General features: G+C 28.3%; 2 protein-coding genes across 2 annotated transcripts; both read right to left on the reverse strand.

Moving 5' to 3' along the window:
* Positions 1-1,678: 1,678 nt before the first annotated feature.
* LOC107451392 (uncharacterized) lies at positions 1,679-26,517 on the reverse strand. The gene is made up of 8 exons (XM_016067460.4): positions 26,292-26,517; positions 21,760-21,907; positions 19,321-19,433; positions 10,988-11,206; positions 8,673-8,781; positions 6,276-6,394; positions 2,697-2,879; positions 1,679-1,856 (listed from the first exon to the last, which is right to left on the reverse strand). The coding sequence occupies exons 1-7, from the start codon at positions 26,305-26,307 to the stop codon at positions 2,701-2,703; spliced, it is 903 nt and encodes a 300-aa protein (XP_015922946.1). The 5' UTR covers positions 26,308-26,517; the 3' UTR covers positions 1,679-1,856; positions 2,697-2,700.
* A 4,420-nt stretch (positions 26,518-30,937) lies between these two features.
* Positions 30,938-115,325, reverse strand: LOC107451400 (uncharacterized). Its single transcript, XM_016067475.4, has 21 exons — positions 115,179-115,325; positions 68,381-68,435; positions 65,260-65,552; positions 59,715-60,059; positions 58,615-58,714; positions 56,122-56,273; positions 53,153-53,338; positions 51,872-52,102; positions 50,914-51,123; positions 49,148-49,396; positions 48,239-48,442; positions 45,776-46,018; positions 45,241-45,450; positions 44,733-44,996; positions 42,600-42,806; positions 41,227-41,535; positions 39,304-39,522; positions 37,043-37,260; positions 33,937-34,168; positions 31,557-31,706; positions 30,938-30,982 (listed from the first exon to the last, which is right to left on the reverse strand). Exons 1-21 carry the CDS (start codon positions 115,222-115,224, stop codon positions 30,975-30,977), a joined length of 4,131 nt encoding a protein of 1,376 aa, XP_015922961.1. The 5' UTR covers positions 115,225-115,325; the 3' UTR covers positions 30,938-30,974.
* Between the last annotated feature and the right edge of the window lie 11,408 nt (positions 115,326-126,733).

Below are 126,733 nucleotides of genomic sequence, written 5' to 3' on the forward strand. Positions count from 1 at the left end.
TTTATAATTTTATGAACTAGAACTTCATGTAAACGCTATAGTATATTTTTCGTCTTTCGATATCATAAATTTCTGTTTTATTTACCAGAAAAATTGTTTTTTTTTCACCAGAAATGCCATCACCGTACAATACAATATGGTAATTTTACCAGAATTTTGCTCTCCGTGTTAATATGCCACTTTTTCAAATTATAGGGAAGGTTTTTGGTGAAGACCACCTTAAGTCTTACCTATAAAAAATACTAAAAAACAATTTTATGTAAAAGTATCACCTATGATAAAGTGTGGCTTATAACTGTAACTAATAACTTATATTAACTGAAAACCTTATTTTATTAAATTTTCCGTTATTTTGAAAGCATTCATCGGGATTAAGAGCAAATAAATATCCAAAGTGCTAATCTGTCTATATAAAATCTATTATCTATCTCTACATTAAATATATATTTATCTAACTGTACATTAAACCTATATTATTCTATTTAGTATCTAAAATTTGTAATATCTAATTTATCACCTAAAAATCTATGTCAAAAAGGGGGATTCGTGAACTTATGTTTCCCAAACTTTTTTGCCGTGTTAATGAGGCATATTTTCAAATTACACAGGAGAGCGTTTTTGGTAAAAAAAAATTAAAAAACGCCTTAAGACTTATCTAGAAAAAGTTCTAAAGAACAATTTTATGAAGAAAAAATCACTTTTGAAAAAGTATAGTTAATAACTATTACTAATAACTAATATTGATCCAAAACCCTAAATTATTGAATTCTGTATTAATTTGAAAGTATGCATCTGCATTAAGAGCAAACAAAATTGAAAAATGTTAATCAATCTGTCTATATAAATCTATATTAATCGATCTATACATTAAATCTATATCATCACTCTATTTATAATCTATAATCTGTATTATCTAATCTGTTACCTAAAAATCTATATCAAAAAGGCAGATTCGTGAACGTTTTGTTTACAAAATAGACATCTTTCATTTCAAATCTTATAAAATGTTTTTTTAGAAACTCAGGTTTCCTTAACGTTATCAAAATTGTGAAAAAGAGCTGCATAAAGTAAACAGCTTTCTATAGATTACAACTATTTATAAACTTTGGAAAATTATACATAATTTATGGAGGTTGAAAACGCTGTCATTTTTGTCACTACTTTGAAGAAGCTCTCTGAAAGAAACTCAATACGCAAATATCGATCAAAATATCAATTTATAGACTTGCAGTAAATAGTGTTTATTTAATTATATTTAATGCATAAGACTGTGTATATCCTATCAAAGTTAAAGCAATGAAAAGAGTTAGATAACGTAAAAACTAACAATAAAAATAAAGTATTACACTAATTCTATAATTTACTAGTTACAAAAAGAATAAATAAAATTGTGTGCTGATTTCTTTTAATTTATTACAGATAGCGGAAGCCAAACAAACTGTATTGAAATCATACTGTATCGAAATTGTATTTTTGATTTATTTTGCTTTCTTAACTTTCCCGTGTGGATAATTTTAAAAATACGATTTTGATTTTTTATTTCAAAATTCGAATTACATTAAATGCACTTATATGCGAGACAAAATTGTATCTTATGTGTCGTATTTTATGTGTCAATAATTCAGGTTTGTGTAAATGATAATTCTTGATTATTAAAAAAAAGAAAGATCATGATTTTAAAAACTATCTTTATTAAAAAATTCTTCGTAATTTAAACAGGGATAAAATTTAACTTTATCTTTATTTGACAAAAAAATAAACTTAAATACTTAAACAAAAGCAAAAATAAGCGACCATAACTGATCGTGCATTCCTGTTGAGATAAGAGGAATTACAATGAAGTCAATCCTGACAACCTATAATAAAAAAAGATAATAAGTGTATGAAATATAATATTAATACATTTAAACAATATGCAAAATTAAATCAGGTTTTAGTGCATGTATTTTCGTAAAGAAAATACATTGGAAAATAGCAAGCCATAAAGAGTCTTTCGGAAATGTTTACTAGAAAATTGTGAGGAGTTTTCTAGTCGTTTCTTAAATTGAAAAAAATTATTGATTTTATTGATAAGATTTATTAATTTTATTAATTCGCATTTAAAATCCTAAATGACTTTTTAAAGTTGGTTTACGTTTTGTTATTATCAGCATTTTCGACGATTCAAATCAATTTTTCTAAATCTTCGTTTATCTTTACATTTGTCTGACAGATTATACAGATTTAACGAAATTTAAGTTTCATTACATAAATAGGCTTAAAGCAAGCGAATTTAATTAAAGTTAATGTTTCAAACAAAGGGATATTGTACATATGGTTTCAAATTAATAGAATCCAAGAGAAAGCGACTATTTAACATATTTGCTTACAAACATAAAATGTAGTAGACGATATTTCCTCGAACAAAGGGATTGATTTATATTCTCTCGGAGAAATAGTTTAAATAAGCACTCCTATTGGAAAATCAATCGTTGAAGTAATAAGGCTAATAAAAAATCCCACACTTTTTTAAGAATATTTAAAACTGTGTAGTACTATATTGAACGATAAATCTTGTGTTGGAAATAACTATGTCGCATTAAATACCCCCACTATAAATTCACTATCTGTCTAAGTTGACTACTGAAACAATGCATCGCAAGTTGTCAACTTACTCGGGTTTCACTGTATGTACAATTTAAAAAAAAGAAACTTACTTTTTTACTCATTCACATATGCACAATTAGGTAAATTGTTTCTCAGATCCTTTGTACACTTATAGGATTTCGGTTTTCTCTTTCCACTGCACTTAATAGAGCAAATGGATGGTTGTTTCCAACTTGACTGAGTACAATGAAGCTTTCCTGGACCTTTTAATTTCACGTCACAGCTGAACAAAGCTGTAAAATTTTCCTTTTTTATAGATTCTCTCAATTTGCTAAGTATGAGCATGAATAGGCTATTGATAACAATCGAACAAGATTTGAAAAAATTAAAAAAAAAAAAGAATATATTAAAACGGATTAAATATTATGCTTGTCAATTGTATAGATATATTTTTCCTCATTCCTGAATTTTGAATCTTTTTCATCATGATTTACATTCAACAACTATAAGAAAAAAAAGTTAAGCGATTCTATTTTACATTGAAATGTTCACAATCGATAAAAAAAAAGGAAAACTTCCTTTGTTGTTTACAGGGTGTTCCATAATGACCGCCCTTAATATAATTATTTCTATTAGCCTTGTTGAAAAAATTATGCACGTTTTGGGTCTGAATTCGACATTTAAAAGGAGAAAATATAAAAGTTCTTTTAAAACCAAGAAATTGCGGAATTTTAGTTTAGAAAAATTGCCCAAAAATTTGTCGAAATGGCTTCGAAACAAGTAATGGTCGAATTAGAAAATCCGTGCTTTTAAAATTAAAACAATATATACTCATTTCTGAGCAAACTGCATAGCATCAAAAGTGATTAGAAAGAAGAAATATAAGAAAAAGATATTAATTAGCTGCCTGGTTGTTGTTGTTGTTGTTGTTAATTTACGTCGCACTAGAGCTTCACAATGGGCTATTGGCGACGGTCTGGGAAACATCCCGGAGGATGATCCGAAGACATGCCATCACAATTTTGATCCTCTGCGGAGGGGATGGCACCCCCGATTCGGTAGCCCGACGACCTGCGCGCGAAGTCGAGCACTTTACAGTTTAACGAGGACCAATACCGCACACCCTCGATCCCTACGCAGACTGATCCAAGTGGTCACCCACCCGCACACTGACCGTAGCCAGTGATGCTTGACTTCGGTGATCTACTGGGAACCGTGTCTTTACGATCAGTCCACTGCGGGACATTAGCTGCCTGGAAACAAGGGCTTTCGAGTTTGTAGTAGGATGCTCTAATCACCATTGTTATACGTTTAAGTCCAGAGTGAACAATTTCATATAGTGGCCACCACAATGAAACACCGTGACATACTAATTTCTAATTTCAATAGTGCAAAGGATATATAATAATTTTATAATTTTACTTTTAATAACGGTTACGATGATTTTAATTTAACTTTTTGCTTGTTTAGTTATATGTCAAGAACTTTTGAATGAATGGAATTAATGGCATGGTGTGTCATGCGGCAGTCACTACACAAAGCTTTCTAAATCATCTGAACCTTGTTGCAACAGTGCTCAAAATAAACTGACAACCCTAAATAACTTTTGGTCCAATGATCGGATCTTCGCGCTCTAGGACTCAATCTTAATGGTTCGAGGAGGTGACCTCAAACATTCCAATTTATTAATGCCGGCGATATTTCCAGTTACGAAATCAGACACAAAAACGCACTTTCTCTGAATAAATATGTCTTTTTCTCGATGGTTTCAGATTTCTGACCCTAAAAATATAGGGGTACTCGCGAGATGGGAAATATGGTCTCAATAGTTCGGTCATGAAAGCTGTCAAAAATTTGGACACCTTAATGTTAATTTCACTTTTTGCGTATTTCACCATATCTAGAGAAATTTTTAAGTGAATTGAAAATTTTCGCATACAATTATAAAATTTGTTCATCCGAAGATAATTCCACGCAGAATTTAACATTTAGTAATTATTTATTATTTTTATTATTTTATTTCATGATAATCGAAAAAAATTTTGAATTGTATGGCATATAATTTGTACATTATTTCAAATAATTCAATTTTAAATTCCAAAATACAAAGTTTGAGCAAAATCGGTTGAATAATTCCTGAGAAATTGGAATTCTGAAAAAGTCTTATTTTTAAAATTCGATTTCTAAGGAACTATTCAACCGATTTCGCTCAAATTTTGTGTATTGGAATTTAAAATTACGTTCTTTAAAATGATGAAAAATTGTACACCTCTCAATTAAAATTTTCTTCGGCTGTTGTTAAATAAAATAATGGAAAATAAAATTTAAAAAAATATTTACTATAAACTAATTTTTTAATTGAATTATCCTTAGATAAACGAATTTTATAATTGCGTGCAAAACTTTTTCAATTACATTTAAAAGTTCTCGAAAGATGGCGAAATACACAAAAAGCAAAATTATCATTCAGGAGTCCAAATTTTGAACCGATCTCTTGACCAAACTATTGGGACCATATCATCTAGATTGCGACTGCTCTCTATATTTCGGGAATCAGAAATCTGTATCCGTCGAAAAAATTATATGTTTATTCAGAGAAATTACGTTTTTCTGTCTAATAACATAACTTAATATATCGTCTGCACTCATTAATTAGCATATTTGAGGTAACCATTAATATTGAGTTCTACAACGTGATGATCCTATCATTAGATCAAAAGTTATATAGGTAGATCTATTTATTATTTTACGCACTGCACAACTATGGTACTAAGAGCATCTAAATACGTACCCGGATGACGTAGGTTTGAATTCCGCTGACAGCCTACGAACTTTTACTCATTTCTCCTAATTTTGAGACTATACGATTTGCTCACAAATTAACGTATGCTGTTTCAATTTTGAATACATGCGTTTTCAAGTTTTTACAATGAAGTTCACAAAGTATTTTTTTTCATTCCGAAGAAAAGAGCAAGGGATTGTAAACTTATTATTAGAAATACTTTCCAGGTAGTCGAAACTAAAAATGCAGTGTAGCTTTTAAATTTTTAGATTCCTTTGCTTATTTCTTGCTTTTACATTAATTTGCAATCCCTTACGTTTATACTTTTTGACACTACTTCTGACAAAGACTCTCAACAGATTCTTACTTGTATAAATAACGGTGAAATGCTGAATTCTGGAGAATACCAACTTTCACTTATTCGATTGGTGTATGTCCGAAATATGTGCTAAATATCCTTATTTACTTACACAGGCGAATGTCAACATTCACCGTTGAAATTCGAATTTCCAATTTCGGCCATCCATACTAATACATAATTCTTTTTTTTTTCTTTAAAACTGCTCAATATATGTTTCTTGGTCACATAATTGATTAAAAAATTTCAATATTATTTTTGTTATTTTCATAGGTTTAGTTCTAGGATTAAAATTGTTTGTGGAATACCTTTTTAGAAATTAAACAACAATAAATACTTATTGAGATCAAAAGTCACCTCATTGAAAACAAGATATTTGTTAAGAACTACCTCGATAACCGTAAATCTTAATTTAGTATTGATTTATTTTAAAAAAATTAGGGAAATTAATTATTACACTTAATTTTATATTTACTTTTTATGATGATATGAGCGTCAAAATAGGAAAGTATTGAAATTTCCAATTCACTTAAAAACAAATATACTTACGTTTACAATCAATTAAAGGCTCAGGTTTCCATTTATTTTTCTTGCATCTATAATTCCTTTTTCGTTTAGTTTTATCGTGTGCCACTGCATGTCCGTAACCACACTTCTGTTTACATTTACTGTAAATAAAGTAGAAAAAATTAAAGCCCTACATTCACTTTAAATTTAATGCCTCCAATAGAGCTAAAATGTAATTAAATTCCAATTTAAAAACAGGATAGATTTCTTGAATACTTGTAAGGCAATTACTTCTTGAAAGAGTCTTGCAATAGGCCGTGCATGGGAACGTTATTTTTTAAAAGTAACGAGTACAATTACTTTAAGTAAAAGTAACAAGTAAATTGGTAAAAAAGGTTGATTTTAAAAAGTAACGAATAAAAAGTACAAGTAAATGTGCAAGTACAAAACCAAAAATATTAATGATTTTAATGTACATTTTAAGAAAATCGAAACTTCAAAATTACTTTGCATTTCAATAAAGAAGTCCAAAATTTGGAGCTCTCTCCTGACCGAACAATTGAGACCATATTCCCCAGATGGCGGCTACTCCCTATATTTTGGGGGTCAGAAATCCGTATCCGTCCTAAAAAGGGTATGTTTTTCTCAGGGAAAGTACGTTTTTGTGTCTGATTTAGTAACTTAAAATATCGTCAGCGCTAATAAATTAGAATATTTGAGGTCACCTCCACGAGCCATTATGATTGAGTCATAGGTCGTGAAGATCTGATCATTAGTTTCAGGCTGGTTTCAGCTGGCTATTCAGGCTGGTCCATTTTTCTTTTCTTTTATTCATTTTTCTTTCTTTAACGCATTGTGCATCAATTATATTCCCGTGAATAAAAAGTTTTTTGAAGCAACTATTCCCATTCTTGCATTAATTCTTTAAATGTGACAGTGGAAAACAATCTTTTAACTTCTCACTGCTTGTGTTCCGATCATACATTCTAAGACGAATATTGCTAATGTAGATGCGTTCTATCACCCACAAAATTTCGTCGTCGTGTTAAGATTCCCCCTATAGTGACCAATGATTGTAACGAACATAAAACTATACCCAAGTAGGGGCTTTCCGAAAGTGACGGACGATTCATGAAAAATGATGTCAAGAAAAATGGAAGGAAACTGAAATGTCCAGAAGGAGCGCCCAGTAAAGGATCCTATGTGATTTATTCTTCCCAAGTTTTAAAATTGATACCAAAGTTCGTTTACTGGATAAACTGTTAAAGGTTTACTGATGTATGGCACACCATTAAAATTAAAATATTTCTCTTGTCTCGTCTCTTCACTGGTTGCCATTAGTGCTTATTTAAAAAAATATGTTTGATAGTTTTCTTAGTTAACAGCGTTATCTCTCTTTAATTAATATAGAAACTAGGTGTGAATAAATCACTAGTTTTCTAAACAGAAATCATGAAATAATAAATTTTTATTTTTTCTATTTTTCTTAAATTCATTTTTTTTTTTCAATTATTGATCTATTTTAAGGCACCTGGAGACCAAATAACAGCTTTAATAGATAAATCCAATATTTCAGAACAAAAATAAAAATAATTATTGACAAAATATGCACATATTGACAAAATATACACAAAATATAATGACAAAACGAGTAAATATTGACAAAAATATTGGCCTGAAAAATATAAAATATTTAAAATATTGACAAAACGCACACATCTTTAATTTCTATTCCCTTCGTATTCATAATTTCCCATCAACTATGCAGTTCAGTGTAATATTCACTGAAAAGCTGCTACCATTCATTGTTGTTAAGGTCACTTGCCAATACCAGCAAGCCTGCTTGGTGAAACCAAGCGAATTTAAGGCAAAGGATGTATTTCTTGTTTTTTCAGTGGCGCCATCTGTGGCCAAGAATGTAACTTCAGTCACACACACGGCACAGCAAGTTTTAAAAGGTGGACCCATTCATACATCCATGGATCGTAATTTTGACCAGAACCTGCGAACGATCAATCTCCCCATTGGTATTGATTTGTTATGGGAACTTGAAGGACTTTGTGACCTTACAAATTTAACGTGAGCCAATAACCATTTACTAAACGGTGAGTCTTCGGTCTGCGAGGACCCAACTCATAATTTCTTGGAATGGGACCAAATGCCCTAACAAGCAGGCTATCCCTACCTTTTATTTTTGAATCCTATTTAGTTATAAAATACATTTTTTTAGCCTTTTAAAGTTTATCACTTGTCGTATTTCTTGAATATTTTAAAGAAAAATGGTGTATATTGAATTCAATGAGCTGTTGGTAAATCTTATAATGTTTTATGAATAAACACTCAAAATGTACTTGATTCTTTCCACTCGCTCAACATTTTATAGCAATTATTCGTGTTAACATAGTTTAGGTGCTTATTTTTTTTAAAAGATATACTTACTATAATCCTGAAGAATACTTGGTACAAGATATAAACGAGTTTGCCATGCCTTTTATTGTACAATCCGCTGCTCTCCGCTTCGATCTTGTACCATTTTTTGTTTCTTCACCTAAAAGTTTTAATCATTAAAAATATGAGGATTAAAATTCATTATAAAAAAAAAATTTCACCGATAGATTACTTTTAGTAACCGACAAAAAGTGTTCTAGTCACTGAACGTAAAAATAAATGTTTGCCTGTAAAACTATCATGACATTAAAATGCTGTAAATTCTTTTTCATTAAATTCATGGTCCCTTACAGTAACCGACAAAAAGTGCTTTAGTCACTGAACGTAGAAATAAATTTTTGCCTGTAAAACTATCATGACATTAAAATACTGCAAATTCTTTTTCATAAACTTCATGGTCCTTCACCGTAACCGACAAAAAGTGTTCTAGTCACTGAATGTAAAAATAAATTTTTGCCTGTAAAACTATCATGACATTAAAACATTAAAATACTGTAAATTCTTTTTCTTAAACTTTATGGTCCCTTACCGTAACCGAAAAAATGTGCTCTAGTCAATGAACGTAAAAATAAATTTTTGCCTGTAAAACTATCATGGCGTTAAAATACTGTAAATTCTTTTTCGTAAAATTTACTGTCCCTTACCGTAACCGACAAAAAGTGCTTTAGTCTCGGAACGTAAAAATAAATTTTTGCCTGTAAAACTATCATGACATTCAAATACTGTAAATTATTTTTTCTTGAAATTTACTGTCCCTTACCGTAACCGACAAAAAGTGCTTTAGTCACTGAACGTAAAAATAAATTTTTGCCTGTAAAACTATCATGACATTAAAATACTGTAAATCCTTTTTCTTAAACTTTATGGTCCCTTACCATAACCGACAAAAAGTGTTCTAGTCACAGAACATAAAAATAAATTTTTGCCTGTAAAACTATCATGACATTAAAATACTGTAAATTCCTTTTCGTAAAATTTACTGTCCCTTACCGTAACCGGCAAAAAGTGCTTTAGTCACTGAACGTAAAAATAAATTTTTGCCCGTAAAACTATCATGACATTAAAACGCTGTAAATTCTTTTTCATGAAATTTACTGTCCCTTTACCGTGAACGCGATGCGAATCATGGAGCAAAGCAAAACAGTGTAGTTCCGTCATCTGTCGAGGATTAAGAGCGGTGCCTGACTGTTTTCTTTTTCAAATTATTTTAGAGAAAGATGTTCTTTGGCACCGGCTGGGATCGATCCCGAAAAGGATGCACACTTCGAATTGAATTAAGAAAGTTTGTATAATAACCATATAAATTAATGGCCAACTTAACTAATTTTGTTGAACTTCGTAACAATTATGGGCACTGGGCGTACCTTAAAAAATAGAGTTGGACGTATAAATTAAAAACCAACTTTCCTAACTTCTCTTAGAGTGTAATCAGTTTTTTACATAAACTGCAACATCTATTACTGTGAATATATTCAAACAAAAACGTGGACAATTTCTGAAATGCTTTTGCGGCAAAAAAATTTTTATTTACGTAACTAAGAGTAATTTTAAAAAAAATATGTATAGTTAAAATTTTTGCAGCTTACAAAAATGGGAACATCAAACATTGATTTTCCGTACAATTAACACACGAATGTCTAATGGATTGCTCTAAATCTGTATCATAAGGTAACAGAATATTTTCACCAAGTAACAATTACTAACGTAGTTCTACTAACTCGACGAAAGTGAACTTTTCTTAATGCTTAATCAAGAAAACTCTTCTTCTGTGTTAGATTCGAAACGACTAGGCTACTGAGTTGAGTATTGTAAAAGCAGAAAATCGTAGAATTGAATTAAAAATGCATTTATAATGAAATCCTCTCCAAAAAATGAATAAATAAACTGACATTTCTAGGTTACTAGAAAGTGTGGTTTCTCACGAATAAAGTTTAAAACTAAGTATTAAAAAAATATTTTTAAAACATTTAAAAACTCAAGACTATTTCCGCTTGCTTGACTCGCACTAAATAATATGATTTATTACAGTTCACTCAGTGATGTATTAAAAGCAAGTCTTAATTTCGTAATCCTTTAGTTGATTTTGCAAAGTTTAATATTAAGACTTAGTTTAATGGTTTAAGTATAAAATTTTGAAAACTATTAAAAAGGAAAGAATCAAATATATATTTTAAAAATAGATTTTTTAAAATATTTTTTTTTTAAAAAACAAGGAATACATGCTAGTTTCATTACATACAACATATGAAATAAATATTGCAAGTACTTAGCAATAATGCTAATAATCATAAATACTAAAACATTACCGTTGACAATTTCTTCATCTTTGTTTATCTTCACATTATATTTGTCAGATGCATTGCCTTTATTTTTATGGGCAACTAATTTACCTTCTGGAATTCCTACCCCAAAAAGCTTATATTTATTTGAATCTTTCATCTTTTTCCGAATAAAAATCTTTCCAGTTTTCGTCTTTTTATTGATCGCTGTATCATTCTTTCTTTGCATATCAGATGGAAATATACCTGATTAAAAGATTAAATTACAGCTTGAGCACATTCAATATTCAATATAAGAAAACACATACGTATAAAACTTATGAAACATATTTTTAGCGCTGTTATCAAAACCAATGTCAAACAGGTTTATTCATTAGTGATAAACCTGTTTGAATGAAAATAGTGATAAACCTGTTTGAGAGATAAATAAACCATTAGTGATAAACCTGTTTGAGAGAGAAAAAAATCATAAAAATCACCATTTAATAACCTGTAACTCAACCTCTTGATTGTATAACCGCCTTGGATTCGTTTGGGAGTCGTCAGGCTTTTGGATTTACGATGCGCAAAAAAACAATAATAGCTAAATAAATGAAAATAAATACGGAACACACAGAATAAAATTCAATCTCAATGGTTTAAAGGACGTCAAACATACTAGTTAATTAGTGCAGACCACCAAGTTCCTATAACAAATCAATACCTTTAGGAGTACTGGATAAGTGATGGATCGCGTTCTGGTTCAGGTTAAAATAACTATCCGCAAATAGATGGATGGTGTGAGAATGTGTCCTAACTGATAAACGGGTTGTAACGTATTGTTTTGATAGACGTCAAATTATTGGTAATAGATGGCGCCACTAGAAAACAACAAGAAGAGCACCCAGTGGCCCCCATCCCCCCAAGCTCTTGGGCGCATTCTTGGGCAAATTCTAAATCCCCCCCCCCCCCCAAAAAAACTATTCGTTTTATTTAGTGTAAAAATTCCCCCCCAAGGTTTAAGTGGGCGCATCGTGCGCCCATCTCCCCCCCCCCCTGTTGGGGGCCCCTGAGAGCACCCCTCTGCCCTAAAATAGGCTTGTCAGTATTGACAAATTTTCTCCTTCACCCAAACAAATTTTTGGTGTTATGAACCCGACTTCCTTGTCATTAATTATTCCTGTTTCTATTATGTTTTTGTTTATCAATCGCGTAAATATTAAGTTTAAACCCTTATTGCCCATATTTTAAGACTTCGTTTTTAAGAAATATTGAAAAAGAAATTATATTGAAGAAAGCAAAAATCAAAATCTATCACCCTTGGAAGAAAAAACCAAACCAGCGAGTCCAAAAGAAGATGAGATTAATAATATCAAAACTGGTTTGGTTACCTGGAAAATGCTTCCAAGAATTCCAATCAATCTCCTCTTAGTTTCCAGTGTCAATCAAAAAAGTTTTGATGTTTTCAATTCCAATATCCTTGTCAATGATTATTCCAGTTTTGATTACGTTTTTGTTTTTTCTACGCTTAAATATGAGATGAAACCCTTATTATGCATATTTTTAGACTTCATTTTTGATAAGAATAATAATATATTATATTTTGAGTTGATAATACATAAGAATGCTTATAATGTATTATGGCGCAGCCTTATAAATTAAATTAAAACATTTACATTTGCATAGAGTAACATTACTTACTTTAAACATTATTTTTAACCTAACATTTATAACATTTTATACCTAAGAAAAAGCTTATCATTGTATTAAAACTTGAAAAACCATGTTTGATAATTTAGAAGTTCTTTTAGAAAAATATATTTAAGGATTCACATGATGCTGATGGACCTGTATAATGCGGGCTCGATTGATTCCCAAAAGCATAATGTATGGGATTTTCACATTTGAAGTTTGAGAACGTATCTTTCTTCATCTTCAAATTAGACAGAAAAAATCGACTTTCTGAAACATGGAAAAGAAGAATAAAAAAAATGACATAAAAGAAATATCACTGCGATTTTCTCATAAATGATCAGTTTTACCAATTTTATGTGATACTAAGTAAGCTTATGTATCGCATATGAGAATATTTTGCGCCAAATGGCAATAATGCTAATGATTGAGCTAAAAGATAGACAAAACTTTGCCAAACAAACTCACAAAAGTTATAAAAATAACATATTTTTCTCTAAAAAGTGTTTGATTGCAGAATTTTCGAAGAAAAGCCTTAAACAAATCATAAGAAATTGTATTGATTTTCTAATAAAATCAATAAAATGCACGATAAACAATGCTTCGGAATTCAAAATTTGAAAATTCATAATTTCAGTCACAAAGGTTTGAAACTGTTATTATAAACTTTCTTTTAGTTTCAAATCTTTTATAACCTTCAATACTTATATGCTTTGGAATTTTTCTAGTGTTTTTGACATATTATCTACATTGTATTGGTTGGAAGAAATTATAAGATATGAAACTGAAGAAAGGATTTGAATAAAGCATTTCTTTTTTAAACTATTAAGGATATATTACAGTGATATTAAAAATATAAAGGTTGCATTCGTTCATTACCTTTATGTAAATTTTGAAATAAATAAAAATTTAAAAAAATTTCATAGGATGCAAATTTGAAACAAAATAAATTTATATTAAGCTTTCAGAACATCAAATGTCAGTTGCTGTTATCATTATAGCGCTCAATTCTCGTTATGAAAGCAATTTGTCACCAGATTTGACATATTTTTTGAAGCAATTTGCGCCTAAGATCAAGTTTTGTAAATATTTCTCTCGTACTAAGCCCGTCATTATAAACTATTAAAAAAATTGCTGCGTTGCATTAAAAATCTGAATGACAAGGAAGTTAATTTTTATTGAAAATAAAAACACTTTGGCATTTAACTTTTATTGTGTAGTCATTTAAAACTTAAGTTTTCTCGACGCATTATTAGTTTCCTATAAAAAAATAAACATGCAATGTCTATCACAATTTCCCAGAGCTTGTTTTTAAAATAAATTGTGGTTTAATAATGAATAACATCAAAAATAAGGGAAAATAAATTTAAAAGAGGAGTCAATAAAACTATGATTTAACGTTTAAAAAAAATTTGATATTTAAATTTAAAAACAAAGTAATTAATCTAAACTACCTTTTTAAGATAAACAATATTCCAAGATAATTTCAATTTTTCTTTTTTTTTATATCAATAAAGGGAAACCTCATGAAAGAACATTTTTGTGCATAAATTTTTGAAGCAAATTAATGAAAAATATTTATACTTTTTATGTTTACGTTATTCCACTTGTTATTAAATAAATTTAAATATTTATAGAGCACATCCTGTAAAAATAAAAGCATGCTCATTGCGTAAAATGATTAAAAAAACACATTAATAACTCTTAATGAAGTTATTTAACTTTGACTTATTGGAAGAAATCTGAATTACTCCAAAGAGTAACCGTTTATATATACGAGAATATTTGTTCAAACCATAATTTAATTAACGAAACCACAGTCACAAAAACGTATTTGGATTGTTCCTAATAGTTAACTTAGCGGATTTCGGATTTTTATCTCCATATATACTAATATTTCGGCAATCTTGAAATTATACTCCCAATAGTAGGGGAGAGTGGGGTCAATTGTAACATGTTTTACTTAACTATTTTTAACTAACAAAAAATCCAATATATTATTAGTATTAATTGACAGACGAGTAAAGTAAACTATCCTCTACTAGAAAAAAAAATACCTTATTTTAAATATTATTATATAAGTTATTAACAAATTTTGACAGTCGTGCACTTGTTACAATTGTCCCCGCTTACGGGGTCAATTGTAACAGCTCATAAATTCAACTAAAACATAGTTAATTATACATATTATCATAGTTGTGATATATTTTTTTATTGATCAAAATAGTTGTGATATTTTAGGCGTAAAAATAATAATGAGCAGAGACCTAAAGGGTTAAACTTTCAGCTTTAAGGGGTTAAAAATTTTAATTTATACTGTGAAAGGTGACAAATAAAATAATGCACATGCAACATAATATAAATGCTATAGGAAACTATTGGTGGTTCTTAAAGAGTTAAGTAATGGTTTGTAAACATAAGATTATTTATTTTCAGCTGTTACAATCGTCCCTTTACTTATTGTTACAATCGTCCCCAAGACGCCATTTCAGCTTCATTTGTTAAAAACAATGCTAGTTAATAAGCAAAACTAATTTCTTTTTTTTTAAATGTTAATTAAGGTGTCCACTTACATATTCGGTTAATAATTTTTATTTGTTTAAACAAAATTACTTTGTTACAATATAATATTCTAATACCAAAAAAAGTACTGACGTAGTGTGAAAATATCTTTTGTGATGTAACTCTTTCAAAAATACATAAAAATGGTTGCCAGCAGGGGTGTACATGTAGATTTATTAAATACACCTTGTGCGCCACCTAGGAACCAAATCTAGAACCCGACTTTCAAATTTTTGCTTTGTTACAATCGTACCCTGTTACAATTGACGCCACTCTCCCCTATAGGCAGAACAACGAGATTTTCATTCCCTTTACTGCGCATTACGACATCTCAGAGACATCGTGTTTTTTGTATTTTTATATTTTTATTCCTCAAGGGCTACTCAACCAACGACCTTCAAATTTTAGTTTTTTGTCAATTAAAATTCAGCAGATAAAATCTTTAAAATTTGTTTACACCTTACAATTCAAAATTTTTTGACCATTAGTAAATTAAAGTATAAAAAGTAATTAATAATTATGAAAACTAACAAACAATTTATCTTTAGATAAACAAGTTTCATAATGGTGCTCAAAAACATTTTTATTCGCTTTATAAGTTTCGAAATGCACAAAAAGGAAATTGAAATTAAATGGCTTGAACTTTCGATCACTCTCCTGCCTAAACTATTGGGACCACTATTTTCAGATTACAATATTTTGAGGGCTCCAAAAATTCGAATTTGTAGAAAAACTGTATGTTTATTCAGAGAAAATACGTTTTGTGTCTGATTTTGCAACTTAGAATATGTTTTGCTTTAATTAATTTTTACATTTATGATTAGGCCCTCAAACCATTAACCTCTTCGAAACGTGCGAGTCATATATGCATTCCCAGGTTGGCGACAATCAGGGTAAAAAAGATAAAACTGTTAGCCAATCTATTTTTATAGCAGGTTATTAGTGGGTGGGGTAATAATAGTTTACTATATTTAATTCACCACTACTAAGTTCAAATTGAAAAATTATATAGTTACGCTTTTAACAGACATGGATTGGATGTGCTAGATTTAAAGTGACAGCAAAAACGAGTCTGTCAAATTAACCATTCCCCATACTTTAAGATACCGCTTTTTACTTTTTACCATCCTAATTCTTTGTTCGTACGAATACATTTGTGACTCGCCCATCACGAAAAGGTTACGATTGAGTTTTAGAACATAAAAACCAGATCATATTAGTTTAAAAGTTATTAAAATGTTAGCTTTCCTTCACAGTGTACAGTATCGAAATATTAATTAAATCAAGAAAAATGTTTGAATTCCCTAACTTTTAAAAAAGATGTTTTGGGATACGTTGGATGGACACACGTTCCTATTAAAGAAATGATGAACAGCGACCAGTAGGAGTAAAAAATGGACAGAAAAAATGAGACTTGAGTTAAACATGAGTTTTCCATTTACAAAAAGAGAATTTTTCTTCAAGATTTGGCTACTTTCTATTATCCAAAGAAAATAGAGGAATTCTTTGCCAAGAATAAAGTGACTCTTTTAAATTGGCAGAGAAATTCTCTAAGTCGGAATACCATAGAGAATTTATGGGCTATCAGCTGGCCAAGATTCTCAAAAATGTATTTCAGAATGGAAAATTCAGCGAATCATTTTGTTCATTATTTTAAATAAGGTATAGGATTGAAGAAATTGTTGAAAACTGTATAAGGAAGTGTAGTAACTGCGGTTTAGATTGACATGGACTTATTGAAAAAACTCCAAAGCAAAACTTAATAAGTTTTATTACGAAATAGGAAAACACAATATAAACTAACGATCTTAGACCGGACAATTTTGATGGCAGCGCCATCTTATAACTGACACAAATAGTAGACAAAATTATAAATTCTGGTAGACTTTTTGCCAAGAAGAGATAAACTGGTTCTAAAACTTTGAGGGGAAGACGTATTAATTACTATTTAAAAACTATATGCATTCATATTTTCAATAAGCTATGATTTTTCAAGTTATACTTTTGATTCAATTACTGAATTCGTTACTGCACTTAAAATCTTTAGGGCCGGTAAAAAATTTTGAGAAAATTGGAAGAAAAAAAAACTTTAAGTCTTTTTTTACCAAATGCTGAACTTTCGGCAGGGGAGAATTAGAAATATTATCAAGGCAATGCCTCTATCCATGCGAGTAAGCCAAGCACATACTGAAGAAGCGAGTGGTAATTAAGAGACAGATTCCCTTACTTTTGCATTAATGCGCACATCACCTCTGCGCATCCTAATGCAAGACTATAGGAATTTGACACCTGAATGAGCACCTGTATTCTTTCATACTGCTTCCTGAGTGTGTCACTTCAGTTCAAAAAATTGATTCGAGTCAACAATGTTTAAACTTTGAAATGACCAGTTAAATTTCCAGATCTTAACCCAATAAAGAAATTGCGCACTGTAAAAAAATTTAAAATAAAATTTCGGTAAAAAGCACTGGCACTCAGGATAAGGGTGCTTTTTTACCCTAAAATCCATTTTTAGCGGAATATGTTACGGAGCAAAAAAAAATCTGATATACCGTAATCTTTAAGGTAATATAACTAACATAAAATCACTGAATAACTCTAATTAAATAAATATTAATGTAAAAATTACGGTATAGTCGTATTGTACGGTAAAAATAGATTTTGCGGCAAAATTGATTTTAAGGAGAAATGGATTTTACGGTAAAATTTGCTTTACGGTAAAATGTATTTTACGGTTAAAAAAATTTGCGTTACAATGGATTTTATCGTAAAATAATTTTTACGATAAAATGGATTTCATGGTACAATGGATTTTATGGATGATGCAAGAAAATGCCTGTATCTTACACCGCAATTTTATCCGGAATTTTTACGGTGTATAGTACTTTTGAAAGACAAGTTAATGCAAAAAGCTGAAATTCATCGTTAAAAATGAATGATATAAAAGATACTCCATTCGTCAAAAGATACAAGTTTGTCAAAAACTAGTTCTATCAATAAACCAAGATTATTTGATGAAACTTGAGAAGTTGTCTCCAATACTAGCTACTAAATATTTATATATATATATATTTTTTCCTTTTTCCATGTTGACCTCAAAGTGTGTACTCTGGTTAAAATACTGACTTTTTATTTTTCTAGTAATTATATGTTTGTAAATCAGGATTGCTTTGTTTTTTTATCCTTAATAATGTTCCTTAATAACTAATAATAGAATAAAATTTAACTCTCGACTCTTTAATTTTCACAATATTTTTCACTAGTCTTAAATTCTATCCTCGTAGTCGATAGTATAGGACTTTTATGAAGAAACTGCAATATTTCTTAAAAACGGTATGCTCTACTTTTCACATTTATGTATAAATTTTAAGTTATAATCTTAGGAGGAATGTTTTCGATTAAGCATATTGACAAATTGTGCGCAAATAATTAAAATAAATTATTTTTTCTTAAAAACAATTAAATTTTGGTGTTTCCCCTCAATAGATTGTCGGAGAGATTTTTACGAAAACACCTCGAAAGAAAATGAAAGAACAAGAATGTTTAAGAAAATGAACACAACTTGAAACGCGTTTTTAAGAAAATGAACGCAGCTCAAAGTGCGTGTTTATGGAAATAGACGCCAGCTCGAAAATTGTGATTAAGAAATTGGGCACAGTTTCTGTAAAATTCGGGTTTAAGAAAATGGTCACAAATCGAAATGCGTGTTTAAGAAAATTGACATTCCGTTTTTCTAACTTCTCTTATGAAAATTGTTCTTTTCTTTGATCCAAATAAATTCGTTTTGCGATGTCGTTCATCTGCCTATAGTATAGTTACTTCCATTATAGTTACGTCTATTTGCCTATACAATGGTAAAGAAATCCCTCATTTAATTGCTAAATTTGGGTAGAACATTAAAAAAGTGGTATTTTTGCTGTGTCCAATTTCTAGAATACGTATTTTGAGCTGGGATCATTGTCTTAAACACGCATTTGGAACTGTGCCCATTTTCTTAAACACGCATTTCCAGGTGTGTCAATTGTTTTTAAAACACGCGGAATTTTTATTTGTATCCAGACAAAAAAAAGCTCACCGGTGAGATAGTTTTTTGCTTTCATGCTAAAACAAAAATTAAAAGTACGTACCTTCGAATGATTTCTTCTCGTAGCAGTTTTCAATATCGCACTTTAAATCTGGAAATTTGTTCATCTTATTTTTTAATATTGATAAAGTAGTGATTATTTCATTTTCATTATTGCTGTAAATAGAAAAAACAATGAGTTATAATTCGATGTTCATTTTGTAAGTAAAGATTGATCACAAATTCACTCGAGACTTAAATATTATGTTATTTTATAAACGGCGTTAAACAGCTGACCCTATTCTGAGTCTACTATTTTGGATGTTTAACTTCTTAGCCTTGCAGTTTTGAACCCAAAGCGGAAGACAAGGGAACTCTTGGGTTAAGGTATGGCATTGGGACGACTTAGCACACGTGAAGGATTTTTTTGATGAAACTAATACACATTTACGTTAAATGGAGAAGAAAACCACGAAATCTCTCATGGTCAGCCAACGGCCAGATGATTCTAACTCATGTACCGTCTACCACTGTAAATACTTTCTGCTAGCACTGTGGCCGGTGTAAGCCGGAAGCAGAATCCGTATCCACCAGCCACCACTGGGATTCGAACCTGGGCTCACCTCATTGGGAGAAGAACGCTCTATCCCATAACCCACAACGACTCCGAGATTTGAACTTCACACAATTTTTACAATAAAATGTTGGAATAGAAAAATAAAGGCATCGGGATTGTTCCCAGTTCAGGGTTATTAAAAATGAAATTTTTTGCAAAGAAATAACCCGTTTTATTGATAGTGAATACTTTGAGCTATGTTCTAATTGAAAAATATGGTCATATTGTGATTTAAAATACATTGACGCAAGTCAAGTGTATAGTTTTTTTTTATATTGTCTGTTTTGTTTACTCTCCCCACTGTTTACCACAAAACTAGAACAACTTCAAATATAAGCTAGAGTTTAATTTAGTTTTGTTTTAATATAAGATAAAATTACTTCGATGAACATGAAAGTGGAAACAAAACACAAAAACATGTTTCATATTTCATCGAGTTAGCATTCCTGTGATGGTGTTCATAGTATGGTCAGAAGAGCGATAGAAAGTCTAACCTGCCATATTTTAATCAAATATAATTGGATTTTTACTTTCAGCTGGTTTAACTATTAAGTATGGCTGATAAGGTAACAGCTCCTTTATGAAGTATTTGGTATAATGCTCCATCCTCATATTTTAAAAATCTCGTTTCAAATGTTTTAATAACTCTCATTTCACGTATTCAAAATTTTTTTAAAAAGAAGCTGTATTTAACTACAGTAAGGCTAGATTTTTCAAACAGACCAAGAAGATAAACTGACAAATCATCTGATAAAGAAAAAAAAAATAGTCAGTTTTATCAAAGAGAGAAGACTACGATGAAATACTCTCAAAAATCTAAAATCACTGTTGCCATGCCCTAAAGAAAGTAACTCAGCCACTGCTGATATTTTCAGCAAATAAGCCTCCAGCTATTTATGGATCGTGAAACTTTAGTACATTTTCTTTTAAACCGAATGTTACTTTTTATGAAAACTACATTTTATATATTTCATTTTTATTAGGCAATAACAACTTTCCAACTGAGGATAAAAACATTATGCACGGCGCCCATACGTTGCAGTGTTCAAAGTTGGGAAAAAACATTGCAGTATCGTCATGAAGAATCTTTTTACTCCACTACCCTGGTATTATCATGTAAAAATAATTCAAAGAAAAGTGATTTGTAATTTTAAGTTTTATTTAATAGTGTGCTTAGTACTCAGTATCACAGCATTATTATTTCTGAACAATTAAAGGAGGAAGCATCTAAATTAAAACTTAAAGGTGCAACATAAGTCCCACGGCAGTATTTGAAAATTAAAAAAAAAAAACTCCCGAATTTGAGACTAAAATTCGTAAAACAGGCTTGAACGTGAAAAATGCAGGTCATCATGGATCCTCATTTTCCCAAGACAAAATTTTTGATGATTTTTCTATGATGAGTCAACATGAGAAAGATGCTTACAGTCATGAGCATCCATCCAAAACCATCTTACTTCTTGATGATACTATCAAGACTGACCATCACCGTCATGTTATATTACGTTGCTTTGAGTGACATCGTTTGCCGAGAAATCAAAACGCAAACAAATAAATTCTTTATATTATTACATATTTCGATAGTGCATCAAAGTTCGAAAAAGATCCGATAGTTAGTACAAATAATTCTATATTCAACTAAATAATGATTCTATTCTATCTTTTGGATTTAAATGAAATATAAACGTAATTGGGGGGGGGGGATGATATGGAAATGAATTTACAAAAAAATAAACAAACCAGGAATAAATGAAAAAAAGTGACTAAAAGAAAAGAATTGAATAATTGTTAAACTAATAACCTTTTAATCAAATGATTAATGGAACAAATGTATTGTTAAACAAATAATAAATCATAAAAAAAATTATATTAAAACTTTTTTCTTACTTTTCAATTGAAAAATACCATTTTTGAATAGGGTATGTGTCTTCTTTTGCACAGTTGATGAAGGTTAAAAGACAATCTTTAGCATTAAATGTGTTTAATGCTGCTCCATCCGTTAACACACAAAATGAGATCAGTAGGACCACAAAACCTATTGAGACGCCAACAAAATTTAAAATAAAATTAGCGTTAAATAATATTAAAATACATAAAAAGCCCGTCATAACGGCAATTCACAATGGCAAATGGAATGGTCGTTATAAGTAAACACATATTTAATGCTAAAATAGCAATAACTGGAGTTAAATTGGCTGACGAAAGAAAACCCATTTGAGGTGGGCAGCAGGATTCTTCAAAATACCAATTTTTTTTTTTTATTGTAAAAAGAAAGATAAATTAGTCTATGGTTGCTCACAGATGTTTGTTTTATTAACATATTGGATTAAAATTGGAAGAAGATAGTAAGGTGGTAAGGTTTTTCGTGTTATTTTACTCATTTAAACAGCAGAAACACGTCTTTTCTTCAAAACATTTTTGTCGCAATTGCAGAAGAATAGTAATTTATTAATCGATCGATAAACAAACAATTTTTTTACCTTTAATATAAGCATTTTGATGTTGGCTTGGAAACTTATCGTAATTGTGAACTTCTCGTAGTAAGCCGCACTCGTTATATCGAGTTTTTACTGTGTGTGGTGGGGTATTTTTTTGTCGGATAACCCATCACTTACCGCAATGTAAAATCATAACCAGGGTCTTGCTTGATACAGGATTAAAGTGGTGTGAATAAAGCTCAATTAAAAAATAATAATAAACAGAGAAATCATTGAAATGGAAATAAAATATCTATAATATCTGAGATTAGCCAAATACATATAAAGAATTAATACATTCGAGATGTAACATAATCAATTAATATATTGTACCGAACACTTAAAGGAAAAACTTATGAGATTAAATCTTTTAAAAAATGATTAAGAGGAAGAGAGCAAGTCAAAAGTCAAGCAAACGGGAAAACAATAAAAGAATAAAAATTATCTCAATAATGACCCTAATAGAAGATAATGGAGTCTCTTCTGTAAATTTTAAAAAAGAAAGTGTTCTTTCAACACATTAGACGTTTATAGTCTTTCATTAAATTCCATATACTTTTCATTAACCAGATAGTAACTTTAAATAATTGCAGATCAGCATCTTTTAATTTTTCGAAGCTTTCTCTCTCCAGAATGTCTTCATCTGTATTAAAACCATCTTTTCACTCAATAACATTTTTCGTGATGTATCTCATTGAGAAAAAAAAAATCGACAAACTCTTCTATTTTCCGTGTTCTTTCTTCCCATTTGTTGACCCACCAGCTAACCATTTTAAAACACTACTCCCTAAATTGAAATCATTTTATTTTTATTTTATAACCGTCGCAATTTTGAGTTTACGACTACTTGTATCGCACTTTAAATCCGGAAATTTGCTCTTTTTTTTAAAAAATATTGATAAAGTAGTGTTTATATCATTTTCATTATTGCTGTAAATAGAAAACGATAAGTTACAATTCGACGTTCATTTTGTAAGTAATGATTTATCACAAATTTACGCGACACTTAAATATATTATATTATTTTGTAACCGGCATTAAACAGCTGACCATGTTCTGAGTCTACCATTATCGGTGTTTAACTCTGTAGCTTCGTAATTTTGAACCCAATCCAGAGGACAGGGGAACTCCTGGATCAGGTATTGGGAGAAGTTTTCTTTCGTGAAGGACTTTTCGATTAAACTAACCCGCATTTGCATTATATGGAGAGGGATAGTGCGAAAACCTCCCCACTGTTAGCCTGATGGCAAGGGGACTCTAACCCATGATCCGTCCACCACTGAGGATATTTTACGTCAGCACTGAGATCGGTGCGAGCCGTTTGTGGAATTCAAGTCAGCCAGCCGTCGTTGGGATTCGAACCCAATTTACCTAATTTGGTGGCAAGCGCTCTATCCCTTGAGCAACTAGGGCCAAAAATTGAAGTCATTGATGAGAACTTAAGGACCCCACACAAAATCAACATATCCAAAGATGCGTAGTCCAAAAAAAAAATGGCGACACTCCTAATTTCAAATAGGAAATTCCTAGTCTTGCTACCCTATCTAGAATAATGACTAAGTTAAAACATTTAAATTCAACATAAATAAATATCCTATCGTTCAAATACAAATATTTTCGTAGTGACCATGTCACTACGACACGGTATATAAATTGCATTAAACGTAATGAAGTAGAACATATAGAAGAAATTTCAATTCGATAAAATAATATGTTAAAAAGAAATGGCTCATGCGAGCACTGAAATAATTGTTGATAGCTTTTCGAAGTGGTCAATTGATATTGAAAAAATGTGTTTGTTTAAGGCGTGAAACTGCTACAATATTTGCTACAATTTTTCAGAGCATTTATTAAAATTTTTTAAATGTATTGTTATTCGAAAAAACTGATTAAACTTATTCACGTATTTCTCGATTAAGGGACCTTTGTAGTCACACAAGTAGCACTTGTAAGCTCGAGCGAAAAAGTAACATAATACAAAAATAACTTTTCTAAAATCATTACCTTTATTTCATTTTAATGTCTGTTCGATACTATTAATTTAGCAAAATATTTCAGATTATTAGATTTTTAAAAAAAATTTCCTAAAAGAACATATAGATTAAAATACCGTAAAATTGGTACAAACGAATGTGGCACTTTAAGTACAATGGCATTTTTTTGTTAAAGTAACGAACAATTCTTTATTCATCAATGACATTATAAATTGCAATTATGATATTTAACATTAAAAATAGCTTTAAATTATCAATTACAAATAAATTTTCCAAATTATTTGTCTAAACTACTCTTTCCAAAAATTCAGATTTAGAAACTTATTAATTACTAACCTAAGAACGTATTTTTATCGATGAAACAAAGGTAACGGTAATTAAAATTTAATTACGTTTCTTTTATATGTTATGAGAAAATAAAAACTGCCAACTTATTTTAATTAATTTTTTTTTATATTTTTTAATCAATGCATCAGAGCCATATGGCACCGTTATAGCTAAATGCTAATATAAAATAATTAAATGCTAGCATGCAATATTTAAATACTAGTAAGCAATCGTTAAATGCGGGTACGTATTTTATAACTCACATGTGTACTCAAGCACTCGCGAGTATGAGTACACTTACATATTTTTGTTACATTTTGTAGATTGATTTTTGAAAGGTTAAAAATTTAACTACAGTCAAAAACTAAATTTTATCACAATTTATTAGTTTGTTAAGTGTTTTTTATTTTATAATCAAGATTATTAAAATTGATTTTATTGGTTTCCTTATAAAGAAACTTTCATAGAATAGCTGATGAAAAGATATTCAAGAAAAGAAATTCTATAGATTTTGCCAAAGCTCTTGAAACACATTAACCGAGAATGTCTTTGTAAAATACTCAAGATACATAGGTTTCCCATAAAAAGAATCAATGTAATTAAAAGCCCATATGAAAATAGTAATAGGAAAATTTTAGTAAATGGTGCAACAACACAATGTTTTAACATCAAAGCTAGCGTCAAACAGGGCTACGTAATGTCTGAAATGCTGTTTAATATAGTCATTGATTGGATAAGCGACCAATACTTAATTCAAAGAAAATCTAGAGAGCCTAGATTACTCTGACAATATTGTATTATTACCTGTTGTTATGCAACCGAAACGAAAAAGGTGCGAAACAGGTTGGATTATAAATTGATGTGATGAGAAAACGACCAAAATACTAAAAATTAGTAGCAGTAAAAATGATGACATATTTATTAATGGAAAAGAAATTGAAAAAAAAAACAGATTTTAACTACTTTAGAGTAAGTGTAACTACTGAGCGTAGTACAAAGGAAAACGTCAAAGTAAGAATTAAAAATGCACAATATTCTTCCAGGAAATTTCAAAGAATTTGGAAATCATCTAACTTAAATACTAAACTATACTAAACTCAAGTTACAAATTTTTTATGCAGTTAAATCTGGGCTCTCAGCGAGTCGTGGAAACTCGGAGAACAACAAGAAAACTAACTCGATACTTTTCAAACTAAACGCTACAAGTGAATTTTAAAGAAATACCAACGAAATAAAATCACAAACAAGCTCTATAATAAAGCAAAAACCAAACCCATCACAACAAACATGAAGAAAAAAAATCAAGATGGTCCTTGATAGGACACAATCTAAGAATGTCCCCAAAAGACCCAACTCGAACAGTTTTGATATGGAAGCCGGATGGAAAACGGAAAAGAGGCCGTTTGAAATTAACTTGATGACAATGATAATAAAGGAAAGAAAAATCCTGGGACGACCCAATTGGGGGAGTACAAGGACCTGGAGGAATGAAACTCCAAACTTGTGACCTCATGCGCCACCTGGCGTAACGAGATTAAAGTCAACTTTTCAACTATCACAACTTCCTTTTTTTAGAGTTTTAAGCAATATTATTAAAAAAAATAAATTTTTAATCACTTACATATTCTTTTCTTCATAGCAAACACAAATATATCTGCCTTTAAACGTATTTAAAGTCAATCAAGAATTTATAAACTATTGAAAATACAATTAAATTATAATTTAAGAAACATTAGTATAACAAGTCTTATTATTCAAAAAAAGTAATATTAATTCGCTTAAGTTAATCAGAGAAAATTAGCTTCAAGTTTACTATAGGAAATTAGGTTACCATTATTTAATGTACTAAAAGTATTATCGTAATCTTTCGTGATATACTTTATCAAAAACAAAAAAATACTAAAACTATTTACTTTCATGGAATATATATAATTCTTAAATTTTTAATGTGTTAACAATATGTGTTTCTTTGATGAACAATGGTTTGGAAATCTATTCCAAGTAACTTAACAATGACTGAAATTATATTCTGAAAAAAAAAAAACTTGCTTTCACGGAAACGTTATGATTTGTAAATAATTTTAATGCCGTTCTATATGCATTTCTTAAAACAACGCGAAAAGGATAAACGATATTAAATATTTTAAAAAATTTGAAATTTTAGAGAGAAAAAAATCTATTTTTTATTATTATTAATTTTTACTTATTTTACATAAACGTCGGTATGCATATTTGATAACATTGATCCAAAAGAATCAGTAAAAACTCATTTAAATGACAATAATTAAGCCTTTTTTTAAAATAAAAAAAATCATTTATCCGCTTGCGGTTTTATCCTTTGCAACTTCTTTCATTTCTAACCATTTTGGTTCCAAATTTATACTTACAACGGACTAGTGCAATTCCCATTACTTTGTAAGGAAATTACATGTTTTATTATTACTGAGCTTAAAGTTTGAAAATAATATTCCATTAGATGCTTTATTATTGAGCTTAAAGTTTAAAAATAATGTTCTATTACATGTTTTATTATTATTGAGCTTAAAGTTTAAAAATACATGTTTATTATTATTGAGCTTACATTTTTTCAATTACATAAATAATAAACTTAGACCTTTTTAGAAAATGCCAAGTCCAAATAATTTTTTTACTTAATCGAACACTAAATATACAAGCAAACAGAAATGGCATAAATATAACGATTGAAAGTTCATCGTGATATTATGAATCTGATTGGTATGCCAGCGTAAAAAACAATATTTTATAAAAACGCCTTTTAAAGACCATGAATTAAAACATAAGCAGATTTAATATGAATGAAGGGTCGAATTTGTGCCTTATATAGGAATGATTTTTTTTTTAAATTTCAGTGTTTATTTTAAAATGGAAAAAATATCCAAATAGAAAGCCTGAATAACTGCGTTTTTCAGAAAACGTCATTTAAAACAGGCGAAAGATTATTTTAACCATTCGCTAGTCAATGCTTAAAAAAGAAGTATCTTTCTCCTTTATGTGAATATCAACAAGAGAAATGATTTCTTATGATAATTCGGTAATTGAAAAATAAAAATTACGATTTTTTCTCTTACGTTAACGATACCTGTTAACATAGGTATTTCTACTATCAGTCAAATTACTTTTAGCCGGGATAAGCAGGCTAATAAAGAGATCAGAGGCAGATTGACTACTATGCGGAAAGTGTTATTACTCTGTAGGCCGATCGGAGATTTATGTTTTACGTATTTTTTGAATACTTTATTTCTCATTTTATGACACCCTTAGAAACGTTTGATTTTTTTCACGGGGCGTCCACAAAATGACTGATGATTTGAAAAAATAAATTTTTAAAAAATGACGAAAGACTATAGAAATGTACTATTTGATATGTTGTATTAAAAGATCCAGAGCTTTGAAAACTTTCAAAGTTAGTAGCTATTTTCGTCACTAGATAGTACTTCTAAAAGAAATCATGAAACATTTTTGATAAGAATGGAAGATTTAACTACTAAAACAGAAAGAGTAGAGTTTTTAAGATTTGAGACATTGTTTTATCAATATAACTTGAGGCATACGTTTTATTATTTTATGAAATAAACCTTAGTACTTTGCATTTAAATGTTTCTCGTTCAGTTTTAATTCAAATTATCATCTGCTAAACCAAATTAAGTTGTAGCAAGCTTCATTATCACTGACTTTTTTATCATACTTTTACTATAGGAATACATGAAATTTCAAATTAATTTTATCACCTGATGTTTATAGAGAAAAATTCAAACAATGCTTTGTTTCACCCGGATAGTGATTTCCCTTAATTCCTGCGTTTAATTATTCCATTTGTTACTCGTGTTTATAATTTTCCTCCATTTCATTTGTTTTCATTGCAAACAATAAGGCATAAACAAAAAATAATTTTTTATTCTGAATGTGTTTGTCAATATTTGTCAACCATGAATTTGCTAAAAAGTAGTGTTCCAAAACAAGGATTTTCAAATTAAGTAAGCAATCATTTAGAAGAGAATAAGGGAGCATAGTCAGCTTGTTTATTCCTTTATTTCTCATTAACAAATCCAACTGTAATACATTTACATTCCTATCTTTTTAAAATAGGCTTAATACTTTCTTGATAAATGAACAAAGTAACACTTATTTCAACATATAAAGAAGAAGTATATGCAAAATATATTATAAAGAAAAAGCCTTCCTACAACAACTTGCTGTGGGGAAGGAGTCGTAAAGGTTAGGTTTCCACGATTTCGAGACCAGCAATGTAGTCAAGATTGCACACAAGCCGCGCTAAACTGCCACTTTGGATCGAGCCCCAGTTCTACACAGAGACAACTCAGATCTTTTAACCACTAAACCAATGCAGGTCTGTTATCTTATCAAGACTTCATTTAAATTATCAACAAATTAAGCAAATAATTTATCATGAGTAAATAATAACCTTTTTTATCAGGATAATTTTTACCCATGTGAGCCTAACTAGGAAATAAAACTAAAACAAGTAGAAGTTTCAATTTTTTTTATTTAATGAAAATGAATACAAGTGAAAAAATGAAAAATAAATACAATGACACAAATACTTATTTTTAAATTGAACACATACTAATTCTTACTAAGTTAGCTTACATTTTGATATTAGGTTGTTAATTTATTAAAGTTAGTTGTATAGCTATTACTAAATATTTTATTAGTTAAAATTAATAAATTTTAATAATAATAAATTATATTATAACTACTAGTTTCAGAATTATGTTATTTTCAAAAAAACTGCTAAAAAATTTATTAATTCGATTAATAGAAATATTTTACAATGATATGAAATAATAAGCTTCTTTACAAGTTGCAGCATACAAAATTATGCCCTTTTATTATATTTGAAATCTTTAACATCAAGGTTTATGCCAAAAATTTTGCTAAATTTTCATTATATAATTAAGTTTATTTAAACTTAAAGAAAAACTAAAAGGAAGGAAAGACTTTGACATTTCAAAATGTGCAACTCCTAGTAATTAAAGAGCTTATAAATTGTATAACAAGAAGACTTATGGTAAAAATAAAATTTTCAATTTTTGTTAATATGAAGAAAAAAATATGACATAAGTATAAATTAGCTTATTTAAAACATAATAAAAATTTAAGCGAAGAAACATTTTATAAATTTTAAAATGCATAATATCTGGTAATCAAAATGCGTAATCAAAATAAGTAAAATCTACAAAGTTTATGCCAAAAAAATTATGCTCAATTAATAAAAAAAAATTTGTTTTTCAAGTGAAAATAAACTTAATTAAAATTGAATAGAATATGAAAAAGCTTGAAGCAAATACTTTTTTTTAACAATTAAACTGGCTAATTAACAACAAATTAATCTTTAAAACAACAAAAAACAAAAGAAACAGGAGAAAAGAATTTTAGTATACATTTTAGATAAATTTGCATATTTTAAAAGAAAAATGCAGCTTTAGCAAGACTTTTTTATATTCTCTATCTGCAATATATTTTTTCATAAACTTGAAAGACATTTTAGTTTAAAAAAAAGAATTAATTTTAAATTAAAGTAATTTTGTTTTATTCAAATTAAAAATGCCAGTTTTTAATAAACTGTAAGTTCCAAATTTTTACTGCATAAAATACAGTTTAAAATATTAACTGCAATATAAATTAAAACTCGTGAAATTCGTAATGCATAAAATATCAACAAAAAGAATTTTTTTATTTTAATTTTACATTTTTTTTCAATAAAATTACATGAACATATCATTTAATACAAAGATTGATATTCTTTTTAAATTTCATCACCCTCAATTATGATTCAAAGATTGTGTGGAATTGGTCTTTTAGATAAATGTTAACTTTCATTAAATGGTATTGAGATAGTAATGTATAACAACAAAAAGTAAATTAATCCTTTTATCATGTCTAAAGATTTAGTAAACAATTTTTAAAGTTTTAGCAGAAATACAGGTATATAACATTTAAATCATAAATGTGAAAAATTTCTATTATCTCCAGATAAAAAAGCACAGCTAATATTATAAAACTATATAAAAATTAATTTCAAAATAGAAATTTCATAATAATTTGTAAAATTTTCTTTTAGTAAAACAATCAAAATACAATAACGAAGTATTTTTAATTTTTCCAGAAAGAACGCAATTAAATGAACATTGTAAATCAAATTGATATTCATAAAAATGTCAGACCATAACAGAATCCTTGAACTGTGCATCTATCAAGATTTTGATGTCACATAAGAACAATAAATTTTTCTTCTTTTTTTGTACAGAAACAAAAACATATGTTAGAAGCCTAAAAGAAACAAAATGCACATCAATAAAGGTGAACAGTTAAAATGAATCAGAAAGGTAATTTATAAAATAATTCAAGATAAATCGTAAAAATGAGAATTATTAACTAAATATTGAATAATAATAGCTAAAAGGAATTTTCATATTTAATTATTTTCATTTTAAAAAATGATTAATCTGACACAATCTTTCTCCCTAATCAAAACTACAAACTGCTTTAGGAAATATTATAGTATCCCAAAAAGAATAAATCATACTTAAAACACACAATAAATCAGATTCTGATAATGAATGAAATAAATAAAAAATTGTAAACCATTATAATTAACTTCAAATAAATTCAATATCAATAGAAATAAATAGTTGATGTGAACTCATTAAGCTATAAATAAAATATTTAATTAATTGTTGATTAATTGTTGATCAATAACTAAAGCAATTTAAGTTGTTTTTATTATATTTTATTTAGTTGTTTTATTTCAGTTGTATTTATTACTTTATTTTATCATTTGCCATTTTTTTTTTAAATTTAAGAATATTCAAGTTTAATTGTTTTCACTAAAATTTATACTTACTAAGGCATGTGTTAGGCACATTTTCAGAGAAAATGGCTGTATCATTTGGACAACTAAGACAAAGAGTCTGTTGGGTCTGCAACTGATAGAAGTTTGGAGGACATTCTATGCACACATCATTTTCCTCCTTAGTACCACTAGGACAAGCAACTAAAACCAAGATATTTTAATTTAACAGGCAAAAATTAAATGAACAATGAATGTTATTTCAGCATGCAATTTTTTAAAATTAAATATGTATAAAAAAAATGGGCAGTGACAAAAAACAATTCTTTATATAACACAAGAACATAATGGTCTAAAAGAATTTCTCATTGTTGTTGATGTTTTTTCACAGGCCATAAATTACCATGATATAGTTTTTTAATTTGAAAAATATCAAAAACAATTTCATTGTCATCAGCGAAAAGTTAATAAAAGTTGTAAAGGGTTTTTTCACTAATAAAATATTTTTTTCTTCTTTAATCATTATCTGGCATTTATTTGTAATACTTATCTATCACTTTGTGGAGGATGGTTTGGTGATTTACGTGGTGAAATTTTGTTGATTTACACAAGAAGGTGATTTATAAGATGATGAATAAAGATAGTTCAGTTAACCAAATTTAACAATATTTATTGAAACAATAACAAAAAATATATATTGAAGAGATGTAGAGAATTACATCCGCAATCCTCGAGTCTGAGAGCACTCTGAATCTTAAAAACTCGCGATCTTGAAATTTTTTTAGCTCCCTTTTAACAATGAGATATTGAGAGTATAATGTATATTGAAGGGACAGAGAGAATAGCATACGCTATCCTTGTGTATGAGAGTGTGTCTAACTCTCATTGGTTTATGAAAAGGGTGGGAGGGGAAAAAGAGATACTCGATTTGCCGATTAATCCATAGATGTTTTCTAATCGAAAATATTAGAGCGGATACAATACCAACACTACAACTTTTTCTTAGCAATATTCTCAGTTATTACCTTCTTTATTTTGATTAGTCTTCCAAGTAGAAGACCTAAATCTAAAGGTAGTGATCCTTTATTATGATCTATATTATCACCTTATAAAGTAATATAATATCACTATATTACTAAAATCTAATTTGTTAATTGTTTTGCAATTATAATTATAAAACCATAATTCAACTATATTTACTCTTATAGTAAGTATCATGTAAAACTATGTCCAGTCAAAACATGCCATTAAAAAAAATGAATGCAAAATGCAACATCAGGAATAAACTTCTGATACAGTATTACCAAATTATATCTTTTGCAAAAAAATATTTAACGAGAATATTTAACCTCAAAAGACAAATTATAGGTGAAGTTGCAATGATAGCTAAGTAAAAGTATTATGTTTAAATTCCATCCTACTAGAACCAAAAACTAAATATGTGATAAAAATATTCTGTACTTTTCAATTGAATACTTTTTTTTAATTTGATACATCATGCTTATCATCAAGAAACAAAAAAATGATTGTGTAATAATCATGAGAGTTGATTAGCAAAGTGAGCAGGTAACTAAACCCTCAAATATTGTTATTTTCTGATCATTAATACTTTTATCATTCTATCAAAATATTTTTTATCAAATCATTCAAACAGAATTTATAATTAATCCTTAAAAATAACTCTCACTGAAATATAAATAAAGTCAACAAAAAAAATTTTGAACATAAACTTTATTTGCAAAATATATAAACTATTAATATAAGCTATCAGTGAGGATCAAAATTTAGTGGTAAAATTTGTGCAGAAAATATTCTTTAATTTTATTTATAATAAATACAGCACAAAAAAAACTAATCTTTTGTTTTTCTAATATATTTTACAGCAATCTGAATTTTTAATTGATTAACTACATTGAAACGAAACATATAAAAAGATAACATATAATGAAATACATACAAAACAATAAAGTTAATTAAATCAACTTTTTTATTTTTCTGAATTTGCACTTTTTAACTAGAAAAAAATACAGATTCATGCTATGAAATTTTCTTACCACAAAATAATATAAAAGAATATATATAAAATAATTTTTCAATATAACCACCATTTACAACAACAAAGTAATATAGACTAAGAACAAATTAAGAGCAGTCTAGCAAGTATTTCAGTTGGAATAGTTTAGAATGCAACAGAAAACATTGATTATAGTTTTCTCATCTCAGCGGCTCTACCTGTATAGTAACTTAATAACTAATATTGCAATTTCATCAGAATAAACTTGTTTCCTAAGTAAGATACATTAAACCTTGCCACTAGAAAAATAACAAAAGACATTAAGAAATAAATTGCCCTAGTAACTAAACAAACGTTTCAAGTTGAAAATGTAATAAAAAAGCCTAATAAAAGATTTATAATAGTAAATAAAACACTTACGACATTTGTTGTTTAAATGATCTACACCATAACCATCTTCTTCGCATGCAAGGTCAATATTATCTTTACGATATGAATTCTGATTGAGTTGGATACCATTGTCTAATAATTTTTCTTTAAACCAGTCTTCATGCTTTATAGTTTTTCGAGCAGTATCAAGAACAGTTTCAAAGTTATTCTCAAAATCAGGTACCTCAATGGAATCATCATATTTAGAAGGATCATATGCAGTCTAAAACATATAAATCAGTTTCTTAAAACTCAGCTCTCAAACTACAATCATAACTTTACTGCCATAACTACATAAACTACAATCATAACTCCCTTACAAAAGACACTTGTGAGAAATTTTTTCAGTATTTTTGTTCTATTATATCTCCATTTAAATTATAACACAGAGAGTGTAAAGAACAACTCCAATATTTTGCTAAAGTTTGACTTTATTTTTCCAAGAGATTCCACCAAAGATTTTTAAATTTTTAATTTTCCTCATTTAAGACATCTTTAATTATTCCTTAGTTACAATTGTTTGTATATTTTTATTTGTGAGATTGAAAACTGATAAATAAATTTCAAAGAAAAAGAAGAGAATTGATATTATGCAATTCTGGGCAGAAATAAAAATGCTTCATGCTGCTAAAAAATTATAATTAAAAATACTTCAAATGTCTGCATTCAAGCAATTTTATATTTTTTTCAAAATTTCAATATTTAAAATGATGTTTTGCTTACAATAAAATAAAATATGCATTTTTATTTCTTCACTAATCAAATCTTGTTTTCTTATTAGATACTGAATATCATATTACTTACACATTTTTAGAATTGAAACTCAAGGACTAGTTATAAAAATAATTTCCATGACATTTGGCTTACTACTCAGTTTGGGAATAAATAAAATTAAATGTAATATTTACAGGACTCATAGACAACTTTCTCAATTGATTTAAATCGAAACAGTATTAAAGAAAGAAAAGTTGATTTAATAAAGTAAACACACATGAATGTAGTACAGAATGTGGACAGCATTGCCAATAAAAAATAAGAAATGCTGTTAAAAGCAATTAGTCGCTGCTGAATCGCAATACAGATGTTATTCCATCAAAATGAGGAAACAAAAAGGATCAAAGCTTGATAAAATGCAGAAGCTTAGGTAACGATGTTCTGTATCAGGGTCAATGGGAAGAGTATTAAAAATTTTACACATTATTTTCAATATTTCTTTTATATTAAGAACACACATTTTTTCTATCTAGTTAACAGCAGCATGACTATGGTCCACAATTATTTAAAAACAACAAAATTCTGGTAATTTGTCATACTCCTAAAATTAGAGCTTTACTATTGTGTAATTACGTCACAATTTTGTATAATATGTCTACAAACAGTTAACTATGCAAAAAAATTAACCTAAATAATATTGAAACAAGTAATTAGTTTGTACAAATTATTAGATATACAGAGTGGACAAAATTATTTAGGAAGTAAAACATAAGACATTATCAATATTTCAGATTTGAGAATAACCTCTTGAAGATCAAAATTTTACAAAACAAGCAAGCAATTCTGAAGGAGAATCTGAGAGAATAGAATAGAACAAACTTATTTACGTGGTAAAAGATAAAGCATAATTAATAATTAGTGTTTCAGAATGACCTCCTCTACATATAAATTTTACAAACTAAGCAAGTAATTCTGAATGAGAATCAAAAAGAGTAAGGATTTTGATGGCTTGGTGTTATTCTGCTTCCTACAAAATCTATGGCATTAATTAAGTTACCTTTTAAGCCAAACATTTCACAAACTATATGTTTCTCATAATCATCTTATATAATAATACAGTGAAACCTCTCGAAAGTGACCTCTTTCCATTCCACAGTAAAATGTTCACTAATGGATGTTGATCATTCTTCGAGGTTACCTCCATTGACTTTAAAATTGTTATCGAACGTACATGATTTTTTGCAAACGATTTAAATTTTAGTCAGTGTCATTTTTTTGGTGCAGAAATGTCACTTCTGTTGGCATCATGAAAAGACGGATCGATGATTAAAATTTAGCGTTCATAAAAATGATCCCAACTGATATAATTGTGTAAAAACAAATTTACCAATTATGAATGACAAAGCTAATTTATTATAGCTATTGGATAAAGCTATTATTCGTTTGCATTTAATTCTATATCATAAAAATTGGTTGGCCTTAAAAGATGAGAAGAGGTTTGTTTGTTTGAGATGCTTGTTTTTTCTAAAATTACGTTTGTTTTCTAATTTAACTTACAACTCTAAAAGTAAATCACAGATAGCATCATCTTTAGTGCACTCTGGTTGCAACATGACGTTATATCATTAAAAACAGCTCATTAAATAAGAGTCTCAAGCAAATATTTTGAATACATTTTAATCCATACATTTTTATTTGTTCCGTTAAATTTTTTGTTTTGATATTTTTTCATCTTTGGTGCAGATGTTTGTCGGACCCAGGGAGAGATTTTAATGGTCCCTTCTAAAGGTTTTCCTCAATACAAAATCTAGGGAAAAAATTCTGTGGCTCCCGAAAGTGGTCGTAAATAGAGGTGGTTGCTCCTAGAGGTTTCACCGTATCTATTTCTATCAAAATTATGCCAAAAAAAAAAAAGAAAACTATGGAAATAATTTGAAATTTAAGTATGAAGAAGGTAGTATTAAAAAAGTAAAAGACTTGTGGAAAATAGTTTTAAGCTTTTCAGATTTATAAATCAATAAGTTGATGAAAAAAAAGAATGGTGAATAAAATGAAATAAAATAAATGAAACACTGTAAACATGAGACCTTGTAAGATTTCAGAAAAACAATCAGGCAAACTTCAGGATAATGTTATAGATATGATAAAAAATTCCTAATTTTTTTTTCGGCCAGTGTACCATCACACTACTCCTTATTATACTTATCTTGGTAATTAGAAATCAAATTGAAAATGCATTTTAAACTGAGTTTCTAAAATCGTAAAAAAAAAAATTCTTTCTTTTCATCAAGTAAGGCTAATACAGTTTACAATTGTTATACCAATAAGAAATTTTTATAGTTATTTTTCTGGAAATAGAGTATTTTAATTATGTTATAAGTACCTGAAGTGTCCAATTAACTGCAAGTATAATTTTATTCCCATCAGACTCACAGCTTATTTTGAGATTATAGCAATCAATTTCATCACAGACATCATCATTCAAAGGTAATAAGACATCTTTCATTAGTTTCAGGTAATCAGCTTCATCTGATGTGGTACAATGTTCCACAAACGCATCAAAATACAGAGATACCTTCACAGTAGTGTTAGGCAAAAGAGCTGCAAAATTACATTGAAAGTAAGAAATTTTTTTAGAATAATCTTACCATTTATTCAATTATGTAACAAAATGTAAACAAAGAAAGGAAATATTCGTTCTTTCTTTGTCCTTATCTTTAAATACATACAATAATTAAATGCTTAATTCAAATGCCAAATAGCTTATTAAGATTAATACGATTATACTACTTAAAAGTTGGTAAAAGTACTTCATTCAATTAATTATTACATTTTTAGATAATACACACAATTACTTAATCTAATTAAACTTAATTAAAGTTAATTACTTAACAATTAAGATTTTAATATGATTTTGATTAGATCTAAGAGATGCAATTTGATATTTGATCAAATCAAATAGTTTAATTTTCATATGATTGTCTGAAGAAGGTTAATCACCTTTCAAACATCTGCATAACTCCTCTCTACTTCTTACAGCAATCAAATTGTTTTGATGTTCTTAAGTCCTGTCTTCCTAACAAGTGATTTGTAAAAGTTTGATAGCAGTTTTGTCTTTCCTCCCTTAAATATTAATTTGTCACCCTTAACAGTCTACTTTTAAGAGAGTCATTTTTAAAAAATATATTAACAGTGGAACTAAAGTATACACCACTAGTTTATTAAAAAACATACATATTTTAGAAAAATACTTTATTCTAAAATTAATGATTTAAAAATATTATAAACTGTATGCATGGCCACAATTTTTGTTTAATTATTAAATATTTTGACTAAGATAAATCCAACTAGTCAAATTGGTACATCATAAAAGTTTTTTAAAAAAATTACAGAAAGAACTTATAAATCTAATACAACCCTTAGATATGTACTTTTTTGCAACTGAAATTTATATGTTTAAACTATGAAGAAATCAATCTCTCATTCAAAAAGAGAAGGAAAAAAATTTTTTTAATTATTTTGTTTCAGTTTAAACGATTTTCATCAAAAATATTCAGATTATAATGAGGTATGCCTTTAAAAAAAATTTAATATGATGCAGATCATCCAAATAATTTTTAAAATGCTAATCAAGATATTATTTCCATTTCAAACAGATAAATGTTATAAATGCTCTAGCAAGGAATATAAATGTCACGAATTGCTCTGTATATATCCTGCAATGCATAATTTTCATCAATATTATTAAAAATATTAACTGTTTTTTAAGAAAAAACAAAATATAACGAAAAAAATTAATAAGAAGAACATAAATTTAAAATCATGTTTAAGAAATTAAGAAAACAAACCTAACAAAAAATACCACAAAAATAGATGAATGATTTTGAAATAATAAGTAAAAAATTCCAACGAAAAATTATAATGACCACTGGCTTAGAAACTCAGACCCCTTCAGCAAAAGATTATGTGCTTATTTTTTCACAAGGGTAATAGGATGATTACAATACTCTTCTTTCTGTTAAGTGCAGCATAAAACATTTTTAGAAGACAAATAACTTTAACATTCAAAGGGTTTAAAATATATATTTCAAACATAATTGAAATCAGCACCAATATGCTTTCTCATTACTCTGTTAGGAAAATCAGAAGGACTGCAATCTTCTTCTTTTTGTTATGTGCAGCATAAAAAGATTTTATGTGACAAACTTAAAAATCATTCAAGTGGCTCAAAATAAATAACATATTCGAAAACAGCGCCAATACCCTTTTCCATTATTATACTAGGAAATCAAGATGATTACAATCTATTTCTTTCTGGTATATGCAGTATTAAAAAATTTATGAGACTAATAACTTAAAAATTATTCAAGTGTCTCAAAATAAATATTCGAAATAAATTTCATTACTTCATGTCATTGCTCTGCTTGGGAATCCGGATAACTACGATCTTTTCTTTTTGTTTTATGGCAGCATAAAAGTTATTTTAAAGAAGCAAAAAACTTAAAAATGATTCAAGCTCCTCAAAATTAATAAAATATTTGAAAACAGAACCTCATCAGAGAAAAAAAATATTTGTTAGTTATCAAAATTTCATGTTACACCCAATGCACTTTCCTTATTGATTTATAATGTTATTTATTTTACCTAAACAATCGGGTAGTTGACTAGTATTATATAACCGTTGGTAATTCCACAATCCATCATTTCCATCACATTCAAGTCCGTTCGTTTTGATGACATTTTTAAAACTCGACTGAAAATCATATCCATCTATGCATTTGAAAGAGCAACTACGAAGGGGAGTTTCTTCAATGCATTCAAGAATTCCATTTGATGGAGAAGAGAGAGGCCTGCACTCTATAACTAACAGATAAAACAAGAATAGTAAGTTCATCCTGTTTTAAAATAATAAAAATCAATTTTATTTTACAAAAAAAAATATTTCAATTAAAAATAAAAATATAACTAAAAGAGCTTCAAAATTATATAACAGAAAATTCAATTAAAGGCAATATTACATGCAGAATTACATGAATTACATAATTTTTTAAATTTGCTTAGTGTGAAATTAACTATTTATCATGAGCCAGTCCAAGTTCAAATAAGCTATATCAGATAATAAGCCTATCTCATTTCTAGTCTGTACCTTCTTTAGTCATTCTTGATGTTGTCATTCCTAATAAAATGTTTTGAGATCTGAAAGTTGTTCTAATTGGCACTGACTTTTTTTTTTTTTAACTGCCAAAAAAAGAGAAATTCTGAAGCAATTTAATGGAAAACTTTCGTCTGCTCTAACCACATAATTGACAAGTAAATTGATCAAAAATTAAAGTTCTGCTGTTATCGGATTCTCGGTGAGAGGTTTTAAAGTTTTTAGCTCCAAGCAACAGAAATGCATCTAAGAGTCAGTCATAAAATCTTTGATGAAGGAGAACAACCCATCACTTGGTCAACACTTGGCTCATGAGTTTCAATGCCTAATGAGCTGAAGAAAAAATTATCTGGGTAAGGGGAAAAATTTTATTGACTTAAAGTCACTAACATAAAATAAAAATGAATATAACAATAAATGAATTAAACATGTAATTTTTAAACCCAACTTTTATCTTGCAATCTGGAACAGTGTTGATGAATGTAAAAGATGGGGTTTTGTGGATATAACACTCTCATAGCACATTAAATATTTCAAAATAGTAAAAAATGAGAAACTTTAAGGTAAGCAAGATATTATGTATTTTTTGTTCTTAATAAATATTTTTAGAATCCTTGGCAAAAAAGAAGTAAAGTTGCTTGATTGGTGTTTCCAGTAAGTGTCATTTAAGTCATCTCTGTTTCCACCACAATCAAACAGAGTGCCTGACAAGTTCAAATCTCGCTCAGGGCATGGATGTTGTTGTTCTCTGTGTGAATGTGGCCCACCTTAAGAACGGTCTGTGGCAGTGCAGAGTTGGTAATGTTGCTCGCCTCCTTGATTTAGGTTCATGGGTGCCGAGTGGATAATGTTAAATGATTAACACTTCCAGGCTCTTCCCAGATGAAGAACAAAAAGTTCAGTGCCTGCTGTTAGATAAAAAAAAGCCGATAATCAAACAAACTCTGATGTTATAAGTCTCACCTTCCTTACTAGTGATTTGTTACATTTTAAAGATGTTCTTGTTTTTTCTCACTCAAACATTACTTGGACATTCCTAGTGTATGTATCTTTTCAGCTTTATTTTTGACAAGGATTCTAAAACAATGGATAAAGGGAATGGTCTTCTAATACAATTATTAAAATTATATTATTTTAAAATTACAAGCTTTAAATCTTAAAAAATATTGTTTTGGATTTTTCAACATGTTAAGTAGTAAATTATTACTAAAGTTCAAGTCAAAGTTGGTGACATATGGCTAAGAATTTTTTTTTAAATTTTATAAAATTTTTAATTATTTTTAAATTTTATAAAATATTTTAAATTAACACAGCAAGAACATGTAATGATTAGAACAAAAAAAAACTTTTTAATGAAAAATATAATTATAGAAGAAATTTAAACAAGTTGCAGCTCGAAATAAAAAAAATCTTACATTTTTCACTTTTTGATGCATTATTTGTAGTTTCTGACGAATCATTGGCATTACTCAATTGGTCAAGAATTAAAGGTTTTTCTAAAGTAATAAAAAATGCACACATAGCTGTTGTACCAAGGATGATATCTTCAGCCGAACATGTAATTTCATATTTTTTATATTCATTCAATTTTTCTGGAAAACATTCAACATTGGCAGAAATATTATTGTAGCCTTCAAATTCAGGTAGAGTTACTTTAACTAGAGGAGAGTCATCAATTTCAATTGTCTTGGAATCACAACCAGATATCAATTTCAGAGAATTACCTGCATAAAAAGAAATTATCTGTATACGAAATTTGAAAACCCCAATGTTAACAGGTATTATATTAAAAATAATTGCCTGAATTATATTAAAAATTATTTCTAATATATGGCATTTTATTATAATTAATTTAATAAGGCAATATAAAAAATAATTGCCTCCCAAAAATAAACTCAGTGCTGGTTTTATCATCTTTAGTTAAGCACTTATTTGAAACTAACTTATTAATTAAATCTAACAAATGTATTTAATTTAATTTAAAGCAAAAGTATAATTGGTCTACATATGTAGAGCTATTGTTGATGAATTAATCAAGTATGATCATAACTAAAATTAAATATGTTATTTTTATTAAGAATAAATTAAATTTATAACTGTTTTGGAAAATATAGAAATATATTTTTTTTTACAGAATACAGGCCTCCTTAGTTTTCTGCCACTAAAAACAAAACAAAAAGTTCAAAAATACACTAAACAATGAAACAAAAATGTGTTCATTTCCACAAAATTAAATTTTTTTTTTTTTTTTTTTTGTAAGATTATTTTGCTTGCCTTACTCGTCAAACCTCGTGAATGCTCCTCTTGAAATTTGATTTCAACATTGGAAATTTGAGTCTTAACAGAAATGTTTTGCACCATTTATATAAATAAAAAAGTTAAAATAAATTACACATTTTGAACAATTTACAAATTATCCCTAGTAAATATATTGCAACCCATAAAATTTTTAATACATTCAAATTCACTAAAAAAATATTTTAAAATGTAAAAAAGATCACCTTTTTGAAAACATTTCATTTTAATTTTGGAATGTTTATGCAAAAATTTAAAATTTTCATTTTCTATTTTAACTTAAAGATTAAAAGACATAAGCCTTTCTGCAATCCAAAAAGAATCAGTGTAGCAATACAAAACAGAAAGCAGAAAAGAATTGCACTCAACATTTTCACTATACCGCAAAGCACACATTTTCAAAGAATTTAGTAAAATTTCCAGATGTTAAATAATGTTTTGTGCCTGCCAAAATAATAGTCAAGTAATAGATCAAGAAAGAAATATAATTCACCTTGAACACAATCTGGAAAAAATGAAATATTCCAACTTCCTTCAGAATCACAAATTGCAAATGATGTATTTTGTTCCACTTTCGGTATTATGAAACCTTCATCACATATTACTTCACATAAAGTATCAGGAACAATAAGTTTTGAATTGGTGTTATTGCAATGTATTTTTCCATTTTGAGTAGAACTCAATGGCAAACAAGCACTTTCTAAAAGTAAAAAATCAATTTTACAATAAAGAAGGTATATAAAAATTAAATATATATTTTGAAGAACAGTGCATTATTTATTTTAGATTTTTACAAGCTAATCCAATATACCAAAAAGTCACAAGATAATAAAAGACCTCAAAAAACATTCTTACACATGAAAAAAAAAATTTTTTTTAACTTGTTAAAACATAACTAAAGTTATTTTTAAGCTATTAAGTTATCTACTATAAATGTTCTGCAATCCCTGCTTTGACATAAATTGTTAGAATCTCAATCAAAATTAAGTTAATAACACCACATTACACAGGCCTCATAATGGGATAACAAAAGAAATCAGAACAATATTTTTGAAGAAAAAAATAGAACATTTTTTAGAACAGTAAACGTAAAGCAGATTAACTTTAAAAAGGGCAAATGACAAATTTTTAAAAATATTATAATTTTCTCTACTCAGATAAAAATGAATTTTATGGCTATATAGAATAATAAAATATATTGTTTTTTAATATCAGAACTATTTTGTTCTCAAAAGAAAAATTTTATAGTTTCCAGTATAATTTTATTAAAAAAGCACTAAAGAATTCAAAATAGTTTGCGATCAATACATAAGAAAATTTTTATAGCACTTTTGCATAAAAAAAACATTATCAAATATATATATGTGGAGTTTGGAGCTGTTGCTACAGTTATAGTGTATTAGCTTTGAACATTACGTCATTCACCATCTTGTAATATTAAAAGAAGTTGCATCATCCTCTTGACATTGAGAGGCGCCATCCAGTCCCGAAGAGAAACTCCCAAATTTATAATTAACTCTTACTTTATACCATAGAACAATCTAATTCTTAGTCACATGCATTCTGGAGACCACTGCGAGAAGGCAGCTCTCACGAGTCATGTCAATAATATTAACTGCTATATCCTTCTATCCTTTTTATTTCTATTAAATTGTTATGTTGTTAAATTATCGTCGTTATTTACTCCTATGCTGCACTAACTCCCACACACACATATATATATATATATATATATATATATATATATATATATATATATATATATATATATATATATATATATATATATATATATATATATTCCAATAATTTGTAATAAATTTCAAGACTTCCTTAATCAAACAATTTTAAACCATCTGTTTCTTTTAATGACCCAATAGTCTTGAAACAACTGACAAGTATAAGAATCAAAAGTCATGAGCTACAAAATTCTACTCTAGAAAAATTTGTTACTACATGATAAATAAATGAATAACCCTTGAGTATATCACCATAAAAATTTAAGTAATATTGATAAGAAATAAGCATATGATCCCTGAATTTATTTATCACTATAAAAATTTCATAACGTAATATCATTAATTGAGTTTCTTTTTTGTAAAATAACTGAATTTTCAAAATGTTTTCTGCAGGTAAGACTTTATGCCTGAACCTTGTATATAATAAGAGGACTGTCCTTAAGTTTGATCTATCAAATTTTGTAAATTTTAACAACATTATTAAAATAAAATTGCTCTTTCTAGCTTAAATATCAAGTTGCAATTCCTTTTGGTTTTAATTTTGACATTGTTACTAAAATATCAAGGGCTGTGAACACAGAACACAAAATGTAAATGCACAATGCACAAATATGTAGAAAGCAGAACTGAAAGATATAAGATTGCTATGTACAAGATACATAAATAATTGCAATATTATATTACATTACATAGTAATAAAACTATGCAGAAATTATAAAAATTATAATATATTAGGCATTTATTGGTTTAACGTAATGCAACTTATAAGTTTTACATATTCATTACAAAATTTACAAACATTATTTTAAATTCATCAAAATATTTTAAAATCAATAAATAAAAAGTATATTGCTTCACATCAAATTACTAAAGGAATAAAACTTTACCAGCTTGCTGAAATTCGGCAACATCCACTGTTTGCCGCACATCTAATAAGTAGCTACAAATTCCTAAGGTTCTTAATTCTGGATCGAAGGCACTACAATTGACTGTGTGAGATGAATAATTCTCTATGCTTGAAGGTTCACATTTTACTTCAAGATTAGCTCCAGTAGAAGACTTGAAATCAGGAATGGGTATTGTGAAATTTATCAAGTTATCAACTGTAACAGATTTGTCAAGGCAAGACTCTGAGACTGGGACAGATTGTACTAGAAAGTTAAAAAATATTACTAGGTTAAAAAATATTACTAGGTTTAAATATTACTAGGTTTAAGTTTAATATTACTAGGTTTTAGGCTTAATGTCTAGGTTATTACAGAACAAAATAAAATAATATCCTTTATAAAGATTCAATATTTCTGAGCAAGAAAAACTTTTAAAAGTTTTAAGAATTTCAAAATTTGCTTATTCCTTAGACCAAAAAGAAAATCAACACTATGAAAAAACACTTACACACACAGGTCGGAATAACTGTACTATTCCACAAACCTCGACTTCCACAGTATTTAAAAGAATAAGGTATGGAGCTGGTAGAAATCACATAACCATCAAAACAAGTATAATAGCATATAGTACCAGGAAAATAACTACTGTCTTGATGTTTAATAAAGGTGCAATTACATTGCCCATTTGATATTTCTGGCAAAACTGGACATCTTTTTTCTGGAAAAAAAATTCTTAGTTATTGAAAAGCAGAAATCAAGAAAAAAAGGCATTATGTTGATCATAAAGCAAATAATTGCATGTCTACAAACAATTAACTATTACTAAAAAGTACATCTGTATTAATCTTAAATAAAAAAAATTTAAATTATGAGAAATAAATAAAGAAATATTCAAAGAAAAAATATGCTATTCTGATATGTTATTAATATAGTTGTTTTTTTTATTTAGGTTTTATAAAATTTTAAGTTATAAATTTCAGGAATGAAAAGAATTTGAGTGCATCAAAATCATTTGTGTACTTAAGAAACAATTTCTTTCTCACCTAAAATAGTTATATCGTAAGAACAAGTTGATGTTAATTGTAGTTGGGTATCCACAGCTTCGCACACATTTGTATAGTTACCAACAATTGAAAGTTCACTTAAACTGCATTTAACTCTCACTTTGCTTCCCTTAATTGAAGACTTGAATTTAGGACGCTTAATCCGGATAGATGATTTATTATTGTCCAAATACAAAACTTGAGAAATGCAATTGTTTTTCCTTGGCTTAGGTGGAATGGCATCTGAAATATTGTTTATTCAAGATATCAAAAATTTACTTAGAACACAAAATATTAATATTTATATAGACAGTAAAGAAAAATTATGAATTACACAATGGTTTATATAACACAAAGACACACAAACTTGAAGACACAGTACAAAAAAGTAGACTACACTATGAACAATAAATTTATATTCTGAAAAAACTTATGGCTTTATATATAAATCATGATTTAAATATAAAATATTTCAGTTATTTAGTAAGTAAATTAGATTGAAGCATTATCAATACTAATATATTAATATGTGTAAAGATTTTGTTCATTGTCAAATAAAAAGTGCTTGGAAAAAATGGAACGAAATTACATTTAAAAATATTTTTTAATTGTATCAAGCAAATGCCAGAGTTTAATTTTGTTAGAAACAAATAGATAAATAACAAAAATCTCAGAAATGAGAATTATCTAAGCTACTTTAATACAGAATAATTTCTAACAGAAAAAAATAATAATTAAGTGAGATATGTTGCTGATACATGCCACAGTAACAGAAGAATATTCATTCAACAGAAAGATAAATTGATAAACAAATATGAGAAAAGTTCATAAAAAAAATTAAAAACCCTGAAAAAACATAGGTCATGCATAAAAAATAACTATTAAAAATGTATGAAATAAAATGAATAACACAGAAAAAATGCTAATAAAACTATGTGTGTTGTTGTTATAAATCCAAGCAACATAACTTTTCTTTTATTTTGCCTATGTGTTATTCTGTTTCAAAATCTAACTGTGACAGAAAAATCCTCATAATCTGTATATAACCTAACACTACATAATAAATTATATTCAATAAATAAAAGATATGTCTTCAATATTTTTTAATACTAACATTTAAAATAATGACAGTAATAAATTTATCCAAAAATTACCTTTGTTCTGATAACTAAATATTAAAATATTACAGAAATCTAAAATTTACAAATAAATTAATATTAGAAACAGATAGTAATTTAGACATTTTCTTACAGTACAGACAACTGTCTCTCATGCTTATTTATCTGTGCTTTTTATATTATTTTTACAATATTCAAGTATTTCCATTAACTTTATTTAAAATTTATGAACATAGTTAACAAACTATATAGTGATAATAATCAATAGACTTTTAATACACAATAATAAAATGACGTGTGTCAAGGGGAGAAATGCTATTTGAAGGCTTAAAGTCAAAATAAAAAATTTTGACAGTTAAAAAAATTACTAAACTTTTTTTTGCCCATTCCTATTAGTCCATGATCAATAATAAATTATTTGATTTCAATGATTACTTAATTTGTGAACTATTTTTACCATTAGTTAAGTTACTGATTATTTAATGTGAAAACTTAAAAATGCACCATGCAAAAATAAAACTCCAATGGAACTTGAATATCAAAAACTCTTATGTAACATGAAATAGTGTTTTTTAACATATAATATGCTATATGCTATTTTTATAACTGTTATAAGTTCCTGACAGTTCATAACTTAGGTATTGTTAATTTCAAACCAAATGTTTCAAAAATTACAGTTTTGTGAAAATAAACTGTCTTTCAAAATTGAAAATCTACAACAAGTACTACACTTTCAAGCTTAAAAAAATATGCAAAAAGTAAGAATTATTCATAGATTTTAATAATTTTCATCTAGATGGTAACATCTCAACAAATTCTCAATTTTTTCGAGAAAAAAAAAGTTCTCTTCTATTTAAAATATCAAAAATATTTGATTATTTTAAAGTCTAAGCAATGTTTGAAGATAATATACAAAATTTAAAATCAAAGCTTTGTCTTGAGTTTAAAGGACTCACGTTGGAGCTTTATTTTCCTTTGAAAAGAAGTTTTGAAAAATACCCTTTAAATCAAGCTAATTGTGATTAATTGTGCAACAGGAGAATATAAAGTCAACAACTTGAACTGTTATCAGATTTAAACTTCTTTAAAATTTTGAGTGTAAAAGCTTCGCATTTTATACTTTTATCAGATGAAACTAACAATTCTTAATAAATTTTATTAATTTCATAATGGAACTTATAAATGTAACAATAATCTTCTTCAATGTGTTTTACTGTTTGCAAAACTTATATGTTCATCTGTCTACAATCACAGTCAAATAATATTAATAACGGTTACAGTTAATTATGTGACAAGAAGTAATGAAATTTAAAGAAAATGACAAAGATACCACTTTCTCACATACTTTTACACGATGGCACTGATAATGGCTTCCACTGCAATTTTGATGTGCATATTTTGGACTTGAATTTCTTTAGTCTAACAGGCATAACATAACCATCCTCACAAATATACTTGCAAACAGTTTTTTTAGGATACAGTTTACTATCCAAATTATTACATTCCACTGATGCATGTGAAATAACTGGTGGAGGAAAACAAGTATTTTCTGAAAATAAATACTAAATCTTAAAAAATTATATCTAAAAACCGATAATTTTAAATTTACAATACATGTGCAAATATAAATGGGGAAAAAATGGCAAGAATAGTAAGAAAAAGTATGATCTGTGCCCTTTAGCTAGCAAAAATATTATACAAAAATAATGTAAGATGAAATGTCTAATTTAAATTTTATAAAAAGCAAGTCAGAAATGCCTGCAGGTTTCCCACTCAATTTATTGTGTGACTCATCTGTATTTATGCAGGGGTAGAAATTAAGAAAGTTTTGTCACTGGTCCAGAGGACCAGCAACTAAAAGGTATTACAAGTTCTTTACTATTTTCATTGGTTCGTTTACATGTCTATTATGCATAATTTTTTTGATAAAATTTTTTAAAAAATTACAACATAAAGAATTTTTAATGTTCAATTACAATAAAATATGATATTTCAGATAAATATACAAAACAAAACAACATACTATCCTTCTATTTTGGTTGCTGATCAGATTTAAGTGATGCAAAAATTACAAGGAAAAAATTACTAAAAAGGTTCATATATGTTTTAATGATATATATTTTTTCACATACTAGTATATTAATAGCTCATAATTTAGATTGTTCATAAATTATGTGAAAAATCTAAATCATTAAGAAAGATATCAGTAATTATAATTAATTAGTAAATAAATTGGAGCATAAGAAAAGTTTACCTTTTACAGTGATGGAATAAGTACAATGGCCAGTAGAATTAAGCTCTTTGTCATGTGCAGTACAATGGTTAATGTAAGTACCTACTCCCACTTTTCCTTGGTATGTGCAATTGGCCGGTATTTTATGCCTAATAGTAGAATCATCGGAAGGAATAAAATTGGGAACCTTCAGCTTGATAATGCCTTTTCTGTTAGCAATCAAAATCTGGTCCTTGCAAGTGTTTTGATATGGGTAAGGAGGATCAATTCCTAAAGTAATAAGAATATCAAATTGAAAGGAAATATTAACAAATGACATTTATTATTATCCATAAGTTGATTCATAAGAAAATAATACAACTTATGATTTGTTTAACTAAATAAATAGCTTTTATTATTGCCCTACAGTGATATTTTAAGTGCTTAACATTAAAATATATATATTATTTTGATAGATCTGTAGAGAAACATTTTAATAATGGCCAGAAAAGGCATATAAATACTTAGCAATGCAAAATATTTATAGGGTACTTAGGAGTTTTTGAAAGATTCGTAATAATTTTCATTGGCTCAGGAGCAATTGGAAGCAGCAATTTACAGATTTTCTAAGCAGCTTGAAGAAATCTTATTGAGCCGCGATGGCTCAGGGGATAGAGCGTTCGCCTTCGAATGAGGCGAATGGAGTTCAAATCCCAGTCGATACGAATTTCGCATCTGGCTTGCACCGACCACAGTGCTGAGAGGAAATATTCTTAGTGGTAGATGGATCACAAGTTAGAGTCCCCTTGCTGCCAAGATAACCGTGGGAGGTTCTTGCGGTCTTCCTCTCCATCTAAGGCAAATGCGGGTTAGCTCCATCAAAAAGTCCTCCACAAAGGCAAATTTCTCCCAATACTCGATTCAGGAGTTCCCTTGTCTTTCGGATTGGGTTCAAACTTACAAGGCTATGGAGTTGAACATTAGTAGTCAAAAACCCATAAAATTGGGTCGGCTGTTCAACGACAGTTATAAAATAAAATAAAATAATTTTATATTATGAAAAAAATTTTATATATATTTTTAAATGCAACATAAAGTAATTACCACATGCATATTGCTTTTAAAGTCATATGAAAATGCACTATAAATCAAAACAACCAGGCAATTATTTAACCTCAAAATTTATCAATCTAATTCATTTTGGGCAAATTTATACTGAGCAATCACACTTAACGTTTAAAAAAAAACATTGAAAGTATTAAGTTGAAAACTTTTCCCTTTCCACTAAACCAATCATTAAATCACACACAGAAGTATAATTAAAATACCACATTTTCAGTTATTATCTCTGATGTTGGTAAGATAAAAATTCTTGAAAAACGTGTGCAGAAGCATAACAAATCATAGTCAAAAATATTTTCACTCTCAATTAATGATTTTTTTTTCTATTTGAGAAATCAAGTGATTTAAATAATGCTAACCCTGCTTAGAAGTAAATACATATTTATATCAAAATTATTCTATATGATAAAATACTTAACTATATTACATAAAATAATATTTTATTCCCGATACTACTTTTTTACATCCATAGAGAGGAAAAATAGTTTTTTAGAAAATATTAATTCATAAGCTTTAGTTTAATACTTTGAAAGACAAAGTTCAAAAGTTACATAGAAAAATAGTTTGAATATAATTATTTTCAGTAAAACTTCTTAATACTGTATTTTCTGTGTGAACAAAAATAATTACAAATAAGGAAAATTCTAAAACACATCTATAGTTAAAATACTTCACCCTAAACCTACGCTTACAGTCCGGGATGGACAAGCCTTTCCAATATGGAGCCTGGCAAACAATGTCTTGCAGATTTCGCTGAGACATAGGAATGGTATAACCTTCATCACAATGAAATGTACACTTTGTTCCATCATTATAAGATTTTAAAGCAATTTCTTTGCTTTTATCACAGTTAACTGATCCATGTTCTGGCAATTTAGGAGGAGAACAAAAGGTAGCTGCAACCAAAAAGCAATGGCATCGTTATATTTTTATTAATATTAAAGCAATATAATTAAATTAATATTAAAGCAATAATTAAATAGTATTAAAAGAAATAAAATTCACAATCTAACAAAGCATAAAATATAGTAAAAGATTACCAATGCATATAATGCTATAATTCCACTGACTATTTTTGCAATATTAATGTTTGTTAAAAACATAAACAACATTTAAGGATAAAAATCCTCAATAGAACATACCATTAAGTGTAATAAAATATATTACAAATATATGTAATGCTTCTAATGGGTGTATACAGACTATTTTTGAAGCATTAACCATTTGCTTACAGCTAGTACAACAGTGGATCAGAATAACAGGCTTAGCCATGATAAGCATCATATGAAAAAGGGTAAATATTTGTCAAAAATATAAACATTTATGGAAATAGGAAACCAAGAACATAACAAAACTTAAAGTACAATAATAAAAATAGTAAATTACTAATAATGAAGGTAATGTTTATGTTAGTTGGCAACTGATTCTCATTGATTAATTGAAAATGCATTTTAAAAATATAAACAACTTTTAAGAAATATGAAATCTGAAATATAACAGAGTATAAAATACTATAGGTTCAAAATAGTAGATTACCAGGGCATATAATGTTTTCATTGTTTACTCATTGACTATTTTTATGATATTGATATATCAAAAATACAAATAAAAATATAAAGTGCTATAATAAAAATAATGGATTACCTATGCATGTAATGTTTCTATTGGGTGTCCACTGACCATTTTTGCAAACAACTAAAATGCTACTAGAAGAGAGCTTATCAATTTTATATCCTGGATAGCAAAAATATTGACACACACTTCCATCTGGGTAGACAGCTTCATTATTAGCACTGCAAACAACTGTTCCTTTAAATGGGTTTTTAAGCTTTGTACAAGGCAGTTGAGTCTTAGAAGTAAGCTTTTGATGAGCCGCTAAAAATATAAAATAATTTTCAACCAAAACTTACAAAAAACATGAAATTTCAGAATGATGAAATGAATATCTATAAATATCTTTAAGCAAGCCTATAGTGATTTATCAAAAAACTTTTTTTTCAAAAGTTAATATTTCATTCATAGTAAAATAAATAAATAAATTAGACTTATAATCAATGCACCCTCTTAAAAAATGTAAAACAAATTTTAGACAGATAAATTTATATCCATCAAAAATTGGAAAAATCAGAATCATATACTTAAAAACATGTTGATAACACCTAGTGCAATGTTCTTATAAAAATAATTATCAAGCTAGTAATTGAAAAAAAAGCTACATTAATTATTTAATTAATATCAAATTATTTTTTATTTGCATTACAAATTTCCAATCTTTCATAACTGTTGCAATGAATTCATCACATTTAAAAAATATGGCTAATATAAATACTTCTGCACAAAGGTAGATAGGTACTTATGCTGCACTTGAACTGCACAATGGAATACTCATGTTAGTCTGAGAAACATCTCTGAGGATGATCAATCACAATTTGTGATGACCACTTCCTAATTTAGACATAAATTTAAAGGGGAAGGAAATTTTCTCCAAATCCCTGGTGGTATTGCTCAGCGACTGACCACAGCTACAAAGGGAAATTAACTTAGCAAAAGCTGTAAAATATATATTAATATTAAATTACAAAAAAAAAAATAAGAAATTTTAAATATTCCAGAAATTTAAAATAATTCTAGTATACTTGTATTTATCTAACAATAGTTAAAAGTATTCTGGATTTGAGACAAGCAACCTAAACTTATGCCTAACCTTTTGAGAAAAACACTTTGAATCACATCTGAAATATTATGCAATAACTACATATCATTTTTAAAAAAATTCTTGTGGTACATTTTATGAATGTGTAATAATATTTTTTAAATTTTTCAATCAAAAACTATAAAGTAATCAAATTTTAGCAAAAGTTTCAAAGCATCCTATATAACTCAACACTCTAAAATTTCCTAACTTTAGACTTTATCTTTTCCTACCTTTGCAGGTTGGAAAATGAGAAGACCATGAAACTTTTCCAGATATTTCTTCACAAGTAATTGAACTGGAGCCTTCCAGAATGTTATTCGGAGAGCATGAGAATGAACATACACTGCCCAAAATATTGCCATGGGAACAACTAACAGCGATGCCATTTTGAGCAGGAACCTCTTTACACCTTCCAACTAGAATAAAAAATATAGTAAAGATATATATATTTATTTTCAAGATGGCCAATAGAAAATGAGCTTAAAAAAATATACAAAAATAAACTAAATAAGTAAATAAAATAGTAAATTTGAGACAATTTTGAATGTAGATATAAGTTTAGCTGAAAGATTCAAAAAAGAAACAAGACACAGAAAAACATTTTTTGAGTTACTGCTGCTTATTTCAAAATAAAATAAAGAATAGCTATTTTCAAGAGAGTTCTAAGAAAGAACAAATTTCATAATAAAATTTGGGTTTCATTGGCAGAAAAGTTATAAATGAGCTCCTTAACAATTAGAAATCTCTAAGAGTCTACCTCATAATATTTCAGGCACAAGAAAAAAAAACAGGATAAAGCTTTTTTTGTGTATTTTTTTACTGTAAATATCTTGTCTTTATCTTAAAATAATCTATAATGTGATATAACAGTTAATTTTATTATTCATGAATCTTTTTCTTTAATTTTAATTTACGATTGAAAGACTGAAATTGATTATAATTCAGCTAATAAAAAAGCAAGTTTTGAAACAAAAACAATAACTTTCCAGAAAGACTTTATTTTCTTTACGTAAATAAAATCAAGATATAAAAAATAAATTAAAGTTCTGTAATTAATGTCTCTTAAACCATATGCACCATGAGAACGAAGCCTAAACTACTATTCTCTTCAAAGTTTATTGAAACAAGTGAATAAAGCAATTAAACATTTAAATTAATAAGAAAAATTAATAAATTTTTTAATTAGATTTTCATCAAAAATTTTCTTTTTGAGAACTCCCAGGGTATTTCAAGTCACTTTTAAATCCCTGAGATTTCTATATTTTCTATGATGGGCAATTCCATGATAACAAAACAACAACATAACAATTAATATATATACAGTAGAACTCCAATTATCCGAATCAATTGGGACCGGACCCCATTCGGATAATTGGATTTTTTTTTTTAAAAAATGCTTATTTTAAATAATTACTGTATGTATAGTGGAATTGAGGGTAAAAGACCTGTTTTTAAGGAAAGAGATCTTTTTATGAATAATGTGTACATACCTTGCAGTAAATGAAAGTTATTACATGCTAAGCATCTCAGTTAAAGTAAGCTGTTTAACTGTCATTATCCGTTTTCGGGCAGCTAAGTCGCGCATCCGTTTGACAGTGAAAAGTTGCATATGGTCACACTCAGGTTGGTGCTCCATCCACTTCAATGCAGTTTCAAGGCCAGCAAATGCTTCATTAGCTGACGGCCCTGTCTCTTCCTCAATTTCAGCATTAGGGTCATCTTCTTCATCGACACTTTCCTCCATCACACTTTCAATAAGTTCATCATCATTTAAAATTTGAAATCCACAGTCTGATGAATCACATGTCATCCACTATCCTATATCTTCAGCACTGACATCTGAACATCCAGGAATTTTCAAAAATATGTTTCTGAATTCCTCAAGAGATACGGCATCCTCATCTTCTGTGTCTTCATTTTTTTTTCCTTAACTTCTTTTTCCCTTTTCTCTTTTTCCTTTTCTTCCTTAGTTGATCTGCCTTTTAACTTGTTCCATGCACGTCTTAATGAGACGTCTTTAACCAAATTCCAAGCTTCCGCAACCATGTACACGCAATCATTCAAATTTATCTTTTTGTGGTTATCCAACACACCTTCTTCATCCTATCCCTCTACTAAAAGCTTCCTTAAAAGTTGTCTTCGGTAAAGCGCCTGACAAGCGTCAATTGGCACAAGCAAGCTGACCAGGAGGTCTAGCGCTCACATTTCTTTGTCAACAAACAACATTCCTAAGATAACATTTCTCAACTAACATCCTTATTCATACGGTCTCCCATGTGCTCTTTTGTCAGTGGATTCCCCCTCCTTTGTTACTCCTTTTATGTATCTTTGTCCTATCCTGTAAACTTTCTCTGCATAAATCTTTACTTGGCTTTACAAACATTTTATTTTATTCAAATAAAAAAAGAAAGAAAAAAAGAGAAACTTATCTTTTTACTATATTTCTATAAGAATTCTGAAAGCGATTCGGATAGTTGGAGTTCAGATAATTGAAGTTCTACTGTGTATATATATATATATATATATATATATATATATATATATATATATATATATATATATATATATATATATATATATATATATATATATATATATATATATATATATTTAATAGCAGGCCTCAAATAAATTTTTTTTTTAGTTTTATTACCTATTATAGACTCAAAATCAAAAATTTAAGCTTTTAGTATTTTGAAATAATAATAAATAAAAAATAATCCTTAACATTTCAATATAGTTTGCATCTGTAACATAAGTCAGCCCATTTCCAGTCAACTTTCAAGTCAATGTTTCCAATTAATTTGAGCATTACATATACTGTTTTTTTTTTTAAATATTATATATATATATATATATATATATATATATATATATATATATATATATATATATATATATATATATATATATATATATATATATATATATATATAAATGAAAAAAAAATTAAAAATAAGAAAACCTACCAATCATCCATGAAAAACTAGGTCATTTCTTTTTATAAAAAAAGCATGCTTACAAGTCAATTAAGGTACAGCATATATTTAACAAATTAGAGAACTAAAGAGTCTCATAGTAATCTTCAAACGACGCAACATTGAAAGAATACAAGAAAGTACTAGCATATCTAAACTGCTCCATGCAATTACCACAGAGCATAGTAAATATATGCAATTTTTCTTTAAAATATGCTTACCAACAACAGCTATTGAATAATGGCAAGAATAAATTTGTCCCTCCTTTTTCCAAACAATGAGATGCACAGGATAAGTACCTTCATTTAGTTCACTTCCAGGACGAGGCCCAGAAACAACAGCAATATTCAATCTGCCTTTACTGCGTGCTAAACTGTCACAAAAATATATCAACGTTGTTTTAACGACAGTTCAAACATCGATATAACAGAAAACATAGCAGAATAGCAAGAATAGAAAATAGAGTTGTAAACAAGAGCGACTATAACAAAGCAGGGTTACCATGGTTACAGCGTAAAAAAATGGATGTTTCAGCGTGGTTACAGTGTAGAAAAGAGTTTTGTATGAAGCATTCACAAAATGAAATTCATTAATAAACTTAGAAACCGTTTTTGTTGCATTTAAAACAGTTGTATTCAGAAAGGAATCTGATTGGCTAATTTTAAAAGGCCATTCTCACTTGATGTGATTTTTCCGAATGCAAAAGAGAACCTGATTGGTTATATTCTTGAGAGTATATTTCTTTTTGGCCAATTTAATTCTTATTCGCAGGCACGGTTTCCAGCAGATCACCGAAGTCAAGCATCACTAGCTGCGGTCAGTGCGCGGGTGGGTGACCCCTTGGATCAGTCTGAGTAGGGACCGAGGTTCTGCGGTATTGGTCCTCGTTAAACTGTTCTACCGTAAAGTGCTCGACTTCGCGTACAGGTCGTCGGGCTACCGAAGCGGGGGTTCCATCCCCTCTCTAGAGGATCAAAATTGTGTTATTGTTAGTGTTGTAAATTTACGTCGCACTAGAACTGCACCATGGGCTATTGGCGACGGGGTCAAAATTGTGATGGCATGTCTCCGGATCGTCCTCAGGGATGTCTCCCAGACCGTCGCCAATAGCCCATTGCGCAGCTCTAGTGCGACGTAAATTAACAACAACATTGTTTGATTCGGTTGTTAAAATCGAATTAGAGTTAACACAAATCACACGCACGTTTTTCACAAATGAATATATTTCAAAAATCAGGTTCTGATTCACATTCAGTGAGAATGGACAATGATGGGATATTAGCGACAGTCGGGTATTCATTCTTAATATAACCAATTCTACGTTGCGCCACTTTCTAAAATGAAATAAAGTTATTCTTTTTTCCAAAGAGTTCCAAAATGATCTGATCCTAAGGAGACAGTTCCTAGTGGATACTGAAGTCAAACATCGCTGGCAGTGTTCTGTGAGTGGGTGGGTGATCACTTTGATCAGCTTCTGAAGGAACCAGGAATGCGCCATATTGGTTCTCGTTTAACTGTAAAGTGCTTGTACTTTTAAGGAGGAAGCCATACTTTCTTCAGAGGATCAGAATTATTATGACATATCTTCGGATCATCCTCAAGGATGTTTCTCAAACCGTCACCAACAGCACTTTGAGTTTAATGCAAATGAAGTACTAACTGCTAGTTTAAAAGTTTTTGATCTGCTTCGATTCTTCCGTTAAGAATACGGCTTGATCAGGTCCATTCATAAACTTTTCGGTCTATTATTATTCTACCCATTCATAATCCTTTCGATCTGCCTGTCGTGGCACTTATGCATTAAATTATGTGATCGGAGCAAGTTTATTCGTAACGGTTGGTGATGAAATGAAGATAATACTGACGACTGCACACTTTAACGGCTTTTTGAGAAATAAGATTTTATAGCGTTTACAATTTCATAGAATCTTAAAGCTTATTCTACAGCCATATCGATCACTGTATAGCACTAGTTAGGGAAATATGGATGACAACAATAAACTATTTATCAGTTTCTTCACTGCGGTATCTAAAAATTTGCGGTATCTCAATTTTTAAAAAAAGCCATCATAAAAAGATTAATTAATAATGCTCAGTGTCTTGAGAAGAATTAATATCTTTGCATCCTAAATTGCCAAAAAAAATTTTTAAAAAAAGCAACCTGAAGGGAAAATAAACAAACTGTAAGGTTTGTATTTTTTATTTTATTTTTTTTAATAAAAAGAAACACGACTTTTTAAAATAAGTAGAAATATTATAGAAAAAAAATTCAAAAAATCTCATGCCAGTGTGCTCATAGATGCGGTTTAAAATACTTTATTTAATCAACTATTATAAAGTGCATTTCTCATTCAATACCTTTATTTTTCGTAAGTGTATTTTTATACGAAATGTTTTTAAATATTTTCGAAGAAAATTGATTTTATATAAGATCAGATGTTTCTCAATCTATACAAAATACATGTATATGCATACGAGACTATGAAAACATGTTTTATAGTTGAGTCGTCGAATGAATAAGAGCCTACATCAGTTATATTGTCCCAAACATTAAAAATGAACGACAATACGTCAGGTAAAGTGATCAAACGTTGTTATAAACTAACTCTGAAGCGAAAAAAGGGGGAGGACGATTCTTACAAATTAAAAGTATTGAATATATCAAATCAAAAATTGTAACACAGTTAATAAGGAGTAAAAAAGATACCACTTACTCGGAGCAAATAGAAACTGGCGGAACAGGAATTTTTGCCATTGTCTGCCTTGGAGGTACTTGAACAGAAATGTTCGTTGGACACTGAATGCAATCAAGTGCTGAAAATTTCGTCAGAATAGATGTAAAAGAAACTTGTATTTTTCATAATTACAAATATACGATATGAAATATATGAAAATTAAAACTAGAAGTAATGTTAAAAAAGTAGCACAACTACAATTTAGGTAAAACCTTAAACATAACTAATAAATTTGAAAATTTTTAAATCACCGGATCTCAAGTAATAGTTTGGTTAGTAAAATAATTTTCACTCATCGATCACATGCACTTTTGATTTCATTTTAAGAATAATTGTCTCCAAAAAATTTTATTTTTTTCAGCATCTTCTACATCGATCTATCTTTATCTTGTTCGTAAACAATTTAACACTTTAAAGTTAAACATTTCAACATGGACTCGATAACGAATTATTATTTTCTATAAAGAATTTTCTCTTTGGGTCGATCACATACATCTATGATTAGAACCCAAGAGTTTTTATAATATTTCTTTGAAATACTAAAAAGTAAAACAAAGTAGTATTTTTCAAATAAAGGTGTTTTTGAACTTCATACAAAATAATGATGGCTCCATTAATACATGTCAAAAAATTGAAATTATTTATAAACTTAACTTTTATTTGAAATCAAACAATCGCAAACAATCGTAAACTAATTTGACTTTTAACGGTTACTTCATGCCATAGCATCTACAAAGCATATGTTTGCAAGTCAATATTTACAGGTTTTATCGAGAAATATTTTAAAATAAATTTTAAAAAAATACGAATTAAAGCCTTATTTAAAGCATATTAGCTGTATAATAAGCGTCGTCTTCTCAGTGCCAAAACGATGTCTTGGCACTCATATAATGATGTTGCTTATTTTTAATGTAAAAATAGATGTATATGTTATAGCAAGCTTTAAAATTCCGTGTTTTAGGTGCTTTAATTTTGATTCCGATTCTAATCTTGATAAAAAAAAATTCATCATTTATTTTCTCCACTGTTTTGAAATTTCTTAGTTAAAAAATTTATGTTTATAACAGTTTAATTCTTACCATTATTTGTTCTCACAGGTATAAATATTTTTTCAGGTGAATGAAAAGTAACCCATGAGTCATTTTCACCAAGTCTTAACGTACTGGGTCCACGAACTCTTTGAGGTGCAAAACTTAGTGCGTCTCGCCCAAATACTAAAGCCCTCATTGGTACACGAATCCTTCCCTTCATTTTCTGGTTCGGCATTTCAGAAATACCCTGGATGGCAGAACGCGAATTGTTTTCTTTCAATGGAGCATCACTTGCGGCGCCAAAATCACGAGAAGCAGTGTGATTCTGATCTAAGTTATGCTTATGAGAACCATGGCGCAGATGATGGAATAATTCTTTTTTCGGTGAGCTACCTGAAATAAAGAGAAATTACGTATCAACAATTGGATTAAAAGTATTGCATCGAATAATTTAGCTTAAAAATGTGCAATAGATGTGCACTAGACGTTCACTTGATGTATAGCGATCAATGGATACGAAATGGATATTCATTGAATTTCTTATTGAATGTTATGTACAAATGTTGTAAGCCGGAGATAAAAGCTGCATTGAAAAAGGTATACTTTTTCAACGCTTTTTTAAAATTTTAAACAAAACCGAATGTCCTGTGTCTTTTGCTTTTAACTCTTAAGTCAGTGTTAAACTGGAACAAATTTGTAAATCTTGATGTATCACGGAAGATTTCACATATATGTTTTTTAATACTCCTGAAATATAAATTTTAGATAAAATGACCCTCAATCACGAAAGCTTTTTATCAGCAGTCTGCCATGTAAATCATTGTGATTTTACTATAATATACAATTGTGACTATATCATTCAAAATTCATTCCAGCCATTCAGACGTTTACTTTTCACTGTGTACGGAGACAGTTTTCAAATTAGTTAAATTCGTCTATCATTAAAGCTTTTGTAATAAGGCTTTAGTAAAGTCGCAAACAAAGCATACAAATTCTCAGTCTTAAAACTCATAACATTGAGATATTTATGAACTATTTGCACGAATTTTATTTTTACAAGTATTTCATGTTTTATTTAGTTGAATGAATTAGGTTGCATTTGTTATGCTCAATGCTGCATTTAATGGCTTAAACGCAACTTAGCAATATTTCTTAAAAAAGTTTAGAGAAACTCAAATAAATAAACAAAAAAATAGCGACCGTGAATTTACGTTTATGTTAGCTAACTCATACTAACATAAGCAAACAGCGAATTGTTGAAGCGAGCCACTTTAAGTAATTTAATATTTTGTATTCGATAGATCGTAATATAGTATTTGACGAATAATTATTTCACCATAAAAATATATTATACACAAAGAAGAAAAATTTAAGCATGATTATATGCACCAAATTCAAATTTCAGTAGTTTTTGTCGTGTCAAAGCAAATTACGCATAAAAGTTGACAGTGACAAACATTTTTTTTTAAAAATAGCTGAGTTTTAATAAATAAAATATATCCTATTTAACTAAACAGCTTAAAAAGTTCCATTCTGATCGACTCAACGAACTCTAGGTGTGGAAAAGTCGCCTGCCTTAACAAGGCAACAATTAGAATAATGCATCTGGCTGAATCAAATAAAGTAATTAAACCAAATGATTTTTTAGATCTTACCATGCGAAAAAGATGTTCTCGCACTCGTGTAAATAGTCATTGTTTGCAGACGTAGAATGTATGCAAATTTTAGAATTTAAAGCTTTCTATCTCTTTATCTCTTTTTTTTTTCTTTGTATTGACATAGGCACGAAAATAGTTCTTTATTCTCACGAGTAAAACTTCGTGAATTTTTACTTCTGTTTCAACAATAATTAGATTATAAAGAATCCTTTAAATGTCACATTGAAAGGGCATTTTAAATATAACTTCATTACACTACTGCTATCTATGCGAATGGACAAGTGTAAGTACTATTTTTTTCGTATTTAAATAGCTTATTAATATTATGTGCGTTTTTGTTTGCATATAAAACAGATCTGTAATATCTGGTGGGAACATTTCCTGTTTGCCCACGGGCATGCTGTTAAATAAGTTGAATTCATTTGTTTAATGAATAAATAAGTTAATAAATAAATTCATTTGTTTAATGAATAAATAAGTTAATAAATAAATTCATTTATTAAATAAATAAAATAAAATAAAAAATTTAACAATAGAGAAAAAAAAAACTTTCCTTTAGTTGGTGTAATCAAATCGATCAAGTGGTAGAACGATGCATATTATCATACAACTATTTTGCAGAAAATATATTTTCTCACGTCAATAACGTATTGTTTATTAAAATAAACTTGTTTGTAAAATTAAAAAAACTAAGATGATTGCTAAAATAAGTTTCAAGAAGAAGAAAAAAAAACATTTGAGTTATGCTGTTGAAATAATCCAAACGTGAACAAGCTTTTTACAAAAATCGAAAAAAAATCGTATTGTAATCAAATCCAAACTTTTATAAATGTATGTATACCCTTAATTCATAAGTTTTCTACAATTGCTTTGGGTTTAAAATTTCATAGCACGATACTGCGCCCAACACAAAATGTATTATGTTCTCACTATGTTATCAAAATCAAACGGTATATTTTACAAAATCTGCAGCAAAAAAAAAGGTCTTTACCCGAGAGAGGAGTACTCAAGAGCAGACTCGTATTTAGCCGAAAAAGATAAACTCTCTGAAGTGCATAATAGTTAAAATTTGTATAGCTGGGCTAAAAACTATGTTTGATAGAAAAACAAAACGAAGGAAACAGGGAAACAAACATAATGGAAAGAAGTGAATCGGAGATAAACGAATTAGTTATAACACGCATTTATGTTTTAATAAAGACAAATCTCTCTAGGGATATCCTTCTATCCTTTTTATTTCTATTAAATTGTTATGTTGTTAAATTATCGTCGTTATTTACTCCTATGCTGCACTAACTCCCACACACACACACATATATATATATATATATATTTCTCTTACACGGCACCAAAAAAAAGCCTCATTACAACTCCTCGAATGGCAACGTCAGAAAATCGACCAATGATTGCTGGTAAAAATGTCACATGGCAAATCTAAATGAGGTGGCTCAACACATAGCGCTTTTAAAAACGGAAACAATAACCAGAGTGAGCATTATCAGGTTGTTCAATTCAGATTCATGCCCTAAAAACATGATAATATTTAATTTAAACTCAATTAGGAATTAATTAATTAATTGAAGTGAGAATGCTTTAAAAGGCCGCTGTTGAATTGATATTTTTCTACTGGGAGCTACCTAAACGTCTAAGTGTTTGTATTGAACTCATTGAATTTTTTTATATTTCGCGTTTATTTATGCATTGAATTTTCACGCTATAAAATGCAGAATATTAGTGGAGCTGCTAGGGCTTTTAAACGTAATGAAAGAAAACGTGTTCGAAGAGCCTAAGAAAGTGTTGAGGAATGTTATGGAAGACGTAGATTGCAGAGATCAGGTGCAACTGTTCAAGATGTAACAGTAGATGTCGAAGAGTATAATATTGGCTCAATGACGGAACAATGTAGTTATTGTAATGCTTACTTCTGGGCCAAAGAAAGAAATTCTTCTGGCAAATATACGAAACAAGTTTTTAGTCACGGACAACTTTATGTTGGCCTGTCAAGAGTTAAGTCTTTCAGTAATTGCTCCAAGATGCCAAATCTATAATTGTGTTTTCAAAGAAATTCTAAATGCTTAGTGTTAATTTCTTAGAGCTTTGCAGAAAAAAATGTTTTTTGGAAAAAATTAAATTGAAACTTCTATTGGCAGTAGGCAAGGGGAACTGCCAAAATCAAAACTCCCCGATTAGAAATGCAGCATGGCGACCTCCACGTGGTATTTTTCGGGTAATGCTAACAGCCATGCATTTTAATTTATTGTACGTAAAACATCCTTATTTTGTTCTAAAATGTTATGTACTTTATCACAAATGTTAATTAATATAGAAATTGATTTCAGTAATGCTGATCACCAAAAAATATTTCATTTGGCGATAAAACAAATTTTTGTGTTCTTGAAAATGAAAGAGTTTTTGAGGGTTATTGTCTCACAAGGAAAAGTTAAGGTTTAAAGTTTATATTTTTAAACAAAAAATTTTTTTTCTAAAACTTTCAGAATTTCTAGCATTAACTAATTTATTATACACATTTAGTTGAATTTAGGTGAGTAACTGCAATATTTGATAATTTATTTTGCTAATATGTTTCTCATTTAGCTAATGTTTTGATTTTTTCACCATGTACAATCTAAATAGCTAATATACTTTTTTAAAAGCCAATAAGAACATTGATAGAATTCTTCTACATAAGTACAATACTATGTCTTTGATGATAAAATACTATGTCTTTGTGCTAGAACATTGTGTTCATTGGCGAGCGAGCGCAGCGAGCCATGGTTCACGTCGTGAACCAAATAGGATTGCGTAGCGATTCTCGGGGGTTAGAGAGCGTAAGCGAGCAGAGGGCGAAGCCTCCTAGTATATATATATATATATATATATATATATATATATATATATATATATATATATATATATATATATATATATATATATATATATATATATATATATATATATATATATATATATATATATATATATAGATAGATAGATAGATAGATAGATAGATAGATAGATAGATAGATATAAAATGAGTTTCGACCAATGCTTACGTGTGTCATCACCCAGAGAAATCATTCACAAGGAGTTGCTATTTTAATACCCAAAAGTAAATTGAACATACGTGTGCTACGTAATTTAAAGCAAAGTTTCTTAAGCCATGGCTCCCGATAGCGATTGAGCTGCAACAGGCATCACAAAATTTTAATATTTTTGATATTTCTTTAATGTATAAAATTAATTTTAAAATTACCAAATATTTTTATAGAATGTGTCTGAAAATAGATAAAGATAAGGATATACAGACAGAGAAAAAACGAAATGATACTATGCATTTTTTTTATTGTATTATATTTTTAAGTTTGCTATTCAAATTAAAATTTTCGAATAATTCTATATGTTTGATGTTTTAAATTTAAAAAAATATGTTAATATATAATTACATGTTTTAAAATTAAAAATTAAAGCCGTAAAACTGCAATAGTATATTACAGTAAAAGTAAAGAAACTGGCAGTTTCTCTCGTTTGTCAGATTTGAGCAATGCTTATGGGATTCCCAAAAATTTTCGCATTATTATGGGACCCCATTCCGAAAAGTTTAAATAAATTCTTGTTTAAAGCAATAAACAACGTAAATAAAACACAAATTAAGTAAAGAAGTAGACAAAATGGATCAACCAGATCTTTTGTTTAACTTGTCCATTTCTGTACTTTATTTATGTTGTTCTTTACTTCTGGTTTTAAAATTTAATGATTTTTTTGGTTACCGTATTTAATTGGGGAACTACTAAAGAAAAAGGTAATTCTCGCCCTATATTTATAATTCAGTATGATCAATAATCATATACCTCCCTGTTGATAAATGGTTGTTTGCTTAGAAAATATGAATTCTCTTATTCTTTTTTGTTTCCTTATAAGTTCAAGAAGATACTGACCTCTAGACGTGAGATATTTTCTCGTATCTTCATCATAATCCATTACGATAGAGGAGGCCCGGATTAAACCATCTGCATGTGGATCTCGGGATTTTGTCAGCTCTGGCATTAATATTCTTACTTCCGCTTTTACTTGTCCAGATGATGCGTGGCCGTTTTTATGACTGGTAGAATTCGTATTTATGATAGGTACAATTGAGGCCTCTATTCGTCCTTTGGATTTTTGAGCTGCGGTAGCATTTTTATCTTTAGCATGGTGAGAGCCAACAATGCTTTGAAACTTACCATTTGTTCTAGAAAAAAAATGGTGAATATAGTTAAGGTGTGTAATGAAAATGATTTGTTCCTTTTGTGATGGAATGTATGAAATTCATGCAATATGATGCAATGATGCATCATATTGATGGAATCTAAGCAATAATGATATTCATATTGCATGGTATAGAGAAATTCATATTTTTTACAAGTTCTAGATTATATATTCTTGAATAATAATAAATCTTAAAATCAGTCACACATTAAATATACAGGGTGTTTCGTGGTCATTGCCCCTAATATATATTTTAAGAACACGTGAAAAAAACAAAGCAGAAAAATATGCACACTCGTAAATTTTAAAAAAAGAATCAAATGCTCAAAAAATTAAAACTTAATCGAAATCTGTAGAATCAAAGGTGAGAAAGAACGGATTAAAAACATCAAAACGATTAAGATATTGCCTGATGAAACTTGGAGATGTTTAGTTTTATCTGGAAATAAAACATGTTTCGATATTTCCATTACTTAATTCTTATATTTGGTGAGGATTCTAAGAATACACATGCATTAAGAGCGGTCATAACTGAGCATTAGGAACGTAGGGTTGATCGTTCAAGTAAAAGGCTAAAAACGGAAGTAAAAAAAAATAACACAAAATATATTTATTATCAGTATTATCACTGATAATAAATATTATCAGTATCAGTTTTATTATGAACAGAGAATAAAATAAATTTATAAATCTAATATTAGGAGCTATTTTTTTCAAAAAATATTTTTTAATAATGTGGAAATTCTCTTTTTAATTTTCTATTTCTAATCGACGCCACATCTCGACGCCAGCCGATCCATCGTATGATATTAAATTAATATCTAAATTGTCACATCAAATATATGCAGTTGTAAATAGATGTTGTTGACAGCTTGTTCGTGTTTTGCTGAGGTCTTTAGTGCTTGAAAATTCTGGTACTAAAGACAGCGTTCGATAGAAATAAAGAAGTGACTGAATTATATTTGCCTGTCGCGTCCATAAGTTCTTGTTGAAATTTGATATTGAAGTTAGCATTGTTGCAGTGAATAGCCTTGTTGTAAAATGATATACTAACTTTTTCAATGTAATTAATTTCTCTTTTTAAAGACTTAATAAGTATGTTATATGTACGGAACAGATTAAAAAAATTTAATTGTGAGAATATTTCATTACAACCCTTTATTAAGGTGAAGTAAACTATGCATGACTACCATTACTTATTATCAATTATAACATGCATTAAATCAAACGAAATTTCTCAAATAGACACATTACAATTAAGAAGAAAAAAGTGATAGCTACTGATAATAACTTAAGTCCTTAAAAGAAAGGTAAAAATGAAACATTCTTAGAACCACTTTAACTTTTCCGGATAAGTGGAAGCTCTAATTTCAAATGAAACAAAATTAATAATATTATAGAGAAACAGTAATGATAAGAACTTAAGTAAGATTAATTAACAAAATAAAAAAAATAAGTGAATAAAAATAAAAACTTTGAAAGACGTTTTATTTCCAGATTTGATTTTCCGCCTTTTCACATTTTTCATACAAAACTTAACTTTGTTTCCCCCAAAAAAATTCACGTTAAATAAAAATACCGTGTAATCATTAATTAAATTGAATATTTATTTATATTTAATTTTTAAAAAGAAGTATTTTGAAATTGTTTTTAGTAGTAGCATAGAAAAAGCTAAAAATAACAATATTACAAGGGTGCCCTGGGAGAAATTAGTAACACTTCAAAAGTCGCATGTTATTTTAAAGATAAATTTGAAGTGTAAAAAAGTGCATCGTTTATCAAGAGCCACTTCCTGTGGAGATTTATTTTCCGAAACTTGTTTTAACGACATCGTAAAAACTTATCAGTACTTCGGGGAATAGATACGTGAAATATTTTTTTTAAGTTTTCACTGATAACTTTTCTTTAAGTAATGCAATTTAAAATTGACAACTAAATTTTTTATGCAAATCACGAAATATTACCTGCTAATGTATTTATCTAATGATATAAATCTGCTTAACAAATGCTTTTATTATATTTATTCCTTTATTTTAAGTTTAGAGAAAACTGGTGAGAATGACAACGGGTGGTTAGAGTGCGAGCTGGTCAGGAATTTGTATCTACCAGCCATAGCTGGGATTTGAACCCGGTTCGTCTCGTTGGGAGAACAAAAGTTGAGTTAATTATTAACTGATTAAGCTCTTGAAATATAAAAATTTAACTTTATGATTTCATAAAATGTATATTTAACAATATTTCTGCTTAAAATAGATACTGAAACGAAAAAAAATAGATAAGCATTTAGTATTGATATCAAAGGCAAGAAAAAAGGAGGCATTCTAATAATTTTGAGAATTCGCAGCCTAAGTTTACTTAGTTGATTCACTTAATGTGTTCTAACTATAAGAAAATTTTTGATTCGTTTCTTTTCTCTAAAATTTATAATATTAGCAAATCATCGTTTGCTACACTGCAAAAAAAATTCCGGATCAAGTTACAGTAAAACGTACTCAGAGTTCATTTTACTGGAACATATAGTGAAACAAAAATTTTATATACTGTAATTTTTACTGCAATATATACAATAAAACCACTGAATCACATTTGTAAAACTACTGTATAATATTTTACAGTACAAAAGGGATTTTACAGCAAAATGGATTTAACAAATGATGCACCCGAAATGCCATTACTTTATACCGCAATTTGATCCAGAATTTTTCACCGTCTATTCGTAAGTCGTAATTCTTTTAAAACGTTAGACTTATTAAGTCTAGTTTTACTCAAACTTAAGATACCTAGGGTTTCTAACAATGAAATAGTACTCACTCTTGACCTTGTGAATCACTGGAAAGCTGTACTTGTTCTGTCAACTTTAGTTGAACTGAAACGAAAAGAAAGTAAAATTTTTTAATTTTTTACCACAGAATCTTTTCATTTTTATTTGAATCATTTTAAGACCCTTGCTAGAGCTAAACATTCCATTGAATCTAACATCTAGAATAAAGAAATGCTTGCATTTTTAAAAGTGTATGATTTTTTTTAAAAAAAACTAGAAATAATTTGAATTAATAAAAGCTTTTTCTAAAAAAACACTTTTAACGTTTTGAAAATCATATTCATTTGAAAAATTACGTAGGGCGATCAAAAGATCAATCGGTTCTTGTTTGTGGTATTGATCGGCCAACACGAGTCTCATTTTTCAGAAAAGGCAAGTTCTGAAAGGCAACACAGAGCAGTGAAAAAAGTTATGTTGTATAGATGACGAAATATTTGGTGAGGAGTTAAACTAAAGTTCTTTAGGGTCATGTAGCTAACAAATTTTATTTACTTTTTAGCTGTTATAGTTTAATTAATTTACTTTTTGTTTATTTGTTTACGAACAACTCATGTTTTCCTGCGCATTAGTATCATTTTTGGTTTCATTGTTGAAATATTTCGTTAAAAAATCAATTACAGTTCTATACTTAAATAATTAAGATCATTACAGTTCTGTACTTAATGTAACTAGTTTACCTCTATTACAAAAATGATGTCAACGATACTCCATAATTTTTTACAGTGCGGAAATTACCTTGAGAAAAATAACTCAGCAATGAGCAGCTTTCCAACCCACGTGGGAAAAAAAAGAAATATTTTTTATGATTTATTTTGTTAAAACATTTATTTTAACACTTCATAACTGCAATGTTCTTATACTTTCATTAATATAACATTATTTACGGAGCTATTTATTTCATTATGCTAAACATTAAGGACAAAATTAATATCTGAAATTCTAAGAATATGAATTAATACTAAAAAAAAATTATAATGAAAATCTAAGAAGTACTGAAAAATCTTAAATTAACAATATCTTTTTTTTAAAAAATACATAACATAACTAACTATATAAACATAACTCGCATTTAAAAGCAAATTATTATTATTATGGAAGTCAAATAGATTTAAATATTCTGTCAAAAACTAAAGTTAAAAAAATGAAAACCCCTATTTATTAAAAAAAAGAAAAATTCTTAATTTCCTTAAACTTCAAAGATCTTATTTGTTTAACTTGAAACTATCCTTTAGTAAAACTTTCTTTCAGATAGATCGTTACAATATTAGGGGGGGGGGAACTTAACTTTTAACTAAATAAAGGATTTATAATTATTGCGTAAAGGGAGATACATAAAATTACCGATTTCAGAATCAATTTAGTAGAATGATTTCGGTTGGTACACTGTAAAAAATGCGGTGTCCGAATTTGGTTTTAAAATATTATGGGTTACTTCAAGTAAATACTGAATTGAGCGTTCATACAAACTTTAAAAGAAGTAGTTAAGTAATAACTTCGATAAATGAGAGAGCCTAAATCAGCGATAAATGCTGTTACTCCATTCATAAATTATTTAACCAATTTTGGTGTACGTTAAGAAACCGTCAGACGATAGCGGTAGATTGCTTATAATTTAGCACGAGATGGAGGAAGTTAGTTTTTGATTCGCGCGATGGTGAACATTCAAACTAAACTATTATAAAAGGCATGTATGTTTTTAGATATGAATAAAATAATGCATAATAAAGCTAATTCTATTCTCATTAGAAGATTTACAAAACTCTGTCAATTGTATTAAATAATTTAAATAATTAATTTTTATCCGCATCGGTTTTATTAAACCTAGTTCGAATTCATACTAATATTCTTTCCCTGCTGTATATATGCTTAATTAACAAACTAATTTTATTTTAAGTAATATTATACTCATCGCAAATAATGCTGCACCGTAAAAATAGCTTTATCCACTCTTATGTGTATCATATCTCACTGTAATTATAAATTTTAGTGTTACTGAATAATAAAAATTTGGTTACTTTGCACCAAGTGCTGTAAAAGTATGTTTTGGGTGCTTCACTGCACCTGAAACTATTCTTGGTTTTTTGTGAAATTAAGCATTTGAATTCAAGAGCAGCTTCACTAGTGCACTTGGTGTAAAGTAGTTGTCTAAATTTCTGATGTTGTGATTTACTAAAATTTTTTATATTTTAATAATATAGTATCCCCTGGAAATGTCTTAATTTTAAATGCATTAAATAATTTTCATGAGTCGGCACATGCGCTTAAAAATAAATATTCGAATACTATAAAATATATGCAATTATGTAGCGATATAAACAATTTATTATTTTTGTACGTCTTATACATTTTAATAATGCCATAATCTCATCATATTTTATTAGTAACTTTCACACCAGTAGTTGCTTAAACCAAAAATTATCAAAAGCATAATCGCATTACACGATTAGATTTCATAATAAGTATCATGACTTACTCGAACAAATATAATTAGAAGGAAAACATTATCACGATCATCCGAATCTGGGAAAAATGAATATATATCATCTAAGGTCACGGACAGACAATTAATAAAAACAATGGATCCAAATAGGTATTATTTCTAATTTACATAATAACAAAACATCCCATGGGGTAATTGTAGATAAATACGTTTTTTCGTTACCAGTTGTATTCAACAATTATTTCCGTGCATTCTCTAATGATAAATGATTGGTATCCTTCATAAGAATTCAGCGGGAGACAACTAAACTCCACCTACTCCAATAATTTAAACAAGCGAGCGCGACACTGATAAACATGTTAAAAGGGAAAAGAATTTCAAAATTAAGCCTACGCGAATGTTATAGAGGGATATTAAGTAAAATAGTTTAATTATCTTTATCGCTGTAGTTTTGTTTCTACTTTTGTAATTAACCTCAATGTTTGGAAGAAGTATTTTTCTGAATTCTTATCTTTGCATCAGAGTTATTTTACTTTTCATGTAATATTACACGATAACCAACGATGTAATTTATGAGAAATATGTTTTATCACATACGTTTTTAAAAGCATATTGCACGGACACTAATGACATATTTTGTTTTAAACGTTATATTTTTGTTTAAACAATTATATTACAAGAATGATTCAGCTTATAGTGAGGTTATTATGGAGAAATATTTCGAAATGTCAAATAACGAGAGCGACTTAAATATTTAAATACAAATGAAAGATTTGGGTGAAAAAACGCATTAATGATATTTATTCTTTTAATTAATAATATTTTCTTTTAATCTTATAAAAAAAAGTTTTAAAAACATATTGATTAATATATTGATTTATCTTCCAAGTCTTTCATAAAACGCTCTTTTCCAAAAAAATTAATAATTGTTCCGAAATTCAATAAAATATTTAAATTTAATTAAATTAAATATTAATAAATCCAGTCATCTGAATATTGAACGAAACGAAGTAAAAAATGGATCATTTTCCATAGTGTATTTTGTTTCATTTTATATTTTATAAACGGCGTTAAATAGCCGGAGCAATTCTGCGTTAACGACTTTTCATGTCCAATTCAGTACTTTAATTTTTAACCCAACCCAGAAATCAAGGTAACTCCTGGATCAAGCATTGGCCTTCGTAGCCAAACTATAGCCTTCGTAGAGGACTTTTTGATGGAACTAACCAGCATTTGAGTTACATGGAGAGGAAAACTACGAAAACCTTCCATGGTTAACCTGATGGCAAGGAGACTTTAACCCATACTGTAATGTGGTTAGTGCATACCATTTTCGGAATTCATATCGACCAGCCATCGCTGGGATTTGAACCCGGATCACCTCATTGGGTAGCGAGTGCTCTATCCCTTGAGCCACCACGGCATTCCAAAATGTATTTTATGACCGTCGTTGTACAATCTTGCCAATTTCGAGTTAACGGATACCAATATTCAACTCCGTAGCTCTGTAATTTTGAACTTAATCTAGAAGACAAGGGAACTCCTGGGTCAAGTATTTGAGACCAACTTGCCTAATACAATTGTTATACAAAACTATGGTTGCAAAACAAAATTTTAAACGATTAGAAGAAAGTAATAAAAGTGCTAATAAAATTAAATTTAAGAAATAAATAAAATAAAACTAAACTCAAATTAACATTAAGTCGAATTCTTATGTACCTCAAGTCCTTACTAAACCATCAATTTTTTATTTTATAGATTTTGGTTTTAATCATCCATTTAGTTCTGAACTTAGTAATTGAATATAGCTTAAAAAAACATTTTGGAACATTTTCTCCTTAGAGTCATTTCACCAAAAGTCAAAATTTTTCCTTACAAAATTTGTCTTATTTGTTGGTGAATTTAAATTTGCCACTTTTATGAAGTCAAATAATTGCTCTTCTTAAAAACATCACGATTACACAATAATAATAAAAATCATAAAATGTTAATGAAAATACATTCATATACGAGTATTATATAATTGTTTAATGGCATAACTGAACGGAATGGTATGGCAAATTTGTTATTTAATTGAATCCTATAATATTTCCTTGGATGTCTGAGTTCATCTTTCCGAAATAATAATTATTTTCTAGATTATATCAAATATATATTTTTTTTACCAAATTCCTTTCTGTAACTGAAATTTATACACTTTATTATATTTAATGAGATTCATATAAGAAAATTAGATTCATATCACATAACATTTAAAATTACGATGATGCCATTATACCTCATTATAAGATAGTAACTTAGATTAAAGAGAATATCAATTCAGGTCATACCTCAGAAAGAAATGACAAAAAAATACAATCGTTAAAAAATAATTGCATTTTTTAAACATTTTCTTACATAATTAACTATTAATTGAAAGATAACTGCGCTTAGAACCACAACGTTCTCAATGCTGTAATTAAGGTCGGCATCTGTACCTACTTGACACCTCTGCAGAAACAAAACAAAAAAAGTTATGGACTTAGTGGGAAAGCAAGATGAATGGATGTTCCTTGAGAAAGAAAGAAAAAAACTAAATCGGATCGGTCATGTGGTGTTTATCTTCTTATACCAAATATCTAATCGAAGGTGGCATTTTTGTGATAGAGCAGATGTTTCAGACACAGATTATCGCATTCGGAAAAAAATGAGGTTTCTAAGATTTAACCATAGAAAATACTAAGCAATATTTTCTTATACAACACCCAACTTATTTTTGATTTTCTCTGCCTTTATTGCAATTAAAAAAAGAATATTACACAGGAAACATAAAGTATGAGAAAGCTTACACTGTAAATAATACCGAATCAAATTACGGTAAAAAGTACCAGCAGTCAGGGTGCAGGTACTTTTTGCACGAAGAAAAGAATTTTAGTAAAATTAACGAGCTGAGCTGAATGGTAATAACATTTCTATTAAAAAAATATGATTCTGGCTAATGGATTTAAAATATGTAGTATTGAAACAACCATTCATTTGGTGATTTTACAGGAAAGTCTGTTTTTCAAAATTATAATTCTTACTGTCACACATTTAGTAAAAATGCAAATACAAGCAAATTTAATCGTATGCATGGTTTTATTCCAGGCTTTATGCTATCGTGGTATTAATTAACGAAATTATCAAATGTTACCTCTTTTATCAGACTTTATTACACATTAAAAAACCATATTTTACTGTTAGTTTTACCAAAAACGTTACCAAAGCGCTGCGGTAAGAATTACCGAGCTTACTGGTATTCCCGTAGACCCAGAAACACGGTCAGTTTTACCATGTTTTGATAGTTTTGACCATATTTTTTTCTCATTTAAATTTATAATCCATCTGTATAATCCATTTTTTCTGGAACGTGTTACGGAACAAAATATCTGATGAACGGTAATAATTGCAGTAATAATTTTTCGAAAATCACCAAAACAAATAAATATATCAAAATAAATAAATATTGTTATGAAAATTTCGGTGTAATATTTCATGGTAAAAATGGATTTTATAGATGACGCACACAAAGTTCCGGTACTTTATACCGTAATTTGATCCTAAATATTTCACAGTGTAGGGCAGTGGCTTTTACTAACAACACAACAGATAAAAACATTTGAAGCATTTATAGATTTTTTAATATGAAATTAAGTTCTTTAACTGGTAAATTTCATGAAAAATTTAAATAGGATTGTTAAACAAATTCAATAATGAAGTAAATGGTGATTAAATTTAAAATGTTTTTTTTATATTTAAAAAATAATTTAAGCTCCTACTTATATACAAAAAATATGCAATTTAATCTACACAATTTTAAATAAAAAATTGAAAATATGCAATTTAAATTTTTACAAATCCATAACCAATATCTGTTTTTAAATCAAACTGGTTTTTTCCCCACCATCAATTACACTTTTCTTTCCAGAATTTATGATTTTATTCTCTTTAAACAATGGGTTTGGGTACGATTACTAGGCACATTTAGTGCAACAAAAACAAATTTTTTATTTACTTTTTTTTTTAAAAAAATTTATTTTTTATAGCATAAAGCAGATGTTATAACAAGTAAAATAAAGCGCTATCATTTTCCTTTTAGAGATGCAACAGTCCGAGAAAGTCATTTCTTTTATAAGGATTCCTTGCGGCAAAGTAATAAGAAAATCAAAACAATCTGTTCGCGGGGTGTAATGCTCTTTTTACCACTTCTTTCCAAAACTAGACTGTGATATCGAACCTTACAGAAGCCCCACTTTCAAAGATAAAAATCAAAGGCGGCATAAAAAACCATTTAACCGCCAAAGTCAATGCTACCTCTTTCCAAGAAATACGAAGAATGCGCAAAAAAAGCCGAAAACAAAAAATTTAAAACTCAAGCATAAGTACTTGTTCCGAATCGTTAGAGCTACTATATGGTTTTGGCTCCACAACCGAAGTTTTTGTTATGCACGGTAGCTATTAAGCCTCACAGACATTCTCCACAAATATCTTTATATGTATTATTATATGTATCTATTATGCTTTACTCTTTAACCTATATTATTGTTCTGCTCGATATTCTAAAGTTTTGCATATCTGTTTCTTATAAAGCTCCGCATTGGTATCATAAAAATTTTTTAATAATAATCCTTATTTAGCAATTTTTAAAGTAAAGTTTTCTGATTGACGAAAATTTGTCACATGATTATTCTTGCAATTCTTTCTGTGATATTCATATTTTATTCAAGCATGCGCAACAAGTCTGCTCAATGACCTGCCATTATTGCAATACCATTTTGTTGTGCTTATCGAAAATTATAATGGGATAGAAGTTGTAATACATATGTAACATGAAGTTATCTATTCCTAACTTAGTAATTAAAAAAAATTTTATTAAAGTAAATAATGAGAAAAGTATTAAATTTGTCGATCATTAACTTCGTGAAATATATTCGAGATTATTAGAGATTATTAGAGTATGTAATTATTTCATAGTCAAAAATTATGAATCAAACAATTTATAATTACAGTGCACATTTTGGATATATTCTTTTTCATTTGATAAACAGATTTTTTTTAATTTATTAATTATCTGTTCATTTTAACATTGAAAAGTATGTATAACCTAAATCCCTATGTGGTGTGGTACCGTTTTTTACAAATAGGTGACAATGGTACAACGAAATTAATAGCAACGAGTTAGTATATTGAAATATTTTGTTGCACAAGTTCAAAACTTATCCCTAAGCTTCTAACGCTTTTTTCACTATACCATCTCTAAAAATAGCCTTTTTATCGCCGTAGAGCGGTCAACGTTTTATAATTTTACCGAGATCTTTCCGAGGAGGGTATTGATTGTTTATATTTCAGATTGTCTTGATATAATAATTTTAATTTTATTGTATTTAAACATGACTTAAAAAAAAAAATTAAATATGCAGTATTCTTGCAGCTTTAGATGATGTCACTCAGCTCCCGGTTAACCTCTTGTCCATTGAAAATCTTACAAATCCGAGAGAAATACACCACAGTAAATAAAATGGAAATAATTTAATATTCCTTGGGCTGCTCGGTGTCATTTGATCCACGGACCGGTACCGGTCCCCGACCGGAGGTTGGTGATCACTGATCTAAGCAACAATAACGTGCCGTCGATTAACCATTTTCCCCTATTATTCTTTTGATAAAGTTCTTAATTCAATATTGTTTAAAAAGTAGTTTACTTTTTATTTTGATTTATTTTTCGAGTGAGAATTATTTTATTGAAAAATATCTATCGCAATATAGGAAAAGGAGAGGAAAAAAAGTAGTTGAGTACTTGCAACTCGAAAAGAAGACGATCACTGATACACAGACACGTGAACCATGACCTCAACAATAGATGAACGTTTATAAGAAAGAAGGCGTGTTAAAGTTGAAAAAATTCCTTCACCTAAATGTAAGAAGAATGTAAATGACGAATGTAAGAATGTAAATTAACGCGAAGTTAATGAAATACAATGCAGTATCACATATCGAATCTATTGAAATATAATTCTTTCTCATCTACGCGTTTTAATTTACTTAGATTTATTACTTATATTTTAGTGTAACCATGATATATTTTTGTTTTGTGCACCTGGCAACTTCAGTGCATAATTAGTTTGTTTATGCTCTACGTGGCTTCTTTCCTGTCTTTGTGTTAAACACGAAATATATTGTGAAAGAATATAGAATGTATCACTTAAGAAAATTGATACTTGTCGGGCTGGCCTTACTCGAAATAAAATGGAAAGAACAGTTGCTAACGAAAGCAAATGCTGTTTTTCAACAACCAATCGAGATTGAGATACCTACACTACGTCACTTGCAGGCATCCTATTAGATGCCTTTTTTTAAAAGAACCTCCATTTTTTTTCTCCCTAAGATGCATACATCTAGTTACGCGTTTTTATGCTACGAATTGGATGCTTTTACCAAATAGATGAAAGTCAAAACGCAAAACTCGAGAAAATCTTAACATCAAAAAGCAAAAATTTAAATTTCCAAAAGTAAAAAACATAAAATTCATGCATCATGCAAAAATAATCGAAGCAAAGTAATAAATTATAACGACACATTTAATCACATATATATGCGCAAAATTTAATCAATAAATTGAGACAGATCGAAGGTTAAATTTAATTTTTAAAAAAATACATATATTTCCCCAAACAACTCAACCTGGTTTAATGTCACACAAAACTTCCACCAGACTCATATCTTAACTGCAACAACAAAGCTTTCACTATAAATTGTCGCATGAAAATGAAACAACTGGAATTACTGGAATATCAAAACACGAACATTAAGTTGTATAACAACACAGCCGCTTATTTACGACAGAAGGGACATTTCGGAAACCAGGAAGATAATAAAGCATGGTTGAAGACATATTCTGTTGTCCTTCCCATTTAACGGGTTACCGGCATCATTTCTATGCAAGTCGCGCGTAACGCTGACATTTCGCCTTGTTTTCCAGAAGCCCGTCTTTAAGATATCTTAATTACATACCAGGTGGCCATTAAATGTTAAACGGGGCCTTTAAGCATTCTTGTCATTAACAATTTAGGGAAGAAAAATCTGAGTTCTGTTATGAACAAGAATGTAATTAAATTATCGCATTTTGGAAAGATGGGGGCGTTTTCTTGGAAAATGTTTAATATGGTGTGGGATGTTTAAGACGAACTTCCATTGTACTTTAAGGTCAATTGTAATTCATAACAATACTCATATGAACAGCTGCAATTTTTGGTGGAAATAAATTTTTTCGGGTACACTGAAAGAAATTCTGAGCAAAAGTACTGGTACCTTGGGTGCATCAACCATAAAACCTATTTTTACCATAAAATATTATACCGTAATTTTTACAGTAATATTTATTAAATTAATAAATTTATTTAATTTAATATATAATAATTTACAGTAATATATAATAATAAATTATTAATTTATTAAAATTAATTATTGGTGATTCAATGAATTTGTAGTAATTATTACTGTAAAAATTACGGTTTATCAGATTTTTAATCCGTAACATGTTTCGGTAAAAATGGATTTTACGGTAAAAAGTACCGGCACCCCGAGTACCGGTACTTTTTACTGTAAGTTTTTACAGTGGTGTAGTTTGTATCTAAAATACATGAAAAGCGGATTAAAAAATAATTTTATAAAACAAACCGTTGCGGATATAACTTTATAATCGCTTCTTAGCTTTATATGAGGCTGTTTTATGCGCTAGCTGCACTGAATTACTTGTACTCTACTTTATATTTTCTTGAACATTAAGACAGTGGGGGAAAATGTTTATAACTAATTATAAATTTTTCCCAAATTTTTTACAACTTTTTTTTTAATGATTTATGTTAGTAACAGTATAAATATGTTATTTTCAAAATAATACTGATAATTTCTCTTTTTTATACTTAAGTTAAGAGTTTATTCGTATTTCAACTGCAAAAGTATCTCGCCGCATTCCACATATTTATAGATACTGCAAAATGAAAGAAGCATGTTTTAATTGATTACATTGTGGTGCTTGAGGAGAAGAAAGGGCACGGGTAGCCAAGATTTTTTTCGTTATAGCAATTTTTTTTAATGAATTAAGTATAAATAAAAATGCCCGAAATAAAAAATAAACATTTTTTTAACTAAAAATTAAAATTATGAACATCTTCCTGGTGTAAAATTTATGTTCTGAAATAGTGGAGTAACAAGAACAGGATATGACTTAAAGAAACATTTCTTGGATGCTATATAATCGTACAAATAATGGACGCTTTTACTTAAAGGTGGTAAGCTGCCACCAGCTATTCCCCAGAAAGCGATTATAAAAAAGAATAGAAATATAATAGTGTGCATACCTTATAAGGAATTAGAGTTTTTCCTTGTTCACTATTTATTTATTTTTTTTGTGACATACGATATCAATAAAGACTTAAAATAAATTAAATAATCCAAAAGGGTTTTATTTGTACCAAATCTCATCAAGAAATGTTAATGGAAGAAACTTAAAGTACAGCTTAGCTTATTTGATAGTAACACGTTTAAATTATGCAACCTTGTTAATCAAGGTCATTTATGAAGCAAACTATAGGTATCCTGTATCATTAAGTTTCGTATAAATTATGCGGGAAAGATTAATAGTTTTTTTTTCAGATTTAAAAGTAGTAAATCTTATTTTTCTATAAATTTTTTTTTTATTTTTACGTTCAGAGGTGATTGAAAATGTAACATAATAAAATTATTTTTTTTTCTATATTTCATTTATTTGTATAAAGATTTATTCTGATCACTTTCAGTAACTCTTAACTTTTAGCTAAAATACAATATGAAAAGTATTTCTTTTGCAGAAATTATTCTGAAAATATGTTGTTCATTACAAAAAAAAACTCTGAAATTATAATGAATACGACTTGCTTTCACGCATAAATTGAATTTGATAAATATAAGCTTGAATAAAAAAGAAAAAATTTACAAATGATAACAATACACTAATCTGTTTTGAATTTAAATGTGTTATGACAAATTAAAAATTCTCGGATGAAAGCTATACAATACGTAAATGATAATTTGACTGGAAAATAATAAGCATTTTTCTTTTTTTCAATTAGTTTCAATTTGTTTTTTCACTTGGGTTTTAAATATCAGACTTTTTAAAATTTGATTTCTCAGAAAATTTTTGATCAATTTTGTTCAGATTTTGCATTTTACCACATAAAGTTACCTTCTTCAAAAAATGCAAAAAATTTGTATACCTTACAATTCAAAAATCTTTCGACTATAATTATAAAAAACTGATAAATAATTATTAAAAATTACTTTTTGCTTGAATTATTTTTGTTTACACGTATTTAATAATTGCGTGCAAAAGTTTTTTTAATTGCTTTAAAAATTCTTGAGATATGGCGAAACAATAACATTGAGGATTTCAAACTTTCGACCATTCTCTTGACCGAACTATTAGGACCATATTTGGCAGATTGTGTCTACCTACTTTATTTTTGGGGCCCAGTAATCCTAATCTGCAGAAAAAAAAGGTATGTCAGGAGAAAGTACGTTTTTGTGTCTGATTTCATAACTTAAAATATCGTCTGACTTAACTAATTAGCATAATTAAGGTAAACCCCCTCGAACCATTGAGTCCAAGTGAGTGAAAATCTGATCATTATATCAAGAGTTATTCAAGGAAATTGTTTGCTTTTTCTTGCGAACTGCACATTAAGTGAAATTATATTAAACAGTTTTGACATTCATTGAGTTAAAAACGCTTTTAACTTTAATAAACAAATTATTTGCTAACACAATATCAATGAGCAATGAGTTAAGAAAAGAAAAAAAGTTGAAAGTACGAAATATCATCTTTCATTTTCATCGATACAAAATCCGTTGGCATCACCGTTTTATGCGTCATTGTAGAAAAGTATATTTCCGACCTCGGAGCAATTACCGTCATTACGTCATAAAATGGCAAATGGAATGGAAGGTTTGAAAAGGAAAAAAATAATAAAAAAGAAAACCAGTTGTTTAGGAAATATCAAAACATGATACATATTTTATCTTTTGTTATTGTATAATCTTATCTCTTTTCTTTGTTATAACTCCGTTGTGTTGAAGTACGGCGGTTTTTTTATTAACTGAAACTTTCTGAGGTAATTTCATTTTAATTCATTTGAACTCGTTACTTGATCATGGAAGTGTTGAAAAAACTTAAACACCTTATTTTTAAAGAAGGTGTACCAAATCACGTGACTTCTGGAGTTTGCATACATCATCCTTTAGAAACGATTGAGCATGCTCGCTGGGGATTAGATATTGTCCTAACAAGAGACGACAACTATACAGCTCCATTTCTTTTGCAAGAAAATTTTTTAGATGTCTCCATACAGGTAAAACTCAGTGGTTTTGGACTGAAAGGAAAACTGTTCGCTTTAGGGAACATATATTTTGCTGTAAACGTCTTCCCTATGTTCGAGATGACAATCTGCAGTAAACAGTTCCATCATTTATTCGAAGAGAACCACAGCATCGAGACAAGAATCGAATGCGCCACGAAAAAGCTGGACCTGTCCATGTTGGAATACCTGAGGAGCAACAAGAGTTATCTTTACGTTGGTGGTGAAATAACATTTTATTCCGTTGAAGAAAATAGTTCGATTAATGCATCTGTAGACTTGGAAGCTAATCTATTTATGCAAGATTCTCGTGTTAAACCATTCAGTGATTTGTGTAGAGACTTGAGGAATATATTAATGGATGGTATCATTACAGACACAGTGTTACGATGTGGCTTAGAGACGTATCATGTCCACAAAGCTATCTTGGCTGGAAGATCTCCTGTATTTCAGGCAATGTTTCAAAACCCCATGAAAGAAAGTGCAGAAAACGAAGTCATAATCAAGGATATGGAACCCCAAACCCTAAAAGCCATGCTGGAATATATATACAGTGGCCAAATAACTGAATTATCCAATTCATCAACTTGTGAACTCTTGTCCGCGGCCGATAGATATCAACTGCCAGGATTGAAAGACATTTGTGTTGATTTTCTTCGCACTGACGTGAATGTAAACAATGTCCTCCGTGTGTTGGTGTACGCTGATTTGTATGATGGAACGCTCAAAAAACGAGCTATGGAATTTGTTTGTAAACACTATGACCATTTAAAGACGACGCCGGAATGGCTGAATTTGAAATCTGAACGATGTAACTTAGTAATGGAGGTTATGGATTTCAACATTCAATTGCTTAAATCAAATTAATGTTACTTAAGTTCACAATAAAATATCAGCTATCATGCCATGCATGTGTTCTTTACAAACCATGTAAAATCTGGAAGGAATCATTCTTTAAATTACGATTATTTATTTATTTCATTCATAACACCTGTTTTGTATTATTTAAAGTGTATGTACTAATTTAGAATACATAAAATATTTAAGAAAAATCGTTTTTTAATGTAAAAGAAACTTGTAATTGACACTTTTAGACTCGATAAATAATATATTGTTACCCATAATTCCATAGATTTAAAATATTTTTATACAATGAAATATTTGCTTATAATTTTATCATTCATAGAATTAGAATATTAATGTATCAATAATATTGCCAGAAAGTTACAAAAGTTTAATAAATTGATTAAATTCAAGCAATTTAACAAATTATTGAAACAAATTTAAAATTCAGTAAGACTCTTGTTTTATATGTAAACCCCTTAGAATCGTAGACATCAATGTCTGTTTTTACTTAAAACTGCTTATTAATTCTTAACAAAAAAATTCAGTAATGAGAAATTTATTTATCTAAATCACCACCTTTAATAATCAATCTATCAGCTAAGTAGCTGTGTTGCCAAATTTAACTGCATAAAAAAATCTTCTCAAATGAATTATTTAAAGATTATTTAACTTTTAGCTCGAAACGAAACTAAAAATCGGCTGCTTCTAACTACCGACTTAAGCTTTTGGAACGTAAACAAAGGAGCGCTGCCTAATAAAAACCTTTATATCTAAGCAAAAAATGATTATATTTCAAAATAATATACAAATCGTATAACATCTATTTTTTTAAAAAAAAAATCAATATCTCAAAATCGAAATTTTTATCGTTTTTTTTCTAATTTTAAGGTTTTCCTTTAAATATCAAGTGATTCCATTTTTCTGTAATTGCATTTATTTATTTATTTTCAATCGAACTCAAACCTGCTTAGCAAACTTGAATTCTCGAACTTCACCTATTTTTATAATTATTCTTTGTTTACATTCCATCAAATGTACAAATCCTCATTCAAAGAGAAATTAAGATTAAAATATAAAGGGTAAAAAATCTGTAGTTAAAGTAGTAAGTAGAATTTGAGAAAAACTTTTTGTAAATTAATTAAAAATATCCATCACTGTCAGTTTTCTGTTTTCATATTAAGTCAGTTCATTTTATACATTTTTCTAAAAACCAATTTTTGTTAAAATAATATTTGAAGTTATAGTATTACGCATAAACGAAGCATAGCATTACTAAAAATAATAAGAATGCATTTTTTTATTTGAAACTCGTAGAGATTTGAGAAGCGCAACTACTTAACTAAACAACTAACTATTCTTTATGTTTGAATTCTTTAAATATACAAAAGCATTCCAGAATCTTGAAGTGATGCCAAATGTTCTATTTTCAAATTGCTTGATGAGACAAAGAAAAGAATTTTGTCATTTTTACCTAAATAATACAATACTAGGTTAATTTTATGAAATATTTCCATTTTTACCTAAATTTCAAAATTTATGTGGTTTTCACTACATTGAGGAACATACATCTTTAATATGCTTTTAAATGTGCAATTATTTTTGTGAATGAGTTCTAAGATAACATCATTAAAGCAGATCACGAAATGTTATAGTGGTGCTAATTTTAAGGTTTAATTAAATACACAATAAAATGCAATAATATTTTTAGCTTAACATGACTTTAAAAAAATCATGATGTTTTTTTTTTCCTAAAAAAATCTGCGTTTCAAAATAGAAAATATTAGATTCTATTTTTTTTTAGATTGAAATATAGAATAGAAAATATAAGATTAGATTTTTTAAAGAAAAAGGTTTAGAATTAACGAGCCTAATAGCACTAAATTAGGAAAAATCGTATATTTCTTATACATTTATATTAATCTGATTTAAAGTTTTCTTATGGCCCAAAACATTTTTAACCCTTTTTACGTTTGCCCGCCTCAACTATTATAGTGTAGTTTCGGACTCGAAAATTTCACTTAGATATATTTCTTTACTATTGCTACATTATTTATTATCATTCAAGGAGTTCATTAATAACCTCCCTTAATCTGCATTTTTAGAGTCTTTGTCTTTTAGATTGCTTATCAGAAATTGATAAAAAATTAATAAAACTTAATACACGTTAAGGGCGTTCATTGCGAAACACCGTATATACATAAAATATGTGCTTCGAGTAGCTGTTAAAGTGAATTAAAAAATACCTTGAGGCTTATTTTACATAAAAATTAAGTTTTTACTATGAAAGAAAAAAAACACATTTTATTCAAATTCAGCTATAGGAAGTCTTTGTCTTTCTTATAAAATTAGTTAAAATGGATCGAATCAAATTTTAAACTAAGGAATTAATGCATTAGAAAAATTAACAATCAAGAAAATAAAAAACTACTTTCATTTAATAACAACTCTAATCAATTAAACGAAGAAAATATTTTGATTTCGATCAACTTAATCTGGTCCCACCTTCAGCTCTACGAAACCTGCGCCTTCTTACAAGCTTTAATTATGTTCATAAAGGTGTATTCAATTGTCTAGAAAAATTTATAAGTCAATTTACAATATGTAACGATAACCATCAGGTTGACACCCAGTGTTTCGCAGTTCTTTTTTTTATAAACAGGATATGGCTCAAAAGCTCTTTAAAGCTCAAAACGTTTAAGATGCCCTTCGCCTCTATTCTTCATACGTAACCACCCATCATATTGAGTAGGATGAGGGGGCCATTCTGGTAACTGTTACAAAACTGAAGATGAATGTGGCAGATAGCGGTACAAGATAAATGTTTTTTTTATTAACTCCCATTCACATCAAAAGTTAAATAAAAATTATGTAAGTGTGCGGATTTCTATACAGTTACATTTAAGAGTCAAATATCAAATACAGCTCTGCATTGATTTAAACATTTTTTTAAAAAAATATCGTTTTCTGGGTCTTCCGAGCTGGATCACCAAAGCTGTTTAGAAAATTAAAATTTGTATTAATAATTTATTTCCTTTCGTTAGTTTTATTTCGAAATCTAAATATTTTTACAGTAAACAAAAATGTCACGCAATAAAGTTAGGCAAATGTAGGTTTATTTCATTCATCCTATTACAATTAACTTAATATGAGCTTTTAACTCAAACAACTCTTATTCACGATTCTATTTTAAAAAATCTTTTTTCATATATATCCATTTGCTTATCCACAATTTTTTTCTATATTCTGAAATTTAAGCTGAATGTCATTTTATCACAGGCATTGGATAGTTTTAACATTTGCAAGTGACATGTATTATGACTAGTACCGATGAGAATATGTTGAGTACCTTTGAGAGAAAAGTCTTGAGAAGTGTATCCAGTAGTATACAAACAAAAGGTTAGATGATCCAGTTTAGAGATATACTGCTCATTTAAGGAACCAGGTATCATCTATTTCATGAAACTACAAAGAATAAAATATTCAGGCTATTTTATTCCAATGCATGAAGGCCTTTTCATACCAATGCATGAAGGCCTTTTCATACCAAAGCATACCAAAAATAATTCAATACCAGACCAAAAAACACTAGAAGAAAAGGCAGACCTGATTTTAGATAGTTTGCATCTATTGTTACTGTGATCAAAAAGCTGGAAAAGACTAGCACTTATTGAAGATGTGCTGTTGACTCCGTGCTGTTGAGCCAACGAAAACGAATAAGTTGAACAGACAATTCGTAACGAATTTGTGATTATATCAATGCTCAACTTCGTAACCGTGTAATTTTTAATCAACCAGCCATCCCCGGGATTCAAACCTAGATCAACCTCTTTGGTATGCGACTCTATAGCATGAGCATCCTGTGCTTTGCTGCATTTTATGTGTGTATATATATATATATATATATATATATATATATATATATATATATATATATATATATATATATATATATATATATATATATATATATATATATATATATGTAAGTTCAAAATGAAGATAAAACAAATGAAAATTACAGACAAATGAAAAAAGGGGGGAAAAGAAACTTATTGTTTTTCTTAATTTTCTTCGTGTTTTTTTGGTATTTATTTATTTATTTATTTTATTAATTTATTAAATTATTAATTTTAGTTTAAAAATCTCTCTCTGTACATATATATATATATATATATATATATATATATATATATATTACTATGTTATATATATATATATATATATATATATATATAACTACTACGTTGAATTCCAACTTCAACGAACTGATTACTGAATTTTCTATCTGAAACTATAAAAATATTTCATATATATTCCAAAACTGTCTAAGCGGAATTTGTGATTATTTTATTCTGTTCCCCATCTTCAAGTTGAATGACACTCTATAAAGTTGTGTGTTGAAAACTTAAACAGAATGTTGACCAGACGTGTTCCAGGCACGTGTTTGTGTGGGTGTTTAAGATGACACAAACCATCAAGATAGCTATCCCTCAGAGTTTTGAAACTAGAAAAAGAAAGCAATTCCGTGATGCTATTTATCTTTCTCTATAATGTCGTGTTTTGCCTCATACGATCAAGTAAATTACCAGAGAAAAAAAATACGGATCATTTCCTTGCTCTGTAATACTCTTATTTATTGCGATCCAGCTATGAGGTGGTCCCCAATGGAGTGAAAGAAACGAAAAATGATAAATGTTTTCTAACTTTTCCAATTTCAGTTTCTATCTCTTAATCTTTTAAGTTGATATAGTTTTAAATCTCTAGTAACTTTTTTAACATTATTTAGCATTAAATAAATATTTAAGTACAGCAGTCGAAAAAACTACATTATTTTTTTAGTTAACTACAGGGAATTGAGCCTTCATTTCCTAGTGAGGTATACCAGGTTCGAATCCCATCTGGTTGATACGAATTCTGCTTATTTCTCGCGTCAACCACAGAGCTGACGTGGAATATCCTCAATGGGCAAACGGATCATGGATTAGAATCTACTTGCCACTGGGCTAACCGTGAGAGGTTTTCCTTTCCGCGTAAAGTAAATGCTGGTTAATTCCATCAAAAAATCCCCCATGAAGGCTAGTTGGTCTCAAATGCTTGATCCAGTAGTTCCCTTGTCTTCTGGGTTGGGTTAAAAATTACAAGGGTTCGGAGTTGAACAATGATAGTCACAAACTCAGAATTGGATTGACTGTTCAAGGCCGGTTATTAAATAAAATGTGACAACAAATTGCTTTCGGACTATTTCGCTCCTTTTAGGAGCCGAACTTCACTGGAAATTGGCTTATATAAACATGAATAATGACGTTCAACACGTGACAATAGGACGTGACGTGACAACATGAATAATTCGTGAGCCAATTTGTTATTCCGAAATATTTTTTACGAGTTTGTTCTGTAAACCTTCAACATTTTATGTCTTTCTCTACATTGTTGATCTCAATATTTGATTTAAAAAACGCTAGGAAATTATCATATATTTGCTATTTTGTTGTTCGACGATACTCCCGATATTTTTTGTTATTAACGATATTGTTAAGTGTAAGAATTCTTCTCTTTTATACCCTCTAAGAAATAAAGCTCATCGAAAATTACAGAGCTAAATATGGTCCCTTCCCTTGAAATAATAACAATGTTTTAAGCGCGTACATTTGCATTTGAAGGGGTGGCTAAGTGATAAATTACCTATTATTCGTAATGAATAGTTAAAATATTAGTAGTAATAGGTATTTCTAAATACGTGATTCAAATTAGCGCTCTGTCACAGGGCATTGAAATTGGGTCCTCTCGAAAATAAGTTGAGTTTGAACCTTAGTTTTTTACTAAACTGACGTTGAAATTAATTGCTAAAAATCGCTACAATCTATTTTTATTACATATCTCACAACACTTTAAAAAAAATAGTACATTACAATACCAACTACGAATAAAAAGTAACGACTTCAGTAGGTTTGCTTTGGAAAAACACAAACTCGCTCAAATTTGTGCGAAAATTTCGAAAATATATTATTAAACAATTTAATCTTTCAAAACATGACCTGCTTCATAAAGTAGACGATTCTGTTTCATTTGGACACCATGTTGCTTGCTAATCACTCGCAAAATCAACACAATCAACAATATTAGATACTTCTTACACGTTTTAATATTCTTCTGAAAAAAAATAGTGATATATTCTAGAAGCTTACAAATCCCAGTCGCTGGGTTTCTATGGCATTTAAGAATCTGATGCATAATGTTTCCAAATAAAATTTATTCTGTTTGTTTTTTCTTAATTGACTCACAGTTGCTCTTTTTCTAGAAAATACTAAAAGTATTGCCTCTTTCGAAGAAGCAATTTTGATCAAATTTTCGGGTCATGGCGCATTTACACTAAATTGTGTGCCTTCGTTTCTAACGCTGTATCAGAAAAATCTGACAATATAAATATTTTGCAAGCAAGAAAAAAAAATTTAACATAACATTTTTACATTTTTAAAATCATCCTAAAATAAAATATGTGAAGCGTTGATGATTGTCTTTGAAAACTAAAAGTCATTCTTGAACATTATGTGAGCCTATTATATGATTTCAACTTGTATTTGTTGGGATTTTCTGCCCATTAAAATTGTTCATCATACTTCGGATCACTTTATTTACTTTAAATAATGTTAAATTAAAAATAATAATTGATTTTACGCGAGTTTATAAGAGAAAAATGCACGTTGGCTCTTAAAAACTGAAATAAATATTGAACTTTTTTAGACCTTTGATCTAATCACGCAATAATAAATAATAATATTAAGTTGAAATATGAGATGGTCAGTATATAGTTGGGTTTTTAAGATTCTATCAAATCGGCTACTTAGACAACAAATAGAATCGAACTTATAATAATAAAAACTTAATAGTGCTAGAAGAACTTTTATTTACTATTCTCATGAAAAAAATTTGTTAACTGCTTTGTTTGTTAACTAAGAAAACAAAGTGGCTCGTGATATTTGATAGCATAATAATAGTAAAAACTTACCAGTGTAATCCAAAATTTTAATTACTATATTTTGTAAACTGCTCCTTTTTTAAAAAAAAATTTGGAATTCTCATTTGCATTTGACATTTAAAAATTTACTAAGTAAAAAATAAAAATAATAATGCCAAAAGTGGAATGGTCCTTCTGATTTCGGTTTCACTTTGAAAATGTCAAATGCTGACAATCAAAGTATCTGATTTAATAAAGGAAATCAACGCTATAATTTCTAATGATAAACCACCCTTCTTTTTCATGATAGTTATCAGCATCTTCTTATTTCATTCCTTTGGCCTTGTTCAATTATCTCCTGTCAAAACAAACCTCTCATTTTCTCAACCCTACTGACCGTGTCACTTGAGTGACACATAATTTCATTAAATGCGTCCATTACTAATTTTTCTCGCCTCGTTACTGGACCATGACTCACGCGGAAGAAAAAGATACTCTGAAGGATTTTTCAATCTGACTCAGAAAACATTTTATCAAAACTGCCTTCGAGAAATATGTGTGAACTCTAAAGACAAAGAATGTCAGTTTTAAGAAATTACTTTCCCATCGTTATTGGAAAAATTTTCCATGTGCTATTTTTTTTTTAATGATTCTAATATTTGTACTGAAAAAAAGTATATATCAGTAATTCTCAATCTTTTTTGATCCATTTCTCCTTTTCCCCAATTATTTAAAGGTCATTCTCCCTTTCAAAAATACAGTGCATAAATATAAAATATTCATTAATATTTTAATTATTTCATAACATGATTTATACATCAAATATTTTAAGCATAAAAAATTTTAACATGCCGTTGCTTGCATATTTTTGAAGTTATACTACTTATGCGACTTCCAACAAGGTTGCGTTAAACGTTTAACGCTACATTTTTATTGGCCGGGAAATTTGTTTTTCTATAAATATTTTTTTAGTTTGTTTTGATACACATATAATATAATGTGAAAAATATAAACACCAGTCTTTAGTCCGTGGTTTGTGGTGGAAGCATGTTGAATTTGAAGAAGAGCCTCAAAGCTCAAATAAATCTTATTAGGCTAAATTAAGCCTTACCTACTGAAACGCAGTGCTATAAGCGAAAGCAGAGAGCACGCCGCACTTTACTATACTCAATACTCAATACACATATAATTTAATAGGGTAGTATTTTTTATTTTCAAATTTAGTGGATAAAAATTGCAAAAAATTAGTGAAAACAATCACACGGACAATGCGACGGATTTAAGGTTATGTCAAGGTAAGTCTCTTGTGAATATCAATTGATTGCTTCTATTCTGAAATTACATTATGACGCATTCACATACATTATTAAAACAAATACATTTTCCGAGACGATGAGGTAACCACAAGCACTTCCACTGGTTCAAGATGTCCACGAGGGAAAAATGCACAATATTACCGTGATTACAGAGCACGGAAGCGAGCGGAGCAGGAAAAAGAGTCGTTGAGTAGAACTAGTGATCCCTCTACGACTGCTGATTCTTCTACAATTAACGTCGCAGGTTGCGAAGTTTAACTTCTTCCGCTCAGAGGGACTCCACGCACTATTTTTTTTCCTTTTTTAGCAATTAAAAAACATAATAAACTTAAGAAATAATACTTCAAATTTTAGAAAAATATTAGTACAGTAAACCAGTGAGTGATTATCTTTTGTTTATTGGAAAGCCAGTGATTGCGTTTAAGTAATTCTACGTTGCAAGGAACAGAGCTTGTAAAGGCAAAATACGAGTCACTTTTAACTCCCAATATATTTCCCTGAATCATTTTCATTTGTAAGCCTTATTTGCAAAGAGAATTCACCGCAAATGTAAAACGATACTCTGATGGATTATTTGGAAACTTATGGTATTAAACTTATAGTATTTCTCTTATGGTACACTTGCACAGTTAAGACGCAAAGTTAATGCGATACAATGGGGGAAATATATTCCGATAGATCTTTTGAAGCTTATGGATAAGACTTCCACAGTTAAGATACATTGATAAATCAACACGGATGTGAAACAATACTCTGATAGATCTTTTGGAAACTTATGGGGGGAAAAACTTGCATAGTTGAGACATAAAGATAATTCGATAATAATGTGAAACAATACTCTGACAGATTTTTTAAAAACTTATGGATAACATTTGCACAAATAAGACATAAAGATAATTTCGACACAAATGGGAAACAATATTCTGATAGATCTTTCGAAAACTTATGAATAACACTTGCATAGTTAAGATACAAAGATAATTCGACACAAATGCGAAATAATACTCCGATAGATCTTTTCAAAGCTTATGGAAAAGACTTGCACAAATAAGACACTAAGATATATTCGACGCAAATGTGAAACAAAACCTTGATAGATTTTTTGAAAACTTATGGATGAGACTTACACATTTAAGACCAAAATTCTGTGGATGATATCTTTTGAAATATATGAAAACTAAGATATTCGTCTGACTGAGTACCAAGAAAATTTTTTAACAAGGAAATTAAATGCATTTATTTCCAAAATTGACTATAATCAGAAAGCTCAAGAAAGCATACTCTAAATTCATTTCCTGAAGATATTAGGGGTTCTGCAGTAGGATTCAAACCTGATCAGATTGACCTTATCCCCCCTTTTAAAGTATGAAATTCCATCCTAGGAGGTAGTTCTTTCCTGGATGGGAATGAATTACCCATAATGATTCGCGTAATGTGTATTTTGAGCGAAAGACTGTAATAAAAAATTTATTACAATTACGGTAATCGCTTCGTGTAGTATATTTGATGATTAAAACTCTATAAAAATTAATATAATTTGTATAATATCGAAGAAATGAATATGATTCATATAGGTATTGAAAATAAACTGCGAAAAAAACACGCATTGTATTAGTAATCGTGGAGTATTATGCATATGCTTAGGGTACTTTGAAAATCGAATGCTTATTTTAGCTCAAAATTTTAAAACGTTATTACGGATATTAAACTTTGAACCATTGTGTTTATTAAACTATCAGTGATAAGTTTATTATGACATAATCAGGTGATTCTATGTAAATCCAAGTGTCATATTTTAGCTTTAATAAAGATTAATTAAGAAGCTTAAAATGTCTAAAGAAGTCATTATTTTCATGTAATATATTTTTAAAGTTAAATGGAGGAAAATTTGTAATATTAATATATTATCTTTTGGGAATAAATTCTTAAAATTAAGAGTACAACTCTGATTCAAAATAATAAAATAATACATTTTTTCACTAGATGAAAAGAAAACACACTATTTTTAAGTATTATATGATGCATATATGTAAACGATATTTTTTTTAAAATTTATTTTCAGTTGAACTTTGACACAAGCTTAAAATTTGCTCATTTTTTTAATAAAGATAGTAAGTAAGATAAACTATTATTATTAAATCTTAAAATATTAGAATTTTTCATTTAATTCGTCCAAATTACTAGAACATAATACGACAATATTTGTTTTTAATAGTTTTACGAAAAGCTCTTGAGAATTATAGATTTATGACTGAAGATAGTTTTAAAAAAAGACATTTTTTTATATATTTTATATTTTAAATTTGTTTTAAACTGGAACGTTTACGTGGTATTCCAGAATCAATAAAACTACGAGTTAATGACTTACATCGGCAAGGTAATTGTTTCAATATGAGCCGAAAGCCGAAAACTTTTGCCGGAGATGACAGAAAATTGAAGGCTATAGTTTAAAAAAAAAAAACATTTCCGGAGTTTACGATATTTTGATCGAAAATGGATAGAAGAAGGAATTAATATTTATAAATCGACAACATTAAGATATCTTCATAAATTTAAGTTTTTATCTCGTGTTTCAAAAACAAAACCACTTATGACTGTAAAAAAAAAAAAAAGCTTGCAAGAATGAGATGGTGCAAATAAAGTTTGTTAATGCACTTGAAAGATTGGAAAAATATACTACTTAGTGACAAAAGTATGTTCTGTGTATCTTATGGTTATCAAGGCAATCGAGTTTGAAGGATGAAACAAAAAGCATTTAATAAAGAAGACCTGAAACGTTTTGTAAAATTTGCAGCTAGTGTGATGGTGTGGAGTCACATGAGTGCAAATGTACCTGGAAGTGTACGCATCCTCAGAAGATTTGTTTGAGGATGAGTTTATTTCCCAATACGATTCGGCTTCAAAATTACATCAAATACATCAATATGAACTAAATTCTGGAGCAACGCATCATTGCAATGCTACCATGGCCAGCTAATTCACCGGGTCTTAACCAATTTGAAAATTTATGGGGTATAATAAAGAAAAAATTTACAAGTTGCTCCTAGAAACAAGGCTGAGTTAGTGCAGAGCATTGAGTTTACATGGATTAATGTAAACAAAATAATAACAATGCAAAGATAACTTATATGCAATGATCAAAAGCTAAAGACGATGCTACAAAATATTAAGTAGCTTTCTTATTACGTTCGTAACTGATTGTGGTGTTTATAATGAAATATTCTAATATTTTGGAACGCATCAAATTCTATTCCAATCTTTTTTTTTCAAAAATAAATTGCATAATTAATGCACGTTTTTTTATAATTTTAATGCTTAAACATACTGTGAAATATGTAGACTTGATTAGTTAAATTTGTAATTTAATTTGAATAAGCAAAGAACAAATAAATAAAGTAAGAGAGTTTTTAATAACAAATTTTTCAATTATTCTAATAGTTTGAATCAGAGCTGCAGTTTTGTGCCACTACTCGTCGTGAACTTATGTTTAAAAAAGATTATATCCTAAAAATCAAAGCATTAATATACATTTTCTACGATTGATCTGGTGTAATTAGTCCTGAAAGTTTTGGAAAATGTCTTAAAATAGCGAGAAACATTATTGAGTTTGAACTTCGATCAAACTTGTTTACTAATCCATATCTTCATAATGACAGTCATAGAAGAGTTTTATGATAAAATTCAATTTTCCCCTCTCCCAAAATTGTACGACAAAAAATTAAAAGAAATAAATTTTGAAAGTAAACTGCTCTGTTTCTAAAATTCTAATTTTTTAATGAACGAAAGAAGTACCATTTATTTTATAACTGCATATTTTAAGGTGTTTCATAAAAAGCGTAAACTCCCACTGAAATTTCGGCATACTCTATTACAACTTTAGCATACCCTTCTATTTTGAAAAATATAAATCCTAATAAAACTATAGAAAGGGTATTTTAACTTCTTTTTTAAATATTATTTTTCGCGCCAAATTACATGCGTTAATTCGTATTTAAATGAAGTACTACTTCGTAAACAGTTATACTTTCGCAAGAAAAAGTCTTTCTCAGGAACTTATTTTTGGCGATTAATTTTTTTGCAAAATATAAGAAAAAACACTTTACAATAACGTGCAACTTTCTTAAGAAAAAGTCTTTCTGTGGAACTTATTTTTGGAGATTAATTTTTTTGCAAAATATAAGAAAAAACACTTTACAATAACGTGCAACTTTCGCAAGAAAAAGTCTTTCTGTGGAACTTATTTTTGGAGATTAATTTTTTTGCAAAATATAAGAAAAAACACTTTACAATAACGTGCAACTTTCGCAAGAAAAAGTCTTTCTGTGGAACTTATTTTTGGAGATTAATTTTTTTGCAAAATATAAGAAAAAACACTTTACAATAACGTGCAACTTTCGCAAGAAAAAGTCTTTCTGTGGAACTTATTTTTGGAGATTAATTTTTTTGCAAAATATAAGTAAAAACACTTTACAATAACGTGCAACTTTCGCAAGAAAAAGTCTTTCTGTGGAACTTATTTTTGGAGATTAATTTTTTTGCAAAATATAAGAAAAAACACTTTACAATAACGTGCAACTTTCGCAAGAAAAAGTCTTTCTGTGGAACTTATTTTTGGAGATTAATTTTTTTGCAAAATATAAGAAAAAACACTTTACAATAACGTGCAACTTTCGCAAGAAAAAGTCTTTCTGTGGAACTTATTTTTGGAGATTAATTTTTTTGCAAAATATAAGAAAAAACACTTTACAATAACGTGCAACTTTCGCAAGAAAAAGTCTTTCTGTGGAACTTATTTTTGGAGATTAATTTTTTTGCAAAATATAAGAAAAAACACTTTACAATAACGTGCAACTTTCGCAAGAAAAAGTCTTTCTGTGGAACTTATTTTTGGCGATTAATTTTTTTGCAAAATATAAGAAAAAACACTTTACAATAACGTGCAACTTTCGCAAGAAAAAGTCTTTCTGTGGAACTTATTTTTGGAGATTAATTTTTTTGAAAAATATAAGAAAAAACACTTTACAATAACGTGCAACTTTCGCAAGAAAAAGTCTTTCTGTGGAACTTATTTTTGGCGATTAATTTTTTTGCAAAATATAAGAAAAAACACTTTACAATAACGTGCAACTTTCGCAAGAAAAAGTCTTTCTGTGGAACTTATTTTTGGAGATTAATTTTTTTGCACAATATAAGAAAAAACACTTTACAATAACGTGCAACTTTCGCAAGAAAAAGTCTTTCTGTGGAACTTATTTTTGGAGATTAATTTTTTTGAAAAATATAAGAAAAAACACTTTACAATAACGTGCAACTTTCGCAAGAAAAAGTCTTTCTGTGGAACTTATTTTTGGCGATTAATTTTTTTGCAAAATATAAGAAAAAACACTTTACAATAACGTGCAACTTTCGCAAGAAAAAGTCTTTCTGTGGAACTTATTTTTGGCGATTAATTTTTTTGCACAATATAAGAAAAAACACTTTACAATAACGTGCAACTTTCGCAAGAAAAAGTCTTTCTGTGGAACTTATTTTTGGAGATTAATTTTTTTGCAAAATATAAGAAAAAACACTTGAAAATAACGTGCAACTTTCGCAAGAAAAAGTCTTTCTCAGAAACTTACTTTTGGCGATAAATTTTTGTGCAATATATAAGAAAAAACACTTTAAAATAACGTGCAAGCAAAAACCCGAAAGACATAAATAGAGAGTGAATTGTTTTGCGAATTTAATGCTGAAAGGCCTTGTTTTAGAACAATTGAACAAATTTAGAAACTCTACACGATAAAATCATTACGGCTGTTCTATAAAGAGAAAAATAAATAAAACTATCAAGAAACGCATGCATACCAGAGTTTTCTTTTTCTATATTGTCATTGTAAATTAGCAAAGAGATAGGGTAAAGTATTAAATACATGCATATAAAGAATCACAGCACTACTCGTTACATCAGCCTTTATTTTTTTAAATTTATCTTAACAAAAGGTTTCATTCATTTCATTTCAGTAACGAAGTATATAAATTTTGCTACACCCAATTGATAAAAGTGCCACTCCTCTATTCTTGTATCAAATTTAAAACTACCTGCCAAACAGATTTTTTTTAACTTATTTTAACAGTCAGTCATTCCACACGTTAAGTTGATAAAAGCAAATTGCGATACATAAATTTAGACAGAAAAAAACAACTATATAATATTTTAACAACGTTGAATTAATTACAATTAGCATGCAAGGCTGCTTGTATTTTTTTTTACGTTGAAACATTGGGAAATTTTGCAATTAACAATATAGAAGCAAAACTGCGTTTAAAACAAACTTTTCTAAAGCGTAAAGTAATCAATATTAAAGCATCGAGTAAAAATTTTGTTCAAAAGTTTATGTAACAACTTGCTAAGTCTTAAGAGCTAAGTTAAAGTTAATTTTCATATTTCCGACAGTTTATTCTTGTACTACATTATGCACTTCGAAATTCGTTTTTTTAGTACATCATCTTGTTAAAAAATAATATTTCAATATGCGAAGAAAATATTTATTTGTAAAAAAAAAATGACTTTCTAAATCACGAATTTCAGTGATAATTTTCTAACATCTTATTAACAAGACTCACAGAGAAAAAACTCTAGTTAAATTACCGTAATGTAAGATGATAAAATTTCTGATAAAAAGACATAATTCTGGTGATAAAACCAAAATATACGGTATTCAAACCATTCATTTAGTAATTTTTCCGTTCATATTTATTCACCAAATAAATGGTTTTTATGTCATGCTCTAAAGTATCATGATAAAATTACCAAATTTTACCACATTTACGAAATTTTACCACTCATTATAAAACCATACTTTATTGTTGATTTTTGGTATTCCCATAGAGCAGAAGCAAGACAAATTTCACCATATTCTGGTAATATTGACCATACTCTTTTTCTCAGTGCACTTTTTGAGTTACATATTCTTTTTACGGCAATAATTTAAAGTTTAACAAAATGTGAAAGACAGTATTGACATAGTTCTTCAAAAAAAATATTATAGAGTTTCGTTACATTTTAATAGTAGATGACAACATATTTAATTTTACTTTTTCACAAAATACAGAAATTTATTTCAGATAAAACTAACCTTGCAGATAACACAATTTATAAATAAGAATTTTTTTAAACATATTTTATGCTAATTAACGAATTGCCAATCTGACATCACATAAATCATTAAATGTCATTTAAAAACAAACAACATGTAACTTGTTCAACTAAACTAGAACAACTCAAAAATTCTTTTTGAAATTTTTTACCCACACAAAAGTTCAAATGAACGAACGTAGGTATCACAAAATTAATTCACTCTAATTAAAATAAACCGCAGACATTTCTTATTTTGAGCATGAAAATTTATCTTATTTTCTCACAATCTTAATACAAATATAATTCCAAATGATTAATTCATCACACAGAAAAAAAGCTTTATTTAAATTCTATACAATAGATGGAAAATACAATAATATCAGAATGCAATAATTGCATTCAAATACCGTCTTTACGTAAGTTACTAAAATTTTCTTTTCATTTCAAACATGACAGACATTTTAATTAGTTTATTATTATCTGACAATCATTAATCATAATGACGATTCAGTGATTCAGAATTCTGTTTACTGTATTCTTTAAAATATTGATTACTAACTAATACAAGGGAGCTAATTGTAAAAGCATACAATTTAAAGCGTTTGCAGAAATGCGATTTGCAATTTTAAGTAGTATAAATTTGTAATAAGCAATTGCTAGTTGTTCAGCTAATATTGATGAATTCAAATCCGAGTATCAGCTTTACAGTGTTTAAGTAATGTTCACCATCTTTCTTTAGTTCTATGATATAGACTCAATACAAGGTAAAGACTCAATAAAAATGTACAGTCAATTTTTAAAAAAATTTATAATTAAAATATTGAAAAAATGCCTAACTGATTTGAAACATATATTTATTAAATCTTCTTAAGACACCATATCATAGAATAAACACAACCACGTGTTTTAGAAAGGACTTACCTTACTGTTTATTCTGTGATATGGTGTCCTAAGAAGAGATACTAAATGTTTACGTGTTCAAAGCCAGTTTGGTATTTCTTCAATATTTTAATTACTATTTTTTTAATTGATCGTACAGTGTGGAATAAGAAATAGGTCATCCTAAATAACTTTTCATCTAATGACCGGATCTTCATGTTCTAGGACTCAATCTTATTGGCTTGAGTGGATGATCTCAAATATGCTAATTAATAAGTGCAGACGATATTTAAATTACGAAATTAGACACAAAGAAGTACTTTTTTTATGTAAACATAGCTTTTTTTTTTTATCTCGGATTCAGATCTCTGACCTCGTAAATGTTTGGGGTTGCCGCAATCTGGGAAATATGGTCCCAATAGTTTGGTCAGTAGAGCGCTTCAACGTTGGGACAACTTAAAGTTAATTTTACTTTTGCTTATTTCGCAATGTCCCGAGAACTTTTTAAGCGAATTGAAAAATTTTTGTATACAATTATAAAATTCGTTCATCCAAACATAAATCCATGCAAAAAATAAATTTTAGTAAATATTAATTATATTTTTTATTATTTTATTTAATAATACTCGGAAAAATTTCGAATTGTAAGGTGTATAATTTTTTGCATCATTTTAAAGAATATAATTTTACTTGTCAAAATACGAAATTTGAGCAAAATTGGTCAAATAGCTCCTGAGAATTCGTTTTTTAAATATCTAACTTTTTAAAAATTCAATTTCGCAGGAGCTATTCAACTAATTTTGCTCAAATTTTGTATTTTGCTTTGTAAAAATATATTCTTTGAAATGGTTCAAAAAATTTTGCACCTTACAATTCAAATTCGATTTAGCATAATTAATAAAATATCATCTACGCTTATTAATGGAAGATCCGATTATTAAATCCAAAGTTATTCAGCATGGTCCGTTTTTCTGACACACTGTACACTTTTATTGAAACTTTACATTTCTATCATTGAACATTACTTAAACATTGTGTAGCTGATATTCTGATTTGAATTCATCAGTTTTAGTTAAACAACTAGAACATTGCTTATGAGAAATTTATACTGGTTAAAACTGCAAATCGCATCTCTGGTAGTATAATAACTACCAAGCTCTTTAAAATATATGGTTTTACTGCGTGTTCTTTTGTAGTTAACAATCAATACTTGCAGTAAACAGAATTTTGAATGTCTGCACACTTTATTATGATTAATATGTGTCATGCTAATTGATTACTTACTGAAAAAAAAGTTAATTTAAACAATTATGAACTCGTATCTGTATTTATTCTTTAACATGATGTCTGAAGAAGAATTAATAAATATTTATTTTCAGTGCTTATAGTTAATATTTTTTTAAAAATCCAATTTTTTGTTTATTCATTATCATTCATTTTTTTCCATCCATTTTTAATTCAATGATATAGATGTAAAGTTTCAATAAAAAGGCACATTCAGTTTGTTTAAAAAAACAATAATTAAAATATTGAAGATTTACTTAACGGGTTTGAAGTACATAAATACTTATTAACTCTTTTTAAGAGCACATAAATATATTAAGACACCATATGAACTCTTTTTAAGACGCCTGAAGAAAATTTTAATAAATATTTATTCAAAATATTCATAATCAATCAAATCAATCCAAAAATCCACAATTTCTTTTAAAAAATTTAATTACAAAAAAAATTACGTTTTCCCTTATATATTATGTCAGCGACAAAATCATGATTTATAAATCATTAATTTCACAGTTAAATATTCCAATTGAACGGTGTAAATTATGTGTTATAACAAAATCAACTTAAATTTTAAAGTCTGTCCAAAACAACTCAATAAATCTATTTTTTCCACGCCCCTATATCAGCTTGAAAAATGAATCCAGGTAACTGAAAATTATTTGATCATAAATCATATATCATAATGCTCAACTCAAAAATATTTTTAATGTTTTTTTTTAAAAAAAGAAAAGGAGTGAATGAAAAAATTAGACTTCAGCACGTTAGATGCGTTAAATCATCCATTTAACTTTTTATCATCATGTTGACCTTCCCAGCCCACGGCAAAGACACAAAACATTTTAACTACACAAAACAAAGCAAAAAAAAAAAAGCTTTTGTAAAGAAGATGCCGAAATAGCATAGCTCAATTTTATTGCTCACTATCTCTCACTATAAGGTAGAATTAAAATTCTCTAAGATCTCAGTGGTATTTCTGTCATGGCGCGCTGACCTTGCCAACACTTTTCTTTTTTCATTCTCTTAAATGTGTGCGGCCACTTTAATTTATACTTTTCGCCCACGTCCGGTCCAGGCAAGAACACATTTTTGCACATTCTTATTAACTAGCCAAGTGAAATGATCTCTCAAAAATGAATCGCTCAGCAGGAAAGAAAACTTGGTGAAAAAACATTTATTTTGTTTTGCCATTTTTTTTCCTCCCTTGCACTCGTGTTTTTCAAAAATGCTTTTACTTTAACAATTTATTTTAAGCACACCCTATTTATTTTATTTAGAAATTCCTTTAAAATATTTTTGTTTTTATTATTTCTCTTATTTGGTCTAAAATGTATTGATGCACTTGGAATATGTACTGTCTGAAATTCGAACTCGTTTCATTCAGATAAGGTGTGCTTTTTTCTTTTTTCTAAAGCACAAGGAATTTATTTTCATTTCAAATGTGTGTGGCCATTTTAGTTTATACTTTTCACCTAAATCTGGTTTTCACAAAATAATGTTTTTGTTCATTTTTATAAACTTGCCATATGAAATGATCCTTCAAAACAAACGAAAAATCACTCAGCAGGAAATAAAAAACTTTATTCCCGGATGAGAAAGCATTTTTTTTACTATGCTTCTTTCCTCTTGCAATCATGACTTTATTTATTTAGTTATTTATTATTAATTTATTTCTAAAAAATATTTAAACCCTTTCATTTTACTCAAAAATTCTGCAAAAAATATTGCTTTTAAATCATTTTTATTATTTTGCTCATAATATATAAATGCTCTATTCCAGAGAATTGAACTCGTTTTATCCAATCAGATGCATTCAGAAACAAAAAAAAATCAAATTTCCTGTTAAAGAAAAAACAAATTTTCCTTTCTTGTTCTTTTTTTTTCTTTTTTTCAAAAATTTTGTATAAAATATTTTATTTTGCCTATATGTATTATCGCTCTTTCTATTTCACCCCTTTGCATCTTGACTTTGAAAAATTAATGTACAAATATATTTCTTAAAAATATTTATTATTTTCGTTAGTTAAAATATTCTATAAAAAAATTCTTTTTTTTAACAGTTCTGTTATTTTTCTTGCGATATAATACATTGCATTCCTTACTTTGAAAATGTTTTTCATTTCAAATTTATTTCTTAAAAATATTTATAATCTTCCTTATATTTCCAAATATTCTGTAAAAAAAATTTTTATTATTATTTCTATTATTTTTTCGTGTAATTTATAGAAGCTCTTTAACTGTTAAACTTGAACTAGCAGTAAAATTTGAATTTCCGCTGTAGAGAAATCACAAACTTAAACAGAAAAAAAAATAATTCTCCTTTAAAATGTAACAGGTAACTTGAATTAAAAAGGATATCTGGAAAGAAAATATGATTCTCTCATTATCAGGAAAGACAATTTGGAGTTTTAAAAAAAAATTTATTTTTTTCCGTATTTTTCCTTTGAATTAGAAAAATGCTTTTCTTTCCAACCAATTTATTTTTTAAAAATACTCCATTATTTTTGTTAGTTAAAAATTCTGTAATAAATGTATTTTTTTAAAAACATTTTTATTATTTTTCTTGCAAGATGTGAAATTTGGACTCCTTTTATTCATATCTGATAATCTTCTGTAACAAAGATTATTTTTATTTAAAATATGACCAGCCACTTAAACCCCGATTCTTGATCAAGTCATAGTCATATTTTTTCATACTCTTATTAACTAACCAAGTGAAATGATTTCTCAGAAGAAAATAACAATAATTTTAAAAAAATATAATTTTAAAAAATAAATATCTATTTTTTGCATTCGTAACTTTCTAAAAGGTTTTCATCCCTCAAAAACATTCAACTTTTTTTTTTCATCAAAAATTTTTTTTAAAAATTACTTCCTTTACCACATTTATTATTTTGCTAACAGATAATTTATTATTTTGCAAATTTCAGATTTGCTTCACCCAGATCTGATAATAATTCATAATTTTCTTTTGAAATTTTTTTTTATTTTCAATTAAAATGTGACTGGTTTCTTGAATTAGCACTTTCTGCCCGAACTAGGCAAGAAATTATTTTTGTAAATTTTATTTGACTAACGAAGAAAGACGGACTCTCCTGAAGAAAATAAGAATTCCAAAAACTACTTAGCCTGAAAAAAACTTATACGTTTTAGTCATCGGTTTTTTTATTCATTTTTTTCCTTCGCATTATTGACTTTGGAAATTTGTTTTCATTGTTTATTCACTTCTAAAAAATATTCAACTCAACCATGACAAAATAAGTTATTTTTTATACAAAATTACCCCAGCAATAATTTTACCTTGTCCTCAGTTGAGCTATAAGAACAGGAATCAATTTGTCCTTTCAGAACATGAGGCCCTATAAGATCATGAACCAATTGGACGAACCTTTTAAGAGACCAATTTTGAGAAGTCAATATTTTTGAATATTAATCCTAGAATGGCAGAATAATAAGTATAAATTATCGGGTGAATCTGGCAATTCTATATAAGGCCGATATTGGTTGTAAAGTGGCTGTAAAATGTCGGGTGAATCTGACAATTCTATATAGAACCTATATTGGTTGTAAAGTGGCTGTAAAATGTCGGGTGAATCTGATAATTCTATATAGAACCTATATTGGTTGTAAAGTGGCTGTAAAATGTCGGGTGAATCTGACAATTCTATATAGCGCCAATATAGGAAAAATAACGGCCCTTGGAACCCATATTGAGCCAAGAATCGTGAATATTGGTCCAATGAGGGAACAACTTATTTTACTGCTAGGGTAGTTTTTCACGTATAAATTATAAATTTCACGCATAAATTATTCAGACATTTACTTAAATTTTTGTTTGAACTTTCACTGTGATTCAAACAAAAATTAGTTATAATTACACTCCGAATTATCTTTTCACTATCACATAAAAATTGTTATGGGCTGTAAATGATAGGGCGGTGGTGAAAAATAGTTAATTTATTTTTAACGCTGCTTTAGAGATAAGTTTTCATAAACTTATTATTATTCTTTAGGTATACGTGTTACTTGATTTGAATTTCTAATTATCACTAAAATGTAATTTACAAAGCAATTAATATTATTATTCGACCGCAATCTTTATCGACCATATAATCAACATAACATTGCGTCACCTTTAATTTGCCACTAATATGGTATTAACAACTGTGGTAATAAAAAAACTCTATTAAGTAACTGAATTAACTCTGTTCTTATTTTTAAATTTTCTTCTCTTAACTTAATTTACCTCAATTCCTTCAGAAAAAAATTTTTAAATTAGTGACTTATAGCAATTTTTTCGTGAAAACTGCATGTTTTAATAAAAATGTAGAACAGTAAAATTAGGATCCGAATTTGAGGGAATCATTTCGATTTACTTTGCTAACGAATACTTTATCTTTGTATACAGCTTTATTTTTATTTAAAGTGCTTTTATCTTTGTAATAGTAAAGCAAAAATTTATAATTTAATAGCTTAAAAACTTTTTAAATTTGTGCCCACAGAAATTCCACTAAAATTGCCGTAGTGTACGATAATAACATTTCTGGTAAATAAAAACCATTCTGGTTAATAAAACCAAAATACATGGTATTTAAATCATTCATTTGGCAATTTTTCCCTTCAAATATAGCGATTTACCGGAAATTCTGGTTTTTAAAATTATAGTTCTTATTACCACACATTTAGTTGAAAATGCAAAACTATAAAAAATAAATTTAACCGAATCAAGGATTTTTATGCCATACTCAAAGTATTATGATAAATTAGCAACTTTTATCACATTTGAAATTCTATCACATATTATAAGATCATATTTTATGGTTAAATTTACCAAAATCATTGCCAAAGCGATTCGGTAAAAATTACCGACCTTTTTTGATGTTCTCATAAATCCAGAAGCAGGGTAAATTTTACCATATTCTGGAAGCTTTGACCATACGTTTTTCCTTAGTGTGCTCTCGAAACAATTAAACAATGAGAGAAGATTGACAATAGAATTAAATAGCAGCAATTGCATAAAAACCGGTTTATAACTCTGCAATAGATTAATGTCAGAAATTCCATTCTAGTCCTCAGGGTTAGGACTAATGTCCTTATATGGAAATATATTTCCCTTACCATAATTGTCTTTTAACAAAATACTTAATCAAATGTTTAAGCTGTCTAGATGAATAGCACTCAATCATAATATATTTTAAATCTGTTAAAAATATGCCATAAAGAAGGAAAATAATAGAATGATCTGTAAGGAGTATAATAGATTTCAAAATACATTTTTCACTCATTTAAGGAGAATAGTTTTTAAAAAAATAAGATTAATTACTGACTACGAAAGCATAAATATAAAAACTTTAAGGAAATGCAAGCGTGAAAAGTATTAAATAATTAAAATAAGGAATGGGCTTTAAAAGATCTATTATGAAATATAAGAAATGTAATTTTTTATATAATAAAAGTTACTTTTTTCCTAGTTGAAGGGATACTCAAATTTAATATCATTTAGGTAAATGATAGAATCATTCATTTTCTTAATTTTTAAAAAAAATTTACACTTCTCCCTTAATCTTCAGCATTTTAAAATAGCTAAAATTAATATATTTTCCCTCGCGTTCTACTCTATAAGTTTAAAGTCATTCATCAGAGAGGTTGCAATTGATTTGCTTTAATTTGCCCTTTAACAGTCATTAAAACTTAAACCTATATCGGCTTACTAACGACTATCATTTTGCATAACCCTAAAAACATTGTATACTACAAAATTATATTACATTAATCATTAAAATTTAACTTTTTATATTCAAGAAGAAAAAATTTCTGATAAAATACTGAACTTTATAGTAATAACATTTCTGAAAAAGAAAACATAATTTAATTTAATAAAATATACGGTATTCATTTGGTAATTTTTCCGTTCATATGGTAAAGGCTTACCAGAATCTCTGGTTTTCAAAATTTTAGTTCTTATTACCACACATTCAGTAAAAAATACCCAACTATGAAGTATCTTTAATCGAATAAATGATTTTCATGCTAGGATCTAAGGTATTAAGATAAAGTTACCAAATTGTACCATAACCATCATCATACCATCACACAATATAAAAGCATATTTTATTGTTTATATTACCAAAATCATTACAAAGTGCTTCAGTAGAAATTACCGAGCTTTCAGTAAAAATTACCGAGCTCAGAAATACAATAAATTTTACTATATTTTGGAAATTTTCACCATACTTTTTTCTTAGTGATTAACTTTATATAATTAATACCCCATTCGTTATTTTTAGTAAAATAATTTTAAAACTTCTGAGTATAAAACCTCAATGGTCAGACCGGGCTTACATAGAACAATATAAGATAACATACGACATATTAATACTATTAAAGATGACCGATTTCTTGTGGTGTTTTTTCTTTTCTTGAGATTATTTGTTCTCATGAGAAATATTGCCATGAGAAATGTCTTTTTTTTTACTTATGAAGTCCGAATCCCATGGACGCGAAAACGTATATGATTAACAACTCGATTCAATTCAAAAGAATGAGGAAGACTATCTGTGGATTGTTTTATAATAATGATGATAAAAATAAGATATAATGACTTTCTTAACATCTTTCAAAGCAAGAAAGATTGATAATGCGATTCGTTGACTAGTCAGTTATGACTACGAGGGCTCAAAATAAAGATGTGTGTAAGTGAGGGTTTTTTTTTTTAACATTTTGCACTTATTTTTATTTTTATTTTGTACTTATTTTTGTTATATTTGGCACTCGGTTTTCCTTTTGCACTTAGTTTTTTTCTTTTTATAAAACTCTCAGATTATATTAAACAATATTTTGAAATTTATATTTAGATTTCAAAAAATTACAAAAGGCTGAAAAAGGTCCAAGGCTGCAGAAGATCCAATAGTACAACTGATTCGAAGCAGTGTCAAAATAGCTCAAAGGATTTTATTCGAGCTCTAAGATTACAATTAGCTGATTTGTATTTCTGATTGCAATAAATTAATTAAAACCATTTTAACCAAATAGATTAGAGTTTAAACTTAAATCAATGTCAAAATGATTAAAAAAACATTTTTACATGATAACAGATCTATGCCATTTTTTTAGAATCAATCACTTTGAATTAGTTTTTCGAATTAACTTATTTTAACCGCACTGTTAAAAAAATCCAGATGAAATTACGGTAAAAAAACTGTAATTTTTAACAGAAATTTTTAAGAAACAAAAATATGTGGTAGCATAATTTTTACAATAATACTTACTGCAAACCTACTGAATCACTGTAGTTAAGTAAGTCTTTGTGTGCTCAGGATGCCAATATTATTTACCGAAATTCGATCCGGAATTTTTTACAGTGTATCAGATTAAATTCGAATGAGAGTAAAAACAATTATTTGAAATGATGAATTACTTCAGCTATTAGAATCATTGATTCAAAGAAGTTAATCAACTTTCATGCTTATACTACTCGAACTGTCTATACCTCTTCAACCATAAAAAATACTCTTTTAACTTGCCGATAGGTTGGTTTTAATATTTATAATAAATTTTACTTTTTAATAATCACCATTTTGTAAATTTTCTAATTGTTTTAGTAAAAATAAAATCATAATTATGAATTATGTCAGACAATTCCGTACTGAGAAAAAATTATTAGTTATCCATATACTTTACTTTAGATAGTATTCTTATCTTCAAAAATCATATTACGGTTACAAGTGTTTGGACATAATAACAATTAAATATTTTAAAACATGTTTAAGAGTCATGTCATGTTTCTTCTTCTTAAAACCTAGAGGGAAAAAAACAGTATTTCTGGAATATTTTAGTAAGGAGAAAGAAAAATTAAAAAACTTGTGTTTAAATCAGACCACCTCTTGAGAATAAACAAAATAAATATACTGTTTTTTTCTGTGCTTTTTCTTATAATTAGTAATGAAAAGAAAATGTTTAGTTGCTTTATTATTTATCTGATTAAACTCTAACATATGTAAAAGCTTTCCATAATATTTTCTTTCAAAAAATGAGGAAAAAAAGGGAGAAAACTTGCGTTTTGAGTAGACCACCCTTAAGGAATAACAGAACAAATTTTGTATTTTTCTTGTATTTTTTCGTTTATTTTATAATAAGTCTTCGAGGTCTGTAGAAAAAATTATAATATATTATTACAATTACGATTAATTAAAAACCAATTTGGATTCAGATTTTACGAGATTGTTCCATAATTTAGAATTTAATCCACGTATTTCTATAAACCATGATTGAATGCAGTTTCTTTCGATTTCTTCAACATTTGAAGATAGTAAACTTCGTGATAAGAATTTCCTTTTATAATACATAAAAAAAGTAAATAAAATCACAGAATGCAGCCAGAATATTTTATACGACCAACAAGATTTTATTTAATAAAGAATATTAAAATATCTAACATATGAATAGGATATATATATAAAAGTTAATGTTATGTTATGTAGTGAAAATATATATATAAGGATATATATATAAAAGTTAATGTTATGTAGTGAAAATACGTGAGTATTTCTAAAAATATTAATTATTTATTGCCTATTTAATGATATTTAACTCAATTGGGCGTAGAGTCCTTTTGCAAGGACGGTTCCTTTTTTTACAAAAAAAAAAGAAAAAAAGTGGTAGCACAATTGTTTCATTATTAAGATGTATTCTACAGAAACAAGATAATATTCCATAATATATTAATTATATAATTCTTTATGTCTGAAACTGAAGTCACAGCGCAGAACTTTTTGAAAGCGTTTTTAACTATAAAGTGCTAAGTAACAGAAAGAAATATCCACTTTGTGAAAACAAATATGTTCTACCCTTTTTCATCATATTGGTGTTTTTTATGCATAGACAATTTTTGTCGCTGGATGAAATTTTTATAGAAATAAAAACTTAGGCTTGATGAGTTGGAGTTTTTTTTAATTATTGTTATTGGTTTGAAGTAACATATACAGAATATATAAAGTTTTAAGTTTTTCTCTTTAAATGTTTTGACCAGAAATTAAAATTTTTGTCATTTAATATATAGGGTACCAAATTAAGTTCGTATACATTCTTCTGACTTTTGAACTGCTTTCACTGCAAATAATACCCTTTGCTTTTTCGGAATTTCTCCGTATATTTGACGATTTAAAACCGTTTGGTTGACAAGACGGTTTTTTTCCTTTTTTCATCCTAATCACAAACAGATTAAAACCGATGACTGGATGATACAAATTTTGCCGAGATAAAATATTCACATCTGAAGCGAGTACAGATTTACTTAGCAACTTTAACGGAGAAAAATTTTTCCCATATGGTAGAAGTCTGTAGAGGAAACAAATTTATTTTTGTTGAAAGAACTTGTTTTGTTACGGTAAAGAACCCAGTTTGATTTCAAATTTTCATCGTAATTTTTATGGAAAAAACTTGTACTCGTAAGGTAAAAGATCATTGAAGTTACGGATTTTCATCGTAAACTTTACGGTTTTGCACAACCAACCCAGCTGCCGGTTTAAAATCCTAAATTTAATGGGATTTTCTTTTTCAGTGTATAGTTATAAAAGTGATGTCTAGGTACAGAAAAGTGGCTGCTGGGTAAAATATGAAACTATTTACAATTCAATCCTATAGGTAGAATTAACGTTTTTCTCCCGAAAACGGCATGAGATAGGGTAAATTTCAAATTTAGTAAAAAATTAAAATAATAAAATTAGCAAAAAAAATTATAAAATTAGTAATAGAAACGTAGATTGCAAAGTTGTTGCTGTCGTTTGCCATTAAAATATAGGGGATGCACTTCTTGTTTTCCAGTGGCCCCATCTATTTCCAAGAATTCGACGTCACTCACACACATATGTCACTGCCCGTTTATAGGCGCACCCATTCATATATCCACTAGTTCATCCACAGATAGTATTTTGACCTGAATCGGAGAAAGATCAATCTCCAATTCAGTACCCCCCAGAGGTATGATTTGTCATGGAAACATGGAGGACTTTGTGACCTGACAGATTTAACGTGCAACAGTCACCATTTACAATATGGTGAATCTTCGGTTAGCGAGGATTGAACTCACGACCTCTTGGACATGGGCCCAACGCCCAACCTACCAGGCTATCCCGCCGTCGAGCATCATTGATTTAGGACAGAGAAAACCACAACTACATACCACAAGACACCTTAATTTCCGATTTTTTTTAAACATCTCCTATGCGTTTCTTAGTTAATAAAGACATAAAAACATCTTGTAATAAAGATTTTTTACAGAAATATAACAAGTAACATTTTTTTAAAGTATTAATGTGAACAAGTCTTGACCTCGTCTTGAACCGTTTACGATATCGGCACGCTAACTTCTCAGTTTTTCCCTAGGTGGCGCTGAAAGCGATCTCATCGTGCAGTGCACAGTCACTTTTCCATACCTAGACACTACTTCCATGATTAAAGCAAACCGCTCGAGAGGAGAGAGTTAAGAGAATTATGCGATTTTAGAAAAGACCTTACATGGCTGTTTATTTACCGAACGTATTCTTAATAGAAAGTTAAGTTTATAATATATATTATTTCAAAGAAATTTTAAGTCATACATTTAAAAAAATTAATTTTTTACTATACGCCTATGGATGCCAATATTGTGTTGAAATATGGATAAAACCGTTTTTAGCGAAATGTAGTTTGATTGAGAAACAAAGAGGGTAAACCATCAAAAACTGCATGAATTTAATCTGTGGAAAATAATAATATTAGCCACCATATAGCTTCGAAATTTAAAAAAAATTTTGTCAACCCATGGAGAATTGTTCAATTTTTTTATATGAAAACGAAAAGAAAAAAAAATATTATTTGCATTTATTATTCGAATCGAAAGCAAAAACTGAAGATCGGAGCTTTGAAACACTGAGAAAATTGAACACTTATATCACTGCCAAGTCTCTATTTACCATCTGGGTGACCATATATGTGGGATGTTATATTCTCAGCAGGGCACTTTTCTGCAAATATAATTTTATTTTTTATTTTTTTCTCTGAAAAAATATTGATTCATTTTGGAAGATAGGAACATTTTTTCAAACGTTGATTAATGTTTTTTTTCTTGAATAGTATTTACACTTTTTTTTATGTAAGCATACAAGTATCTAGAATGACTTCTTGAAATTTAAATCCGTTTAAACATCACCGTAGAAAGTTAATTATAATATTGCGTAAGCTCCAAAGAGATAATGGTGGGAGTTTTTTTTTTTTTTTTTTTGACAAAGGGGAAGGAATATGAGTATTGTTTAGTAAGACAACCCTTTTCAATCATTTTATAAGAAAAAAACCTACTTGTAAATTATTGAAATAACTAAATTTAAAGACAAAATTAATTTTTAAAAAAAATCTTGCATAAGCATATGTAAAATATCCAGATTATGGTGAAGTATTACGGTAGGAATTTTACTTTTTTTAAGTCCAATTAATACTGACAAGAAGAAAAATAGTCCAAAATCATCGAAAATCTATTGATAACAATTTTTTTAAAATTTAATTTATGATTTTACCCTAAATACCTTTAAATTTTTATAAATTTCAAATTTTTTTGGGGAGTAGGGGGTTTCTTTTCACAATTTTTTGACATAATTTTTTATTTGTGGAAAAGCAAGAAAAATAATTCCAAGAGTACATTTTTAATGCCTTAAATTACTTTTTCATTAAATAACGCCAAATTAAATTAGTTAGTCGATGCCGTAAGCTAATTGAAAAATAAGGCTAATTGAAATTTCTAAATATATCCAGCATTTCTCAATGCACTAGGTGAATTGGAAAAGTATTCTGTACTTTTTAATATGCCTGATATTTTTTAGGTTCATTTCAACCAGCTGAAGTGCCTTATGATTTATGTGGATTTGCACGAAAAAACTCTCAACTGTACCTATATTTGATTAAATTTATCACAAGAAACCTATAATAAGGTATACCTAGAATAAGGTAAACCTATAATACGGGTATAATAAGTCTGTTCACAGAAAGCCATCACTATTTTTGGCTTATTTCAAACTGTCTGAAATTAATTTGGTTAATTGTGCTACGAATTAACCTAATAATATTATTTACTAATCAGCCTAAACTTGTGAGCTTATTGCTATTAAAAAGTGCCAGAAAGTAATGGCGATTTTTCCAATTGATTTGGAGAGCCGGGGTAGCTCAGGGTATTAAGCGCCCCCCCCCCCTAATAACGTGACCTGGTTCGAATCCCAGTCGATAGGAATTACGCACCCTGCTTGCATCGACCACAGTGCTGACGTAAAATATCCTCAGTGGTAGACGGATCATGTGGTAGAGTCTCCTTGCCGTCAATCAAACCGTGGGAGGTTTTTCTCTCCATGTAACGCAAAGCTGGTTAGTTCCATCCTGCACGAAGGCAATTTCTCATAATACTTGATTCAGAAGTTCCCTTGTCTTCTGGATCCGGTTCAGATTACGAGTTGAACATTGGTTGTCGCGAACTCAAAATTGGGTTGGCTGTTCAAGGTCGGTAATAAAATGAAAAATAAAATTAATTTAGAGCATTGTAAAATAACAGCGGCTTTTTTCATGGAGATTTTTCAATTAACCTACATATCGAGAACACAATATTCATCTTCGGCATTTTTAGAGCTTAATTTTTTGTCAATTTATGGATAATAATATGTTTTATTTAAATAATTTAGCATAACATTTAATTAAGTATTTTTAGTCACATGGGTTAATTTCAACTAGAATAAGATTACTACAATTAGACCTGTCGCGATTTCCACTGAACCTATTGATTAGTTACATGCTTGCAAACCATCACTCTCGATCTTACAACATGCTTAAGTACTGTCACAACATCTGTTAGGAGTTTTGATATTAGTTTTTAATAATGTTTTTTAAAAAACTGCCGTTTTTCATGGGCCAATATTTTACTAATTAAAAAGTAAGTAAATAACATTTAAAAGGTTGAAAACTCCTTAGGGACTTTTACATAAGTTAGTTTAAGTTATGTGCAAAGTTTTTCAAAACTTTTAAACATGTATGATTTGCCTGAGATAAAAACGAATATCCACTAATTAAATAAAACCCTGCACACAAAATTTAAATAATCATTACTTGAACATTTTAAAATTAAATTATATAAAAGTATTCATAAAAATTGTATCTAGTTGATGTGGTAGAACAATTGTATAAAGTCTATAACCTTTTCCATTTGTCTATTTATGAATCACCTATTCACTTCGTTTATTCCGTACTGAGAAGAAAAGTATGATCAAAACTATCAGAATATGGTAAAATTTATCGTGTTTCTGGCTCTATGGGAACACCGAGAAGCTCGGTAATTTTACCGATGAGCTTTGGTAATAATTTCGGTTCATTTAACAACGAAATATGGTTTGATAATTTGCGAAAAAATTTGGTAATTTTATAATGATACCTTAGAGTATAATATAAAAACCATTTTTTCAGTTTTGTATTTTTTAGTAAATGTGTGGTAATAAGAACTATAATTTTGAAAACCAGAATTTCCAGCAAACCCTTACCATATGAAGGGAAAAATTATCAAATAAATGGTTTAAATATCGTTTATTTTGTTTTTAATAAACAGAATTATATTTATTTTTTTACTGGAAATGTCGTTACCATAACGGTAATTTTACCAATTTTTTTTTTCGTCGAGTGCCCTTCACTCCTTTTATTTACTCACTATATCAAAAATCATTTATAGTTGGGTCATAACAAAATGTTTTCACGCTCTAATGATAATTACTATTAAAGTCAAAATGCTATTCCAGCATTTAATGATGACGATAACTTAGGCTCATTCATTCTTTTGTATGTCAAAAATTTATGTAGTCTTAAAATAATTTAAGTGAATTATAAATATTGGCTCTAAATGTTACTGTGATGTATTTTAAATTCGTTCACTAGAAACATGTTTGGAAGCATTAGAAAGGACAAAAATATTTTAATCTCATCAGTTTGATCTATCAATTTTATACATCAATATTTTTTCTGTTACAAGGTCTTTGCCCGCACGCCACTTAGAGCAAAAATTCCAAACATTATATTTTATAAACATAGTTGAACAGTCGGCCTAATTTTGAATTTACGACTACTAATGTTCCACTCGGTAGTCATGAAATTTTGAACCCAACCCAGAAGACAAAGGAGCTCATGGATCAAGCATTGGGAGAAAGTTGCCATCACGGAGGACTTTTTTCTTGGAACTAGCTCGCATTTGCGTTACAGGGGGAGGAAAACCACGAAAACCTCCCACGGTTAGCCTGATGGCAAGGGGACTCTAACCTATGATCCGTCTACCACTAAGGATGTTTTTCGCCAGTACCATGGTCGGTGCAAGTAGGGCGAGGAATTCGAATCGACCAGCCATTACTGGGATTCAAACCTGATTCACCTCATTGGAAGGCAAACGCTCTATTCTCTGAGCCCCCACTACTCAAATCGTATAATGTCGAGTGTGATATTTAAGTCGTATATTTGTTTTATATTACATTTTCCAGAGTAAAAAGCGTTTTGGAACTTGATGAATAATGCGCCGTTTTAATATTAAAATAAAAATTAAATTCGAATTTTTGTACCCTAAGTGGAGTAAATATGAAATCAAGTTTTATAAAAGCAAATTAGGTACCTATATAAAAACAAACGATAATATTTTAATCTCTTTTTTGAAGAATGGATAATATGATTCCAGAATTATAGAATGTTAGTAAAATTAAAAGTTTTTAATTTTATCTTTATAAATATTTTTTTAAAAATTTAAAAGTTTTTTTTCCTCTGGTTGGTAAGTGAAATTAATAATTTATGATATCTTAAATAAGTTTTACATTTTTTAAATATACATAGAAAATAATGAATACGCATTGTTTTCATGTATTATTTAAAAAATTATAATTTTCTGCATTTTTTTATTTCTAAAAACTAAGATAATTAAGTATTTTATTAAAAAAAATGACACTTAAAAATTTTTATGTGCAATAGTTCCCATGAGTAATAAATTCTTAGAAAATCTAACAGTGTTTTATTGTATTAGAAAATAATAAGTCATTCTCAAGTATAACAATCTACAAAGTGCTCTAAATATAATATTCACAATATAAAAAAAAATTTTCTAACAAAACAATTCGACAAATATCAATAAGTGTATAAGATTTTCCTTTTGGTAATAATAATTTTCATTATTGTCCCTTTATATTTTTCAAATACATATTAAATACTTATTTGTTTAAATTGGAAAATAACGAAAAATATAACGCATCTAAAAGAAACTAGTCATAAATCTTGTATCAAGTTTTCTTTAGAAATTTTTTCCCATAATATATCCATCAATGATTAAAGAAAAATCTTAATGAGCAATTATCATTAGTTGACTAAGGAAAAATATCTAAAATAAATATCAGTAATTGCACAGAGCGAATATTGAACTCATATCAATTAATGCCGATGTATATTTTCTTTCAATGCACATCAGAAATAGACAGCCGTGTATGAAAAAAAGAAAGAAAATTAGAACTTACACAAGACCAGAAGACAATAAAAGGAGAAGAAAGGCAGAACCGCCATCTCTCATTGCTGCTGCAAGCCGATAAACTCTAGAATTCTACAAGTAGCCTAGAGGAGCGCTGCCATCTTCTAAGGAAGAAAAATAAAACTTTTCATGGACGAGGTGAAAACGATTTCGGAGCGGTGGAACGAAATTGGGCAGAACTCTAATTTCAAGTGACATAAATACATAGAAGACAGAAACACCTCAAATCATTATTTTATTATTATTTTTTTATGTTTGTATACATATATTTTTTTCAATAAAATATAACTAATGCAATAAAAATTTTTAAAAATTATATAGTTCCCTTCGCTTTAAAGCTTAAAAAGTTAATGATATTTGCTTTCTTCTTCTTTTTTCTTTTTTTTTCTATTTTATGATTAAATATTTTAGGTAGTTGTCTTCCAATTTAAAAACACAAAATTCTCTATTTATATTTTTTTTTACATTTACAAAATAATTTAAATCTTCCACGACTGATTTTTTTTCCCATTCCATTCCATTTTGAACTTTATTTTAAACTGAATAGATTATCTGGTATTTTCCATAAATAAACAAAAATATTAAATAATTATTATAATATTAAAGTGTTAAATATTGAATTGTTATTTATTTAAAATATTTTAATTTAATTAAAAAATGTTAAATTATTTTAATTAAAAAATGTACACATAATACACAGTTCCTTTCTGAAATATGAAAAATTAGTGATCTTTGCTTTGTTTTTCTCTCTCTCTCATTTATTTACTTCGTTTCCTAATTAAATATTTTAGATAGTTGTCTTCCAATTTAAACATTAGAATATTTCTGTACTTACATTTTAAAAAATATTTTTTTTAACTCCTTCACGACTAATTTTTTTTCTTTGAATTTTGATTCTGTTTTGAACTTTATTTTCAAATGAATCGATTATCTGTTACTTACCATAAATAAACAAAACTATTAATTTTAAAAAGAAATAAACAAAAAGAAACACCTTCTTCTTATGTCCCTAAGGTTCTAAGTTTCGACTCATTTTAACTAAATTATTAAAATTCAGTTTTCACAGAAGATTTTCTTTGCAGCTCTCTAAAAAGTAACCTGTGTCAGATTTTTATTTAATTCAAGTAACCCAGGAAGTCAAAATTACCCGCGTTACTATTCCTGGGTAGAAAAAAAAAATATTTATTCTTTCCGAAAGTGATGAACTAGGCGAAATGAAAGATTCACCAGAATGTTTGTATTCTACAACTTAACTTAAATATTTAAGAACAAAAATTTAAAATAAGATCAACACTTCAAAAGTAAACTTTCAATCATAATTTCAATGAACTTGTAGTTTATATTTAAACCTTTTAAAATATCTTTAGAAATTTTAATTCTTCATTTACTTTAATAACGGGAAATGCAGTTTCGATAAAACTAAACTTTTGAGACTTATTTCTTAACCTTATATTAAGATATCGGTAATCAATAAGTAATATTTAAATTAATTTACTTTAAAGTCAAAATAAAAAGCTATTAAGAACAATTGCTTATTGTTAGTTAATAATATGAAGGAAAATAAGATTTATAACTTTCTCATTTATAATTTTGTTTGTTAAATGGCCAAAACCTGCTTTTCGTGAATGATTTTGCAGGTAATATCTTCGATTCCTTGCCTTTTCTTGTTTATTTTTATTTATTAATATACTTTATTTATTTATTATTTTACAGTGCTTTTAAGACCAATTTTTAAACTGAGACCATATCCGATTATAAATATTGCAGAAAGAAGATTGCGACTGAAAATCCTAAGTTAGAGGGGAAAATTTGGAATACTCATATCTTGCGAATACTGCGAAAAAGTTAAAATAAGTGTGTTTTTTTTTTCTTTTTTTTTGCGGTTTTTTATTCCGCATCCAATGAAACTTAAGAACGTTTTTTTAAAAAAATCGGGCAGATCAGGCAGGTCTGGGTACTTGGCATTTTCGATTTTCGTGAAAATTTTTCTTAAAAACTGTTAGACACGGATTTGTTTTTTTAATTGGATATAGGACATTTCAAAAAGCCTCCTTTTTGTCATTGAGCGTGTGTCTAGAAATGGCAAATCTAGGCTCTAATAGACACTGCAGTTTTTGACGAAAAAGAAGAAAAAGTCATTTTCTGCTGGAATGGAAAGCACAAGACACTGAAGAGTAGCAAGCAATTCGAAAAGAAGACGACATCGTTCATTGATGATCTATTTAAATTTAATTTAAAACAAAAAATATAAAGGACGTACCGTAATGACCATCCCAAATAGACGTATTTCGAATCCTTTTTAACAGTGAAACTATGTCAAAATATTGCCATAAGTGGAAGGGAAAAAAGTACTCACATTAATGACCGCATGACTTATGCGAGGAAAAATCTACTGAAATCAAACAAATCACTACAGAGAAGAACCTGGCCGAAAACTTGATAACCTCTTTCATTCCCAAGGAATTTAAAGACGATCCGTAGAAACAATTCCAAATTTCATTCGATGTTTTCTTCTTGCCTCCCTCACTCGTGATTCAGCTGATTCCGATGGAATTTTTGTTTCTTCTTTGATTAAATATTAATTTACAAACTCTAACTCGATTAACAATTAAGGTAAATAGATTAATCCTACTTTTTATGCCGAAACTGAATTGCAACAAAGACGAATTTAAGAAAGCACTAGAAAATAATAATTTAGAGAGAAAAAAAACTGTAAAAACACTTAAAAGAAATAAAGTATTTGTGCAATTTATGAAAAACAAATTACTACGCATTTAAACTTTCGCAATAGCAATGTACTTAAAATATTGTTTTTAATCAATTAAAATTAAATTCTATGTAAGAGTAGGTAGTATGATTATTACATCAACGTCAAAGATTTTTGTCACGTTGCAGCACTCCTGGCCATATAAGGATAATAATGATAAGTCACTCTTCACCCGGAGATGACATTTGTCAAACTGTTTAGTAGTGTTGGCAAATCACGATGTCACAATTTTGCATAACTTCCATTAGATAAGAAAATAAAAGGTAGCGTGTTATTTCCTACAACGACATTTTGGTGCTTTTAACCAGGTACACTCTTCTAAACAATTTGAAAATGTAACTTATTGTTAGTTTGCAAGACCTTTAATTATTCAATTTTAGAAAACTGAATGGAAGAAAAGAAGGAGTATTATGAAAAATGTCCTTCGTGTATTCAAAACCAACATTACATTCATAGATTATAAAAATCCGATTGTGAAATCGCACTAGAAACTACTTTGCAGATATGATTGATAAAAATACTTCATTTGCTTAAAAAAGATGAAAACTGTAAAAGTTGACATGCGTCCAGTGTTCGAAATTAGGCGACCTTTCGCAAGACCTAAAGAGAACTGAAATAAAAAAAGTTAAGTTATCAACGAGAAAAAAAAAAATCGTTTCTAGTTTTAAATCTCTTCACTTTTCCTCATTCACGCTTGGCGAGTCTTGAAAATGGCCGCCTATTTTTGAGCGCTCAAAACATGTCGATTTTTACTATCTTTTATTGAAACAAATGAAGTAAGTATATAATATAAGTAAAGTATATATTTCCATTCAGTTTTTTGGGATTATTCCTTTAATATTTTGCAACAACATTGGTATTGCTTCATTCAATATTAAAAATAAAATTAAAGATAGAAGAATTTAATTTTAATAAAAGTTTATGAATGCAAAGTTTTTTAATGACTCACAAAAGCGTATAATATGAAAAAATATTTAATGCCAAATGGATGTTATGAAAACATGCCTAACTATGTCATTATATTCTGATGATCTGAAACAGCTAATTTTCAAGTAAAAATAATTGGTCTTTGAGGAAATTACGTCCTTTTCAATTTCATAAGGATTCGTAGATTTCTAATTCTATTTAAAATATAATAATACAAATGGCTATTATAATAGCGTTGGTTGATTTCATGAATCACACTATTCATTTTTTTTATGTAAGGGTTTAAATGATTATTATTTCATTACGTGAAAGTTTATAATTAAATTTAGAAAGCATATAAATCATAATTGAATCATGAATCATTATTGAATGAGACTGACCATGCAAACACCATTATCAAATTTTGTTATTGGAAAAGATTGTAAATATCAAAGTGAATAATGTTTCCCAACCAACATTATTGTGATGGATATGAGAAATTACAATGACATGAAGGTTAAAATAATGTAGGTATTATATTGTTTATTGTTCATGTGTAGTTTCTTTTACCGAAGGCGATTTAAAAATTTGCTTTTAAATAAACATTGCATACAATATTTTAATTTATAATATAATAAAATTTATTATATCTCGTAATGTGTATATATATATTTTAAATAATGTTAACATTTCATTTCGGGTTTTTTTCTATCATTTTTTAAGTAAATAAGATAAATGGGACTATAGTAATTGCTTTTTATATTTTTGTCAAAAGAGATTACTAATTGTCATTTAACTAATGTTTCTTTATATAATGTATCGTTCATCTTCTTATTACAATTTCTTACATCATTTTAAATAATGTAGTTCTACATGGCAAAATAAAATATTTGAGCGAAATCGCTGAAATAGTTCTTGTGAAATCAAATTTTAAAGAAATCTTATATTTAATATTTGATTTCTCAGGAACTATTCGACCGATTTCGCTAAAAGTTTGTATTATTCCGTGTAAAATTATGTATTCTTTGAAATGGTGTCAAAAACTGTATACATTACGATTTAAATTTTTGTCGACTGTCATTTCATAAAATAATAAAGTTATTTATGCGTGGAAATATTTCTAAATTAACGAATTTTAAAAATCACTATCGAGTTCGGTTTTGTGGTAATTGATACTGAACAGAGTGATGTCTGATAAAGTAATATATTTTTGCAATACTCTTTTTTAAATTTCTTATAAATATTCTTTACAAACTTAATTTTTCAAAATCATTTATGCAAGCAGATTAATTTTATTAATCTTGCATGCATTAAAATTGTCAATTTTCCTGTCAAAAACATAATAATGATGATGATACAGTTACATAAGAACCAAATTATATCTCCTATTCATTTATTGCTTTATTATTAATTCACTGCCTTGGACGATGGAATCTTTTGCATTTAAAATTTCGCCCACTTTTCAACAAGTTAGATGATTTAAATCTCCATTGGAGCTCCATTCCTGGTGACAAAGCATGTTTCAAGCGTTTTCTGACCACTACAAGCAAAATTTAAATCGAAAATTTCTTGCCAAGTAGAATTAAACGACATTCGCAATTTCAACCATATTCCTACTAACTAAAATGCTCTAACTTCAACTGGTGCTCTATTTCTGATACTACATTGTAAAAAACTTCTGCACTTTTTACCGTAAAATCCATTTCTACCTGAACATGTTATGGAACAAAAAATCTGATATACGGTAATTTTTACGGTAACAATTACCGTAAAATCACTGAATCACTCTAATGAAATGAACATGAATGTAATATTTTGCAGTAAAAATATGGATTTGATAGAATGAATTAAATACGAATGATGTACCCTAAATGCGAGTATTTTATACCGTAATTTGATTCATAATTTATCACGGTTCAATAAAAAATACAATTGTTCCTAAATTGATCTAGAAAATTTTATAGCCAGTTTGTCCTTAATCATAATACGACCACTTTCTGAAATAAAATAGCAGAACACTAAAAAAAGGAAAATAATTTTCTTTATTTATTTTATTCAAATCTAAATCGAAAAACGTGGCTTCAAATTAACATGACACCACCGAAAATCTCCTCCCCCCAACACACACATGTCTTTTAGTCTATATCTGACACAAAAAAAAATTTCTTTTTTTTTTTCCTTTTTAGTCTATTAGAAAAAAGTAGTTTAAAATTTTTATATTTTCTTACAATATAAAAATAGATTTTTGATTGAATGATGATTTTTATTTTGAAAAGATATTTGAAAAAAGAATTTTTTTTTTTATAGCGTATTTACGTAAAACCCATTTAAGTTTTTTGACCACGTTAGAGTCATTTATCATCCTTAACAGAACATGCTGAAGGAAATGTGCACAAATATTTCAACAATTTAAGTAACTATATAACATAAGAATTAAAAAACATATTGTGGTTTTTTTTCTGTACATCATATTTGTTATGCCCACGCATTTTTTTTCCAGATATATGTAATTTATTGTGAGTTTAAAAAGATCCCACATTGGCCAAAAGTAATCATTTCTGTCTAATGAAAGACAATCATGCTACAGAACAGTAATTAAAGAATATTTTATTGATCTAACCTCAACAGGTAGTATAAAAAACTGGTTCATGTGAAACTTCTTATAATTAACCGGATCTGAGGTTTTAAAAATTCTGTAGCGACTCCATTTGGCTAGCCCTTAAAATACGTTTTCAATTCTTTGAAGTTGTTAAATTTAGCTTAATGTCATTTTGACGCTTATTTACACTGGCGTGGTTTGTGTAAAACTAAGCAATAAAACTGGGCGAGGAAAAACACTGGTTTTTAGAAACAGGACATCACCCAAGAATAGAAACGGTTAAAACCATTAAAAACTATCAAAACTTAATACAGTTTATAGCTCTGAATACTTAACTGGATCTTGGAAACTAACTACAATGCATCTTATATAAAACTTAAATAATAATAATTAATTTTATTTATAGATTCATTTTATATGTTTGTAAATATAAACAATTTCACCTCTAAACGATTTTTTATTTATAAATTTTGACTAGGAAACAAATATGAGTTTGGAAAAGTTAATGATCGCAGACCAGTTTCTTAATGGGCTTAACAAACAAACTTGGATTTTTTTCTATTCATAAATGTACGCTTTTCATTAATTTTAAAAAAACTTTTTTAAAAAGTTTTGAATCGAGTTTTTCTTTTTAAAACTATATATATTCGTCTTATATCACACAAACAGTCCTGAAGAATCGTCAAAAAGTCCTCACAATCTTATCGATCATAGGGTGGGCCACATTCACACACAACAGAGGACAACACACAGATAGACACATCCATGTGCTGAGCGGGATTCGAATTCGCAGCCATTGGCTTCGCAGTCTGGCCAGCCATGTAAAGAAATATAAACATCGAAGTTTATTGAATCAATTGTTTAAGAGAATATGTTCGTATTTGTGCTACATTTCGCAGCTTTGAGAAAAAAAATAAATGCCGAAAAGTACAACGAGCAATGTTAAAGAGTGGCTCAAAAAGTTTCTGTAAAAACATAAAATACTTCATATGCAGCTAGCATTAAAACTGTTATAGAATTGTTAAAATCTGTACTTTAATTAGGAAGTAAAACTTTAAATCAGAAATATGATTGCCAAAAGAAGAAATTATTTGTCTCAATATGTATTTTTTTTTTTTTAAATCTTTGATTTTTCTTTTTTTTTTCTTTTTGTACATAGAAGAAAAATAAAATACTTTTTTTTTTTTAGGGCCAGAAGTAACAATTGTAAAATTTAAAGAGAGAAAGAAAAAAAAAATTTCTAATACATTTTTTTAATAAATTTTCCTTCTTATAAATTTTTTTCAACTCATAAAAGAACATATATATTGCAAAAAAATTACAGATTTCTCCCTTTTCGCACTTTGCGAGTCTAAAACACATTAAAAAATTTATTTTTTTTAAATCTCAGAAACCGTGAAATACACGGCAATAACTGAAAAACAAAAGATTAATGGTAAAACTTAGTGTATTTATCACAAAATCACACGAATCCGATGCTCAACAAAGAGTTTAATTAAATGTACGTCTTGAGATTCACCGGTTATAACAAATAATGTCGTAGTAAAAATATCGAGATTTTAAAATATATGCGAGAAGCAGTAGTGATAACACAACTGAAAAATTTATTGAACAAATTATAGAGTAACCGCCTCGAAAAGTGAATATCCAGGTGAGCGATTTGAATTTTCCGTACCATAATAATATCGGGATTTTAAAAAATCATGTGAATCTGCTAAAAAAAACGGATCAAAGCGCCACAAGGAGTTAGCATAAATCGAGCATGCTCAAAAGAAATTAATCAAATGTGAGATTCGAATTTCTCGTTTCTTAAAAATATGGTTTAAAAATATCGGATTCAAAAACACAACGTGAATATTAGTAGCAATGAAAATATTGATCGGAAAAACAGTGGCATCGTAGCGTCAAAAGCGAGCAAGAAATAAATTCTGTGCGTCGTAATAATGTATAAAAAATAAAGATATAAAAAAAAGAGAAAATTCGCAGCAATAATAGCCGATAAAACAATCAAAACACCGCATGGATTTACGATGGTATCGACGCAAAGCGAGAGCATCTAAAAGTGATTACTGAAATTTGGCGCATCGCAAAAATATCGAAATTAAAAACCATGCGAAAATCAATCGCATTAACTGCAAAATAAAATAAAATGTCGATTTAGGATCGTATCGAGAGCGCTGAAATGCGTGATTCGAAATTTCCATGTCGCGTAATGTGTTATTCAAAACTAATTCTGTCTAATCGTAGGTTCCGCAGTGGACTGATCATTAAAACACGGTTCCCAGCAGATCACCGAAGTCAAGCATCACTGGCTGCTGTCAATGTGCGGGTGGGTGACCACTTGGATCAGTCTGCGTAGGGACCGAGGGTGTGCGGTATTGGTCCTCGTTAAATTGTGCTACCGTAAAGTGCTCGACTTCGCGTGCAGGTCGTCGAGCTACCGAAGCGGGGGTGCCATCCCCTCTGCGGAGGATCAAAATTGTGATGGCATGTCTTCGGATCATCCTCACGGATGTTTCCCAGACCGTCGCCAATAGCCCATTGTGCAGCTCTAGTGCGACGCAAATGAACGAATCAAATCAAATCTGTCGAATCGTAGACAAATAAAAAATAAATTCAAGTTTTATTGAAATCTATCCAAAATTGCGTTTTTCTCAAACAAATCTGCGTAAAAAAATTTTTATTGCGCGTGAATAAAAACTTAAGAAAAAAAAGAGAGAGGGTGCTGGTAAGGGTAGTCTTGTTTAAGAGAATTTTTGTAAGTTACGAAATTTTTAGATTAGCGGAACTACCAGCGAACTTTTAGATTAGAGGAATTAATTACAAAATAACGCGAAAACATGATTAAAAAAAAACATAATTTTTGTTTTTCGGTATATTTAGTCCACCTTTGCAATACGGGCAAAATGGGGCAGATTTTTTCGAAAGAAGAAACATCAAAGAATACAACAACAAAAAAGTTTAGCTAATTACCTCGTGGAACTTTTCGGAACTAAGTTTCGAAAGTGATTCAAACATTGTAAAATGTCAATAAATGATAAGATATAAACTATAAGTTTGTCAAGATTATAAACTAATCCAACAAATTGAAAAATTGTGCTATAATTTCAGACTAATTAATCTGATAAAAATGTAACAGTAAGGTGAAATTCCTACATACATTTCTGAAATAAAAATTTAAAAGTTAAATTTAAAAAAAAAAAAATTTAACATATTTTTTATTACATTATGCTCTTGTCGGTCCAAAAAGTAAATTATAATATTTGGAATGATTATGAATACTTAATTTGGGCTATATTAAAACTGCCTACCCATATTTTAGTTGAAAATTTAATTTTTGATTTTTGGCCAAAGATCATGGTCTTCTGGCCCACAGTGAGGTCTTGAGATTCACGGAATTCCGCGAATTAGAGGAAGAATCAGCAGTCTTATTGGAACCGCGAATAATCCTATAAGAACTGCGAATTACCTGTTTAAATAGGTAATTTTTTGTCGAAAACCTCCTTGAACAGATAGGTGCTTTTAATAAGGATAATCTTGATATTATAGTGCAGGTCATAATATTTTTCTACTGCATGATGCAAACATTTAAAGCGATAGAGGTTCCAGTTTTAAACTTAATGGTATTCACAATATTTATTGAATATACGATATATTTTCATTAAATATTGTAAATACCATTACAATTTCTCTTAAAGAGGACACTTTATAGCGGAAAACATTTCAACACAAATTCTCTTTCATCTCAAATTCTAAGTAAAATTTAGAATTTATAGTATAGAAAAAGTGAGTTAAGAGAAACTTAAAATAAGCCATTAAATTTCAAATACCGAAGGAAAAAAAAATTTCAAAATATCAAAATGAAAACAAATGATGAGATAACTTAGGATTAAGAAATGGGAGAAGTTCTCTTCCAATAATTTGTTTGCATTTTGATATCTTCAAATTTTTAATTTTCAGCAATTAAAACTTCATAGCTTACTCTAGGTTTGGCTGAACTCACTTTTTCTATACTTTAAAGTTTAAATCAGTTACAAGGGAAACAGAATTAGCGATGAACAGTTTCTCCTGCGGTATAGTGTCCTCTGAGCAGCACTGTCGAGTCCCAGAAACCAGATAAGAAGTCCTGTTGAATGAATGTAGTAAAAAGTTTGACGAGATAGTTCTATTAAACTAGGAGTTGAATGTTATTAATCTGAATGAACTGATTGAAACATATTAGCTAGGTCAATCATAAATAGATGGCATCAAAATATTTTATAGGTCCTAGTATTCCAACCATTTGAAACGTTAGTATAGTACAAAAACGTAAACTAAAATTTCATTAGTATTTGCAAAAAGACGGGTATTTATATATTTTTCATTCAGTGGGGGAAAAACTATTACACGACTTTTTTAAATTTCTATATGCATTGTAATGTTACAAAAATATATATATATATATATATATATATATATATATATATATATATATATATATATATATATATATATATATATATATATATATATATATATATATATTTAAAAAATTTCCATCGTCAATAAGTGGAAATCAATCAAGATATCCTGTTGGAAGTGCTAAATATTAGTCTAAAATTCTAAAAATGTGAAGATTAATAGAATGGATAGTAAGACTTCTTAAGGTTTTCCAAAAATGCTTCTATGTTCTCAACCACAAGGGTTAAGAGGTTAATGAGTTATAAATGACTTTCTCTTAATAACAATTTTATGCAAAAAATTTTACAAGAGAATTGATTATAATTAATGTTTATTTAATGGTTCTAAAACAAATGTTCAAATTATGTTAACCAGGTTAATTACTCCTCCTTTAATTAAAACCAAAGAATCTTTAAACGAAAATTGTGCTAGTATGTGGATGTTCCTAGATAAAATTTTAGAATGTTCGTCTTAAAAAAAATTTTTTTTTTTTTTTTTTAAAGGATCACTTATGAAATAAGGCAAAATAATTAAATATTTTGTAAAGAAATTTTAATTAACGCCAAATATTCACGGATCACTAATTTCTGATTACAATTAGATTTTCAATCTAAAAATTTTTACTTTAAAAATATATCAAATATAAATCAAGAATATTTACCATGAAAAGAATTGACTGGCCTTCAAAACAAATTAATATTTTTAAAAAATATATATATAACACTACTACTATAATTCCATTAACACCAATAATAATTAAATATAAATTTTTACGATATCAACATTGCGTCTTCAACCACTTTTTTAAGTTTCGTGGCTTACTTTCCACACC

The sequence above is a fragment of the Parasteatoda tepidariorum genome, chromosome 3 (genome assembly GCF_982258835.1).
Source record: "Parasteatoda tepidariorum strain Cologne lab strain chromosome 3, Ptep-v5.0, whole genome shotgun sequence".
Taxonomy (NCBI): domain Eukaryota; kingdom Metazoa; phylum Arthropoda; class Arachnida; order Araneae; family Theridiidae; genus Parasteatoda; species Parasteatoda tepidariorum.

What these genes read in the sequence shown, in the direction of transcription:
- LOC107451392 (XM_016067460.4), bottom strand. An exon ending in TGGTATTTTTCAATTGAAAA is followed by an intron (nt 19,434 to 21,759) that starts GTAAGAAAAAAG and finishes TTCTATTTACAG; the next exon opens with CAATAATGAAAATGAAATAA. An exon ending in CGAGAAGAAATCATTCGAAG is followed by an intron (nt 11,207 to 19,320) that starts GTACGTACTTTT and finishes TCTTTTAATCAG; the next exon opens with GTATATTTCCATCTGATATG.
- LOC107451400 (XM_016067475.4), bottom strand. Translation starts at nt 115,224, where the DNA reads ATGGCGGTTCTGCCTTTCTTCTCCTTTTATTGTCTTCTGGTCTTGT. An exon ending in TTATTCAATAGCTGTTGTTG is followed by an intron (nt 53,339 to 56,121) that starts GTAAGCATATTT and finishes TTTTTATTCTAG; the next exon opens with TTGGAAGGTGTAAAGAGGTT. An exon ending in TGCATCAAAAAGTGAAAAAT is followed by an intron (nt 39,523 to 41,226) that starts GTAAGATTTTTT and finishes TTTATCTGTTAG; the next exon opens with TTATAGAGTGCAGGCCTCTC.